At 42.7% G+C, this 127974-nt stretch overlaps 9 protein-coding genes and 1 long non-coding RNA gene across 31 annotated transcripts; 6 read left to right on the top strand and 4 right to left on the bottom strand.

The window, feature by feature from the left end:
- Positions 1-4969: 4969 nt before the first annotated feature.
- On the top strand, positions 4970-9458 carry dusp16 (dual specificity phosphatase 16). Its single transcript, XM_044022228.1, has 6 exons — positions 4970-5264; positions 5367-5505; positions 6794-6957; positions 7046-7205; positions 7288-7411; positions 7801-9458. The coding sequence occupies exons 1-6, from the start codon at positions 4998-5000 to the stop codon at positions 8867-8869; spliced, it is 1923 nt and encodes a 640-aa protein (XP_043878163.1). The 5' UTR covers positions 4970-4997; the 3' UTR covers positions 8870-9458.
- A 1484-nt stretch (positions 9459-10942) lies between these two features.
- On the top strand, positions 10943-31179 carry eps8a (epidermal growth factor receptor pathway substrate 8a). Of its 9 annotated transcripts, XM_044021312.1 has the most exons (24): positions 10943-11353; positions 19118-19204; positions 19898-19956; positions 20823-20890; positions 20983-21144; positions 21232-21381; positions 22089-22171; positions 22254-22390; positions 22639-22727; positions 22965-23091; positions 23365-23453; positions 23560-23634; positions 23739-23887; positions 23981-24164; positions 24256-24389; positions 25396-25498; positions 26076-26216; positions 26321-26356; positions 26522-26545; positions 26629-26881; positions 27445-27628; positions 27706-27838; positions 28111-28163; positions 30047-31179. In XM_044021312.1, exons 2-23 carry the CDS (start codon positions 19140-19142, stop codon positions 28120-28122), a joined length of 2457 nt encoding a protein of 818 aa, XP_043877247.1. In that variant the 5' UTR covers positions 10943-11353; positions 19118-19139; the 3' UTR covers positions 28123-28163; positions 30047-31179. The 9 variants fall into 9 exon arrangements, with proteins under 9 accessions (XP_043877247.1, XP_043877239.1, XP_043877246.1 ...); XM_044021304.1 differs by lacking the exon at positions 28111-28163; XM_044021311.1 differs by lacking the exon at positions 28111-28163 and having other exon boundaries at positions 24256-24290.
- A 3760-nt stretch (positions 31180-34939) lies between these two features.
- Positions 34940-56096, bottom strand: ptpro (protein tyrosine phosphatase receptor type O). Of its 3 annotated transcripts, XM_044021437.1 has the most exons (27): positions 55674-56095; positions 50075-50336; positions 49728-49883; positions 49435-49587; positions 48636-49142; positions 47842-48003; positions 47557-47753; positions 46705-46825; positions 46431-46624; positions 46008-46119; positions 45752-45915; positions 45540-45660; positions 45068-45201; positions 44609-44747; positions 43995-44115; positions 43086-43154; positions 40966-41049; positions 39371-39406; positions 38565-38646; positions 38316-38406; positions 37860-37936; positions 37621-37755; positions 37421-37543; positions 36629-36783; positions 36159-36294; positions 35077-35187; positions 34940-34993 (listed from the first exon to the last, which is right to left on the bottom strand). In XM_044021437.1, exons 1-26 carry the CDS (start codon positions 55827-55829, stop codon positions 35083-35085), a joined length of 3792 nt encoding a protein of 1263 aa, XP_043877372.1. In that variant the 5' UTR covers positions 55830-56095; the 3' UTR covers positions 34940-34993; positions 35077-35082. The 3 variants fall into 3 exon arrangements, with proteins under 3 accessions (XP_043877372.1, XP_043877374.1, XP_043877375.1); XM_044021439.1 differs by lacking the exon at positions 40966-41049 and having other exon boundaries at positions 55674-56096; XM_044021440.1 differs by lacking the exons at positions 39371-39406; positions 40966-41049 and having other exon boundaries at positions 55674-56096.
- Positions 35146-37113, top strand: LOC122766511. Its single transcript, XR_006360076.1, has 3 exons — positions 35146-35244; positions 36136-36949; positions 37015-37113. It is a non-coding gene; the product is annotated as an uncharacterized LOC122766511 (long non-coding RNA).
- A 1087-nt stretch (positions 56097-57183) lies between the features above and the next one.
- Positions 57184-59292, bottom strand: cradd (CASP2 and RIPK1 domain containing adaptor with death domain). The gene is made up of 2 exons (XM_044020209.1): positions 58821-59292; positions 57184-57829 (listed from the first exon to the last, which is right to left on the bottom strand). The coding sequence occupies exons 1-2, from the start codon at positions 59128-59130 to the stop codon at positions 57474-57476; spliced, it is 666 nt and encodes a 221-aa protein (XP_043876144.1). The 5' UTR covers positions 59131-59292; the 3' UTR covers positions 57184-57473.
- Positions 59293-60083: 791 nt separating this feature from the next.
- socs2 (suppressor of cytokine signaling 2) lies at positions 60084-64373 on the bottom strand. Of its 3 annotated transcripts, none has more exons than XM_044020210.1 (3): positions 63992-64373; positions 62624-62821; positions 60084-62366 (listed from the first exon to the last, which is right to left on the bottom strand). In XM_044020210.1, exons 2-3 carry the CDS (start codon positions 62748-62750, stop codon positions 61873-61875), a joined length of 621 nt encoding a protein of 206 aa, XP_043876145.1. In that variant the 5' UTR covers positions 62751-62821; positions 63992-64373; the 3' UTR covers positions 60084-61872. The 3 variants fall into 3 exon arrangements, with proteins under 3 accessions (XP_043876145.1, XP_043876147.1, XP_043876148.1); XM_044020212.1 differs by having other exon boundaries at positions 63940-63994; XM_044020213.1 differs by lacking the exon at positions 63992-64373 and adding an exon at positions 63801-63933.
- A 73-nt stretch (positions 64374-64446) lies between these two features.
- On the top strand, positions 64447-71972 carry ncaph2 (non-SMC condensin II complex, subunit H2). Of its 2 annotated transcripts, none has more exons than XM_044020201.1 (20): positions 64447-64817; positions 65823-65942; positions 66028-66129; positions 66222-66289; positions 66373-66448; positions 66535-66591; positions 66881-66960; positions 67069-67244; positions 67323-67462; positions 67648-67725; positions 68316-68379; positions 68678-68779; positions 68858-68902; positions 69487-69557; positions 70109-70211; positions 70321-70413; positions 70588-70637; positions 71297-71398; positions 71494-71643; positions 71726-71972. In XM_044020201.1, exons 2-20 carry the CDS (start codon positions 65835-65837, stop codon positions 71861-71863), a joined length of 1803 nt encoding a protein of 600 aa, XP_043876136.1. In that variant the 5' UTR covers positions 64447-64817; positions 65823-65834; the 3' UTR covers positions 71864-71972. The 2 variants fall into 2 exon arrangements, with proteins under 2 accessions (XP_043876136.1, XP_043876138.1); XM_044020203.1 differs by having other exon boundaries at positions 67344-67462.
- Positions 71973-72477: 505 nt separating this feature from the next.
- Positions 72478-74620, bottom strand: LOC122765786 (protein SCO2 homolog, mitochondrial). Its single transcript, XM_044020214.1, has 2 exons — positions 74484-74620; positions 72478-73994 (listed from the first exon to the last, which is right to left on the bottom strand). Exon 2 carries the CDS (start codon positions 73977-73979, stop codon positions 73167-73169), a length of 813 nt encoding a protein of 270 aa, XP_043876149.1. The 5' UTR covers positions 73980-73994; positions 74484-74620; the 3' UTR covers positions 72478-73166.
- Positions 74621-75285: 665 nt separating this feature from the next.
- Positions 75286-87155, top strand: LOC122765783 (coiled-coil domain-containing protein 136-like). Of its 5 annotated transcripts, none has more exons than XM_044020205.1 (10): positions 75286-75730; positions 76483-76732; positions 77754-77996; positions 78151-78225; positions 78649-78948; positions 79058-79175; positions 79270-79447; positions 79698-79829; positions 81259-81373; positions 82967-83028. In XM_044020205.1, the coding sequence occupies exons 2-9, from the start codon at positions 76681-76683 to the stop codon at positions 81361-81363; spliced, it is 1203 nt and encodes a 400-aa protein (XP_043876140.1). In that variant the 5' UTR covers positions 75286-75730; positions 76483-76680; the 3' UTR covers positions 81364-81373; positions 82967-83028. The 5 variants fall into 5 exon arrangements, with proteins under 5 accessions (XP_043876140.1, XP_043876141.1, XP_043876139.1 ...); XM_044020206.1 differs by having other exon boundaries at positions 82970-83027; XM_044020204.1 differs by lacking the exon at positions 81259-81373 and having other exon boundaries at positions 82952-87155.
- A 776-nt stretch (positions 87156-87931) lies between these two features.
- Positions 87932-116746, top strand: flncb (filamin C, gamma b (actin binding protein 280)). Of its 5 annotated transcripts, none has more exons than XM_044021546.1 (49): positions 87932-88778; positions 95743-95991; positions 96092-96189; positions 96332-96482; positions 96848-96966; positions 97051-97128; positions 97250-97412; positions 97500-97700; positions 98524-98646; positions 100207-100344; positions 100441-100567; positions 100725-100861; positions 101040-101233; positions 101310-101423; positions 101516-101659; positions 102208-102331; positions 102424-102584; positions 102669-102759; positions 102851-103023; positions 103097-103214; positions 103291-103553; positions 103683-104280; positions 104421-104594; positions 105201-105363; positions 105439-105599; positions 105713-105880; positions 105971-106094; positions 106175-106331; positions 107965-108154; positions 108234-108257; positions 108350-108597; positions 109548-109640; positions 110141-110240; positions 110723-110863; positions 110997-111125; positions 111425-111598; positions 111677-111838; positions 111943-112146; positions 112240-112392; positions 112486-112608; positions 112740-112850; positions 113418-113687; positions 113770-113907; positions 114055-114170; positions 114306-114438; positions 114682-114858; positions 114948-115166; positions 115285-115491; positions 115581-116746. In XM_044021546.1, exons 1-49 carry the CDS (start codon positions 88397-88399, stop codon positions 115766-115768), a joined length of 8193 nt encoding a protein of 2730 aa, XP_043877481.1. In that variant the 5' UTR covers positions 87932-88396; the 3' UTR covers positions 115769-116746. The 5 variants fall into 5 exon arrangements, with proteins under 5 accessions (XP_043877481.1, XP_043877478.1, XP_043877479.1 ...); XM_044021543.1 differs by having other exon boundaries at positions 87933-88778; positions 112740-112985; XM_044021544.1 differs by lacking the exon at positions 109548-109640 and having other exon boundaries at positions 87933-88778; positions 112740-112985.
- Positions 116747-127974: the final 11228 nt, after the last annotated feature.

A 127974-nucleotide genomic window follows, 5' to 3' on the forward strand; every position in this document is an offset into this window, starting at 1 on the left:
TTTTTTTGTGTCGGCTCAGTGTGGACGTCACTGCGCCTTTAAGCAGCCTGTTGAGTTCACGTTTGACTGGAGCTGCGATGACGACATCGCTGTATTTTTAACGCAGTGACCTCATCTCTTATGGCAGCGCGAGGACCGAAGCTTCGTCTCTTCACCTCAACTTTCTTCTTTCTATCCCGTGAAAAGCCTCGTCTTCACCGGGTCGTCACGGCGCGGACCACCGCCGAATCGCCCCGAACCAGGCCGGACGGTTCCGGTGGCGTTCGGACTCTGACGTCGAGTTTTAACGGTGAGTTTACCGTCATGTCTGCTGGTTAAAAAAAAAAGCGTAAATGAGCCGCGGCAGCTGCTGGAGTTCCGTTAACGGGGCCTAAAGTTTGAACCGAGTCCTCGAGTTTGAACCGAGTGTGACCGCGAACCGTCGGGTTTTAGAGACAGTCGGACAGTCGGTCTCCAACTGAGCGGCGAGTGAACGTACGAAGAAATGTTCACGTAATGTCCGAAAATGTCGAAAACCATTAAACCAGACTTGATCCACGGCTATTCATCAGCCGACCGTAAAAGTAAAAATAAGTCGCCAATACCAAACCTCATTGAAAAAACAGCGTATTTTAGAAGTGGAAATATTCATACATTTACTTGTCGTACCACCTTAAACACCCCACCAGTTTAACATTTTGGAACACTGCTCATAATAATATACACCATTGTGTTATATAACACTATTTACACAACCTTGTATCAGCTGACATTAACGTTTAAAACTTCTTTTAACGAAATTATCGCCTGTAACCAATACCAAAGCTCATTGGGAAAACAGCGCATTTTAGAAGTTGAAGCATTCAAACATTTACTTGTCGCACCACCTTAAACACGCGACCACTTTTAAAAATGTGAACACCGTTCATAATAATACACACCGTGTGTTATATAATAGTATTTACACAACCTTTTACCAGCTGCTATTAACGTTAAACACTGCATTTAATGAAACAATCTCCTCTAACCAATGCCAAACCTCATTGAAAAATATAGCACAATTTAGATAAGGAGCAGTAAACTCTTTCACTTTTCATACTTCCTTTATACTTACTTTCCTTTATCACACCTCTGTCTTTATATATAAACATTGTTCTCTGTATTAAAACATGTATTCATATTAAAATACTTTTTTAACTACTGTTTTACCTGCTGACATTAAAGTTTAAAGCAAACAATCCCCTGCATTAAACACCAAACCTCAGTGAACAAAACGGCACATTTTAGCTGCATTCTTTATTTACTTTTCATCACGCCTTTAACACACAACCCGCCTTTAACAATGAATACTGCTAAAAGTGATAGTAAAACTACATGTATTTAATTACTCAGAGATCATTACCAAACTTCATTTTTTTAAAAAACCTGCACATTTTAGGTTCCTTTAGTACCATAACACACCAGATGTGATTTATCTTTAAATGCAGTTATTAATAATATATTTATTCAATTAAATACTACTTTAAAAAAAAACATATTGCGGACGTTTTTTGTTTTTTTAAAATCCCCTGTTCCAAACCTCATTGGGGAGGGGGGGGAAGCACGTTTTAAAGGAGGAAGTGCATATAAACACTTCATCAACTTTTTGTGACACTGTGATTAACATAACTGCCCTTAAGCACCAAGTGTACTGCACTTTTATTTTCATCTTCCTGACGTGCTTGTTGTTATTTATTTATATATTTTATCATTATGTGACTGAAGTACTGATTTTTTTATCAAGGAGACGCTGTGCTCTTGCGATGTTTCTGTAACATCTGTCACGAAAAATCATTTTAATTATATGCACACTTTTGTATTGTAAAATAACTTTATCAGCTGACCTTAAAGTTAAAATAGTCTCACTTGTTCAAGACCAAACCTCATTGGAAAAAAACGTTTTTTCAATCATGCCACTTTAAAAACACCTTTTGTCATTTAATGTCATTTAAATCCCATAATATCACTTTAAACAAACTTTTTATTTAAAATGAATTAAAACTAATGTGTCACTAAATAGTCATAACAAAGAGAAATCTTGTTTTAAGAGTTAATTCTTTGATAACTTTAACTTGTAAAAGTGTTTTCAAAATCTTATTTCATTTCCTTGTTGATCTTATTTTTAATTAGTTGAGGGCAGGAAACATTTTTGAGGTCAGTTTGACTCCACCCCCTCAATCTGGTTTTACCTGTCGCGTGTGCGTGTGTGTTTGATGCCATGTGATGGTGAAGAATGTAGCAGGACATTTTCTGGGTCAGATGTGTTCATTAACAACAGCAGGGACAATTTTTAATGGAGAATGTCGCAAATTCAAGGAAAGACACAAACGGTTTTCTTCAGGAACAGACGACGGCGGACGTTGAATTGAACGTTGAACATTTTACAGCGGTAACATTTGAATTTAAAAATGACAGGTGTTAATTTACGTGACGACCTGCGTCCCTGCTCGTTCATGTTTTACTCGTAATTTTCACGTGGTTTCACTCTTATCTCTGCTAAAGATCGTACAAATTGAAGGTTTTTATCTCAGGAGAACGTGTGGAACATTCAGGTGAGGTGGGAGGGGGAGGCGGAGCTTGGTCTGAGCCGCAGGTGGCAGGAAACTGGCCAAAGTGGCTCACTGTGAATTATCTGGAGCTTTTCCCGCTGCGTTTTCTCACATGAGCTCACACTGCGACATTACCCAGAGGTCTGACCAGGGAGCTGATGAGGGAAGCTCTGGAAAATGTCTGCAGAGACCGTTGCGTCCGCACCGACAGCTCGTCCAGACAATTCTCAGTGACGTGTCCCGACTTCAGTGGAGGTCTGAGAGCAGTTATCATCATCATCATCATCATCATCATGGTGACTACATGAATAAATGGGTTTGAAAATTCAACAGGAATTCAATCTTTTTTATGAGGTGTGATGTGTCTGGGGATTTTCTTCATCTTCAGTCGTCTCTAACTGTAGGTTTGTACGACATCAGGGAAATTCCTGCTGTAGACCTGTGAGTCAGTGTGTGTGTGTGTGTGTACGTACATGTGTTAACAGGAAGTTAAAAAGCTCTGGAGACGCGTCAGGACCAGACTCATTTTATCATCATTGATGCCGTTCCATTTTCTCTGCTCCCGGTTTTTTTTTTGGTATGTGAAGCAACGGTTTGACTCTTGGCCGAGTGGAAAGGGAATTTGGCTTGTAACTGAAAGGGTTGCCGGCTCAAATCCTGTCTGGTCAAAAGGCTGGGGTACCTCTAAGCAAGGTGCCCAATCCCCATTGCTCCCCATTGACTGGGTCCATGAGTACTCTAGCCACTAGGTTCCCATACAAGCCTGGATAAATGGTGAGGGTCGTGTCAGGCTCCCGGTTTTTTTTTTGGTATGTGAAGCAACGGTTTGACTCTTGGCCGAGTGGAAAGGGAATTTGGCTTGTAACTGAAAGGGTTGCCGGCTCAAATCCTGTCTGGTCAAAAGGCTGGGGTACCTCTAAGCAAGGTGCCCAATCCCCATTGATCCCCATTGCTCCCCATTGACTGGGTCCATGAGTACTCTAGCCACTAGGTTCCCATACAAGCCTGGATAAATGGTGAGGGTCGTGTCAGGACTGGCATCCGGCTTAGAAACCCCTAGAGAGAGAGAGAGAGAGAGAGAGAGAGAGAAGCAGAAACAACTGAGATTTATTTATCAGCTGACGAGTCATAGGTGTGAGACAAAATATTCATACGGCAGCATAACGTTGTCCTGAATATAAAAAAAATATTATTATTCCTGTGCTGCTCACAAATGTTCGTCTCCAAAGCTGCCATCAGCGAAACACTTAATTTAAATCACTTTTATCTACTGAATTTGTTCAGTGACATGTGTCTCCTAGTTTTACGAGAAACAGATGTCCTCAAAGAGGTGGTTAGCATTGGCAGCAATGGATAGGAAGTGAGTCAAAAAGGTAATGAAATCATAGCTAAAGGCTAAGTAAAACATGGCTAAGCCTTAGCCTAAAGTTGGCCACAAGAAGGCTATTTGTTAATTAAAATTTATAAAATACGGATAAAACTTTGTCAGTTATAGTCAAATCATCCATAAAGTGGTTAAACGTTAGCGAAAGAAAGATTAGCTAGTAAAAAATAGCAAAAAATAAATCAATAAATCCCGAAATAGTAATCTAACTTTACAGTATCTTAAAGTTAACCATAAGAGATCTACAACTTTTTTAAGTTTTTCAAAAATAGACAAATCATCCTATAATGGATAAAAGTTAGCAGAAGAGTTGCTAAAAGTTAACCAAAAGACTGATAAGCTAGTTGAAAATGGCCAAAAAAATTCTCCCCAAAATAGTTATCTAACTTTACAGTATCTAAATGTTAGTTATAAAAAAGATAAAATAGCTAAAGGTCAGGGTAGAAGTTTAACCAAGAAAGATTAACCAAGTTAAGTTTGCCGAAAACTGTTAACACTTAGCCATAAGATAGCTCTTAAGTTCTTCTGTGCGTATCAGCAGCAGTTTAATTGCCTGTTAAAATGATTCATTACAAAACTGAACCAAACTTCCTTTCTTTTTCTTTTTTTTTTTTCAGTCTTTGAATCCACTTGAGCATGAAGACCAGGTTTGAGCCGCGCAGTGATGTCATCAGTCCTCAGTCCAGGAGAAAAGACGGCTTTTGTTTCCCGCCGGCTGTGGTGTGAATGAAGCCCCGCCCCCTCAAAACACGCACATAACAGGAACACACACTTCCATCAGCGTTCACACACACACACACACACACACACACAGATAGTTAGTGGGGCAGTGAGGCCTCTCTCTCTCTCTCTCTCTTTCTCTCTCTCTGCCAAGCGCCATCAGGATGACATCATACCGGCCCGACACAATGGAGCTCTTCATTCTCTGAGGTTCCTCGCCAGGCTGCGTCACTGCGCCGGACCGCTGGCTCGGGACACCCAGGAGGGGGAGGGGCACTACCAGCAGGGAGGGCGGGGGGTGGGGTGGGTGGGAGGGGTATTCTGACATGTCCGAGCTGCCGGGGTCCCGGTCCAGGTGCGCGATGGCGATGCCCGGTGCAGCCGTGCGAGCCATCGGCGCGGAGGCTCTGGTGGCGCTGCTGGAGGGCGGGCTGGACCGCGTGGTGCTGATCGACAGCCGGCCGTTCGTCGACTACAACGTGTCGCACATCCTGGAGGCCGTGAACGTCAACTGCTCCAAGCTGATGAAGAGGAGGCTGCAGCAGGACAAGGTGCAGATCGCCGAGCTGCTGCAGCACTCGGCCAAGAAGAAGGTAGGCCCCGCCCTCCACACCTCCCACCCTCAGGTTCAAATATACTTTTAAAACTGCCGCCATCTTGATCTCATCTCTCTGTCTCTCTGTCTCTCTCTGTAGCTGGAGCTGCAGGGCGATCAAGAGGTCGTAGTGTACGATCAGACTTCCTCTGACCCGGCGACGCTCGGATCTGAGTCGTTCCTCAGCGTCCTGTTGGGGAAACTGGAGAGAAGTTTTCCCTCCGTGCACCTGCTGTCAGGTGAGGCCTTTTATCACGCTGCGCTGGCGACACCCAGTGGCCGGAGGTTTTATCTCGTCTGTCAAATATTCTCAAGAACGCCTCAAATTAATCTCGGATTTTATGCAAAAATGTTGACCTGAACTCTGGTGGCCAGAGGTCAAAGGTTAAGACCATGCTGGGCCTCTTGAACATTAAAGGTACAGTTAGAGGAGTCTCAGTTCCTCTTCAGAGACGTCGCCGTCCTCTCTCTCTCCACAGAGGGTTACGCTGTGTAACCATGATGTCATGCTGCTCTGCTGACTCCACCCTCGCATCTAAACGAAATCCAAAAAACATCCACGACGAGCTTCCAAAAAAGAGACGATCAAACGGTTACACAAGGCCACTGCGTCATCGGCAGAGACGCCGGAGTCATTACAGACGGCAGAAAATGTTCTGTTGAACTCAGCAGGAGGCAGAGACTCTCAGAGGCACAGAGATTTAACTCTATTTATTGTTTTTCTTTCAAATGAAAAACATATTTAAATAAATCTAAAGACTGAGGCTGTATGGTTTTCTTTGGAACGTAAAAAGATTAATTTAAATAATGTTTATCTCAACAACAACATCGCATAAGTCCACACACATCTGGTGCGTTCAGTGTCACGCCAGTTTATTTTCACATTATTTATTTTTCCTCCGACTTTAACAAGAAAATAAAAACAAACCTTAAGTTTCTATGATTCAGCGATATGGGACAGAATATGCTTGCCTCCCAGTGCATGCTGGGAGTGCGCCGACAGACGTCGCAGATCATTAGCTTGCAGTACTGTTGCCTGGCAACGAGGAGAGGACAGAGCGTCTGTGGAATAACTGAACACACATACACACGCAAACGCACACTTTAACTCTAACCCTAAAACCAGGTCTTAACCTAGAATATAACCCTTTAGAGTTCAGACAGATTGTCCTCACTTCCCCAAAATGTCCACCCTTCCTGTGGTTAATGTTTTTTGGTCCTTCTCAGGTCCTTTCTGTGTTGAGTTTACATGTTTTTATCCGTGTTTGTGTGGCTTTTCCTCCCAACATTTAAACCTGTGTTCAATCTGGACAGATTAACTCAAAGGGATTAGTAAAATTTACCTTAACCATAATCTCGTCTTGCTCGTTGACCTTTTATCTGTCTGTCACCTTGTCCTCCAGGTAGATTCTTGTCTTTTGATCTTGTCTCACATTAACTGTCTGTCTCAGATCTGATGGCTCACATGTCTCTGACATCGTCTCGGATGTCTCTAACCGTCTAAACTCCCGTGTCCTTGTCCCTCAGGTGGCTTCTCCGAGTTCTCTCACCTGTTCCCGGGTCTCTGTGAGGGAAAGTCCACTCTGGTTCCCTCCTGCATGTCTCAGCCGTGTCTCCCCGTCGCCAACATGGGACCGACACGCATCCTGCCGCACCTGTACCTGGGCTGTCAGAGAGACGTGCTCAACAAGGTACGCACGCCCAGGACGCGGTGTGACAGACATGAGCGTTCGTGGACCTAAATGTTAAAAGTTGGATTCTTCCTGTGAACGTTTTCAGGAGCTGATGCAGCAGAACGACATCGTCTACGTCCTGAACGCCAGCAACACCTGCCCCAAACCCGACTTCATCCCCGAATCGCACTTCCTGCGTGTTCCCGTCAACGACTCGTTCTGTGAGAAGATCCTGCCCTGGCTCGACAGATCTGTGGAGTTCATAGGTCAGACACACAGACAAACAAACAAGCGCCATGTGATTCGCCGACATGGCTCTGGTGCTCAGTCTCCACCTCTCTGTTACAGAAAAGGCCAAAGCGTCCAACGCTCGCGTCCTAGTTCACTGTCTCGCCGGGATTTCCCGCTCAGCCACCATCGCCATCGCCTACATCATGAAGAGGATGGACATGACGCTGGACGAGGCCTACAGGTCAGTCAGACTCCACACCATCACGACACACGACTACTTCCTGTTTGTTTCGGATTTGAAATGCTAAGGAGGTGTCATGTGACCTCCTGCTCACCTCGTTAGAAAGGACGTCACAGGTCGGTCTCTAGATGCCGTGAAGTCTTCGAGGCTTGATAACATTGTAGCGGTTCACATGAAGGAGCGAGGGGGCGGAGCCATGTTCCATGTCGGTGATGACAGACTTTGGTGTTTGAAGTCAGACGGAGCACATTCCTCGGAACAATGCGGACGCTCCGTCCTAATGAGACCGAGCTTTGTTAAACCTCTAATTAATCTGTGTCGCTGCTTGTTACAGACGCTCGCAGTGATGAGCGCTAATGAACGGTCTCCTCTGTTCTTCTTCCTGTCAGGTTTGTGAAGGAGAAGCGTCCGACCATCTCGCCAAACTTCAACTTCCTGGGTCAGCTGCTTGACTTTGAGAAGAAGATCAAGAGTCCAGACAAGAAGCTTGTGTCGCCTGGCGTTGAGGGACCTTCTCTACCCGAGGACCTGGAGCCACCGCCCTGTCTGGAGGCCACCATGGGCTTTGGCGTTAGCATGCTAGAGCCGCTCACGCTGCCGTGCATTTTAGCCGACGCCCCCGATGAGCGCGTGCTGCCGCAGGCTCTGGGCAGCCTGCAGCTCACTGACGGACCCGAGGACAATGCACGGCTCAAACGCTCTTTCTCTCTGGACATTAAGTCGTTCGGGGAGGCGGGCGGGACGCCCTCTCACCGAGCGTTTGCGCCTAACGGCGGGTCAGGTGACTCTGCTGACTTTTACAAACCCTCGGCGTTTAAAGAGCCGACGAGTAAACCGTGCCAGTTCTCACCGGTGGAGGAGGTCTCGGAGCAGTCGACTCCGGAACAGAGCCCCGACAAGGAGGAAGCAAACGCGCCGTCGCCGCAGCCGCCGAGCAGCTTCACCAAACCTCAACCCGCAGCTCCGAACTGTTCCCAGCAGCTGCACCGCAGCGGCAGCACGGAGAACGCCACCAGCTTCCTGTTAGGCCTCTCACGCAGCCAGCAGCACCTCGCCGGACCCGGAGGCGGCGCCCTGAAAGGCTGGCATTCGGACATTCTGCTGGGCCCCGTCGCCGTCTCCACGTCCTCACTTGCCGGAGGCTGGTACCTCTCCTCCGACTCCACGCGCTTCTACTCCACCTCCATCTTGAGTGGGGGCGGCGGCTTCACGGCGTACAGCTGCAGCCACGGCCTGGAGGCAGTGCGTCGCCGCAGCACCCGGCAGAGGACGGGGGACCGCTGCGACTCGAGGAGGAGCTGGCACGAGGAGAGCAGCTTCGAGAAGCAGCTGAAGCGGCGGAGCTGTCAGATGGAGTTCGGAGACGGGATGACGGACAGTCGATCGAGGGAGGAGCTTGGGAAGGTCGGCAGTCAGTCGAGCTTCTCCGGCAGCATGGAGGTCATCGAGGTCTCCTGAGGCTGAGCCAACACACTTCAACAGCAGCAACACCCGCAGCATCACCTAGTGCCCAGTCCATGCCAGCGCAGGAGAGACGTCCGCTGTAACATGTCACATGAAGAAAAAAACAATTATGCCGCGATAAAAACAATTATATTTTGAATAAAACGTCATAAATCGTGTCAATTTCAGATTTTGCCGTTTTTATCGTGTTCACACGTCGGCCATTTTCCTACGACATCACACTCTGTGGACAAGACAAAGTTACGTTGCCGTTTTAAAATGGCGGCAGTGTTTGTATAAAGTTCGTCACCGAGCATCGGGATGCTGCCGGTGTGTATGTTGCCACGACAACAGACTCTGATGAACACGTGTGCTGTTTTCCCTCCTCGACCGCACAGATCCTCACTATGACTCTCAGGTGTGTGTGTGTGTGTGTGTATATGTGTGCATACGTGTGTGTGTGTGTGTGTGTGTGTGTGAGTTGCCGGTGACATATCGCTGCCTGACTGTTCACGTGTTAACAGGAAGAGGAAATGATGATGATGTCACACTTGATGATTCATGTTCACTTGTTTTAGTAAAATAAAGTTAATTTGACTCTGAAGTGGAGACGAGGAGGTGTCTACGAGTTGAAATCAGCGGAATGAGCCTTTACTGTCCCATGTGTCCACAGTGCACTCTGGTGGGCAACTTGTGTCATTACACTCGCGTGCAACAGCAGTCCACACTTGAGCTGGAAATTCATACATGACTTTAAGTATTGTATAAAACATGATTTATGTTATAGACAGTCTTTAACATAATATAACATTTACATGACATAACACTGTCTTTTATGACATACAATGTACATTATATAATATACATACATGTACTGTGCAACATGTGACATTTAGGAAGATATATAACCACTTAATGTAACAAATGACATGATAAAAGGAAACGTATGACATTATCATACGGTATATCAAGTTATATAACAGTAAAATTAATATATAGATATAAAACTGAACATAATATATAAAAACATGATACTGTATATAGCAGAAAACGTGACCTACAACATACGGTAAACATTCATCCCATACAGTACATCTATTATAAACTACATTATATACAAAATGTGTGTATGTAACAAGACGATTAACAACATAGACATGCACTGTAAACACAATTGTATATGACAAACAACGTATAAAACATGTGACATACTATATTTCATACATGTATACAGGCACAATTCCATTCCATATATTCAACGTATAACATTTAACACACTACCGTGCAGTATACATAAGTTACTACATACTGTATAACATGACACGTACAACGAGCACGATAATACACGTGGACTGTGTAACATATATAGACAAATAAAAAAAAAAGAAAACATGACATACAACACACAGTATATATTTAAAAAAACATTTATAATACAAGCACCAAATGTATGAAACAAAACAATTGGTATATTCAGTATAACATAAATATATGAGAAAATGTGTGACCTATAAAATGACATGTAAAGACACAATATATTACAACATGTATGACATTTAACACGCTAGCATGCAGTAAATAAGTATATATATATGTATATATATATTTGTGTAACGTATATAACACGTATATATACTGTATCTGTGATAGATTGTAGGACAGAGAGACTTTGTGATTGAACAGAAGATAAACCTGATAAAACTGATCAAAACTGATCAATCAGCAGATAAAAACAACAGCAGCAGCAGCCTGCAGCAGGGGGCGCTCTAACTCTGCACTGACTGTTGTCTGTTGTCCTGAACTGAGTGGAGAAAGGAGCCAGTCAGACGAGCTCCTTTTCATCAAACGAGTATTATTCATATATATATATATATATACATATATATATATATATATACATATATATATACATATATATATAAATATACTTTACATATATATTTATATCCGATAATTGCTGATAGTAGAGTTTTTATGGGTCCTTGATTGTTTAATAATAACAATGATCGTCATGATCGGTGAGGTGGGTAACCTGGATACCAAAAGGGGGCGTGTCATCTATGTCCGTCAAACACTGAGTGAAGCCCCGCCCCCAAGTGTGCACCAGGTTTTTCACCGCGATTCAAAGTCAAGAGTTTGATCCCGAGTCAGGTCCACGAGAGACGGACGCAGAGAGGCCGGAGGAGCCGCCGAAGTGACCCGGAGGAGAGGTGACAGTGCCGGATACAGAAAGGCCGGAGGAGCCGCCGAAGTGACCCGGAGGAGAGGTGACAGTGTCGCATACACTGAGGCCGGAGGAGCCGCCGAAGTGACCCGGCGCGGAGCTCAGAGGGGTCGGGTACACAGAGGCCGGAGGAGCCGCCAAAGTTGACCGAGGTGGAGCACAGAGGATCGGACGCACAGAGGCCGGAGGAGCCGCTGAAGTACGCCGGAGTGGAGCTGCGTGTCTGAGCCATGTTTTTCTAACGGACCGCGGTGTGAAGTGGATCCCACCTGCAGGTGAGCTTCAACAGGCCACTTCACATTCCTCACTGACCAGAGTCCGTTTCCCCAAAGGATTATTGTTTGTTTTTTCCTATCACGTTGAACTGGTTTTTTAATCGGCCTGTATTAAAATACAAACCGAGGGAACCTGATCTACCTGCGGCTGTATGGAGGGAAAGGAGCCTTGTAAGCGGAGAACACGCCAACACCAGACCGCATTGGAAAATTCACATTAATTTATGCTGCAGGTGTTTTCGGGCAAAAAACACGCGATATTACCGCATTAAACGCAGAACCACCGCCTCCTTTTAGATTCGGCTTTATTGTTTAGCACCGTTAAACACAATATATTTATGCTAATTCAACTTTTACAAACACTTTCGTGATCACCTTTAAACGACTTCTTTTTAACGGACATCGTGGCGGGAGACGTCGAGGAGCGTGACCCAGAAACTAAGATTTAGCACAAAATGTAAAGGTTCACAGTAAATCACACTAAAGCCGATCTCAAAGACAGCACCTGGCACATGTGGCACCACGTCCATTTAATGTCTAATGTGGCGCTGATGTGTTGTGATAGCGATGTGAAGATTAAATCAACAGAATGTTTGATGGGGGTTTGGTGCACGGCGCTGAAGTTGAGCTTGAATTGACAGAATTCTGAACGGACTGTGGTGTTAATGAGATGATGAAGGTCGCGTGTGTGTGTGTCTGTCTTTGTGTCTTTGTTTGGCCTGGATCAGCATGGTTGTCAGGAGGACACAGATAGCACGGCAGCGTATTGTTCCAGGCTCTGTCCCGGGTTATCTCTAAAAAACAATCTGCTCATGTGTGTGTGTTAATCAGCTGCAGCTCATTAGCTTCTCCCCCGGTGACCTCAGGAGCTTATTATGAGTCCAGGTCTCAGGTGAGGTTACCTGGTGGTGATGATGATGATGATGATGATGATAGTGGGGACATTTTGACACCACTTACTGTCACTGGTACTGTGTGACGTCATGCTGCTATCAGCTGTTCTGGGGTGTTTTCTCCTGTGTCTTATAGTCACTGGGTGAAGTCGAGGTCAAAGGTAGTCGTGTTCTTAGGGAAAAAAAGAACTTTGAGTCAAAGCTGTTGTGAAATACTGCTGATTATCGTCTTTTTAAAGGCACAGTTCAAGATGTCGCTGTATATTTACAGACTGGTGAGTGCTCTGCCTGAAGCAGCTGGAAGAAGGTGGGTGTTATAAAAGTGAAAAATCATTTACTGCTAACAAATCTGCGTCATCTTAAGAACGTATTTACACCTTTCCAACTGGAAACTGAAGTTTACAGTCCACTCACTCACCCAGCACCAAAGTCCATGGAGAAAATCATTGATTTTTAGCTATCGGGGCACACAGCAACTGCTGCTTTAGTGCTGCCTCGTGTGGTCACTTTGTGCCACTGAGGTTAATCTGAGTGAAGGATTTCAAACACAGAAGTCGCGGAATAACACGTGTGTATTTATTGATGGAGGCAGCAGTGGATCGGCAGCTCCTGTGTCGCTGTGGCGATATATTCTCAAGATGTTGTTTACTTGAGCTGTGTTGGTGTGAATGACCAGTGTGTGAGAATTAGTGACATCTAGTGGGGAACGTGGTGAGATTGCAACGAATGGCTCGACTCGAGTGACCTTCGCATTCCAGATTGTATTTAAACGCTCGCTCTCATATCTCTCCACTCTCCCACTCTGTCTGCTGTTTTAGAAACAACTCCTTTTTCTTAAAACCCTGAACTCAGGGTTGCTCCGAGTCAAAATGACTTGGGTCACGGGACATTCCTGAAGAGGGAATTCCGAGTTCCGACGACAAATGGAACGCAGCGTATGGCTACAAACTAATTTACTTAGAAAAACACAGTTGTATATTTATTTTTTTTGCCTAAATGTGACACATGTCCACTTGTCCTCATACGTGCCCTTCCCCACCTAGAGTCACCTGTGACGCAGCACTTCATACAGCCCCACTTGAAACACCAGGAACTGTCCCTTTAACCGTTTCCTGTGGAGACAGAGAGAGAGCGAGCGAGCGCCACAGCTGATCCTGTTTACTTCCTGTCGTTGGGAAAACGTCCTCAGAGTCTCGTCCTCTGGGACAGCCTCAGACTATTTGTGGACATTTCCCAGTGTCTCGGCCGGGACGCTTTGTACTGAAAGAAGTTTGCTGGAACTTTTTGATTCTTTTCAATTATTGATCGCTTGTATTAAATAGTGATGGTTTTGTCCATGAGTAATGAGACATTGTGTAAAAAAGGGGAAGCGTCCGTTACCAGGCGTCTCCTCTGAGTGTGTGTGTGAGACATTGGTTGTCGTGACGACGGGGTAATCGTACCTGTCAGGCGTTGGCCGTGGTCTGGTGGGAGGGGCCCCCGCGCTGAATTATGGGACAGTGACAGGAACAGGAAACTGGAGCTGATTTGACAGGAGTCGCGTTTCACTCTGGAACAACATGAAGGAGTTTACTCAGGAGGAATCAATCAATTAATCAATCAATCAATCAATCGACCGACCTGTGAGAGAGATTCTGTGTCAAACAAAAACAAACCAAACATTAAAGACATATATATGTTAACATATTTTAATGTTAAAGTTATTCTTAGTTTAGAAAATGTTTATATATTTATTTATAGTTATTAAAGTAACTTCAAATTCAATATTTCTTAAAATAAAAAAAAGTGAATAAAAACTGACCTGTGTCAGACTGTCATGATGTCCTGTTTCTCTTGACATTAAGCCCCGCCCCGGCCCCTCCCCCGTCCACCTGCCCCTTTGACGACTTATTAATTAGAGGCTTAAAGTGGAGCGAGCTGAGAACGACAAGCTGCTGCGGCAAATCCACGTCCTGCACAGGAATCTGTCCACTGTGACCCTGTTTACTGTCCACGTCCACCAGTGGACACGGTGACAGAGACGGGTAAGACGCTGGTCTGTCTGTGAAAGTAGCATGTAGCTAATCATTTAGAATGCTATGAATGCCAGTAGTATGTTGTTAGTCATCGGCAAAGAGTGTTTGTCTGCTAGTTTTCAGGAGTTTAACAGTTTTAGCATGTAGTTTACTGTTCTCTGAGAATCAAACATTAGCCTCCAGTTAGCTCTTAGCGAAGAGTTCAACATTAGCTTACTATTACCTGTTACCAAAGAGTCGATAGTTTGTAATTTGCCGTTAGTTTTCAGCAGAGTTCAATGTAGTTTGCTGAGAATTAAACGTTATAAGCTTTAAGTTAGCTTTTAGTGTTCAACATTAGCCTGCTATTATCTATTACCAGAGAGTTAAACCATAGCAGGTTATATTTTGCTTATAGTTTTCACTTAGCAACTAGCATGAGAGTTTCTAGACAGATGGCACTTACAAATGCATACATTTGTCATAGCAGCTGCTGTTAGCAGTTAGCAGAGATTTAAACATGATTAGCTGTTGGCAAAGAGAAAACAAATGGCATTAACAATGCCAACAGGCTAACCAACTAGCAATTGAAAGGGGTCAGTGTAAACAATAAATATAGACTCAGGCATCAGTTTTGTGGTTCTAAGATATATATTTAAAAAAATATGATGAAGTGACATGTATTCATTTATATAAAGTGTATGTGATGTGTTGGGACATGAGAATCCTCCGAGCGCTAACGCTGAGCTCAGACTTGTGTTCATCTGAAACTCCTGATTTTAATCTGCGTTTAATTTAGTTTGTGAACACGCTGAGACCGTGACCCGGTGAACGGGGATTCATGTTGTTTTTCACTTTCATTTCTTCATGACTTTCTTGAATTAATTTATTTATCTCTGTCCCAACTTGGTTTTAGATTAATCTGCTGAACATAACATTTGTCAAAATCATAATAATCCCTCAGTATGTCTCTAGGGTTAAACAAAAACAGTTTTACATGAGGTTAATTGTGTTTTTACACTAATGTTTTTGCTTCATTTGGTCACACAGGGATTAAAGCATCTGGTAATCAACCCTCAGCAGTGTGAGGATTATTATGGATTATTGTTATTAGTTGGCTTTAACGTGTCTGCCCTTTCGGAGCAATGGATGTTGGACATGTTGATTTAATCTGAATCAAAAGCTGTAACATATTCACACGTGTGCTAATCTATTTAAACAGCTGCTGTGGCTACATACAGGACCACACCTCTCTTAGCACACATGCTGTACACAAGGAGTGTCTCTTAGCGTAGCACAAATCAGAAACTCCGAGTTTGTCTAAGCACAAATGCTGCACATGGGGAGACACTGATAGCTTAGCATAGCATAATGAGTATAGCATAAATAGCATAAATACTGGAGGCAAGGGGCCACTGTTAGCTTAGCAGAGCATTAACACTGTAAACCTGTGGAAATGTTTAGCCTAGCATGACATAAAGACTGTAACATGGAGCATATGGTAGCGTAGCATAAAGAATGCAAACAAGGGAAACTGTTCACGATTGGCAGTAATGTTTATGGAGAAAATGTTATCTTAGGATAGCATACATTCTGGAAGCAAGGGGCCACTGTTAGCTTTGTAGAGCATTAAGACCGTAAACCTGTCAAAATGTTTAGCCTAGCATGACATAAAGACTGTAACAAGGAGAATATGATAGCATAACATAAAGACTGGAAACAGGAAAACTGTTATCTTAGCATAGCACAAAGACTGTAACAAGTATAATTATATGGTAGCATAGCATAAAAACTGGGAACTGGGTAAAATGGTTAACCTAACACAGCATAAAGACTGTTATCGTAGCATAAAGAATGCTAACAAGAGAAACTTAGGATTCATGTGTAAAGCTAGGGAACATCTTAGCTTAGCATAAAGATTGTAATAGGCTAACACTTTTCTTCATAAACCTCTTACTCTCTCTGCACCAAAGTCCATAGAGAAAATCAGTGTTTTTCTGTCACAGCACAGCGAGGCTGTTGACTCACTGCTGCCCCCTTCAGGAAGTTCTAACGTGTTTCTTTCTGACTTCTGTGTTCAAATCCGTTGTTCGGGTTAAACACGGTAAACACAGCAAACCACACGAGGCAGCAGTCGACCACCAGCTCCCGTTTCCCCCACGAGCTAAAATCACAGATGTTCTCTATGGACTTTGGTGTGCGAGAGAGCGAGTGAGAGAAATCAGTTTATAAACTTCAGTTTCCCGTCAGTAAAGTCTGTCTGACAGTGAGATTAAAGAGATTAAATATATCTTCTTCCTCCTCGCAGTGAACTTGGTCCAGTTATGTAGGTTACACTGCTCTCAGCGGAGCCGCATGGCCTCGATCTCAAACTGAGGACAATTAATCAATCGACACACGGCAGAGCTGCTCTCATTCTCTCTGTGTGCGACTGTCATGATCACAGGTCACACGTGTCATTAACACACACACACACACACACACACACACACACACACACACACAGCTTGACTCGGTGCAATCACATGAAAATATTCATAATTTAATTTAAAGGGGGAAGTACAGACATCATGAGATTCTGTGGGTGTCTGATGTTTGAACTTTGACCTGCAGCTTTTCTTTGTGTCTTCTGAGTTTTCTATAAAACACACACATGTATCCCAGCATCCTTTGTTCAGGAGATTATAGTGTGTGTGTGTGTAAATCTTAAATCTTAAATCTTCTTACCAATCCTCTTAACTTTCCTCTGTCCCACACTCAGACTGACGGCGTTTAAAACTGACTCTCATTTTGATTTATTTAAAGAAAAACAACACTTTAAAAAAACAACAAAAAAAAACATTAAAGTTCAGGTGTGTGGAAGAGACGGAGCAAGGAATTGTGGGAAACGGAGTCCTCCGTTGAGGCACGAATCACAGATTCATTCCAGTTTTTGTTTGTGCAGCTGCGTTATCGCCGTGTCGCGGCGCGTTCAAGGACCACGCTGATAAACGCGTGCATGTGAGGCGTTTGTGGAACGTCTGTAAATCTGAGCCATTTACTAGTAATCTGTAATTTATTGCGTTATTGTGAGGTGTTTAGGGTACGTCTGTAATGTATAGTTTAAATGTTCATGTGAGGCATGACGTCTGGAACTTTTAGTGTTTACTGATGATTGCGCATGAGGAGTTTGGGGTACGTCTGTATCTTACAGTATTTACTTACAAATGTCATGGTGAGGCGTTCACGGTATGTCCGATAAATGTACGTATGAGGCATTTAGGGTTCGTGTGTGTAAAAATTATATCTTTGACTCGTCATTTTCTTTACAGTAACGTGTAATATTAACTGATGGGAATGTGAGGCATTCAGGGCACGTCTGTATATTGTAGCGTCAACTGATATTTGAACGTGTGAGGCATTTAGGGGTGCGTCGGAATTTTATAGCGCCAAGTGGTGGTTGTGAATGTGAGGCATTTAGGGTATGTTTGTAATTTCTAGCGTCTACTGATGATCGCAATCTCTACTGAAATGTGAATATGAGGTGTTCAGGGTGCGTCCGAATTTCGTAGCGCCACCTGGTGAATGTGAGGCATTTAGTGTACGTCTGTATTTTATAGCGTCAACTACCGATTGGGAGGCATTTAGGGTACGTCTGTAAATCATAACACAATTTGGGTCTCACTCTTCTTTTACAAGTGTAAAATCAGTTTTTGGTGTGACGGGACAGACGTGAGTTTTTTCACGCTGACGTCACATGACCGTGGGGGGGGGGAGGGAGAGAGAGAGAGAGGACAGCGTCTGTCGTTTTACGCTCTCATTAATGTTTGAACGTCGGTTAGATTTTAACAGTTTGATCAAACAAATGTCACATTAAACAAACAGCTCAGCGATGCGTTCACTGCCCCTCAGGCTGATCAGGAAGCATGAATATTTCAGTTTTATGTGAAGAAATTCTGTGTTTACTCACTCTGTGCTAAAGTCCACCACACATAAAACAGAACACATTTAAAGGACAATGTCACTCTTTTTTATTTAAAGTTTAACTTTCTTCTTCCTGCAGGGTCTTTAATGAGTGGAGACGCCGTGTCCTCCACGGTGTTGACTTTGTCACTTGACTCCGCCCCTCTTATCTCTGTTTGATATGAAATCACACAAACCACACCCACATGCTTATCCGTGTGTGTGAAACTGTTGCTAAAAAAGTCGTTACCACAGACAGGCTCTGCGTTTCCATGGGAACTCATGGTGTAGAATGTGTTGCTGTCACACTATCATACAGTCAGCTGTTGAGTGTTGTCATGTGACCTGTGTGATGTGGTGTGTGTGTGTGTGTGTGTTGAGGACAGCTGTTGTGACTGATAACCAGTCACTGCAGGAGCTTTTATTGTGAAAGGTCAGATAGGAAACACAACAAACGTCCTGATGATTGATTTTTAAATGTCAGCGTCCTCCTGAGCCTGGAGACGGACGGACAAAGAGACGGGCACACACTGACGATGTCTCACCTCCCGAAACTCATCTCTCCCTCAGCTTTGTCTCACAGGCTGATGGAGGGCGTTGTTGTCATGGCGACGGGCGGTGGGAAAAGTAATCAGACGTGTCCGCACAGAGCAAACAGGAAGAAGCTCATCAGCCTCGCTGTGTGACTCCGAGATGCGTCGCCATGTCCACGTCCTTTAATCCAGGTTTTAATTATTTGTCCATGAAAAGGAGGAACAGGCGTGAGACGGAGACACAGAGACAAAGACACAGAACTGTCTCAGTTTCTGCTCAGCTCACTCATCAGTATTTAATTATCAGTGTTGAACCTTTACAGAAATGTCCTCATGTCCCTCTGCTGAATCTAAAGCACAGTGATGATGAAGATGATGACGATTGTCTTTTTTTTTTTCCAGCTGACGCCAACACCAACGCAAGATGAACGGTCACGAAGCTCCGCCCCTCGCCTCCAGCGTCTATGGCTCCTACGGCTCACACATCAAGTCAGTATCTGTGTGGCGTTCACTGACCACTGAAAAAAAGTCAATTACCTGTGTGGCATTCACTGACCACCTAAAAAAAGTCTGGTATTATCTGTGTGGTGTTCGCTGACCACATAAAAATGTCAATTATCTGTGTGGCGTTTAATGAAGACTTTAATAAAAGTCGTCTTTTATCTGTGTGGCGTTCAGTGACCACTTGAAAAGGTCAGGCATTATCTGTGTGGCACTCACTGACCCCTCTGAGACTGGGTTAATTAGTTTCATAATAAAATACAGACGTACCTTTGGTCTTTAGGTCAGGACCTGGACCTGATCCACTGACCTGGTTTTGGATGTTAAGGGCTCTTTTCAGGTCACAGTGAAGCTGTTATGTTGTTAATGAGCAGAAACGATCAATAATCGGTGACTAAATGTCAACGGAACATACTGATCGATAGTTTTTATTTTTGTTTTGTTTTTTTAATCTCAGTGATCACATGACAGAGTCAAAAAAAGTTAAAAGACAACTTGCCCTATCACTGAGCCACCGTGGCCCAATCCTAACTCCTCATCTTTTTATGACTTTTGATAAGTCATAAAATTATATTACTTAAGTAATATTATAGTTACAATACTTGTACTTTTACTCAAGTATCCCTTTGAGGTACTTTTATACAAGACAAGGTAGTAACAGTGTGTGTTTGTGTGTTACAGTGGAAACGACTCTGAGCCTCAGAAACAAAAAGTCAAATCTCGTGCCAAAGCTCTGTACGGTAAGATTCTCACACACACACACACTCACACACACATTAACGTAATGTTCACTGACGCTTTTCCGCGACACAGTTCCAGCACCGCTCGGCTCGGCATGTTTTAGTTCCTGCTCTGACGAGGTTCGAGTCGTGCTGGGACGGTATCGTAGTGCAAAAGTGTTCAAACGCCGACACAAGTTCACAGTCGGTGTCCTCTCCGTGTCTCGTTTGTCCACGTGAACAGGATCAGAGGACATTTATTTCCTTCGCTCATCTTCAAAACACAAAAAGAAAAGTCACAGTGAGCAGAGAGTGTGTTTGTGTGTCTGCATGTGTGTGTGTGTGTGTGTGTGCGCGTGTTTTTGCATGTGTGTGTGTTCGTGTAGAATCTTCCGGATTCCGTCAAAAATGCTTTTTAAATATTACACAATGGTTTTATTTACTCAGATATTTTAAACTCCCGCTCATGAGAGTTAGTCCAAGTAACACAGGAGCGGCAAATGTGATGCGTTCAAGAAACCTTGTAAATTTCATCTCTATAAACGTAACATTGACCAAACTGCTCTTTAAACGTCCTGATGTCAGTGAAGTCATCCTATGGACCATAAACTCAACACCTCACCCATTTGACTTGACTCCACCCCCTTACTTTGGTCCATGGCCACGCCTTTTTTACATGTTTTTCAGCTTCCACTTCATTGTGATACTTTGCTGTGTGTTTGTGGTTGACCTCTGAACCCACTCAGGTCCCCGCAGGAAACATTTGTTTCATCCGTGGTTCCTCTGATGTTTACAAGAAACAAACTTCTCGATGGGACTCTGACCTTTTGTTTATGTTTGTAAACAGGAAACTGACATTTGTTTATTTATTTTTTTTTAAAATCCAGAACAAAGGAAACATTTCACCAAAAACAGCATCAACGGTTTGACGGACACGTCGCAGTATCACGTGGAGGTGAGACATAGAGATTCAAAAAGATTTATCTCCACCAACGTCGAGATAAATAAACAAATAATAATAAAATCAATCCTTTTTTCTGTCCTCAGCACCTGACCACGTTCGTGTTGGACCGTAAAGACGGGATGATCACGGTGGACGACGGCATCAGACGTCTCCGCCTGCTGGACGCCAAAGGAAAAGTCTGGACTCAGGAGATGCTGCTGCAGGTGGAGGAGAAGAGCGTGAGCCTCATCGACCACGAAACCAAGGTGGGTGTCACCTGTGAGAGGGGGCGTGGCTTCACATGTCCACAGACTTTCTGACGCGTCTTCTCGTTTTTTTTTTTTTCTTGTCAGAACGAGCTGGAGAACTTCCCGATCGGGACGGTGCAGCACTGTCAGGCCGTGATGAACGCCTGCAGCTACGACTCCATCCTCGCTCTGGTTTGTAAAGAGTCGGGTCAGAACAAACCCGACCTGCACCTGTTCCAGTGCGACGACATCAAGGTACAGCGACCTCTGATTGGCTCCTGTGTATGATCACATGATCGGCTGATTGACTTTGCGGCTTGTTTTTTTTTTCTTCACATCGATTTATTTACGTTGATTGTTTGTGAGTCAACATAACTTAGCAACAAGTGCTAAGCTAACAACATTCGTCATAAAGTGTCTCTCTCTCTCGATGCTGATTTATAGTTTATACAACATCACGTCTAAAGCACATGATACAAATTGTGCGTGTCTTTGTGTTGCGTTTGTTTGTGGATGTCTTTGTGCATAAAATTGGCGTTTAGAAACATTTCAAAGAGTCAAAGTTTTCTTTTGTTTCTCGTGTTGTAAAAAATATTCTAGTTTGCGCATGATGAGATGCTACTAATCGATAAAATACAGATGATACGCATTTAATTATGTCTCTGTGGAAAAAAAGAGATACAAGAGGGAGACAAAGACACAGAGACGGAACTGTCTCAGTTTCTGCTCAAACTACATTTAATGTAAAGTTAAGGGGGCCCATGGTCGAGCCCTGTGGTACACCAAGGGCTCTATGAGTTAAGTTATGTATTTCAAACCTAAAGCACATGATAAAATCGTACGAAGTTGTGTTGCGTGAATAATTGTATTTTTCATCATTCATAAAGGTTGTTTGCATTTTCTGGTGAATTAAGTGTTAAATATTCAACCTTTGACCCCTGCGTTGACACCGTTTCCTTCAGGCTAATCTGATCCACGCCGACATTGAAAGTGCCATGATCGACGCCAAAGGAGGCAAAGTCAAGAAACGACCCGAGGCTCTGAAGTAAGTCATCGCGTTCCGTTAGCGTCGCCGCTTTGTCTCGCTGGCGGCCGATCGGCTGATCCGTCTGTGCGTGTGTTCGCAGGATGATCTTGAAGAGCGACGGCGTTATCCCGCCTCCCCCTCCCGCTCCCGCCCCCGAACCCCCGACGGCGTCCAATCAGGTGGACGTGAAGAGCCGAGCGGCCGCGTGGTCGGCCTGGACCAATGAGCAGCAAGACTGTGAGTGATGTCACTGCAGTGTTTGTGTGTGACATGTTGGCGTGCTAAAATGCTAAATGCTAAACTGGTGTTTAGTATGTATATATACACGTGTATATACATACGTGTATATATTAAAACATCAGGGTATTTTCTTTCTACATAAAAAAATCAGTTATTTTAAAGACTTAAAGATTTTAAAGACTTCTTAAATAATCTTAAGCAAAAATTGTGAGCCATAAAAATGTAAATATTTCATTTGTCTTCAGACGAGAAGCAGCAGCAGCAGCAGCGTCGTCGTCTCTCAGAGGACGATGGACCCGTAGAGATGACGGCGGCTAGAGTGGACAGAGACGTGGTGAGTCCATCTGATCTGAGGTCAGAGGTCAGCGTGAAGATTTAATCTGACTGCACGACCTCTCTTCTCTTGGTTTTTTTAAAATTTAATCACAGTTTTCAGAACCTGAATGTGACACAACCTTCATTCATACATTTATTTATTTATGTATTTGTTTGTTTGTTTGTTTGTTTGTTTATTTGTTTGTTTATTTGTTTGTTTGTTTATTTATTTATTTATTTATTTATTTATCTACAGCAAATTCTGAACCACATCCTGGACGACGTGGAGTTCTTCGTCACCAAACTTCAGAAAGCTGCCGAGGCTTTTAACGAACTCAACAAGAGGAAGAAGGTGAAGAAAGGCAAGAAGAAAAGTCCAGGAGGTGAGGACACGCCTTCATGTTCACTCAGTCATCACATCATGTAACAACAGACTGTTTATCATTAGATTGTCAGCTTGTCAGAAAGATTATTTACACCAGTATTTCAAACAAAAGTAAAATGATTTTACAAACTTATTTATTCAATTTAATATTTAATTTCTACGTCTTTCTGATAAAAAAACACCCAAAAAACACTTTTCCTTTTATTTCTTGCGTCTGAGGGGATTTTGTTTACAGTGTAATTGAAGCCGTGTCTCTGCATGTGTCCACCAGAGGGCGTCCTGACGCTGCGCTCCAAACCCCCCAGTGAGGACGAGTTTGTCGACTGCCTGCAGAAGTTCAAACACGCCTTCAACCAGCTGGTGCGAGTGAACTTTGACCTCAGGTCACACGCACACACACAAACGTGTACAGAGTGAGTGGTGGTGCGTTCACTGACCTCCTGTGATTCTGTGTTTTTCTGCTCAGGCCAAACTTAAGGATCACATCCAGAATCCCAGCTCCGAGGATCTGGTTCACTTCCTGTTCACGCCGCTCAGGATGGTCAGACTCCACCCTCTGATGTGTTGTGTTGTTTTTTTACAAAATGAAAGCACTTGATGTGTGCGTGTGGGCGGGGCCTCAGTCTGACCCTTCTCCCTCCTCAGGTGATCCAGGAGTCAGGCGGCGTGGATCTGGCCCGCGGCGTCGTGGTTCCTCTCCTGACCAGGGACGCCATCGACTTCCTGCACGCGTCCGGAACGCCAGAGGAGAGACACTTGTGGGTTGCCCTGGGAGACGGGTGGACGAAAAGCAGGTGAGACGAGGACGAACAGTCCTCCAGCGCGTCTGTGACCTTCATGTGACCGTCATGTGACCTTTCTCGGTTTTCGCCGCCTGTCGTCTCCAGGTTGGAGTGGCCTAAGGATCACTTCTTCCCTCCGTGTCCACTGAGGTTTCGCGACGGCTGGGAGCCGCCGGCGTTGCCGGGGGTGACACCGAGTCGCGAACGGGAGCTGACGCAGCTCGCCGAGAGTCTCGTCAACGCCGACGTCCAGAGGCAGGAGGAGCTGGCGACGAGACTGGCGCAGGAGGTGGGCGTCGTCCTCTTTTCAAACCCGCTCACGCCTGCGACGTTTTCTGTCCAACGTTAAATTTTACCTGTGGTGGTTGTCGTTTGTCCAGCAGGTGGCACTGCAGTCGTACCCTTCCTCCGACGGGTACGTCTTCTCCGACTCCACCCACAAACGCACGCAGACCCTGGATCACGACACGGCCGTGGCTGCTTTCAAACACGCCGTCAGCCGCCGCGTCGACCGGTAACGAGCGGTCACGTGACCTCCAGCGCCCTGGAGAACTGTTCCCGCCTTTTTTTATGACCTTTAAGCCTTTGGAGGATCAAATATGACGTTTACATTTATTTATTTACTGTAATTGTGACACATTTCGTCTTTTATTTATTTTAATTATTATTATTCAAACCAGTCCTTGTTATTACAGTGGACCATAGCGTCACCTGTCCATGGGGTTATTCAGTCAATTATTTCATAAATGTCCCAGTTGTGGACTAAAGATTTGTCTTAAATACAAAATAATAGAATTTCAATGCAACATTTTTGAGTTTATAGATTAAAAAAACAAAACAAAAATTTTAGGTGTAAAAAAAAATGTAAACCACCAGTACAGAGGGCCATTCCAGTCAGAAATGATATCAAAAAATTATAAATATGACTTAAAAATAGTAAAATCCATAATTATTAATTGGTCAAACATGAAATTCTACTATATTTGTGAATTTATGACCAAATCGTTCAAAAAATGATTTATATTTTATATTTTTTATATCAAAAAGTCAAGTTAAAAAAACTTAAAGTGCTTTTATTGGTGTGATTAATAATTTATTTTACTTTTGAGTGAGATGTGTCATTAATTATTTGATATTTATATTTTTATGCAATTATGTCATTGTTGGTCCTCCATAGAATCTCTCTTCAATCTGCAGCTTTCACTTTTTTTATTTAACTTAATTAAATACTTTTTAATTCTGTTTCTTTGTTTCCACTAACTCTGATTCCATTTTAACTGTTTCTCAAATCTTTTAAAAAAAATGTATCTCTTTAAATCACATTCTGTCGGAAACACTTCTCCACGGCTCCTGTTTATCAAATCTCGTTATTTAAGTCCACTTTTATTTGGAATTTTAGTGAAATTTGTAGAAATGACTGTAGAATTCTGTGTCGTTATATTGAATTTTAGCATGTGTTTTTGTTTTATAGTAGAATATCGATGAGACAGAATTATTGACTTGTGAATTGTTGATTCCAGAGGTTTCGAGTCCCTCCAACCGAAAGTTTTTGCCAAATCCAAGTACGACTTTGTGGCACGAAACAACACGGAACTGTCCGTCCTCAAAGACGAGGTCGTCGAGGTAACCAAACTTGCACATGTTTACGTCCGTGTAAAACAGCCACTAAGTTTGTGTCATTGACCCTTAAGAGTTTCTAATCCAATGATTGGCAGAAACATTGATTTTGCTGAATTGTTCTTCCTTTTTTTTTGCAGTGTCAGATTATTTTAAAAACTTACGAATTTGATCCTAGCGCGAGAAAATGTCCCATACCCAAAAACTGCTGTAAGAATGTTGTATATTGATGTTTTCAGTCAGTCTTTTAAAACTATTTTTGACATTTTAACCCTATAACTATTAGTGGACCCTGAGTTGGGTCAATGATTGGCAGAAATTATTATCTTGCATTGATATACAGTAATGCAGTGAACATAAACTTAAGCTAAGGTAGATTTTATTTGGCTAAAATCTGCTTTTACTGCTGCAGCTGCCTATCTCCACCACAGGGTGTCAGTACCTCATACAAACACACTTGGGGGTGCAAATTTTACATTTAATATAAGAGTTAGCTGCAATACAGTGTTTTAGTTGTCGATCATTTATACCTCGATAAAAAAACCTCAGACTGAATTTAAACCGCCTGTGACTCCGCCTCCAGGTCCTTGACGACAGGAAGCAGTGGTGGAAAGTTCGTAACGGTGAAGGAGCGTTGGGCTACGTGCCAAACAACATCCTCGACGTCACCAAAGCGGTGGACGTGACCGGCCGTGCCGAGCCCGTCTACAGCCACACGATCCAGGTGAGAGTTTTCTGCGACATAACTTGATTTATTTAATGTGATTTTTATCGCAGAGTCTTATGACGTCACTTTTTTCCTCCCTTGTTTTTTAAAAAAAAATGAAGCTTATGATGCCAAAGAAGGAGTTTGAGTTGTTTAAGGTAGGACGACGAGGTTGAGTGTGATGTCGAGTGTAGTTGATTAGGTCGTCGGCGTAGAGTCGAATCCTCCCTAGATTTTCCAGTTTGCAGTGAGTTTGCCGTGAATTGAAATCAAAAAACTCTCATCGATACCATTTTAATGTTTATGTTTTTCAACGTCGGCAGCAATTACTGGGCGAGTTGAACGAGGTAAACAAACAAACGAACAGTTGATGTCGGGTCAGATTTTAGCCGCCGCGTTTGACGTAAACCCAAACATCGTTTCCTTTCAGAAACAAACCAACAGAACCGACCACATAGGCAGTAAACACGCCGCAACGCCAACGCCTCCTGCCCCCACGCCGCCGCCACCAGGCCCCGCCCCCATCGCCAGGCTCCCCACGCCACCGCTGCCTCCTCCTCCGGCCACTGAACCCGCCAAAGAGGCCACGAGCAGCAGCGTCAGCCGCCAGAACAGCACCACGTCCAGTGAGCAAGGCAGCGTCGCCATGAGGGACCACAACCCTAGACCGACACAGTTCAGCCGTGAGTTTTTAGTCTGTATTTTATTAATTCAATTTATTATTATTATTTCCAAGTACAGTTGGTTGCATTTTGTTTAAGAAGCAGATAGAGGAGAAATGTTTTGTAAATTTAATATAAAAATTGCATTTTCGTTTATTTATTTAGTTTTAAAATTCTCAATATTTTCATATTTTAGTTTTTATTATTTCACCGTCGCATTTATCTCAGTATTTTTTACTTTCATCAAGTTAAAGTTTGTTGTGTTTAGTTTGAACAACTAAAGAAATGCAGAGAAAAAATATTTGTAAATGTGTTAAATAAGTTGCTTTTTTTTGAATAAAGTTTGTGTATTTAAAGCACATACAAAAAAACTTACAAAAATGTATAAAAGGTTTTTGGAACAAAATGTATCCTAAATTCTCTAAACATTTTCCCAGTCATTTAACTTTTTAGTCAAATCTTGAAATATTGAGTCGTGGGAATTTTGACTTTTGCAAGGTATTTCATAAAAATCTTGAGGTTTCGCTCAGTTCAGTTTGTCCGATCGCATGTTTTTTGATGGCTCCCCTCGTCGCCCCCTGCAGGCAGGAAATCCAACATGGAGGAGGTTCAGGACGAGCTGCTGCACAGACTGACTCTGGGTCGCAGCACGCAGAAGAAGTTACCAGGTCCGTGTCGCGGCGCCAACGCGCCGTCCGTCAACATCACGTACGATTCGACGCCCGCGGACGTTAAATCGTGGTTGGACGCCAAAGGCTTCAGCGCCGTGTGAGTCTACGTGATTTTTTAAAGTCCTGTTGTCATACGTCGCCGCTCACGCTGCCGTACGCTCTTCTCGTCCGCAGCACCATCGCCAGCCTCGGCGTCCTGACCGGCGCTCAGCTGTTTTCCCTCAACAAAGACGAGCTGAAGACGGTTTGTCCCGACGACGGCGCTCGGGTCTTCAGTCAGGTGACGGTGCAGAAGGCGGCGCTGGAGGTGAGTGTTTAAAAACATTTTTATTTGTAGTTAATTGAAGTTTGACCTGTAGGTGGCAGTGTCACGAGTCAGCGTTGTTTTTAGTCGCTGATCTTCAGGACGTTTGGATCTGAAGTTTTTAGAGAGACGAGCTGAGCTAACGTTAGCGGGACAACAACTCAACTTGTTCAGATAACTTCAGTCGTCACATGTCTGAGTTTTTCTGTGTCTCTGAGTTTTCTGTCCCCAAACCGCAGCGTCCTCTGGTCTTTGGTGTTTGTCTCCTCTTGCAGGTTTTCTTCTGACCCTCCTTTGATCTCCTGAGTGTGTTTCCGCGGTCGCTCAGGTATTTTGATCACATGACGGCGTTGGCGTCGCTCTGTTGGCCAGATTTAAATCAACAGACTCTGACAAATTTGTTGTGTTTTTTCCTTTTTGGGTTTTTGGACTCGGGTCACAAGACTGGACTTGACAAACAGGAACCGGTCTGGACTTGGATCACATGACCTCTCACTTTACTATAAATACCTGTCAATCAATTTGACAGAAGCCAATCACTGATCTTCAATTTGGTCAAATATCGCGACTCAGAATTTGCTGTTGTTGACTCTGGACTTGCTGGTCCTGACCTGGAACATACTGGTCTTAACTCTCATTGGACCAACAAGTTGGTCATGACTTGGAACTTGACTGGACTCACTGGTGACCTCCTGGACTTGACTCATACTTGATGGTCTTGACTCTAGACTCACCGGTGTTGATTCTGGACACCTCAGTCCTAACTCTGGACTAGTTGGTGCATTGGCCTTGACTTAGACTTCTTGGACTTAAGTCCTGCCTCTGGACTCACTGACTCGCTGATCCTGACTTGAGACTCGCTGACACCTTTAATTTTAGACTCTGGCCGTCAGAGCGAGGCTCTCGTGGTTTTTAAGGTAGCCCCAGTAGCTCCAGTGTTTGTTAAGCTGCTGTGGCTGTTTTAGTGAAGTCAGTCCTCCTTAAACTCCCCCCGAATGAACTCACTCCACAACATTGACCTCCACTTCCTGTTGACCTCTGACCTTCACCTGAGCGCCCTCTGACCCCTGCCTCCTGTAGATACCGGGACATAGATATTCTAACATGTATTAGCTTAGCATTGATTAGCATTGTTTTAATGGCTGCATCAATAATGATATGAATGATTTTTTGAAATTAAACAATGAGTTTAATATCAGCTTTTCAAGCTTTTTACTGCAGCTGCTTCCACAAAGGCAAAAATATTAACTATTTAAAAAAGTAAAACAATTTTTTCATAAAAATTGTAAAAAAATATATATATTTCTGTTTTTTCTCCTTTTTTTGTTTCTTATTTTTTGAGCCTTCAGATTTTTGTGGGACCAGTTTCAGAAAATATTTCCCAACAAGCTTTTCATCCTCACGCTCTCCACAGCTTGCAGCGCGATGGCGGCAGACGCTTCTTAAGGAGTTAAGGTTTGACTGAGGTCACATGACGCATGACAAACTGTGGAGTCATGTGACCTCAGTCAGAGGAAGATTCTCTCTCGTGTCACCGGACGCTGGAAGAAATCTTCTGCTTTGCCGCTGACATGCTTCAGAGACGGCGAACGGAGACTCTCGAGGGACTGAGACCAAGTAGAGAAGGACAGTGGTCAGCAACTGGTGGCCCGTGTGCCTAAAGTTGGCCGGATATATCTAACGGCCCGGTAGATGACACATTCAAGTTTTTTAAACCAAAACATCTCGGAAATGCCAGGAAAAAAAACACTTTGCAGTGGAAAAACCAAACATTAGCTAATATATGAACGTTATGATGGAGTCTTACCCAAGCTAAAGCTACGCTAACCCTCAGAAAACGCTGTGTAACAACGTAAATGGTCGTAATATACCTGGCACTCGGGCGGCGTTTTTGTTTGTACAGGTGAGTGGTTCTCAGGTGATTGTTTACGTTAAATTGTTAAATGTGCAAGTGAAGATCTTTTACTTTGGAAGGAACAGGAAGTGAAATCTAACCAAGCAACAAATTATACACTGAAAACCGTAAAACAACGTGAGGTTTTTGTCGCGAAATGAACAGGAAATGATCGAATTCAGTCTCTCGAGAGTATCTGACCTCACTTCCTTCACCCTTTTTTTTAATTTTGTTTTTGTTCTAACAATTTTGTTTGTGTTTTTTCTCTGCTTTGTCTTTGTCTTCTCTCGTCCTCTCTGTGTCTCTTGCGTCTCCAGAAAGCCGCGGGCTCTGAGCTCCAGGAGATCATGAGGAGGCGTCAGGAGAAACTTGCGGCGAGCACCTGTGACTCGGGGGTGGAGTCTTTTGATGAAGGCAGCACCCATTGATCTCCTTCCTTCCTTCACTTTTTTGCTGCTTTTACTGCTGTTTTTTTTTTTTCTACGTTCTTTTTCTTGCTCTTCACCTCCAGGCGGCAGCCGACCACGCCGAGTTTGTGGAGATCATGCGGCGACGACAGGAAGTCCTCGTCTCGTCTCCGTAGGAACAACATCGACAACAACAAGAACAACAAAAGGACGATGTTTGGACCAATAAGTGAACGTTTGCATCAGTAATGTGTCCCTGATGTCGACATCAGATTTTAGTTTTGTTTTCAGTCCACAGCAAAACTGTTAAATGAAGTAAATTAAGATTAATATAAATAAATAAATAAAATGGCATTGTAAAATATCTGAGTCAATGAATCCTGAAAAATAAGATTCTAAATTTGAAAAATTCAACATTCTGTGTCTCCGAATCCAAACAAATAATCTGAGATTAGTAACTGATGTTTCTTAAAAAAATGTGGGGGAAAAAACTGAATAGTACAAATATAAATTTACACGTAATCATTTAAAATTAGTGTTGAAACCAGAAAAATCTGCTGATTTAAACATTTTTGCTTCAGGCCCCGCCCACATTGGTCAGATTGGTCATTGTAGCCCCGCGTCCCTCAGCGTTCATGCTGGTTCATGAATGACCGCCGAGTATCGCGATAATTTAAAAAAAATTTGACTGAAATTTGGGGATTTAAATCACACAGTCGTCTGCAAAGAAGCGAATACGACCTGAACTCACTGTGGCATCGATTGTAAACGGAGAAAGTTTTAGTCGGAACTGTAGCACAAAACTGTAACAACGTTAATAACAATGTAATAATAATAACGAACCGTAGCTAAATCAATGCTGTAAATGAGAAATGACAAACGTGTTTGTAGTGAACTGTCCCTTTAAAGTTTAAATGGACACTCTTAGAAGTCGATCAGAGATAAAAAAAACAAAAACAAAGTGAAAGCATTTGTGTCTAGTTTTCATGGTGCCTTTTCCATTTCAATCTGATCATCCTGCAATAAAAGTTTTCCAAAAATCACCGCTTATGACGCGTTTTTTAATCCTCGTCTTTGATTCTAGATGAAATCCTATCTTTTTTTTCCTTTTTCCATGAAGCAGTTATTCAAAAATACTGTAAAAAGCAGTTTGCATCAAATGTTCAGGTGAGTCTTTTTATTTTGTTTATGAAATTGCTGTTTTCTCCACATTTAATTAGCTTATGTCACCATTCTATGTAGCTAATATGTCGGCTAGCTCGCTTATTGCTTTGCAGTGGAATGTAGAGAATATCTTGTATCTTGTCTTAATTTAGTCAAATGTGGTATTTAGATACTGTGACTTATCGTAAAACTATTTATTTATTAAAATATTGATGAAGATCGATTATCTTATCACATGAGAAAAGATGACACTTCTATCACCAATTTGATATTTTTGATCTTTTCTTGATCGTTGTCACAAATTTCCAGAGAAAGAAAATGAAAATGCGACACTTTTAACTGCAACAATTTATTTGTTCCAACATACACACACACACATTAAAACTCTGTGACGACAATCGAAACGCGATTGTCGTCAAATCCAAGTGACAACAAAGCACAAGAAATGGCACCAATGACGCACAAGTTTGACTGGACACTAAGCAAGAGAAAGAATTGTAGAAGAGTTTACAGTTGCTGCAGACGTTTGTTGTTGTTTTTTAACTTTTTCTCATTTTTTTGACCATTGTACCAAAGTGCGTTTTCCTACAGACGCATTCTCGGCGTCACGTGACACAGCGGAGTTTCACGGTGGCGCGAGAACTCGTCCTCTGGTTTAGTTAATGATGATTCACGTACACAACAGCTTCTTTTTTTAAAAAACAAAAACAAAAAGCACAAGAATTTACTTTGTAATGACGAGTAGAAACAGAAAAAAGCAGTAGTAGTAGTTAATATGTACAGTACGTTTGATATCCAAGAGTAAAATGTAACTTAGTCCAGATTGAGTGGCGACGACGAAGGAAAGAACCGAACAGGAAACAGACGTCAGCTGTTTTTAAAAAAATAAAAACACAAGGCCACAAAGATGAACGATGTCACGAGTCGACACTGAAGCGTTTTCATCAATCAGTCTGAAAATGAAGATACAAGGTGTCGTCAAAAATAAACAGCGTCTTCATTTTGGCGCCGCCCAAAATTTTTTAAAGCACAAAAAAAATCAAATACTGTGATTTTTTAAAAAAAAACTAAGATGAGGAAAGCGGCATCAGTTCAAACCACAAGGCTACCATAATGCTTCGCTTTGGAAAGTCGTAAAATTTTAGTTTTTTAGACACTTTTTTGTTCTTTTCTTCAAAAATGTTAGTGTGGAAACAATATTGTGGGAAATAATGGGCGGTGTTTTCCTTTAAATAAACATTCATCATCATTGGATGATATTTAGGATTTAGTGACCTTAAAAGTGTCAAAAAATGAAAAAAATGCAGTGTACACATTTTTTTTTTTACCAGAAAAGAAACCTTTTTTTAAGGAAAAAAATTAAATTAGTTTCAACAGTGAAACTTTTTTGGGGAAAAAAAATTCAATTTCAGTAAAAAAAAAAATCTGTTTGTATCTGTCTGTACATGTGATAAATCCACAGTAAAATACAAGCAAATTATTTTATCTAATACTTTATAAACGAAAAGTTTAAATGAATCCAGATTATTGGACAATGATCAAAAAATTTTTTTTAACAAAATGTTGTTTTTATAGTAGACTTTCATGGTCATGTGAAATTCAGATAAATTGGCAGTAGATTTTAAAGTGTAAAATATTTTATAAACGTGAGTAAACTAATATTTTGTGTGCTTATGTTTTGACGACACCTGTTTAAGGAGATAAAAGTTTGGTTTGATGGCGTCGACCACTCGTCTGCTCAGAAACATTCTCCTTAGTCAAAGTGAAAAACGTGATATTTTCTTTTTGCCCTCTAAGTCAAATCTTCAGTGGAAATATTGAATGAAATTATCATAAATAACTGGGATGTGATTTAAGTTGCGGACATGACGTGTCAGAAACGTTTTTTCTCTACAGTCGATTTGAGCCATGACGGAAAAATAAAAAGTCGGTTCGATCCAAATATTAACACTAACGTCATTTATGTTTATCGTGTTTAATGTTACAGTCAGTGGTTTAGTTAAAATGCCCGGAAATCTTTCAAAACTTTCAAAACAATTCTTTCTGTGGGAAAAAAAAAAGTGAGATAAATATTGTGGTTTGTGACGTTTGTGTCACTTTAACTCTGCTTTTACTGGAACACATTTTAATTTAACAGAAATTCAGACAATCAGAGCCAAATTTGGAGATTTCTGCAAAAATGAATTTTTATAGAAAATTTGGATTCAGTGATAACCGTTTCTGTTAGAATGTTAAACCTTGGACATACTGCATAACATTCTGTCTACAATTTCAAAGACACTTCACTTTTAGTTTCACTTTTGTTTTGGGGGGGCAAGAGATGATTTTATGGAACACATATTATTTATTATTTACTTACTTTTTAAGAACCCACATTTTTTAATTTTGGGGGAGAGAGAGGATTTTACGGAAGCACAGTGTATTGATTTTTATTTATTTGTTTTTAAAAGAACCCACATTTTTTTAATTTTGTGCCAAATTTTACTTAGTGTGAAATATGATATGTTGGGAAATTTGAGGTCATTATAAAATTTTTGGATTACAACTTCAAGATTTAAAAAAAAAAAAAAATTATTGGAGTTTTGCCAATAATTTGGGGCATTGAAACAAAAGCAGTGACTGTAAGATGCTACGTTTTTGTAAACATTCAGGTTATTATAATAATCATAATTATCATAATTGCAGATTTATTAAAGTGTTAAGAAAAATCCAAGGCTCATGTCGGCAGCAGAAATCTGCTGTGTAAATATGTTCATCGTAATTTCAGGTAAAGACAGTTGAACTGATTCAGTCACTTTACTGTCGGATATGATCTGTCGCTCTGCAGATTGTTGCGAGGTAAAAATCTTCCTCGGCGGTTTTAATGTTGATCTTCGTCGGAACTGTTCACGCAGGGCGCCGTGCTCGACATTGGGAAATTCTTCCCGTCTTCTGTCGTAGTTTCCAGCCGCCGCGAGTTTCGCCGCAGCCTTCGACTCTTTTTTGTGCCTTTAAGTTCTTGTGCAGATGTTTTATAATCCTTTAATCCGAACTTTCGTTGTGCTCAACCTGCAGCGAGAAAGTTCCGAAAAAGATGACACGATCACGGACGTCAACCAGGACGGAAATAAAATTCAATCTTCTTTTTTAAAAAATAGCTGAAAACGTAAAATTCTGATTCCTCGATGTTGCTGTCGACTTCATCCTCGTCGAACGTTTGCTGGGTTTTGTTCCGTGAATATTTCCCGGCGCCGTCGTCGCGGTGACTCAGCACGTTGTTATTATTTCTTTCGTACCTTTGGCAGTGGAGCGTCGTCGTTTCGCGACGTTACCGGAGTAAACGACACATGTGAACTGATCGTGATGAAGATTCCTGGCGTTTTTTTTTCTTCTTTCCTTTCAGTGACTCCTGAGATTAAAAAACACAAATGAAAAAGAAACGACTGCTGACTCATCGTGTGACTCATCGCTTAATGTCATCACAGCACAGACGTCCAATCAGCAGACGGAGCTCGGTAACGCTCCTCGGTCCGTGTCAGGCTTTTTAAACCAATTCAAACCAAAACAAAGATTTTTCTTCTTTTTTTAAAATTTGCTCGTGTTGTTGATGTTCGGTGGTTTGTTTCTTGATTCTGATGATGAAGAACTTCCTCTTCTTCCTCGGCAGAGAATGGATGCCTGAAGCTATCTATGGAGAGTGGACGTGTCCACGGCCTGTGAGACGAAGCACAGGGCGGTAAAGACACGATTGAAGTGGTTAGAATTGAAGGCGATGGATTTAAACAGGGGCGACTCACGTGTCATTATGTCTTGCTGGCGTTCTCGTAGATGACGTCCGAGGTGATGGAATGCTGCTTCTTCTTCTGCCACATCAACAGGACGCACTGATGGATGAACACGTATTGTTCCTGCGGGACGTGAACGCAACATCGGGTTAAATGTCCGGTGTCACACGAGCGACGCAGGTGAGGTCATGACCTGATGTCCTCACACACGAGAGTTTTTGTTTCTATTTCTGTTTAAATATTTGAAGACCATGTAAAATCAGCATCATTGTGTGATTCACAATTCTTTTCAATATATACAATAATATTCTGTGTTCCATTTACATCGGAAATCGGAGCTGGGAGGGATGTCAGGTGATGAAAATTTGGGGGGGGGGAGAAAACATGAATGCTAACGTATCTTGCGATACCAGTTGATAACGACCCCTACGTGATATTTACATGCAAACAGCAGAGCAACACGTCTATGAATAAAGATTAACTGATTTACGAATAAACAGTAAAAGTAGCAGAGTTTGTTTTGAGGCAGCCATCTTGGAACGTCCATCTTGGAATTCTCAGTTCCGACTACAAAAAGGAACGCAACATTAGCCTTAGATTTGGTATTTTGATGCCGCGAAAACCGAACAATGGTGGGACTGAGACGAAAAGAAAACAGTGCCCTCTTGCCCTCTTATTACGGAAGAGAAAGGGTGGAAAATTTCTGGGAAAGTATTTTTCCTGTATCCTGAAATTTTTGTTTACAGGTTTTTAGATTATCAAATCATACATATAAATATATACATATATATATATATATATATATATATATGTATATATGTATATATATATATATACATATTTAAAAACTAAATAAATAATCGAATGATGCAACACAAAAAGTGTTTTGATGAAAACAGACATTTCTTAATAAAATTATTTAAAAATCTTAGCTAATTATGGAGATTTTTCCTCCTTAATTTACCTTTATCAGCCTACGTCTACGTTCTGCAGACGTTTTCTCGTGATGTTCCTCGTGATGCTGTCGTTCATAATTTTTTTTTTATTTATTGATCGCTGATGCGGTTGCAGACCATGACTCAGCGAATCCTCACCTCAGTCTGGACCATGGACAGACGGTGTGACCTCATCTCGGAAACCATCCCCAGGATGTCTGCGAACTCGTGTTCTCTGATGTGCTGCATGAGACGATCCAGAGCGATGAAGGTCCCGGTCCTGCCCACTCCAGCACTGACACACACACACACACACACACACACACACAATCAGACTCAATTACCGTAACAACCACAACCAGACCAGAATATACGACATAATGGACATGACATCATCAGTCTAATTGAGCTTTTATTGTTGTGATTTCCTGCTCGGTGACTTTAGAGTCTTTTAGACGAGACACTTCAGATTCTGTCCGACAAAAACAAGGAGCCGCTTCATTTCCTGTTCACGAAACCACATTTGTGACACTTCCGATCATTTTCACCAAATGTCTCCGATTTTTCAGACTGAACCATGAAGATTTTTACAGTGCAGAATGAAATTGAATGAGTGGGCGTGGCCTGACCTGCAGTGGACAATGATCGGGTCTTTGGTCCTATTCGCTTGTTGACGGACGATATGGACAAACTGCAGGATGCTCTCGATGGCGTTCACCGTGGGCACACCGTGATCCGGCCACGAGGTGTAGTTCAGGTGGAGGACGTCCTGACTCTCATCAGCCTGTAGGAGGCGACAGAGACATTATGTAATGAATGAGAGGTTCTTTAGTCTTATATTTGACTTTGAACTCATTTTTTTTTGTCAGGGTATTAAGGTGTCAAAAACGTCGTAAACAAGTCAGTGTTGTAAGGTTTCAAAAACATCGTAAACAAGTCAGTGTAGTAAGGTGTCCAACAAATCGTAAACAAGTCAGTGTAGTAATGTGTCAAAAACATCGTAAACAAGTCAGAGGCGTCAAATATCGTAAAAATGTCAGTGTAGTAAGGCGTCAAATATCGTAAACATGTCAGTGTAGTAAGGCGTCAAATATCGTAAAAATGTCAGTGTAGTAGGGCCAAATATCGTAAACATGTCAGTGTAGTAAGGCGTAGTAAACATGTAAGTGTAACGTGTAAGTGCAGTAGTCAGTGTAGTAGGTGTAGTAAGGCATCAAATATCGTAAATGTCCGGTCAGTGTAGTAAAATATCGTAACATGTCAGTGTAGTAAGGCATCAAATATCGTAAACATGTCAGTGTAGTAGGGCGTCAAATATCGTAAACATGTCAGTGTAGTAAGGCGTCAAATGTCGTAAACATGTCAGGGTTGTAAAAAAAAATAATCCAGTCAGGCCCCGCCCCTCAGGTTGGTAAACTCACGTATCCCAGTCTGAACTTCCTGATGATCCACTCAGGAGACTCGGTTTCTGAGAGCATCTCCACGCTGATCTCTCCGTACATGAAGGGCTCGTCCGTAAATGGCCAGTAGTGGTCGCACTTCACCTGAAAACAAAGCAACTCGTTGGTTCAACGACAAGAAAAATTAGCTTCGTACAAATCGACGTGAGACTGAGACTGACCCTCCGACGCTCGTTACACTGCGTTAGCATAACGATGATTGGAGACTTCTGTTGCAGGACCATCTTCCAGAAGTCGTTGCGAGTTTCGGGAAGCGGACCCTGAGTGGCGATGTATTCTTTAGCGTGTTTGTATCCCTGAACATCGTAAAACAAAAACAAACAAAAAAAACACAATAATTACAAAAAGACAGAGGACATGTTTACAACAGAAAAACACGTTTTATGTCATGTGTACTCACGGGAATGTAGTTAGCATTGATGTAATCGGAACCTTCGTCGTTGTGCATCGAGATCAATTTGACACGACTGAAGTCGTCTGGAGAAAAGAATCGTAGTTTTAAGAAAAATACACTGCAGATATACATATATATCGCCGTACATTGACTGATCCGCTCGAAACTTGGTATGTGAGACCAGGGACCCGCCTTGAACGCGTCTGCAAGTCATGACCTCCAAACAGGAAGTTGTTCTTCCGAAACAGGAAGTGCCCGCTAACTTTGCTGTACATTGACGGATCTGTACAAAACTTTGCACTTTCCACAGGGGCGGTGGCTGCGCCCACACAATACCGCTTACAGCTTTAACTGAATTTACAACCATTAGTCTGTCATACAGATGTTTCTGAAAACATGTTTCAGGAATCAGTTATTAAGAATTAAGTTAATATTTAATGATTAAATAAAAGTGTGACTCACATGGGAGGATGTTGGTGTATCTGTTCTTGGGTCGGTTGACGGGCAGATCTGCTGCGTCGTGGGACAGATCCAGGCCGACGCTTTTCAGCTCCTGACAATAACAATCAACATCTTATATATCAATAAAATAATCACAATCAAATACATTTTAAGTTTAAAAATTGATTTTACAAGCAAAAAAAGTTTTTTATGATTCATATCTTGGTCAAAATGAGTACAAATGTAACAATCGTATTCAAGTGAACTCACCTCAAACTGCAGCGAGAACTTATACGCCGAGTCTTTGCCCATTTCTTTGAAGTAGGCATCAAAGTCATCGAGCTGCACCAGACTACAAACAAATAATAATAACAATAATGATAATAATAATAAAATAAAATGGACTGTCAAAAATTGGTCTGTAAAAATTCAAAAAAATGTATACACTTCACATTCACAGAATGAATAAAAAATCAGAGGAAGAATAAAAATATGAAATTCATATTTCATACGCTTTCAATTTATTGAAAGCGTGTTGAGCTAACAAGAGCAGCTTACGAGATGCATTCAATGACCCTGGTACAACAAATGTGGTCGCAATTGGAGTATAAAGGTTTGTTTTTATAAATGCAAACACTGATAAAACATTTGTTTTGTATCTTTAATATATAACGCAATAACTAGACAACTTTTTATAATCAAGCGAATAATCAAATATCGATGCCCCTCGATTTTATAACTTTACCAGGAGCCCAAACTGGAAACAGGATTGGCTAAAAAAAACCAACATTTTGCACATCAGTATTAACTTTAACCACGTTAACATATTTCTACATTTCTATATTTTACATTTTTCTATTTACACGTTTTTGTTTCATTTCCGTTTTACTCTCCGCTTCAGTTTCTTCTCATCTTAAATTGAAATACTTTTTCTGGCTGAATTAGCGTTATGGCAGCACACAAGCACACACAGACAAACAAACACATAAATAAATAAATCAATAAATAAATGAATGAATAAAAACACAGAATGATGACGGCCACAAACACACATTGTTGTTGTTTAGTTGTGTTACCTTGTTAGCTTCCGTTTCTTTAAAGCTGTCTTGCTCCTATAAAATACAGAAACAATCGTCCTTGTGATTATAAATTATAATAAAATGTAATCATAAATAACTATAATTTATGACTATATTTTACTCTCTTTAATAATGATATAAATTCCTAACAAAAATCTGTATTTTATATCAAATTTGCGGACTAAACAAGACTTGAATTATTAAACTTGAAAAATGATTTTGAGAATAATAATAATAATGATAATAAAAGTGAAGCAAACCTAATAGTAAGTTTATTAAATGTGGGGACAAGTCTGCCAACATTAAAATGAAATAATATAATTTCAGTATATCAATTTGTGTATTTTTGATGTTAATATACATATATGTTTGTATTAAATATCTTCTTCCCATCACACATTGAAATATTCCTTTAGAATATTCATTGTAATAGTGGCAGCATTGACTCCCCATGCATCCTTCTAACCTCAGAAAACTCACCTTGTCACTAAAAACTAAAAAATAATTAACATAATCTACATTTCTTTCTACAATAAGCAATGTCATCTAAAACATGGAACATGCTGCTATTTACATCTATTTACACTATAAACACGTCATGCTTCTGTATTTAAATGTAGTCTGATTTAAACTCGCATGCAACTGTTCTACGGGCGCTAACACAGTCTCACTGCTACGGCGACAAAGACACACGACGGCATGCACGACACCCCCCAAAGCCATGGTTAACATCGTCAGTTAGCGCCATGCTACATCGCGCACACGTTAAAAGGGACATGCCGATTGTAACTTTTACGAGCTTGACCCACAGACACAGCGTTGACGAGACAAGGTTCGACAAGACTTCCTGTTCCCTTCAGAATAAGACTGGAATTTAAGTGTAAGAGTTAGTTTTTAAGCATAATTCTGGTTTTCTCAAATCCCATGTTCAGACTCAGACCAACAAAAAAATCTGTAAATAACTATGTTTCTGTAACTGAAAATATAAAATCAAAACATTAATAAATGTTAAATGACTAAAAGTTAATTTTGTCTCAGTCACTAAACAATTAAGTGAATTGAAAATTATTCTTTAAATCTGGTGTTCCACACGGCTCAAATTTAGGGCCGTTGTTGTTTCATGTTATTGACAAAATGATCTGCATCTAATATAAAGAAATGAACCTTAAAGTTGGCAAAAAAAACCCATTATGACTATACTCATTAGTGTCAATACTCAATAAATATAATAGAATATAGAATAGTATCATCTGCAACAAAATACATGAGTAGTAAATACATGAGAGTACGATTGATATTATATACAAACATGGAGCGGAAAAAACCAATAAAACCCAGAAATGAACAGTGAGCTTGATAAAAAAAAATGGTTTTGGTCTTTTCAAGGGATTTGGTAAAAACCAGAAGAATCCGGACTAAACTCAGACCTGTTGAGTTCTGGTTCTAGATGTGACGTATTGGCCTAAAACTAACGTATGAGCTTTGGTTCAAATGGAGCCCGAAACTCTGTCTCTGATCAACACTGTTGGCTGTGGCTCTGCTGAGTCATGCCCCGGAGGTGCAGTGGTTCTGGCCAGCAGGTGCTTACTTACCAAGGATTAATATAAAAAGCCAAAAGATAGTCAGTCCAAAGGCAGGATGGCAGTAGGGTAAGGAAGGCAAAGAGGCTTCTTCGCCTGAAGGGGGGTCAAAACAGAAAATAAAAACACAAACAAGGAAAAAAAATAAATAAAGAAAACACACACCAGGGGGCGATAGGTTGGGGGACAGAACATGGTGTTCCATTAGTAAAGAGGAACATTAGTGCTGAACACAGAGTTAATGCATCATGCAGCCGCTCAGAAAGTGTCCCGTTGTCTCTCAGGGGGACAACAGGAGTCTGTTCGCCACTGGACGTCAATGGCTGCTCTGTCTCACATAAACAACCTCCATCCTGAGTCTGTGACATCATTGTGTCCACCCAGCCCAGCCCAGCCCGGCTTGGCCCGGCCCACAATGAAACACTCAGGCAGGACCCGTAATTCTATACGAACAGTCCACGGTTTGTTACGCGGTTGGCGATGTCAAACCCAAGCGTTGGCCACCGTAAAGAACCTAATGATCTCATGAACGTGTGTTGTTGTGACTCACTGATGCAGATAAATGTGTGCGTTATGAAAAGCTAATCGTTTTGTTTTAAAACAGACTGGGGTCTGATTTCAATCCAAATGTTGTTTTTTATTATCTTGATTGTCTGAAATAAAAATTAGAAGTACTAAAATATATTTGTTTACTTTTATATGAATAGTTGTGCATCATCTGTGTATAAATGAACCTACAAAATGTGTAAATTCAGAGTTTGAATTAAGAAAAGAAACCGATCCAGAATCCAACCTTGAGGTACACCGGGGTCTGTGATCTAATCAAGAACTGATGGTCACAAAAAAGCTTTGTTTGTTATCGCGGTGGCGACATCAAATAACTTATTGATCTCATGAACGTGTGTTGTTGTGACTCACTGATGCAGATAAAAGTTTGTTACAAAAATCCAGTCAAATCTAATCCTCAAATTTTTGTTTTAGTACAGACTGAAGTGAGTCTGAATTCAGTCCAATTGCAGTTTTTCTGTTTTCATTCAACAAAGTTCTTGATTTTCCATCTGAAATAGAAATTAAGCAATACATTTTTTTTACATTTTATACTATATATATGAACAGTTGTGCGTCATCTGCATGTAAAAAAACCTACAAGTTCAGAGTATAACTAAAGAAAAGCAAAGGATCCAGAATCCAGCCTTGAGGTACACCGGGTTCTATGATCTAATCCAGTACTGAATTGTAGGTTTTTTGTTTTCATTCAACCAAGTTCTTGATTGTCCTATATTTATTTACATTTTATACTTTTATATGAACAGTTGTGCGTCAACTGCGTATAAATAAACCTATAAAATGTGTATTTTTAGGGTATAAATAAAGACAAGGATCCAGAATCAGGATCTGACAGGACAACGGCATATTTTTGCACCTGAAACATTGAACCTTTCTGAGATTTTCCAGATTAAATCTTGACGCGTGTAGAACTTTGTTGTTAGTTTGTTCACAGTCCTCTGCATCAGTGAGACGCCAGCGTCTCCGGGTCCTGTCCTCATGCACAGTCAAAGCATAAACACAACCACCGTCACAGTAAAAGACAACACTCTGATGGACATGTGCAATTAGTGATGGAGGTCAAATACAAGAGCAGATGGAAGCCGAGGTTCTGCCTTAACTGACCGTCTTTCAGCCGTTATATTAATCTGAGAGCTCGTCGTGAACCCGAGTCTGATTCACACGTGTTTCACGGATTTACTCTGCTTCCAGTTAAAAACGTTTTTAAAAAAAGAAGCAATAAAACAAAAAAAATGACTCAAATACATTTTTTTTCTTCTTTTGAAGTAATTTAGCACAACTGAGCCTAAAAGCAATGATTGTTTTTTAATCTGAGATTTCAGCTGGTCCAATCAAATCAGGAGGCGGAGTCTGACGCTGCTTAAAGCGAACTAGCTGTCCGAATCATAATCTGCCTCCTTAATCTCCCCCTACATGCTAATCTGCCTCCGATTGATTCTTTTCAATTCTGAGGTTGTTGAGAAAAAACATTAGAGAGAAAAAAAAGAAAGAAAAAAAAAAACAACTCAATTTCTCAGGCAAATGTTTCACAGTGAAGACGAGAACAAAAAGGTCAAAGGTCGTACCAGTTGTACGGAAGTTTCCCGTCTCTCTCAAACGACGCAAAGTTGACAAAAGTTTCCGCTCCGCATTCTCTGAAAGAGACAAAAATATGTCACATGACTTGTTGTTGTGTGGTTAAATAAACAGTGTAGTAAACAGCTACTTCCTCTTTTCTGGGTAATTTTATAAAAATAGCCTCTCGTAATGTCACGTTATTTTATCTTAAATCTCTGAAACTGCCTTAAATAGTTTGGACAGGAAGTAGCTGCACTTCGCACATTGATTTACGTAGATTTATTATTATTAGAGTTATGAAGTCAAATCTGTAAACAGGAAGTCAAATCGGTAAAAACAGGAAGCCATGTCCCTACCCGGTTGGTACCGGAAACTTGATTTGTCCAGCCCATTTGTGCACAAGTGCTGCTACTTCCTGTTAGCGCTATTGTTTTTGCGACAGTTGTTGTCGCTGTGTTAATGAAATACGTTATTTTATCTAAAAATCCCTTAAACTGCCTTAAATTGTCTCGACAGGAAGTGGGGGGTGGAGTGGCTCAGTGGTTAAGACCCTACCTTGTGTACCAAAGACATCATGGTCGCAAGTTCGATTCCACCCCTGGCTAATTGTACTTGATTCCATTGTAAGTCGCTTTGGATAAAAGCGTCTGCTAAATGACATGTAATGTAATGTATCCGCACTTTGCACGTGTGTAGAAGAATTTGTGTTATGGATTTGGTAGCGACAAGGAAGTCAGGACAGGAAACAGGAAGTTGTTTGAGTCTGATCACTTATAAATATAAAGCAGCTGTTTTGACCAGAGATTATCAGATAAAAGTTGGGACACAGTGTTTCTGATGATATTTCCGATGTTTATGTTGATGTTTACGATGTTGACGATGATGATGATGATGAAGTCCACGTGTGTTTTCCGTACCTGGTCATCTGCATGTGCTTCTTGCGCAGGACGAGCAGGAAGAGGACGAGCAGACTGACGAGCAGGACGCTGAGGACAGCCAGAGCCGAGATGGCCGCCACGCTGGGGTTCATCTCTTTAGCTGCAGCGACAACGAGGGGCGAGGACCAATCAGAGACTCACGTGTACATCAGCTGACGTTCAGTATGTTTTCATGTTTTATAAAACCTCATAAACGGAACAAGAAACAACCTCTAAACTGAGTAAATGTTTACGTTAGCGTCGTCCATTTTAGCCGTCACGTGACGCCGCCGCTAACTGCTCTGTATGGAGGCTCTGTTAGCATGCGTGCTACTAGCATGTGTAGCCCTAAAATACTTTTTTCCAGGTGTAAACCAGGACATAGTTGGTGTTATTTGTTGATTCAGGTAAAGTGTTGAAATTATATATAAAAATCAGAGCATCTACTGCCCCCTGTGGTCAAACACCAGCTACTGCAGTCAAAAAATACAAATTTTTTGGTTAATCACTAAAGAAAAATGTTCTGTAATCGTAACAGTACAACTAACATATATATATTATGTTAACGCTGCCGTCGTCGTGACAACGTGAGTGTGCTGAACAGCGCCACCTACCCACAGTGCTGATGCTGATGTGAGCGGCGCGGCTCGGCGTGCTGTAGCTGAAGCTGGTGACGCTGCAGTTGTACTTGGACGACGGCGCCAAACCGCCGATGGTCACGACGTGCGAGGTCACCGTCTGAGGTTCACGCGTCTGGACGGGATAAGAGACGATGACGCGTCAAAACAAGTGAAAACAAAAACAACGACAGAAACAGAGGAGAGGAGAGAAGCTGCTGCTGCTGCTGCTGCTGCTGCTGCTGCTGCTGCCGTGACAACGCCCTGACAACACGACTGTACAGGAGAGAGAGAGAGAGAGATCACCCGAGGACGAGTCGTCTTCACAAGAACAGGAAGTGAAAGTTAAACCTTTAACACTGACTCAGCAGAGAGTAAAAACAGGAACATTTGAACAAACTTTAAATAAATAAAGGGTTGCGAGCAGAGGCCGCCGCGTCCCGTCACACGTTTCACCTTCAGCTCTTTCCCCGCTCTGCTTGCACGACACGTGACCTGGTAATAGTCGACCACGCCCTCCTCGCTCCACAGCAGCGTCACGGACGAGTGCGTGGCGTTGACGGCGAACAGCGACGTGGGCGGAGCCGGTTCTGAAAAAGGAAACGCAGCGAAACGAAATAATGAGTCGAGCTCAGAGTGTGTGTGTGTGTGTGTGTTCTTGTATTTGTATTGAGGCAGAACCTCATTTCTGAGGATGTCGTTAAGTTTAGAATTTTACATATATATATATATATATATATATATGTAGCCCACAATATATGTATGTATATATATATATATACATATAAATGTATATATATATATATACATATATATATATATATATATATATGTATATATATATATATATATATATATATATATATATATATATATATATATTTATATGTATATATATATATATATATATACAGTATACGTGTGTTACCCAGCTTGATGATCCTCGGTGACGACGTGTTCCTGCTTCGTTCAGTAAACGCCGTCACTGTCAGATTATAAATGTCTCCAGGAGGAAGAGGAAGACTCGCCCTCATCATGTTCCGGGTCACCTGACACACACACAGACACACACAGTGAGCTTAAACAGCTTTAATTATCACTGAGTGAACACATGAATGAATGAATGAGTGAGTGACTCACGTCCACAGAGTAGATCTTCTCTGGTCCTTTCTTGCCGACAGCGACCACCTGCCAGTGCATCATCCTGGAGTGAGACAGGTCGATGAACAGCTCGCCGTACGTCCAGCGCACGTACAGAACGCCGTGAGAGTAATCTACAGACGAGACGTGAGGAGCCTCTGGAGCTGCAGACAGACGGGCAGACAGACAGTTCAGATTAATGTCAGTGAAGACTTCTGAGCGTGAGTATTGTTATTGTTATTGTTTTGGTCGTCACCTGTAACGAAGCTCACAGTGGAGCTGTCGCAGCAGTTCAGCGGAGGATCGCCCCACGTTACCATGGAAACACGGAAGTTATAATACCAGGCTGGCAGCAGGTCAGTCACCCTCTGACAGACGAGAGACAAAGACACGCTCAGCGTTGCAGTTTGTGTTTTTTTTTACTTCTTTTGGTCATTTTATCTCTTTAATGTCATGTCCTCTCTATTCGTTGTCATGTCTGTGTCTTTTTGTGATCATTTTTGTTGGACATATCCTGACTCTTTATGGTCATTTTGTCTCTTTATAGATGTTCATGTGTCTCTCTGTGGTCTCTTTGAAGACCTGTCTGTGTGGTAATCTTCTGTCTCTTTGTTGTGTTTGTCTTTAAAGTTAAGGGTATTTTTTTCCCTGTCTTTAAAGTTAAGGGTAAAGCTGTTACCACGGAGGCGATGATGGAGGCGGTGGCGGCGATCTCGTAGTACGTCGTCCACTCGGACGCCAGCGTGACGGGGTTGAAGAAGAAGGTCTGCAGGACGTACTTCCTGAAGGCCACGTGGTACGGACGCTGCCAGCTCAGGATCACCGCCGTCGGACTCAGAGGGTAAACGGCGAGCTCCCGGACGCCTGTGGGCTCTGACACGGGGGACACGAGAGGACGCGTGAGTCCGCGGAGGACTCCGAGGTTACACACGATGAAGACGTGAGATAATCACCTATGTCGATGATGACGGGCTCGGACGGAGGACTGATCAGAGGACCGTTGGTGTGGTAGACGGTCACTCGGTACTGAGCGCCGGGCGTCAGGTTACTGATGATGTCACTGGTCGTGTTTTCCTGCAGAGACGTCAGAAAACATCACACGTTAGCGTCAGTTATAATAAATGCTTAGTTATAGTTCAGTAATTAACTTATTTCCATGCTCCCATACATTTATGAAGTCATAGCTAAGGGATTTTTTTTTTTTTTACACTTTACAATTTGCATTAATAAAGGTAAAAATGTGCGTAATTATAGTTAGGTAATTATTAAGTACATAATTGTGTCAGGGAAAACAAGTTTCAACTTAACAGACACAGAAACCTTTAATAAATGTTAAATGCACTAAATATTAAACAATGACTTACTCATAAGGGTTCACTTAAGGGAAAACACATTTTCAACTTTACATTGAAACAATAAAGGTTTCTGTGTTTCTTAAGTAGAACATTTATTTTACCTTACGTATAATGGCTACAATTAAGCATATTTGATCTTAATTATTTTATTTTATTATTATACAATCTCCATAAGGTTCCATGTAAGCAAAGTGTCACTTAAGGAAAACTAATTTTCAACTCAACAGACACAGAAAACCTTTAATTGACGTGAACTAAAGACATTTACACTTAGTTAAAGGTTTTATTAACAGTAACTTTATGTAATGTAGTCATGAATAATCTGAATGACATTAATTAAGGGTTAGTTAATGCTTATAACAGCTTTAAGTCATGTTTTTAGAATATTTTGTGCCTCGTGTTGATGTAAACAGAGAAAAGACGCAGAGCGACGGCGGAGGAGGAGCTGACCTCGCCACAGAAGGTCGTCTCCATCCTCTGACTCAGACTCGGCTTCAGACACGTCGTGGAAACCACCGACACCACGCTGCCGTTGTGGTCCTCGGAAGACGACGTCCAGGAGACGGCGGCCGTGCTGGAGTCCAGCAGACGGACGCTGACGCCCTGAGGGCGCTCCTGCAGCTCCTCCAGCAGCTCGCCACCGGGACCTGGAACCAGAGACACCGGAGACACGGGTTCAGTCAAACAGACCATAATGAGCAGACTGACGACGACGATCCATATTGAAGACCGTACTGAGGTAGAAGGTGAAGCTGGTGTCGGAGACGCTCTCCCTGGTCTCGCAGTCTCCGGCCAAGCTCAGTGTGGACACGTGGACGCGGTACGTCCCCGACTCTGTGAGCTCGGTGAAAAACTCGTGAGTGTTTTCGTCCACAGTGGCCGTCTCTGTGGAGTTACCTAGGCAACAGAGACACACATACACACACACTATTAGACATACGTGTAAATGTACTGTGGGTTAGAGTGAAGGTTAGGGTTGGGTATAATCTATATCAACAACAAATCAACAATTTTTACATTAACAAACATATTTTTTGTACCAAATTTTATATATATATACATACATATATAAAAACTTTATTAATTGTTATTATATAATCAGAATCATTTTACAAGTGGACAAATTTGATGTCATCAAAAATATTTAATTTATAAAGAAATGTGTCATATATATATATATCAGAATTGTATATATAATAAAAATCATTTCATATACACATATGCATATATATTCTATTAAAGACATTTTGTGTATATACCTGTACATATATATAAAGAATAATGTATCATGTAATAATGTAAAACAACATAACTTTTACTGGTATTGACTGATTTAGTTTGTATCAACAAAATACTTTTTTTATAAAGTAAATTATGTAGTATATCATCAAACATATCTAAAATCACCAAAATAATTTTATTTTAACTCTTTATTTCCTCTATTATTTCTATGTTTATTGTTGTTTTCTTTATAGATAGCTAAAAAGATAAAGATTGTCCATGTGTCCTCTCTGTCTCTGTGTCTTTACCGTCTTTGTAGATGTAGACGTTGAAGCCATCGTAGCTGGTGGGCGGTCTCGGTGGCAGCCAGCGCAGCTCCAGCAAAACGGGCGGCAGCTTGGTGGGCAGGACGGCGGTGTCAGAGGGCACGCCCATGGCCGACCCCGGCTCGTTGGAGTCTTCATACTCCGACACCACGGCGTTGACGAACTCCTCGTCCGCCGCGTCGGCGGGAGTCGTCTCAGTCGGATCCAGCCAGTAACGCCGAGACTCTGCCTCCATCGTGTGGTTGCCGTTCAGGAAGACGGGGGAGGTTCCTGACACATTAAAGGGAACCTGAGTGGACACGCCCACCGCCTCCTCTGATGTGGTCTCCTCCTCCTGCTCTTCCATCAGAGGGACGTCCCGGGCGTGACGAAAAGCACGCCCACTTTCCTGGTTCCCATCAGGAGGACTGATGTCGGACGCTTCATCTGGCTCCGCCCTCTGGCTCAGGTGGACGATTTTATGGGAAATGTTGAGAGGGGGGAGGGGCACTGCAGAGGATCAAGACAGTGTACATCGGAAACATTAAAAAAAACGTTTCTAGATCGTATGGAAGAGGATTAGGACCAGAATTCTGACTTCTGGGATTAATGTCTGAACTGACTTTTTTAATCTCAAAATTCTGACTTTTGTCTCAGAATTTTGACTTTTTAAATCTTAGAATTCTCACTTAAAATCTTCGAATTCAGAATTTTTAAATCTCAGAATTCTGACTTTTTTGAATCATATTTTGTAATGTAGTTTCACTGACTTTGTTTTCCTGTGGTTTTCAGATTATCTCACCTGTCCTGTGGTTCACAGGTGAATGTGTGATGTCACTGTGCGTCACCAGCGGCGTCTGGAACACGGTCGCCTCGGAGATCAGCTGGAACGTGATGTTCCGGTAACAGACGCCCGGTAACCAGTGTTTAAAAACTGTCTTCCCTTTGAAGAAATCTGCAACCACGCAAAACCGGAAGTCAACCACTTTAACAGTAAAACAAATTAAACGGCAAAATGAGGATTTCTTTCTTTCTTTCATGTGAAAGAAGTGAAACGTTTGCTGATAAAGTCGTTAATATAGTTTAGATTTGGACCTTTGTAGAGCATCCATCGTCGCTCTTGTCCTTCAGTGAAGCTGATGTTGACTCTGCTGAAGACGTTTCCTGTCGGAGACTCCATCTCAAACACGACACCCGTCTCTGGAGACTCTTTATAGTCTGAGATCTGGACACTGACGACAGGAAGTGGCTCTGTGGAGACGAGACAACAAACCCTCAAATTAAAAAGCAAACATCTGAACTCAAAATTAACATCTATATATATATATATATATATATATATATATATATATATATATATATATATATACAGTATATATATAAATACATATATATCTTCATCTATATATACTAAATGAGAAGCACTCTCTGTTGTCCCTCACTTGTTAGGACAGGTACAGTCTTTGTGGGCCTGGACCACGTCTGTCCTCGTCTCAGGACCAGTCCCACGCTGTAACACAGACCATGAAAGGACGTGTTGATGAGCAGCGGCTTGCTCGTGTTCGCGAACTCCACCCTGATGAGTCGAGGTTCTCCTGAGAGCTGAGCGCCGTACGCTGTGACGTTGTCCTGCAGGTCGGAGCGCTCCAGAGACGCGGTGATCAAACCGCCGTCGCTGAGAGACACGAGGAAGGACGATGACGTCTGAGAAGACACAGGCACAAACGTACAAGTCAAACAAACAGGTCAGTTTATCTTTAAATCAGACCTGGATATTTTTCTTTCTTCATGATGCTAGGCTAATGGTTCCCTCTTCGAGCCTTTGTGCTAAGCTAGGCTAACATTTCCCTCTGCTTTTAGTCCTTGTGCTATGCTAGGCTAATGTTTCCCTTTGCTTTCAGTCCTTGTGCTAAGCTAAGCTAATATTTCCCTCTGATTTCAGTCCTTGTGCTAAGCTAGGCTAATATTTACCTTTGCTTTCAGCCTTTGTGCTAAGATGCTAATGTTTCCCTTTGCTTTCAGTCATTATGCTATGCTAGGCTAATGTTTCCCCTCTGCTTTCAGTCCTTGTGCTATGCTAGACTAATGCTTCCCCTCTGCTTTCAGTCCTTGTGCTATGCTAGGCTAATGTTTCCCTCTGCGTTCAGTCTTTGTGCTAAGACAACCTAACAGCTCCCTTTGCTTTTGTTTGTTGTGCTAAGCTAGGCTAACAATTTCCTCCGCTTTAGGTTAGTATTCATGTAGATTTGAGTGTTTGTATGAACATGTGAATCATCTTCACATAAACTGCAAACACTTCAGCTGTGTGTGGAAGAGAGTTTTATGTCTTGTATACATTAAATCTCTCTCTCTCTCTCTCTCTCTCTCCCTCTCTCTCACCCTTGTTTGAAGAAAAGGATCCATGCTGCTTTGCTGTCACCAAGGCAACCAAGATGAAAGCAGAGACACATTTAGGAGGACACTCATTATGTCTGTCTGAGTCCACTGTTACCATGGAGATGCAGCGGAGCAGAGAAACTGAAGGTTAACGGACGCTGATTCACATCAGCTGGAAAATTGATCTCACACACAAACACACACACACACAGTGAGAGAGCGAGAGCTGGTGAATAACTGAATGAATGAAAGGAGAATGTGACCCTGTGAATGAATGCGGGGGGGCGGGGTCAGGAGGCGGCGTCCTCAGGCAGCTGCCAACACAATCATGCAAACCTCAGAGTTTTTGTTTGCTCTGTGGAGGAGGAAGGGGGGTGAGAGGATGAGGGGTGAGGACGTCCACAGTCCATCAGACTGTGAATGAGACTGATGAAAAACAACAACAACAATCCTCCCCCAGCTCCTCCCCCTCTGTTCTGCTGCTAAAATAGACACTTTTCTCTATGAGCTTTGGTCACAAACAAAACACTGTAGACAGTAACTCACTCACTCCTAACTATTAAAATACATAAGTAACAAACTACAACTACTAATGAACTAACTAGCTAACAACCTAACTGACTAGTTTGGTGCTATTAATACTAACTAGCTAACTTCTAGCTAAGTAGCTAACTACTAACTAGCTAAGTAAACTACTTATGAACTGAATGTACTAGCTAACAACCTGACTGACAAGCTTGCTGCAATTACTACCAACTAACTAACTAGCTAACATAATAACTGAAAAATACAATAGCTTTGCAAGGCTAACTGAACTTTATGTTCACTGCTTTATTTCACATGCTCTTTTTATTCGTTTGTAAAAGTTATGTTATTGCCTCACACTCATAAAGAAACTTGAGCCTCATACTCCTCATGAAGTATGGATTTAAGATGATTATTTATTTATTAACTTTTATTTAACCAGGTAAATACCATTGAGATTAAAAACCTGTTTTCCTAAGGGTGAGGCCTGACCAAGCTAGACAGCAAATAACACAGATACACAATTAAAAACAGAGAATAAAAACAATGATAAACTAAAAAGTATCTGCCTCAAATACTCTGTGATTCTGCAGAATGGACAAAAGCCAGTGTGAATAACTGTGTTGTGTAGAAGGAAAAGTAACTGGGGTTTAATGAGGAAGCAGACACTGCAGTTACAGCATTTTCTGAACAAACAGGAGCAAAACCACCCAACTTTAATTAGTAGAAACTGTGAAAATTAAAGATAAACACGCTGAGGTCAGCTATGTCCACCTCCTCCAACTCCACACTCCTCCTCCTCCTCAGGCATCCCATCAAACTATACAAAGACAGAGCACCTCCTCTCTTCACCTCCCACCGCCTCAGTGACAGCAGCAACAATGGCGTCTTATCCACACACACACACACACAGAGTGAAAGAGCCTGAGCGAACACACAGGAGACAAAACTTTTAACTTAAACAGGAAACAAACACTGTTCAAAAAAGTTCTCAACATTAATCTTAGCATGTGGAGCTAACCGAGCTACGACACTAACCGGGATAACACTGTTCACATCTTGTTTTACATAAAGTTTTCTGTACTTAAGCTAACGATCCAAACTAGCACAAGTTAACCTTCTTCATCCCGCTGGCACAGCGCCACACGCTGGCCATCTGCCATGTTGGACACATCAGTTCCTTTCACTGTTTGCCAGGAAGCGTAATGAGTCCACACAGGTCGTGAAGGACGAGCACACACCAGCGTGGACACGACGTTCTCTGAATGACAAGAGACATGAGGGAGACACGAAACGCCATCGGCAAGTTCAAGATGGCCGACCTCACGATGACCCGAGCTCCTGTGACGAATCTCACGGCCTCGGAGCTTCGTTAGCGCACGACAAAAAAACCCCGCCCACTGACAGGAGCCGAATCGCAACCCGTTTTTTTAATGAAGTGATTGTAATGATTCAGTACACCGAAATCAACTGCTTTGTCCGCGTCACGTATACAACGACGACACAGCAGTTTTTGCGCTGTCGTACTATGACTCCGCCCCTCGAGGAAGTACTATGAAGTAATGGAAAAACTGATACCAAACCTGAGTCGAGCCGAGTCGGGCTAGAACTGATTAACACAAAAGCGTCATCAGGCTTCTCCTCAGCTCAGGGTCCCAACAACAGCCCGCGTTTCCCACCCGTTGTTACGCCCCTGCTTTTAACACAGCTGCTGTTTTCTCTCGCTAAAACTGTTCATTTATATATATTTCTTTCTTTCCACATGTGAATGAGTTTCAGCCTCGGGTTAATGAGCTCACATGCTCGTAAAAAAAAAAAATCATCATCTCACTAATCACCATGACAACCAGCAGAGATCACAGTCGGCTCATTGTGTTAAGCCTGTTGCACGGCATCGTCACAAACACGGATTTAATATGAACCAACAGGAAATTAAAAAAACTGAAAAATATCAGATCCAGCCGTGATGTGAGTGAGTGAGTTGAGAGCATGTGTAACCATAGCAACAAGGATGTGTCAAACCCTATAATAATGGAGTGATGTCATATCTAGCATCAAACTTAGTCATTCAGTAAAAATGTGACTGGAAGGAAATGTATTTAGTAACGCACAAACACAGAATAAAATCCAGACTCAGCAGAATATAATCACTGCTTTATTTTGATGTTAAACTTTGTGTCACTTTGGAAACTTTCACTCTCCCACACCAAAGTCCACAGAGAAAATCAGTGATTTTAATGGCACAGCACACAGGAGTTGCTGATCCTCTGCTTCTTCCGTCAGTAAATTCAAACGTGTTATTGTTGTGATTTCAGGATTTTAGGAAACACAACAGCAGAGACTTTTCTGCCTCAATCCTGAAGTCTGTAGAGAAACGGCTGCTCGTTTTGTGTTATTTATTTTATGATATAGAACATTTTCATTTGTACAAAGACACTATTATAGCATTAGTTAGAAGTTAGCTCATTAGTTTAGTTTCTAGTTAGTTGGTAGTAATAGCAGCAAGCTAGTCGGTCAGTCAGTAGCTAACTGTTAGTTAGCTACTGACTGACTAACTAGCTAGTTAGTTAGAATTTAGCTAGTTAGTTGGTTAGCTAGTCAGTAGTAATGGCAGCAAGCTAGTCAGTCAGGATAAGCTAATCAGTCAGTTCATTATGAGTTAGTAGTAGTTGGAAGTAATAGCAGCAAGCTAGTCAAGCATGTTGTTAGCTAGTTGTCAGTTCATTAGTTTGTTTGCAGAATTTATGGAAGAATTTATGTATAAATAACGGTGTTGATAGCAAATCTCCGTTTTCCGTACCCAAGCGTTCAACTATCTTCTGTATACGATAGTTGTTATAACGACAGTCGGAAATACGTCAATACGAGTGAGAGCATTCAACTACAGTTGAATGCAGATTACACACTGTCACTCACGGACTGTGTAAAGTATAGCTTGTTTATTTAAATGTTTACGGTTTCGTGAAATTATTTGATGTAATTCCTATCTTCTACTTCATGTGAGAGAGGTGGGGCGGTGCCCTAGCACCCTCTATTGATGGGCTGCCACTGATAAATAACTGGGCCTGAAATGAGCTTCCCATTCCAAAGATAGACATGTTTGTGTCCATGTTTTACCCCCGATTTCTCAGCTAGAACATGATGACTGTCACTCCCAGTTCTGACTTTCATGAAACACAACAATTACTGATCCCTTCAAACCTTCTGTTCGCCTACAGGATTTGGCATTTGTTTTTCTCATTACCGTAACTCCAAGACCGTTCGGCATATCTAGAAAATTCAGAAACTATGGACTGGAGGATAAAGCGGTAGAAGATGAACGCATGGATGGATACCGGAAAGCAGAGAAACAGAGCTTTGCACCCATATACTTGTCATTACGGTAGAACATCATGACCGTTCAATCACAGACGAGATTCACCAGCACTTCACATGTTTGTGACGTCAGCTTCTCATTGCCGTAATTCCTAAACTGGTTGAATAACTTGGAAAAACGGGGCAGAAGAACTCACTCACTGAACAATTCTACAGCCATAAACTCAGAATAGATCCAGGCGGCCTGAATATCATGGTCATAAGAGGGTTAATGACCCTTAACTCTGATGTGAGTGGCCTTCACTGGGAGCCATGATCCTCATGTTGAACCACAGCTGACAGAAACACACACACTGCAAATCTACTATGCGAATGGACACAAGGGGTGAATTTCCAAATATTAACATATACATATGTCGCTGTGGGTATTATATATATGACGTCATCAAATATTTAGAATGCACTGACGTCATCGCACCTGCGCAGGTGAATCTCCGGCAGCTGTGGAGAGAGAGATTCCCGCTGCACACACACACACACACAGTGACCCACTTTCCTGAGGACACAAACCTGCAGTGCCACAACACAGTGTGTCAGAGCTGCAGCACCAACACACACATACACACACACACACACACACACACACACACACACACACTGAGGTTCACCATCCTCTTCATCTCCAATTCTGACTGAACAAAGACACACACACACACACACACACACACACGTATCCTCCTCCTCCTCCTGCAGCAGCATCTTCTTCACACACGCGCGCGCGCACGCACACACTAACACACACACACACACACACAGTGTCCTCACCTGGACGCAGCAGAGCAGGGCCGCGCTGAGCAGCAGTAGCGGGGCCGGGGATAGCATGCTGAGCGTCGGCCTCCCCCTCCTCCTCCTCCTCCCCCTCCTCCTCCTCCTCTCAGTCTGCTGCGCATCCAAACAATGGCGAGTCTTTTTCTGCTGCATCACATTCACTCACACTCTGCGCTTTGTTCACTACTACTCTTCTTCTTCATCTTAATCGTCATCTTCATCAGCTCCATCCTCATCAGCACGAGCATCCACACACAGCGCGGCTCCGCGGTGACCCAGAGGAAACAGGCCGGGCTCCGGGCTCCATGCCGCGGCCTGGAGACGAGCAGGAGGTCGGTGTCGGAGCAGAGATGGAGCTGCTGTTTCTGCTGCTGCTGCTGCTGCGCGGTGTCGCCCCGCCCTAAAGCTCCGGAGGCTGCATGGAGACGAGACTAAGACCCTCCCCCTCCTCCCACCCCTCGTCAGCATCTTCCCCCTCTCTCAGCATGCGCTCATTATCGGAACGTTTGTTGTTTACATATCAGTAAACGCAAGTTAATCACAGCAGTTTGTGTGGATAAAAAATACAAGATATATCAGAATTTTTTTGGAAGATATGTGATATTATAAAAAGGGAATTTTAATTATCGGGATATAATCGTGAATTTAAAAACAAATGTGAAAGTATGGTTCCAGAATTATATTTTGTAAAAAAAAATTTTGTTCACAGAATTTTTTTTTTTAACTAAATTTTAGTTTTTCCCCAATATTTTTGCATACCTTTTTTGGTAACATAAATTTAATATTGTTTTTGTGACATGAGTCATTTCTTTTAAATTGTATTTCTTGTTAAACATTTTTATTTCATCATTTTCTTTATGTAGTGCTTTTTTAACGTAACAATTTTTTGTGACAAATTTTTGGAAACATCAGTACTTTTGTTATTTTTAATTATATTTTTTTATAGCTTGACATTTCATAAAGGTTTTTCCCAATATTTTGTAAAACTATTGGTACTTTTGTCGTCAGTACTTTTGTATTATTTTTAGAACGTCATATTTTGTAGCATATTTTGGTAACAATTTCTGCAACATCGTAGTGTTTGTATAACATTACATTTTGTAGCTTTTTAGGAGCAACAGTAATTTTCTTAATTTTTTTGCCACATTTTGTATCTTTTAACTTTTTGAAACACACACACAACACTGGTAATGTATGTAATTTTTTTCAATTTACATGAATTAACAAAAATAATATCACGTTTAATCTTCATGTTCATACGTTGATGTTTCCAAGTCTTTGTAAATGTGTCCACCCTCAGAGAGCATGCTTGCTGACCTCTGCTGGCCAAAGCTGCAAACTACAGCTGGGTCAGTGACTGCACAGGAGCAGGACGCCCCCTACAGGACGAAACGCGTCAATACACATAAACCTAGAATTACTGCAGAGCTTTTACTGATGCAGCCTGGGAAACAGAGGCTCTAATATAATATGATATGATATGATATAATAACACACAGAGTAAAAATATTCTGATATGATTTATTTGGACAAACCGTTAAGAACAGCATGATGTCATGTCAACATGTCTCCTGATGCTTTGAGGCTTTTATTGTGACAGTCTGTGTCTCTTAGCCGAAACATAGCTGAGCTTATGTTAGCTAAAAACAGCTAAAAGTAAGACAAAAGCAGGACACTTGGTCTTCTGTGACAGAACGTCCTGTAGGACACTTGATCTTCTGTCATGTCAAAGCATCCTGCTGTGACCTGTAGGACACTTGGTCTTCTGTCATTTCCTGTAGGACACTTGGTCTTTTGTCACGTCCTGTAGGACACTTGGTCTTCTGCAACAGTGCGTCCTGTAGTATCCTGTTGGATACTTGTCAGAGCGTCTTGAAGGACAGACGGGTGGACATCAGCGGCGTGCAGGGACTCTAGCAGTCTCTTTACCGTGGCTTCCTTCCCTTCACGTCGTCTCCACTGAACCAGGCCCGCTAGCGCTGCGCCGTGAGCATTGTGGGCGTGGTCAGACCGACAGCGAAACAACGCCTCCGCGGTCAAACCCAAGGCCATCAACACCAACTCCCACGCGGCGCCAAGCCGAGCCGCCAGCCGGGACAACTCCCGATCAGAAGGAACCTTCTGGAGGAAGGAGTCGGGAAGAGGGAGAACGTCTGAGGAGATACGAGTGAGAAAAACAAATCTTAGATTTCTGACTTTAATATGTTTCTGTGAAATTTATAAATCTGATGTAACCCTCGTTACAGAGGACACTTATGTGGACGGATGTTAAGAGCAGAAAAAAACAAATGTTTTTCTGACCTTCACTGACGTCATTAGTCTACAGTGACTTCAATTCTCAGTATCTGAGGGGCCGTCCCTGTCCCTGGTGTCTCTCTGGGGGACTGTCCTGGTTTGTATCGACTGATTGGACGTCAGCGTCAACAAACAAAAACAAGTACGATAAAAATACTATCACTGACCTCTGAACAGTCACCGTGACACAAGAAACTCCTTTAACCCCAGAGAGACTTGTTTGTTAAAAAGTGTCCAATAGGACAAGGACGAGAGACGGAGTGAGGGACACTACAGGCCTGAGGTCAATTACTGTATAGTCTCTTATAATCTTAGGAAACTCGCTTATTTTTAATCACAATAAATTAAAGCTGCCGTCAGTAAGCTCGTCTTTAATTGATGTAGCAGTTTTCTTGTCTCGAAAGCTTTGTTTTAGCTAGCTTGCAAATTTGGGGCTAAATGTTAGCTATTTTAGATAACATTGACTAACATTGACAAACATTTAGCTTTGTACTTTGAAAGGACATGCTAACATGGACAACACTGGGTGTAATAATCTTGGTCTTCTGAGCTCATAAAACATTAGCATTTGATGCTCGTAAAAACCATACCGGAAACACAAATCCCATAAAAATAGACCTGGAAAAAAAATCTTGTAAAAACAGAACCCGGGAAAAAAAATCTCTAATTTTACCACGTTGACATTAGGTTCACCTCATGAACGCCCCCTACAGGGGAAGTTCAGCCTGTTTGACAATTAAGTTTTCTTTGACACTGGTTTTCAGACAGGTGATACTAATCTGGTCTGATGTGACCAGATATGGTCCAGGGTTTTAAGCCGATCTCCTCCCGAGAGTATTCTGGCCTCACCTGTGGATCCGGATCTCGATGGTCCAGCTGGTTTGGTCTGGAGCTCCAGCAGCAGTTTATCTCTGACCCAGCTGAAGTCGTCCAGTGCCCGCAGAAAGCAGTCAAAGGCCCGGGGCCCGCGGCTCGGGAGCATTTCCAGCAGCCTCAGGGTCTTGAGTCTGTTGTTGGACTGAGACTCGATGTCCTCCACCTCAGACCCCGTCAGGATCTCCTCCTGGTACAGAAACGGAACTATGGAGTCACTGACCAGCAGCTCAGCGGACAGGTCCAGTCTGTGTCTCCGCAGCAGAGCTCTGTGTTCCGGCAACATGACGAATATTTGACCGCTTTTCTCATCTCTTTATTTACATCATAATTAGAACGTGAATGTAACACGCTGAAAAAACTTCCCAGCCAACTACATCTGGCTCACTGTTTATGTGTCCGACTGGAAACACGCCAGCGGAACCAATGTTCACGTTCCCCTCTCATGGGTTATTTTCAGAAACGTGTAATTTATGTCAACTTATTGTCACTCTTCAGTTTAGCACACATTTAAAATAACACACAGCACGTGTGTAAACACATACTTCAAGTTTCTTTACTTTCTCCCGGACATCCCCGTTTTAACCGTGTTTTGGCTAGCATTTTAGCTAGTAAGCGGTTGACACAAATCTGTTTTTATTAAAACACGTCGCGTTTTTGTTCAAACTAACCATAGCCTAAATTATTATAATACAGAATTGTTAAAATGAGTCACATTTTATGTCGCAAAAAATGCTTATAGTTAACCAATAAAGCATACATGTAAAAATGTATATTTTCTAATGCGGTTCGATACAGAAAACACACGGTGACTAGGTTGTGTGCAGAGGCTACAGCTTGAAGAACAATTTTAAAACAAAATTATTTGTACTTGGTTGATAAATCAACCGGAAGAACCTTATTCTGGCTACACGTTAATTGTTATTGTTCTAAAACCTTACCGTAATAAACAGGTCCACAAAGAACCTTAAGTTGACATATTTTCAAATCGAGTTATGATGATTTGTCTCCCTGCGGTATCCTGTTTGGTTTTGTTAATTACTTGGAAAAAGCTTGCTATAGCTCACACTTCAGCCGAATTTTACTGTATTAAGTAGTTTTTATTGTTTTAATTTATAATTATTAAAGCTACATTTTATGAAAAAAAATTATCATTTAAAAGATGAGAATAAAGTGTCACTTAATCACTAAAAGATGAATACAATAAGTTAAATATGAATAAATAATGAGATGATGAGGCACCATAGAAAACTTTATTAATCTCATGAGCTGATCCACATCACAGAGGCCAAGCTGCCAGTTCACTGACCGCACACTGCTGTCGGGGTCTGTGCAGCGTTGTTACAAAAACAGTGTGACACAAATCAATAAATATTCAAATAAAAAAAAAAAAAACAGAGCGGTGCCACTCCCACAGCTGATGTGTACAAACATTTATTCATCCAGCGTTACCGTGACATCACAGTGGAGGAGGGAGGAAATAAATTACCTGTATCTGCCACGATTAGGCCTCCGTAAAAAAAAAAAAAAACAAAAGAAGAAAAACACGACAAGCAAAGTCCCATTTACCTGAGCGATGGAAGAGCGACGTCAACATTGAGGACGACCTCATTACTGTACGTGTCTCAACACTAAAGGGAGGTCAAATTCATTTTAAAGGGGTAGTTCAATTTCTTTGTAGCGTGGTTTTGTAGGGCTCTGATGCTGCGTTCCATTTACATCGGAACTCAAGAGTTGCGTCACTTCCCGAGTTCAAGTCGGAAATGCCAACGTATTTCAGGCTACATTTTCTAGTATTTTGCATAAACGAACGGCGAAGCAACATAGCAATACTACGCGCACGACTAAATTACTGTGAAACAAATACAACAGAAGTGTCATTAACGGTAAACGTGAGGTTTCTGCTTGGAGTTGTAGAGTTGGAAATCCGAGTTCTGACTACAAAACGGAACGCACCATTTGTGCCAACTATGCTGTGAGCGGCCCCCTGTGCCTAGAATTGGCTTAAGACACTCAAGGTAAGTGAGTTGCTGTGACCTTGGAAATTTCCGAGTTCCGACTAACAAATGGAACGTGGCATGACTTTGTGACAGTGCCTCATACAACAATACCACTTCAAAAAAAACAAAAAACCCAAACTATCCATTTTTTCTTTCAAGGGTTCATGTTTGTCTCAAGTGAAAACAAAAGATTCACATGTGACATGTGACGAGAGTTCATACAGGAGTCAAAGATCAGCATTCACTCGTAAAACGCTGACTCCTGATGAATCTCTGCTGATAATCAATTCACTTTCATGTGGTGCAAACACGTTGTCATGTTTTCACTGTGACAAAAAAATAATATATAACATTATTCATCTTTTCATCCATCAACAGTCTTTGGAAACAAATGACAAATGGTTGGTTTAATATCGATCTGACTGGTTAGGAAACGACAGTTGACGAGATGTAAATCAGTCAACTCCATTTCTGCCAATTATTGATTTCACTCCGCTCAACAGATCAAGGACACATGAATAGTTTAATGACGTCATCCGTGAATGGAAATCAGATAAACAGAGAATATCTCCAATAATCGATCAATAACTGTTTTGTTTTTGTTGTTTTGTTTTAAACTCAACACTTTTCAGTAAACTTAATAAATTAAACGTATTTCTCTGACAGAGTTAAGACTCGTCAATAATCAAAAATTCATCTGTCGCTGTTGTCCGACGATTGATTATTGATTCCAGTGAATTTCTTCTGTCGCAGGAAACGAAACTACTGTTTGTTTGTTTTTCTCTGTTGTTGACGTTGAATTGCCTCAGACTTTTATTTTGACAAGATGATCAGGAAGTATGTGTGCAGCTCGTGTGTGTGTGTGTTTCCCGTGGTGTTAGGCGGCCTCCGCATGAGGCGCCGACCCGCCAACCTCCGCCAACGCTGCCGGGGACCTGCTGCTTGTTATTGCTCCGACCCGCCGGGTGATGCCGCCTGGTGTGAGGTCAGATGCTGTTGTGGTAAATCCACACTGTCCCGCGCTGCTGCTACACGTTGTAGGCGTAGTCACTCAAATAGTCCTTTAGCCTGTTGGGCAGCGGCAGATCCTGCACCTGCCGAGTCGTCCTGTTGATGGCGATCCGACACAGGTGCTGCAGAGACGGCGTGGTGGTGTACGCGGGTTTGATGAGCAGAAGCTGTAAAGTGCCATTAGGTGGCGTCGCTGATCGCCGAGAGTCCGCCGCCGCTGCTGCCGCCGGCGCCGCCTTGCTGCTGACGCGGGACAGCGTGACGTAGTGCTCCACCAGGTGGACCACGCTGTCAAACTGCTTCAGCTTGGGTCGCACCAGAACCACAGAGTCCAGCTTGAACTTCCCGTGTTTGTACTCGATCCGCAGGTTGGTGGGACCTGCCGAGGTCATGGCAGAGATGGTGAACAGGTAGTCCCGCTGAGAGCTGTCCCGCACCAGGAAGGTTCCCTCCGCGGCGTCCTGGAGGATCTCTTTAGCCTCAGACGCAGTCAGACTGCCCCAGTACCAGCCTGACGCCAGAAACAGAGAACATGTGAGTGGCCCAGTAACATACATACATTTGTACAACATACATATCTGTGTGTGTGTATATATATATATATATATACACACACACTGTATATTTTTATATATATATATATGTATATATATACGTATGCTGTCGATAAAGCAGCTAGCATATCTTTAGTATACTATAGACTTCGGCTTGCATATATTTGAATAGATAAGCCTTTTGTGTGTTTGTGTGTGTGTGTTGACGTCTCACCTGTGTTCTTCAGGTCTTTCATGGCTAAAGCGATGCGGCTCTCGTCCGATTCCACAGCTCTGGAGTTGTCGTCGGCTCGTCTGTTGGTCTCGATGGCGTCTGTGGACTCGGAGGACTGGCAGGTCATTGGACAGATCCGACCTTTACGCCAACAGCTGAGACATGGACTAGTTCCTCTGAGCGCTGCAGCGCCTCCTTCTGTCCCGGAGACAAACAACGGACATAGAGACTTAAACAGAACTCTTCCCCCGGATAAGATCTTTTTCTTCTTAGTTCCTGAAAAGTTCTCCGCAAACTTGACATCATAGTTTACCCAAAGTTGGTTGTATACACCAAAACGCAAGAGGTGCAATGCTACCCCCTAGAGGTCAAAGTTCCCAAAGTCAACATAAAGACGAGAGAAGATGCTAATTTCATCAAATCGGTCACACACAACACTTGAAGTTGTGAAACTTCAGAAAGTGGGAGAAGGAAGACGACTCAGTAACTTCTAAAAGCACTCGAGTCAAGCCATTGTTCGCACACACGTAGTTAGCTTAGCATTAGCACCAGTGGTGTGGTCCCCAGTTGTGTTTACTCACGTCAGTAGGAATATCAAAGTTTCATCAGTATGACGCATGAGAAGAATACAGATACATTGAATACAGATGCTTAGTATCTCGAATTAGAACTTGGTAATTGGAGCACTTTCAGGTCATAATGAATTCCATTTAATATGTAGTCAATTTAGGGCAACACACTGCATCATGACAGAGAGGACGACTGAGGACATTTGAGAGGACAAAATGTTCTGATTACAGAGTCACTTACAGCTCGAGATTAATTATTGATCAAAAGGTTCTATTACATTTTTAAACAAATTGTAAAACAAAAACAAAAACAAAAAACATGTTGTTTTAACTTATTACATAACTCAACCCCGCCTGTGAAGAAGTGCTCTTCTCTGTGCTAGTTCCTGTCTGACATGAGGTGACTGGTGAATGTGCCGAAATGAAGACAGGACGAGGCTGAGCAGCACAGAAGTAACATTAACTTACTCGAATGTTTAAAACACCAGCTGACCCGTGAGAGGATGTTACATTTGCAGAATTTATAATGGAATATGGTGTATTGTGATACGCGGTTTGACTGATGTGCGGAACTAAAGAGTGAGCTGTAGACAGGCATTGGAACGTACCGTTTTATTTCTAGGCAGGTTTGCGCATCATTGGGGGGATTAAATTGGAGGAGATTTGGGGTTTGGTTTGAGGCGACACTTCATAACACATCACACTCACACATGTAACTGTGCGTTACATGAGTGAGTGAATCCTCACCTGCTGTCACGTCACGCCAACACGATGACTGACGAAACACAAATGCACATACCCGTCTGTGTGTCACTGTGGGAGATAGTCGCCGGCCAAACCGCAGCCGCGGCGGCGTCACTTTATCCTCCACGCACGGCAGTAGCCCGACATGACGGCAGGGACGTGACGGTGTGAATCCGCCGACCCGCTCCTATGGTTCGGCTCGCTCCGGCTCCGCGTGCCCTTTCCGCTAATCGCGTGTCGGAGCCACGCGGGGGTCGAAGCGTGAACCTGTCAGTCCGAGCTGCACCGAACAACAACAATAATAATAATAACAACACACTGCTGCTGCTTCGAGCGTCGTTTCCCGCGGAGCCTCGCGCGCACCGTGTCCGTCCGTCAGTCACCGAGCTGGGGACAGCAGTGTCTACACCGAGCCGCCTCAAAACCGAGATCACCATAAACACAAAGGAGGCATTTCCAGGAACTTTCCAGGAATATGGTCACGTGGTGCAGCGAGCCGCGATTTAAGTGGTTCACACACATTCGCACGCACACATACACGCGCGGACTTACATGGGGGGTATTTCTTTAACCATAATAACACTATATAATACAACGATATACATATATAAAACTAATGACAAAATAAAGTAGCACTTGTTATAAAGTGCACTCGTTAATATGTCTGTTTACACATTGTATGTTAATGTTCAACCATCTCAAGTCTTGTTTTGCCTTTGACACTGTAACATAACGTCTGTTACCGCGTGGCACCGACAGGTGGCAGCAGCAGTTCAACATGAACACGGAAGAAGAAAGAGAGGAAGAGCTGTGGCGGGTTGTTTGGTTGTTTGCTAACTGCTAACTGCTTCCCCCCGTCCCTGACCGACGCTTTCTCACAGGTGAGTCACTTTTCTTCACTTTTAAACGTGATAACCTCGTGCAAACTTTAAGATTAAACATGATATCACTTCCTTGATGACGCAACCGTTAAATTAAGTCGTAAAATTAAGCGCGTGCACACAAAACTGTCAGTTTGAGTGACGGCGGCGTTCAACAGGTGGACGTTTAACAAATCTGTCATTTTTTATTCTCTTTTAGTTTGACGTTTCTTTTCGCGACAGCAAAAGCCAATATAAAATGTAAACGCATTAACAAGTTGCTGTGGCATATTCGGCGTATAAATCGCTACGATTAACCGTATTTTTTTGTTTTTCCACCACTTGTGAAGTTAAATCCGTTCACAGAGCGTAAGAAACTATGACAAATAACGCGTTTAAAATGTCAATCTTTGTTACATAATCCACATTTAGGTTTAAATTCACATTGTTGATAAGATTTTGTATAAAGTGAACTCAGTGGCGTCATGAGCAGTGTGCAATATGTCTTACCGATGTTTACCCGCGATTGCCAACATTTTAAACGGAGTTTGGTTCTGGGTTTGAACGTCTTCACGTTATACAGCTTTATAATCGGTCCACATATTCACAGCAATATTTTTGTACACACATTTAAAGGTATTTCATGGAATCTCAATAAATTGCCTATACGTTTGTAGTCATACTTTTGTTGTTATGAATAAATCATTTTGTAAAACCAAACGTGCATGTTCTTGCAGCCACTGTTATTGTCCATATCTTATAAACTCAGTAACATAATACAATAATAAATATATATATATGTATTTGTTATTGATGCTCATGTTTTTAAGAAATCCATCATATAAAAACACTGTGTCCAATTTATTAGGTACACCTGTGAAATAACCCATTACTGTGTTTTTATTGCCTGTCAAATTCTGTTTTTGTGTCCAAAACAATAGTTTTATCCATATTCAAAAACAAATAAAAAAAATTATAATGATACACTGTTGTGTTTTTTTAAATAATTGTGTGCTTTTTCAACAGTGGAAAAAGGCGATGGAGTCAACGGAGAGCAGGTTCGCTCACCTGCTGCAGCCGATCAGAGAACTCGCCAAGAACTGGGACGTCGATGTGGCGTCCGAGTTAAACGACTACTTGGAAGAAGTAACTTATTTATTTATTATTAAGTTTTTCTTTCAAGATCTGAGATTAAACCGTATTTCCTCCGTCGTCTTCTTCCTGTTTGCAGTTGGATGAAATGTGCATCATGTTCGACGGCGGAAGAATCCAGCTGAACTTTGCTGAGGCAGCTCTTCTGGTCCAAGGCTCCACTTGCATCTATAGCAAGAAGGTCAGACAGAAAACACACAAGGGTGAAGACAGGGAAGAGTCACTGTTTCCATGATTTTATCAGCATCTGCCTCGTGTGTGTTTGTGAGACAGGTGGAGCTGCTGCACACCCTCGTCTACCAAACTCTGGAGTACATCAACAACAAGAACAAGAATCAAGAGTACAAAAGGGGGGGAAAACAAGTATTAATGTTGTGGTTTGTGTTTACGAAGCGTCTCTGACACGTTTGTTTTTCCTCCTCAGACGTAACAAGCAGTCGTCAGAGTCTCAGAATGTCGACTCAGCCATCAGTCAGAGCGATGCCGATGATATAGATGTGGTACGGAAACGTACACATGAAGTTTATTTAACCTGATTTACTCGTTAAATGATGATGATGATGATGATGATGTTTTCCTGGTGCAGTTTACTGTCATGGATGCCGAGGCCTCGGCGTACTCACTGAAACCTGAAGGCAAAACGGTAAATGAAAAGTGTTACAAAATCATTATTATGTTACTAGATGTTCACCTGTAGTTTAACTGTAGTTTATCTGTCTCCTGTTGCTCCTCTCAGACAATGGACATGTTTCCTCTTCCTCAGTTTACCTGTAGTTCACCCGTAGTTTACATGTTGTTCATCCGTAATTAACCTGTAATTCACCTGTGGTTTCCTCTGTAGTTTACCTGTTGTTTCCTCTGTAGTTTACCTGTTGTTTCCTCTGTAGTTTACCTGTTGTTTCCTCTGTAGTTTACCTGTTGTTTCCTCTCAGGCAGTGGAGGTGGTTCGTCTTCCTCCTGACGCTCTAGTTACTCCGGGATCTTTTGAGAAGAACAAATTTCCTATGATCAGGTCAGACTCCACATAAACCCTGTCCTTTCAAAGTAAAAGCTCACAGACGGAGACATTTCCGTCCTCTTGTCCTCCCATTCACTGTGTGTGTGTGTGTGTGTGTCTCAGTCTGAAAGGTGAGGTCTTCTGCAGTCTGAAGGATTTTAAGATGAACCTCTTCTTCCCTGGAGAAAAAGGTCAGATCTTCCTCACATACGGATCCAGGAACCAGGACTCGCATCTGGATCGGGTTCCAAATCTGGATCAGGATCAGGATCTGGATCATCGTCAACAGGAAGAACAAGGTAAAACCTCAACATCACGTATGTATCCGAGGACGCTCTTTCACGTGTCATCTCCTTGCATTGACCACGTCTGTCCAGGTGTTTTGGCTCCGCCCACAGGAGACGCCACAGTGGGCGTGGCCATCGTGGAAGACTGTGGACACGACGGCGACTTTGTCCCTTTAAACGATGTCATGGATGTGGACCAGGAAGCTGAGGAACACGTGGAGCGGCAACAGGTCCCACCTCATAATCCAGTTTATCAATAATCTGATCAATTTAGTTTATTGACAAAATGCTGCGTTCAGGTGATGTTATATTTCGTGGGAAAATGGAGTTTGACCGTTTTTATACCTTTACCTAAATACATTGATAGATTGTCAGATACTAATTGATTTACAGGTGAATTTTATTTTTGTCTCAGGCTCAAAGTGACGGACGAATGATCCGAGAAAGACGTCAAGTACAGACGGACAAACAGAGAGAAGAGACGCCGCCCGCTGTACGTCACATCACACTGATCAATAACACTTTATCAATACTGATCAAAACTGATTTCTGTTTTTTTTTCTATAAGTCTCTTTATATTTATTTTATATACTGATATTTCATGTTTTTCTTTAATATTTTTATCTGTCAAAATGTTCTTCAATACTGTTGAGTATGTGTTTTTTTTTGGTTCTGTCATGATTTTATTTAGAAAATATTAAAAATAAATATATATATATAAATATATTATAATATAATAAATAAATATTAAATACAAATTTAATTCCTGCTGTCACTATTTTTAATATATTTTTATAATTCAAAAGTTTGACTTTTTTAAATTTTAAAATATTAAAAAACTTATTTTACACTTATTTTTGAGTATTTTTTTCCCGACATGATTTAATATTTTAAACATTCTCTGTACCTTTTTATTTTTTCCTGAAAATACCTTTTTTTTTTCTCCCTGAAAACAAAATGTTATAAAAAAATTTTCTTTATATTGTTATTAAAGTCTTTTATTATAACTTTTAATTTTATTTTTCAACGCACCACACATTGATCATGCTTATTAAAAATGAAGATATTTTTTTTGTGTTTCAGGTGAATGTGTGGATGCTTCATGACCCGTACGTTTATTTCGGGGAGGAGAAACCGCTAAAAACAGGTTGACCTGAAAATTACCGATTCTTTTATCGATTCATTTGAACTTTTTGACTTGTTTGGTCCATAAAATGTCTAGAAAAATGGTGAAAGTGTTTGTATTTCCAAAGAAAACCTTGTAAATATGTTTTCAAATGTCCACAAACGTTTGTAAATTTTTTAGTTGCAAAGAAACTAGAAAACATTCACATTTACGAAGCAGAAATATCTGAAATGTTTGTTTTAGTTATGGAAAAAACATAGCATTAATTTAATAATCATTTAGTCGCTGCTGACGCTGAGGTCTTGTTTTTCTTCTTCAGGAAAATCTTACAAAGTTCCCAACGGCCTGGACGACAGAGGGAAGAGGAAACGGAAACAAGCGCCTGCGCTGCAGGACTTCAGGAGCTGGTTCACAGGAACCTGTAAGAACAGAACTGGATCTGGATCTGGTGTGTCTGAACATTTCAATTTTACTGAATGACTGCTTTTGTGTTTTCCAGTCGATCCTCCAGAACACAAACTGAGACATGGACCCACGTTCACAGGTTTGTCTTTTTAAGTCTCCATTGATTCAAGAACGTTTGTCTGTCCAGCTTTGAAGACCACGTTTATACTCGTATATACGAGACAGAGACGAGACGGACCGCTTCGACAGTCGTTGCGTCCACCATTGAGCGTGTCACAAGAGCAATTCCACCTTAAATCGTTTGGGGGCAGTATAGAGTCAATAAAGTTAAATCACAGGAAAATGGTAAGGTTTGGGACGTATACGTCAAAATATACGCATATTTTGACATATACGACCAATATGCGACTTTGGGGGAGCAATGATGTCATAGCCCCGCCTCTTGCTAATGTACTCGCTGTCGCCATCTTTCTGTTTGGAGTTTTTAACATGCTCATGCGCATGCTCCACATCTTCTACAGCACCACACTCAGGCCTGGAATATGTACTGCAGCATTTAGAGGGTTTCGTGACATCTCTTGAAGCAATGTTCACTGTTGTTTTTGTTAATATTTATTACAAAAGTGTAATAAATTAATTTCCTTGATTCTGAATATTTGTTTAATTTGTTTATATATAAATCTTTTGATAGTATTTATATGTAAATGAAGCTTCCTGTTTCAGACCTGAACTACATATTCCTGAACACAATGAAAGAGAAACTGAGGAGTCAGAGGAGGATCTTCAGGAGAACAGTAAGATTTCTTTATTTCCCATTTTTAAAATGTTCATTCACATAATAATTATTCATCACAAAAAAAGAAGTCTGACTGTCAGATGGAGGGACTTTACTTGCTTTACTGTGAACCTTTGTGAACCTTAATGAATTGGTTTCTGCAGTAAAACACAAACACACACAGGCTGTTGAATGTCCTGATTCCTGGAAGTCTACTGATGTCAGCTGACGCATAACAACCTAATGTGCGTCAGCAGGAAGTGACGGAGGTCACATGATGCTCTTTGACTCCAATTATTTTCACATGCTCAGAGTTAACAACGAGCAACACTTTTTTATTTTAAAATTTCTTTTAAAAAAAATGTAAACCCAAGGATTCCTACATTTAATTTTGTTTAATCCAATGAAATCCAATGCTTTAAACTGTGACATTAGCAAGTTTTTTTTTCCACTGGTTGATGATGTGTGATGTCACTGGGGGTGTGGTCAATGGTGTGTGATGTCACGGGGTGTGGTCAATTGCGTGCGATGTCACTGGGGGTGTAGTTGATGGTGTGTGATGTCACTCAGGGCGTCATGGTCTCCGACGAGGAGCTGAAGAAGACTTTGCTGCAGCCCGAGGAGGAGGGGGCGGAGCCTGTGGATGAATTCAGACACGCTGACCTGTTGTTGGGTAAAAAAAGAAATAAAAGACTACAGACTGAAGTGACACTGAACTGCTCGCAGCTGCGACATCTGAACAGGTGAATTAAGTTTGAATGTTTTCAAACTTTATTTAAAAGGCGGAGGCGACAACGACAACTCGGACAGCGAACAGGGGGCGTTTCCTGACGACTTCCCAGCTGAGTTTGGAGGAGGAGACGACATCTCGCCAGGTAAAGTCACGTTCACTGACACCACAGGTGTAAAATAACATCAGCATGAACACTGACTGAGCCAAGCTTTAATGTAGCGTTCACCGACACGCTGTTAAATCAAGGCGCTTAAATTATAAAATGTTCAGTTTTGTTTTAGTTAGTGTGTGTGTGTGTGTGTGTGTGTGTGTATAGATGCTCACAATGAAGACCTGAGTTATGAAGACCTGGTGAGGCTACGGATTGTAAGTTCATGAATCTTTTAAATATTGTTTCCGTCCATTGAACGTGAAATAAACTCGCATTAAGCAACACCTTCATTTTCTGTTTTTCCACAGTAAATCGATTTTTAATAAAATCTGTTTTTACTGACATCACAGACTCAGAAAAAATATTTTTATTTCACTTAAACTTGCTCTCGGAAATGTCTTGTTTTTGTTTATTTGTCATCTAACTAGCCTTTTTAAGTGATTTTTCAGCTAAGTTTAAGCTAACCTTTAGCTGTGTTTTATTTGAATCCCAGCTAAGGTTTAGCTAATTTTAAGTCAGCTTTTTTTTTTTATTTATTAAAATTAAAAAAAAATAATTTTGAACTAATGTTTATCTAAGTTTAAGTTAATCTTTAGCTGCCATCTGTTTACCTGTGTAACCTTTAGACGTCTTAGCTACTTGCTAACGTGAATCTGTGTTTTTTAGCGATCTTTATGCTAAGCTAAGTTTTTGTAATCCATTTCTGTTCTGCAGTGAACTAGAAAAACCTTAATTGAACATTAGATGTTATTTATATCAAAATCTGGGGACAAAGAACATTTGTTTAAATGTATTCCTTATGTCAAAAATTAGTTTATTAATGATCTCGTGTGAAGGATTATTAATAAGTTTGTATGAAACTGTTGTCGTGCAGGAGCAGCTGGTGGTGAACTGTCAAGGTTACACTCAGGAGACGGAGCTGTCCCGCAGAGTCAAAGAATGGGAGGACATGATCCGTCCTGAGCTGGCTATGCAGGTCCAACACTGTCCACATACTATCCTTACACAATGTCCCCTCCTGTCCTGGTGTCAGACCCTGACAGACGTCCTCTCTCTCTCTCTGTCTTTTAGGAGGAACGTCCAATTTTTGACATCCATGATTACGGAGACAGAATCGTTGCAGCGCTGGGCAGCGTGGGAAGTCGCCAAGAGTTCTCGTCCATCGTTCACGGGCTGGACAACTTCGAGGCCTGTAAATACATGCTGGCTTCACTGCAGCTGGTAAGTTACACACACACACGCGAGATGTCTTTGTCCTCAGAGACGCGTGTCCTCTCTCACAAACGTCTTTCCTGCATCTCAGGCGAACGACAACACGGTGGACGTGGACAGCGCCGAGGGTCTGGAGGACAGCTTGGACTCCATGGGACTGACACTGCTCAGTCTCCACAGAGCGGCGGACAGATTCAACCAGGACGAGTTTGGCGTGACGACAGCGTGAGTGATGAGACACGGGTCAGAGACGCGTCCCTCTTCATCACTGTGTCTTTGATCATGTCTGTCCCTGTGTAATATGTTGGTGTGACTATATAAAAAAAATGTAAATGGCTGATGATGGTTTGTTTTAAGTCTCTTTAAAACAAAATCAGATTCACTTCATTTTCTTCACAAACAACAATTACAATCAGAGGGACAAATGTTCGTTAATAGACACAAAACTGTTTGACTGCTGTTTTGGTCCTTAAAATGTCTGAAAACCAACTATACTATAAGTTTTAATTTTTATTTTTTTTGTTTTATGGAGCAAAGATGGAGCAGGAAATATTCACACTTAGGCTGAAAAACTTGTTTTAGTTGTTTAAAACAAAACACTGATGAGTCTTTATCAGTCGGTTTGAGTGTGTCTTTTTTCCAAAATGTTTTAGCTTCTCAAAAATGTCCTCTGGTTTCTTTGCTCCATAATACAAAATAAATCATTACGTTTATTTTTTTTGGTTTGTGGACAAAACAAGACATCAATAAATCAGAATTTAGAAACCGCCAATCAACATTTTTGGACATTTTAGGGACCAAACGAATACCAAAAACATTTAATAATGAACCATGACGTGGTACGCAGTACTTTTTTTTTTATTAAATTTTTTTCACATACAATGTTACACTCTGCTTATATCCTTTTATTTTCCACACAGCTGAAGTAGCTTTGCGAAGCATTTACGTGATATCTGGAGGTTTTTCAGGAAACGCAATGTCCAACACAGAGTTAGTTCTTGTAAATCCTGCCCCACATTTTTTTCAATCACAAACTTTCAATTTCAACCCTGTGAAAGCACAGAAACCCTGGATGAGATGATCCAGTCAAGATGCCCGACCACATACTTAGCGTTTAATCAGAAGATTTCATGGACAAGATTCCCGGGATTTGGGATCTCAAAGAACTTGAAGGCGGAACGTCGGCGGCGTCAGTACACAAGATTCTGCTCACGCCCCCATTTGCTGTTCAGTGGTAAATGTCTAACTTGTTAAACTTGTGAAATTGGGAAGACTGATGCCTCCGATGACACATCTGATAATCCCTCACAGTACAGGTTAACTTGGCCAGATAATCTGTTCAACCCGGCCTAAAATCAGAAGACACCCACGATTGTCGGAGGGACATTGACATTTTGCAACCATCTTGTAACTCCTCAGGAAAAAGTTTACTGTCATCAGTTCTTTTTCCAACCATCTGAGTCGCCCCCTAGTGGTTATTCAATATAGGCTCATTTCCTGGAACAGTTTTTCATTCTGAGGTCTTGACGTGTTTAGTGGATCTGCCCCAGCGGGACATATGTCCTCATGTGGTTGCGGACGCTCTCAGCGATCTGGTCCTCGTCTTTGGTTCGGTTGTAGTAGTCCAGGAAAAGTCCATCAGGACTGATGAGGTAGATCAGAATTGTATGATCTACGATGTAGTCCCCGTCCTCGTCTTTGGGTCCGGCGCTGGCGTACACTCTGTAGTCCCGCCCCGCCTCTTTCACCTCCTCTGGTGTCCCCGTCAGTCCCATGAGGCGCGGGTGGAATTCCTGCACGTACCGGGCCACTGCCGCCACGTCGTCCCTCTCCGGGTCCACGGTGATGAAGAGCGGCTGCAGCCGCGGCAGGGACACGTCCCGGTCCAGCTCAGTCACCACGGCGCTCAGCTTCTCCAGCTCCTCGGGACAAATGTCAGGGCAGTGAGTGAAGCCAAAGTACAGCAGCACCCAGCAGCCCTGGAAGTCCTGCTTGGTCCTGCGCTGCCCCCTGTGGTCCAGGAGGCTGAAGTTCCCCTTACCTACTGCCACCTGCTGCAGCTGCTCCATGCGCTGCCGCCGCAGCTTCTGCTGCTTCTCCTCGTACACGTACCAGCACGTGGCCAGAGCGCCGCCGCCAAACAGCAGTGTCACCACCAGACGAGTTCTGAGCGTCAGCTTCTTTGCAGAGGAGTCGGATGAGTCCCGGCCGCGAGACAGGAAACGCCGCTGAAGGTGTCCACGCGGTCTGAGGTGAGTCACTGACGTCATAGGGGGTGAGGACAAGGGCGTGTTCAGGACGAGAGGAAGACGCAGGCGTCCCACAATGCCCCGCAGCAGTGACATGGCTGACAGAATGTCCTGTAACAGAAGCGTCACAGGAAATCAGACTTAAAAGTAAAGGGGACAAAGTTTTTTAAAACTTTCACAGTACAAGTATCAAAGGATGTTTTTTCAAAATAAGATAAAAAAAGTAAAATTATCAAGTGGTCAGACTTTCAAAGCAAAAGCCCTCTGTTATTTTGTACTGTTTACCTGTTTTACTGACTAGACTGATTTTTCATTCTTGATTATTGATGCTTTATCTGATTAATTATCTTGTCTGTTACAAAACCAAACTTGTTTTAAAATTTAAAAAGCGGAGAAAATCTGATCAATAAATTCTACATTTAAATCCATAACGATCGAAACTGTCCCTTCACTCTTACCTATCCTCAGCCGCGTTCACGGTCCGTCATTCAGCAGAGATGATTCTCACGCGTGTCCCGGAACTAACGAACCACGAACACGGCGTGGTTTTGGTAAAACACCAGAAACACGCCCAGGGGCACTCGCTTATCTAGTACTTACCGTTTTTTTTCGTGGTCTTTTTCGTTCGTTATTTATAACGTTGTTTAAAACGTGCAATGACCGCAGCGTTCGCACCGCACCGCCTCTGTGACCGTGGGACTGCCGGTTCTGAAGAAGCACGTGACGGAATTCGAGCGTTTAACTGGTCGAGAGTCATGTCAGCTGAATTTGACAGACCGGAACTGACCGTGCACTGTTTCCGGAACGTCCCCCGCCGGGTCTGTTATGTACACGTCTGAAATTGATATAATCGATATAAAAATAATGCAGTTTTATTTAAACGCCACCAAATTAGTTCACATTTCATACAGCCGCTAGAGGGCGTCATATCATTGTTTCAATAATTCAGTTTTATATTCAAATAACTTTATTGACACTAACAAATACGTTGTTTCAGATTCTAGAATGTTATTTTTCATATTATTTTTGGATGCCGAGTCCAAGTAACATAGTGAAACGTAATTTTCTTAAAGTGACTGTGAGTCTGTCTGTTTTTAAAGTTCACTTAAATGGATAGTTTAGTGGTTTTTTTTAGGGGTCTGCGGGGACACAAGGAACAACCACCACGGTATTTTAAGAATATTTTCCACTGCTTTACATCACTGTTTGACACTGTTTTGTGCTCACTCTCCCACACCAAAGTCCTTATAGAACATCACTGATTTTAGTGTCTCGTGTGGTCACTTTGTGTCACTGAGGTAAATCTGGACAAAGGATTTCAAATGCCGAAGTCACAAAAATACCACATTTGAATTTACTGATGGAGGTAGCAGTGGATCAACAACTCCTGTGTGATGTGATGTTAAAATGGATGATTTTCTATATGGATTTTGGTGTGGGAGGTTCTTTAATAATCCTCAATGGACTAGTTAATTAATAATATATAGTTATACACTTTATTAATTTTATTGCTCCATTATTACATTGCTGTGCAACCTTTGGTGTTTTCAAAGGCACCTGTTCATAGTATGAGATATTATTATTATTATTATTATTATTATCATTGTTATCAGTAGTATCATGATTAATGAATGAGATCACACACAGGTTCATTTTGCATTCATGCCATGGTGTCTGTTTCCGTGGTGACGTCTCTTTGCGTCACAGAGCAAACCTGACACTGAGGAGGAAATATAGGACAACAGGAGGAAGAGGAGGAAGTCTGCGGTGAACACAGAGAGAGAGAGAGAGAGAGAGAGAGAGAGCGAGAGAGGACAACAGAGGAATCTGCTTCATCTCAGCATCAGGTAATTACTCACTCATCTGTTCATCCATCCACCTATTCCCTCACTGTATGTGTGTGTGTTTGTATATGTGTGTTTATGATGAAGGTGCACAGGAGTCATGAAGGTCGTTCATAGACGCAGCAGCTTAAAGGGACAGTCCCACAGCTGTTAGCATCACACTGAAGGAAACTTAAAAACAGCTGCTTTCACTATAAGATTCTAAATAAACATCTGCAGCCTCCACATGCATGTGGATGACATCAGAGATGATGATGATGATGATGATGATGATGATGATCACAGCAGCTGAATTCACCCTAATGCCTTCCTGATTTCAGATAATTAGTATTACACAGATTATACTGTTACTGCATCGCTGTGACTCTGAAGGAAGATTCTGAATTCATGTCTGCAGATTATTGTTTTATGTGGATGACACCGGATAATTATGTGTTACAGTGTGACATCACAGCAGCCGAATTCACTATCATCACTTCCTGTTTCAAATAATTAGGCTTTCACAGATTACTGTCACTGCATCACTGTGACACTGAAGGAAACTTAAAGATGGCAATTTTCTTAATGAGGTTCTGAATGAACATGTGCCGCCTCTGGTTTGGACACAGTACTGTTTTTATTATTTATCAGTGAACATCAACAAGCGTGGTCTTATTGTGTATTATATAAGACTTTGTGTCCTGTACACATCATCATCATGGACCTGTGATTTGATGTCACTCTCTCTGACACCCCCCCATCCTCCTCTTCCCCAGTGTCTTTCAGCTCCAGCAGGATGAAGGAGCTGCAGCATCTCTCTCTGCCCGGAGCGTGAGGAGACTTCCTGGTTTCCATCTGCCTGCTCGTCCTCAGCCTCCTTTACCTCCGCCTCACCCTCTGTGTGTGTGTGTCTCTCTGATCTTCCTCCTCCCCTCCTCCCCCTCGCTTGTGTCTCTGCAGCAGCAGCTGACATCATGGATGGATTCCGGCTGCCGCCGCTCATAGAAGAGGTGCTCGACCCGTCCGGTCAGTGTTTACGTTTTATAACATTTATACTGAAGACGTCATTAGGCCAAACAGCTGATTGACGGACAGGTGACTAATTATTGATTACTGATTAAAGACAGCTGATCAGCTGTGATCGGTGTAAACAAACCGTAACCTAGGGAGGAGGATTTAAACTGCTTCATCATAATTTCCCTTTAGAAAATGATTTGTTTATTTTTCCTTTTGTGCTCCTGTTAGGTATAACCTGCACGTCCTGTTTCTTTCACAATAAAAGCCTGTGAGATTTTTCTCGACACATAAATGTGTGTGCGCTCACAGAGAACGTGTTTCTTCCTGACTGAACTGGAGCTCTGGAAACCTAAAACCTGAACCAGAGTCAGGACTCTGTATATAGACCTGGTCTACAGATGTGCTCTCTTAATGGTGGCTTTGTGATGACTTTTATTGTGAAAGGAACAGGAGGTGCGGAGTCTGGTTGGTCCCATGGGATCAGATTATTTATTCATGAAGGTTCCTGCAGATAAATCAGTGATTTACTGTCTGTAATGTGTAGTCACACTGGTTTCTCGTAGAATATGTAGTACTGTGTGTACTGAGGTGTGTTGTACTGTGTGTACTGAGCTGTGTAGTGCTGTGTATACTGAGCTGTGTAGTACTGTGTGTACTGAGCTGTGTGGTACTGTGTGTACTGAGCAGTGTGGTACTGTGTGTACTCAGGAATGTAGTACTGTTAATTATGTAGTTCTGTGTGTATTCAGGTTAGTAGTAATGTGTGTTTTCAGCTGTATTACTGAGTATATAACTGTGTATTCAGGTGTGTAGTACTGTTTGTGTAACTGTGTGTACTCAGTTGTGTAATACTGTTAATTATGTACTACTGTATGTATTTCCTGACCTCAGATGTGTGTTCTTTCCTCCACTTCATGTTATTTTCTCCATGACCAGCAGGTGGTGCCACAGCACAGTTGAACACAAACGTCATGTGACCTGTGTGTCATTGTTTGTTTGTTTGTTTGTTTGTTTGTTTGTTTTTTTCCAGATGAGCTGTGTGAGCTGAAGGACAAAGAGGAAGACGATGAGACGCTGAGAGATGGAGAGAAAGGACAGCAGGAGGAAGAGAAGGAGGTGAAGGACGAGAAGGAGGAGGAACGAGGAGGAGGAGCTGAGGATGAAGAGCTGGAGGTGGAGGAGCTGAGAGCTCAGGTGCTGCAGCTGCTGATGGAGCTGGAGGAGACGAGGGAAGTCTCTCAGAGACACGAGGACAGTTTCACTGAGTTGCAGGGTCAGTGTCTCCTCTGTGTCTCACCTGTCATCTGCTACTGTGGACATTTAATATTTCTAAATGATTATTTAGTTTGTAGTAATGTAAATAAATATATAACAATGATGAATATTTAAATATCTGATTGATGGATGTAAATGTTTGTTTGTCGTAGGTTTTTTGGAAGAAGAGCGTCTGGCGAGCGCCCACCAGGCCGAGAGTTTCACCAGACAAATCCAGAGACTGCAGGGTATAATCTGTAGCTTCACTCTTATTATACTGAGGAAATGTTCTTAGTCCCCAGCAGTGTCCTTAAGTCCCCTAAATTTACTTTGTTCCCATGAGTCCTTAGTTCCAAAAAGGATCTTTAATTTCCTCCTTAGTCCTTAGTTTCCTTAAATGTCCTTTGTTCTGAAGACCCCTTAGTTCCCAAAAAGGTATTTAGTTCCCAAAAGTGTCTTTCATTCCCAAAAAGGTATTTAGTTCCCAAATGTTTTCTTAGTTCCCAAAAGTGTCTTTAGTTCCCAAAAAGGTCCTAGTCCCCAGTTCACAAATACTGTATGTACTTTGTTCCCAAAAATGTCCTCAATAATTCAAATCTCCTGCAATAAAGACAGAGACACCGCCCACTTATTCTCTGACTTGTAACCCCGCCCACTCCTCTGTCCTATAGCACAGTTGCGGTCAATCCAGGAGGAGATGGACAGTCTGGAGGAGGAGAAGGACAGAGAGCTGGACGAGGTTCAGGAGGAGCTGCGCTCTACTCAGGAGGAGGTGCTGCTGCTGCAGCAGGCGGCTGAGGAGACGGGAGCCGAGAGGGAGAACGACATCGCCTCCCTGCAGGAGGAGCTGTGCCGGCTCAGGGCGGAGCTACAGCGTCTCCACGCCACGGCGCAAGAGTACGAGCTGGAGATCACAACGCTGCGAGCTGAAATCACCATGAAGAGACAGAACACCGAGCCGCGTCCACATGGTGAGTCAGCCACAGCAGCTCTGTCATTAGCTTAGCTTAGCTTAACGACTAGAAATGAAGGGAAACTGCTAGCCTGCCTTTAGCTTTGTGCTGAATATGTTGTGTGCAGGTGAGATGACGCAGCTTAAGGACCAGATGGACGTCCTGAAGGACGAGCGTCAGACTCTGAGTGATGGCAACAAGCAGCTGAGCACCAAAGTGGACCAACTGCAGCAGCAACGAGACATGTGAGTGGACATTCAGGCGGCAGTCAATCAAACGCCCTCTGATCAGCCTTGAACTCACAAAGACGTTCATGTGTTGTGTCGTTCTGATGAACAGGTGTGAGGACGTGTACCTGGCTGTCAGAGCGCAGGACGACCAGGTGAGGGCGCACTCTTACATCACCGTGTCTCAGGCTCCTGTGGCAGGCGATCAAGAGGACGGCGTCTCTGAGCTCCAAGTCCTGACAGTCCAGCTGAGAGACGCAGAGGAGATGGTTCAGAGGGCTCAGATTCAGGTAGGAACATGGATACATGTTCCTGAGTGGCTCAGTGGTTAAGACCCTACCTTGTGTACCAAAGACATCATGGTCGCAATTTCGATTCCACCCCTGGCTAATTGTACTTGATTCCATTGTAAGTCGCTTTGGATAAAAGCGTCTGCTAAATGACATGTAATGTAATGTAATGTACTCCCCCTGGTGGCTGAACTGTGTAACTGCAGTATTTCTCTCTCTCTCTCTCTCTCTCTCTCACTCTCTCTCTCAGTGTGACGGTCTGAAGAGCGAGCTGGCCGAGCTGCAGCAGCGGTACGACCACAGCCAGTGGGAGCGAGCGGCGCTGGAGCAGGAGCTGCAGCGCTACAGGGCGGAGCTACAGAAGCTGGGCGGGAAGACGCAGGTGAGACATCAAAGTTCAGGGTAACGCTGCAACCTACAGGACGGTTCCTGGACACGTCCTCCCGGCGTTTCTGTGCATGTGGGTTCGAACAGTCTGGACGCTTCTTCAGGCCATTTTGCTGCTCATGTCGCCAGTGTCGGCCATTCTGTTGTGAGCTTCCGCTGAGCAGTTTGTTCATCGTCTGCTTGTTTGTTCGTAAACAAAACGGCATCGGAATTAATCGCAGGTTCACTGAGGATCTGAGCCGGTCTGGCTTATAAAGGATGATGTGAGGTCTGACCTCAGTGGTCTCCACAGAAGAGGGATATTAGAACTCTTGGTTCTTCAGACTCCCTCCCACACGGCTCAGTCTGGTGCCACACTGTCCTAGATCTCAGTTCTCAGACTTCATTGTAGACCTTTTCACGAGACTTGAGTTTGAGGACAAATTCTGACTCGTTTGATACTGAATCCTGAACCTAACTGATGAAACTTGTTAGCGGACTGAAACTCCTCTGTCGTGACCTGGGACTTGACGTGGTATTTGAACATTCTAGAAATGTGACACCAGATTTGAGACTTGAGACTTCACTCCTTTGTCTTGAAATTGATTTTGGACTTGAGTGTCAAGATGAGACTGTAATTGAGACACGTTCTGAGACTTTCAGACTTGGACTTTTTATTTTAACATTTGTCAAATTTGCGCCTTTTAATTTGCTTGTGAGACTTTACTTGATTCTTGATAGGAAGTTTGACCTGAGGTCAGACATTCATTGGTACTTAAACAGGTTCATTTGTGACTCAGGACATAACTTGGCACTGGATCAGTCATGAACAGTCTTGAGAAGTGGACCCTGCCAGTCTAATCTTGACATAAGACCTGGAGATTATGGCACTCTTGTGTTGAAAATCTAAACATAGAGACTTTTACTTACTTGTTTTGACTTTTTGGGGAAATTTTAAGAGATTTTTTCTTCCCAGGATTCTCCAGACTTGACGCTAAAGACCTATGACCTGAGACGTGACTTGGTTTGAGCTTTGGTGTCTTCATTGCTCCCCTTCATCACATTCCTGACTCATCGATCATCCTCAGGTGTCATGGACCTGGTACATGTTTGCTAAGTTGTCGTGTAGTTGGTGGTTTGCGCTGTTGTCTCAGATCTACAAGATGTTTTTTGGACAGTTGAGATAAGACTCCTCCGTCTTGGCTCAAACCATCTGTGATGTCACCTGTCTTGTTCCTCTTCATTGTTATGTTTTAATCTTTGTTGCTGAACTTGATCAAATTCTCTGTAAATTTGATGCTTTTTATTGATCATTTCTTTTTTCTGTTTGCTGCACGCTCGCCGTTGCCCCGCCCACCCTCTGACCTCATAATTCTTATGATTATTTTATGGGTTTATCCTCCCCCTTCCCCTTCCCCTCCCCCCTCCGTATGTCTTCTTCCCAGACCCGCCCTCGTCCATCTGAGCACCCCGTTCTCTCCGCCCCCTTCATAGGATTGGTTGTTATATTGGCCTTGATTTGGTGCTGGTTGGAGGAGCTGGCATCCTAGAGGGGACCAGGTATGGCCACGCCCCTTCTCTCTCTACCTGACACTGTGGCTGCTTTAGCGTCGGAGTGTGGCGTCTCCTGACAAAAGTGCATCAAACGTCCTGTCAAGGTCCCAATATTTTGACAGCAACGATTTGTGAATTGTTTAAATGCAACCGTAGTAATATATATTTAAAATGCCATAAATCAGGTTCACTCATTGGTAGCTGGCTGAAGTACTAGTTTATAAACTCTGCCCCCTGGTGGCTGACTGCGGTATAGTTGTAATGCTGCATTCCATTTACATCTGAAGTGGGAACTGGGATTGTCTGAGTTGACCAAGTTCCACAGAGAAGTCGGGCGGGAAAAAAACATGGATGCCAACATGTACCTAGCTGGCCATAGTTAGCAATATTATTTGATTGTGGTGCACAGGGGGCGCTCCAGTTGAAGGAAGGCCTCCGATTTCTTACTCGGAAACACGTACCAACCTCACGTACCTGGAGTTAGGATTCCAAGATCCGAGTTCAGGGCGCATTCCCTTTGAAGGAAAGACCTGTGACCTTGGAAAATCCCAATTTCTGACTACAAATGGAATGCAGCATTAAAAACTCTGCCCCCTTGTGGCTGGAGGCACAAGGGCATGATATGGAACAGTCAATGCTTCTGATCAGTTGTTTTTTTAAGTTTTTTTGATTGACAGCTCACACCATTCATTTTTTCCTTTGGGACAGTTTATAAACAGACTTCCCCCTGAGACGTGTGTGTGTGTGTGTGTGTGTGTGTGTGTGTGTGTGTGTGTGTGTGTGTGTGTGTGTGTGTACAGATCTGTTTACAGGGTGTACTTCTACAACGTCATCACCACATTTAGAGTGTTTACGTGCGTATGGAGGCTTGTTAGTGACAAAAATACTGTGGATAAATGTGAGAGGTCTGTCATGGTGCAGGTTTCTGCAGACCATTACAATTATAAATCCTCTTCTAAATGTGGCTTTTCGTCAGGTCCCACTTTTAGAGATGTGGCTTCTTCTTTTTTTTTTTATAACTTTTATTTATCAAATGCAAGTCACAGACATAAAGTGCATAAATGGATACAATGTATTTTCTTCTTTTTTGAACTTGAACAACGACCCCTCCCACCCATGGCCTTCTTATACGATTAAAGTATATCATAAATAAAATTACATACATATGAAATAATGTAAAAAAAAATGTATACACACATAGACCGGAACAGAGGAGAGAGTACATATACACCCACACAGTGGGAGCGATGTGGCTTTTAAGTTAAATTCAAATTAAATTAAAACGTGCCAACGTTATCTTATTGTCAAATTGCAAAGATTTAGCTCCTTTTATTGTCACAGTTTTGATTTGTTTTTGTTTTTTTAATAACTGAATAGTCACATGTTTTTTGAAGGGTAGATGGGAGGGGCTTTTTCTTTCCACCATGTCTGTCCGTTGATTGGCTTTTGCAACATCATGTCACTCGAGTATATTCACGCAAACACAGGATTGAGAGCTGTGACATTCAAGTCTTTTTGCAGTGACCTTTTATATTCACTTACTTGTTGTTGTTTTATTTAATAATTATTGATCTTGATTATTAGTTTGGGGTTTCTCAGCAGAACGACTCTGAAGGCTGGAACGTGGCGGTGGTGGCGGTTGCTGTGGCGGCCATCTTGGCTCTGGTCATCCCCAGCTTCACAAGGGCCTGAGGAACTCTGGGATACGCGTCACCTGACTCACGCTGCCTTCATACAGTTGCTCTCCTGATGTCCACACCTTGCCTCACTCTGTCTCGTGGGTGGGGCTACCACAGCGGGTCATCCTGAACGCCACAAATTACAGTGAGAGCCAGAGGGAAAAGCAGTAAGCTCATTTAATTCACACTTGTCCAGTAGGAATACTTAGGTCGTTAAATAGTGACCGAGTTAATACTTTATTAACACGTTTTTTTTGTCATTTTTTTAACTGATATACATAGTCAATTGAAAGAGGGCCGAGTTCGTAGCCCTGTGGAATGCCTTCAGGGATGGAGTTTGTTTGTAACAATGAAAGAAAACTGCGTCGGTTGTTAATCACTAAATAATTTACTTTCTGGAACTTATAGGTTTTATTTTGTCACAAATAAATGGTGTTAGCTCAGAGTGATAGTGATAGTGAGACCAAAGCTTTAAAGGTCGGAAACCACTGGTTTATTTTTTTAAAAGGCTTGAAATGTTATTCATTTAATTCATCAAATGTTTAACGGAAACTTTTTTATCAGAACAAAGAAATAGTAATGAAATGTAGTAAAAATTAATAAATTTTTTATCTATTCTTTTCTATTGTTTATATTCACTTAATATAAACAAACAAAAAAGCACATTTAAGGAGGATGGCAGGAAAAAAATAAACACATAAATGGGAAAATATTCAGGCACAGGCATGTAGTTTTTAAACAGTTTCAGCTCTAAAAATAATCTTATTTTTTCAAACAGAATTAACAAACTGGTTGACTCACTTTTACTAACAACAAATGAAAACGTAGAACTCTGTAACTTGTGTTTGCCAAAGTGATCGTTGCCATTTTTCTGGTTTCACTGTGACAGTTTTCCACAAAATAGTTAGAACAGTTTGTCTTTTTGAATATTGGTTATGTTACTAAATATTTCATTTTTAAATTTTATTTGAAAGAATATGGTGGAAAAGTGGACAGTTTTATTAAAAATATATTATTATTTATCTAAAACAATTTATCACCTTACAAAAAATGGTTTTCCTTCATACAATTCTTATTTAACAGTAATATTTGATTACATATGATTTGTTTTACAAATCGGTCTACAAATCACTCAGTCGTCCCTGATTTTGTGTTTATAATAATTCAATTACAAAAAATTTTTTTTGAACATACACCTGTTTAAAGCTGATGTAAATAGTAAATGGAAAGCGGACCCAGTACGTAGCCCTGTGGGATGCCTTCACCAAAGATGTCTTTGTAAAGTTGAACGAAACAGACTTATAGATTAAATTTAACTGTAGCTGCAAAACTGATTCAAACCCAGACAGAAAGTGAGAACTTTTTGTTTTGTAGCATTAAATCTTTTTATTGGAGATTATCTTTCTTCTTTTACACATGCGCAAGTTTCATTGTTTACATGTAAGTGGTGACCAAATAATAATAATAATAATATTAAATACAATAGTATAAACTTGACCAGAAGTTTTAATGACCGATCGTATTTAGAGTTGAGTTAAACTGTCTCAATGATAGTGATGACCTTTTACAAAATAATATACAACAGTATCAGACATTCCATAATACTTTATTTTTAAAATCATTACACATTTAAATATGTAAAAGACTGTTGTGAATAAAATGACTGAGCTGTGTTTGAAGTGGCATTAATGTGACGAAGCAATCAAACTTTAGTAAAATTTAATTTTTGTTATCACGTATTTGATCATTTATATGTTCACAACCTATCGATTTACATCATAACTGATAATAACTAATAACCAGCATGTGTTATGGAGACTTTTGTACAATTTTCAGCATGAGAGATATCATTCATTTTAACGAGAGAGAGGAATATATGAAAATGTAGATAAACAGGTTTTGTTTCTTATGTCAAAACTCTGAAACAAAAAAGACAGAATATGTAATATTTTCTCCAATTTTGTTTGTCAAATTCATGACTATTTCAACAAAGTAGAAATGAATGAGATGTCAAAATACTATCTCATAATTTTAAGTCAAATATTTGAGGTGTCTTATAATAAAGAGTTTTAATTTTTTTTTAAATGAACTTATATTTTTGTCGTACATCTGAACACAACGGTTGGTTACAGCCCGTGTTTTCTGTCTTTACGTCAATATAAAACCATAAATAATATAAAATATAATGTTCCCAAACAAATTTACGTTTCATTTGTAACTGCAGGACCCAATGTGACAAACAAAAACGTTTCACCCCCCCCACGTGAAAAGGTTGTGAAATAACTGTGAATGTTCATACCAAATGTGAGAAATTTAGTTTTACACAGATATTTTATTGTGCACGTAAAAACAAACAGATCTCTTCCACGATTCCAACAGCATGCAAATATTATTCAATAGAAATGCTGCATTTATGTATTTTATTTTTAAATTAATGATGTATAATAGTGTTGAAGTTATTTTTAGTTTTTAGGTAAAAAAAAATTAAAATAAAATGTCACCAAGTGTTTGCAAACATATGTAGCAGTGAAACATTCTCTAATAAATAACAACATCCTTTTATGGATCATATTATTACTTAATTTTGTGTGTTAATGTTGTTAGTTATTGATCATATTGATTATTGTAATCAGAGTATGTTCCTTAGTATTACCTCACACATGTTAGCATCTGTAGCCATGTTGCATGTTAGCAATGTTGTGATTCTGCATGAAAATATAAACATATAGATTTATGTTTATGAATGTGTAATTTGTTTGTATTATTAATCAGGTTTCTCATCACTTTACCTGTGTGTTCAGGAGGTGTTAGCTTAGCTTAGCTGAAAAATATTTCTGTAACATCGTAGTTAACGTAGTAAATGCTATGTTGTATGTTTATAGCCTGGTATTATTATGGTATAGAAGCTACAGGTCGAGTTTCAAACTTGTTTTCTAGATAGCTAACAAGCTAGCTTACAAAGTTACAGTTGTCATTTCAAAGTATTGTTTTAAATGTTATTTGAACAAAAAAGAAGAAGAAGCTAAAACCATGTGGAAAATACAAACATTAGCTGTTTTAGGTATGTAGCTGATTTAATTAATCTATTTGTAATAATGTTTGTGTGACACTTTTTGTATAGTAGTTACTTGTTACAGCTAGCAGGTTGCAGGTCATCTTATGTGCGTAGCCACAAAAAACAGACTAACTTAGCATAAAAACTGGAAGATAGGGAACCTGTTAGCCTAAGTAAATAAAAGTGTCTGATGTCATATCTTGTTTATTTGAAATGCATTAAAATAAAGATTACTAAACTAAACACTATAGAAGCTATTTTAAAGTGCATGCTCAGCTAGCAGGTCCTTGATTTCAGTCTTTGGGCTAAACTAAGCTAATTTATCCTTGACCACTGTTTGTTCTAAGGTAGGCTAACTCGTCCTAGGTCAATGTTTGTGCTAAGGTAGACTAACCCGTACTAGGTCAATGTTTGTGCTAAGGTAGGCTAACTCATCCAAGGTCAGTGTTTGTGCTAAGGTAGGCTAACTTGTCATCGATTATTGTTTGTTATAAGCTAGGCTAACTCATCTTGGGGCAATGTTTGTGCTAAGATAGGCTAACTCATCCCGGACAAATGTTTGTGCTAACTCGCTCTAGGTCAATGTTTGTGCTAAGGTAGGCTAACCCGTCCTAGGTCAATGTTCTTGCTAAGGTAGGCTAACTCATCCAAGGTCAGTGTTTTTTGCTAAGGTAGGCTAGCTCATCCTGGACAAATGTGTGTGCTAAGATAGGCTAACTTGTCCCAGACCACCAATGTTTGTGCTAAGCTAGGCTAACTAATTCTGGACCAATGTTTGTGCTAAGCTAGGCTAACTCATCCTGGTCACAGGTTAAACTGATGTCTCTGAAGAAGACGTTTGACACATTCTGTGTCTCTGTGCATCGTCCGTTAGCTTTAGTTGTGTCAGATGTGAGATCTGAGTCACCTGTCTGATGTTTAAAATTATGATGATGATTATTTTATTTCTTCATGTTTCTGCACTTTATGTCTGTTTGAATGTGACGACTTTTGTTAAATTAAGTCTGTACATTTTGTAAATGAACAAAATAAAAGTAGTTTATCCTGAAGCAAATATGTTTTGTCAGAACTTATATGTATTAGAATGTATATTATAACAAATGATTATATTTTTACCTTTTATTTTAAATTATTTAAGTTGTTTTGATTTGAAATGTAGCCCGACCTTGTTACGTGTTATGATTTATAATATTTGTGTTGTAATTTAATGAAGTTATTTCACTTAATTTCCTCCATGTTGAGTTTAATTTCACTTATTATTTAAATATGTAAAGTTTTTTTTGTTTGTTTTAACATATTTTTGAGTTTCTTTTTAAATATTTTTTAATCCTTAAGGACCACAAAAAATTGTTTGGAAACCAAATTTAAATTTTTTTTCAAAAAGACATATGGCCCTAATCCCCTTCCCTAGTTTTGTCATACTTAATACTTTTTATGTGACGTCATTCAGTGTAAACAGTATATTAATATATATTTTATTATTTTATTTTTAATACTTAGAAGTACTAAGAAGTTTTTCTTTCTGTCATGTAATTGGCTGTCTGCTGATGACGACATGAGCTCGGACCGGGTTTACGAGCAGCTTCTTCACGGGGCCCCCTGTCTCTCTCTCCCTCTCCCTCTAAAAATACCCGGAGGTGTCACCGATGCTCCGGAGCTGCGGCGCCCGGGGCTCCGGTGGAGGGTCGAGGAGGAGTGGAGTGTGTGTGTGGGGGGGGTTCTGCGTGTCCCCGCCCCCCCTCTCTCCCCCACCAACCCCGCCACCGCCCAATGAGCAGCGGCCTGTGTGTGTGTGTGTATATGGTCATGGCAGGGACATTCCAGAGAGAGCAGCTCAGTGACGCCGAGCTTTTTAAACCTCACTCTTGTCTCCGCTGCGGCACCGACACCAGCACCGAGTCTCCACACAGCTGCCAACTCCTCCGCTGCGTCCTCCCTCTCCACCTCTCCTCTTCTCCACATCCTCCTTCTTTTTGCTTCTTCTTGAAACTTCCCTGGAGTTCATGGCTCAGCCCGGACTGGACGAACTGGATCAGTGACCGGATCGCACGTTTTACGCGTCTTTACGCACACGCCCCTGCGACTCCTCTCCTCTTCTCCTTCTTCTCCTCCTCCGCTTCTCCCTTTTTTCTTCTCCTAAAGTTCCCCTTGAGCCTCTCCTGAAGCTCATGAACTGGATTAACTGACTCTGGATCAGTCACTGGAACGCACGCTTTACGCGTCTTTACGCACGCTCCACTGCTCCTCCTCCTCCCTTCTCTCCCTTTCTCTTCCTTCTCGTCTCCTCCTGCCGTGATGATGAGCAGCGGCAGTTTCCTGGAGCCGCAGCTGCCGCCGCAGTTCTACCAGGGCTGCACTGACCTCGGCGAGGAGGAGGAGGAGGAGATGCCCGCCACGGAGAAGGACCTGGCGGAGGACGCGCCGTGGAAGAAGATCCAGCAGAACACGTTCACCAGGTGGTGCAACGAGCACCTGAAGGTGCTGAACAAGCGCATCAACGACCTGCAGAAGGACCTGAGTGACGGCCTGAAGCTGATCGGGCTGCTGGAGGTGCTGAGCCAGAAGAAGATGTACCGGAAGTACCACAACAGACCCAACTTTCGTCAGATGAAGCTGGAGAACGTCTCTGTGGCGCTGGAGTTTCTGGAGAGGGAGCACATTAGACTGGTGTCTATAGGTATGAACACACACACACACACACACACAGAACATGATCAATATCAGTTATTGATAGGTGGACACTGTCAATCAATCACCTGCCGAAGTATCTCACGTCCAGCATCACCAGTTCTGATTGGTTTATAATGCACCGGAACTCAGGGGGGCGGGGCCAACATCAGTATACATTTAAATGCTGATGTCAATTCATCATTAATGTAGTTTAACATCATTCTAGACCAATATTTTACCCTTAAATACAAAATAAAACCCCTTAATATGAACTGGAATCAGCAAATGTAAAAACAATAAAGATACAAATCAATAAATCTATAAACTGTTGTTTTAAATGTTGTAGTTGGGAAATACTTGTCAATCATGAGTTCTTTTCAACTGTATTTTATCACAAATATAAAGCGTATTATATGAATAATATATAAATATATATCAATAATGAGTGGGGCCCCGCCCCCTGACACTCTTAGACCTGGTCCTGGTGTGAGATCATAGTGCGTGGAGCTGGACGTGTTTAAGGAAACAGGAAGTGAAAGTTTGACGCTTGATGCCAAAGGGAAACAATCCAGTTTCCTCCGATCTGGTTTCACCTCCATCATCTGGACCGACATGAGCGTCTTCAGCACCCTGTGGGGACATTGAACACCAGCCAGACACAGACGCGGTCTGGTTTATCCTAGGTTTGGACTGGGTTTATAATCTGCTGGGAAGCCTGCGTGTGTCTCTGAGCTGCTGGACTCTGACTGGAGCAGGGTTGTCGGGGTCTGTGAGGCCTTGAGGGGGGACAGGTTCCCGGGGGCAGGTGGGGGAGGGGTGTAGTATTTGGTGATTGATGACAGGACAGCTGAGCTCTGCTCTCCGTCCACCGACAGCTGAAAATAGACCTGAGACAAGAAACAGCCGAGGTCCAACAGAGGGACGTCAGTCGAAACAAACAGTCACACTGGAGACGAGATCGGACCTGATGAGTTCTGATCACATGGCGACATGACTGGATAGACCTTAATTCACCTGGATAAATCACCTGCTCCACCTTAAATTGATGTTCTAATCACCTGTTTCACCTTAAGTCACCTGGTTCAATCACTTATTCCACTTTAATATGACACTATCACCTCCTAATCCTAATTTCAATGTTCTCATCACCTGTTCCACCTTAAACCAGTGCTCGAGTCACCCATAGTCACCCCCTTTAGCATAGAGAAGGGCAAAACCTTTCCAAATGTTAAGGATGAATGAAAGTTTTCTGAAAGAAACGTTAAAATTAGTGCAAAAGTCAATAAAAGTGTGCTTTAAGTTATTTAAAAGGTGGGCAAATCTTTGCTAAAATAAGTCAGAAGAAATTAATTTAGTCAGGAAATGTACACAAGTTTGCAAGAAAAAGATACTTAAAAGTTATCTAAAAGAAACAGCCCAAAGACAGCAACACATTAGCCAAAAACTAGCTAAAATAATAGTAATTAGTCAAAACTAAGCTACAATTAGCTAAGAAGATGAGTAAAGGTTAGCGAGAGTTAGTGAAGAAATATGCAAGAGTTAAAGTTATCTCAAAGAAACAGTTTAAAGACAGCCATATGTTAGCTTAAAACTAGCTCAAACATTGCTAAAAATTACCTAGAAGATAAGTAAACATTAGCTAAAAGTTAGTAAAGAATGATACAAAGTTAGCAAAAGATATTTTGAAAAGAGACACCCGAAGGAGAGCTAAACATTAGCTAAAAAGTAGCATAAAATTTGCTTTAAATGAGTCAAAACCTGGCTAAATGATAAGTAAAAGTTGGTAAAGAAATATGTAAAATATGTTAAAGTAAACATAAGTTAGTTAAGTTAGAAAGTTAGTTTTCTGAACTCGGATATTTTAAACACCAGGTCATGAACTTTGTGAAGCTGTCATTTTTAAATCTGTTAATGAACCTGAAAAGTGATGAGTCACTGACAGATCACATGATCTCAACCAACTCATTCACTGCTTTAATCAAGTTTAGTCTGGGTTTATACTAAACCTGGTTCGGTACTTGTTTGTCCCAGTAATGGCTGGTTTTGTGGTGGTTCCGGTTCTGTTCTGTACTGGTCTGGGCTGGTTTATGGTGGTTCTGGTTGTGTCAGTTCTTGTGTGTGTGTGTGTGTGTGTGTGTGTGTGTAAACGTGTGTGTGTCAGTGTGAACTTTCTCTCTAATGTTTCCCATGTGTGTGAGTTTGTCATCACACAGGAATGTTTCACTGAGGCCAGGACAGCCCTGACACACACACACACGTTGCCTCACTTTAGGCTCCGCCTCCTCCACAGTCAGATTCTTGGATGTTTTGAAAAGAGATAAAAACTCACTTTGAAACTGGAATTCCAGTAAAGTGCACGTTTCCTAAACAGGTTTCATGTAACTTTAGCGCCTTGTACCACGTCCAGCTGAGGCTCTGTTGCCAGGCAACAACAGTGACGTAGCAGGGAAATCCTCTGGAGACCATCGTCTAACGCTGTCTGGCTTCGGTTGAGGGCGGAGCCTAAACTAGATCTGTGTATAGAAAAAAAACCTGGTGATGAAAATAACTTTTTCATTTTAATGATATAAACACATTTTCTTTGTCAAGTGAGAGAATTTGAAAGAAGACAGTCAGTGGCTGAAAAACATGCTGCCAACTAGTGTTCGGAGGCTGAACTACAACTACTATAACACTGTTAAATTCAGACTTTTCCCCTTTAGAAATCTGGCTTTTTCCCCTTTAGAATTCAGACTTTTTCCCTTTAGAATTCAAAGTCAGAATTCTTTTTGATACTTGTGATACCGATACAGAATGATACAGTCCTCTTAAACTATGAATCTGTCAACAACACATTTGTGCTGAGTCATTCCAGGCTCTTTCAAAGACGTAATTCTCCAACTGTGTAACACGTGTCCCAATACATGACTCAGCTAAAATGCTCTTGCTGATTTTTGAATCGTATCTCGCTTTACTCCAGTGATCTGATGACCTGTATCGTCCGTCCTCCGTCGTCATGACGACCGTGTTGAGCTGATAGCGACTGTGACTGTGAGGCCACACTTCCTGCACATCCTCATGGTTTTATCAGAGTTCAGAGGTCGCGTCATGCGGCCGTCTTCATGCTCAGTGTGTCTGTGTGTGTGTGTGTGTGTGATCTGCTGACTGTCACCGTTTCCTCATCAGCAAAGTTCAGTTTGATTCTGGACAACAAACGTTCTCTTGTCCCCCCTGGAACAGATCACATGACGCGGGGGGTGATGAATGCTGCCTGTGTGTGGGAGTCAGAGGGAGGGTGTGTGTGTGTGTGCGTGCGTGCGTGGACGCACGTGTGTGTGTCAGCTGTCGTCACAGTTGGTCTGAGGCATCTGAAGCAACAACTGGAGCTTCGATCTCTCTCACACACACAGGTTTGTGCAGCTGTCCTTGTGAGGACGCTGCATTGATTTCCATTCATTTGGACGAATCAAACCCCGGGCTCTCAAACTCAAATGACCCGGGGGCCACTGAGAGTCTAGACTGGTCAGCAGGGACCGATGAAGTGTATAAAAAACAAACAGCTGTCCAGTCAGGGTGTATCAGGATATATCGCAATATTGTATGGATTTTCAAAGTAAAAGAGTTTGTTTTGATGTGGAAAAATAAATAGTCCACAATAATAAAGATGTATTTACGAGAAGACAAAAATGAAATGACATTATAACATTACATTAAGTGGAGGGACCATCTGATATTGATTGGGGGGCCACAAATGGGCCACAGGCCACAGGTTTTTTAAGTGTTAACCCTAACCTTAGCCACTTCTTGTATTTGTCGCCTCTTTTGTTTTGTCATAAACACTGACCTTGTCAGGACCAGTAGTCCTCATGGAGACCGAAACCTGGTCTTAATGATGATTTAGGACCAAGATTTGAATAGTGGTTAAGGTTAGGGTTAGTTATTAACAAGTTATGGTTAGTGATAAGGCTTTGTGTGGTTTGTTCTTATGAATGGACGTTAATGGATAGTCCTGAGAAGTATAGCTGTGAAGCGCGCGTGTTCCTGTATTTGTGGCTTTGTGAGGACCAAAAATCAAATAAACCATACAGAGTGAGGACATTTTGGCTGGTGCTCACATCTGTAAAGGTGTTTTTTGGGGTTAAGTCCGGGTTTTTGTGTGTGTGTGTGTGTGTGTGTGTGTGTACATCAGCAGAACAGGGGACTTCGGTGTCGTTACACACTCACAAAGAGGGGACTCCAAGTTGAACAGGGGACATTTTTCAAGTCCCCTGTTTGTCATGCTTTAAGTCGCGCTAAAATCATGTCTAAGACGCTCTGGTGAATTTCTTTTAAATATTTATAATATATCAGTGGGGACTTGCAAGTGTGTGAGTGTTAAAGCCCATACTCAGTGTGTGTGTGTGTGTGTGTGTGTGTGCCACTGTCTGTCACTTCTCAAAGTTTTCAGGCCTCCAGCTGTTGGCTTGAAATCTGCAAATGCACACTTAAGTCTTTTATAGGTCACAGGTGTGTGTGTGTGTGTGTGTGTGTGTGTGTGTGTGTGTGTGTGTGTCTCTTTAAATAGCTCTGCTTTCAGGGTTTTTCAAGACAAACAAAAACACACATTTATACAGCTGCTGTCCACCTGCTCACTGTGTGTGTGTGTGTGTGTGTGAGACTCATGTCTCCCCAGTGTCTTCTTCAGGATTTTGCCGCTGGCAGTTTCTTTGTCTCCCACGACAGTGGAGACACTTTGTTTTCATACTTAATTGTTTTATTTTCCGATCCTGCAGAGATGAAACATGTTCTCGTTGGAGTTTGTTTGTCTCTGAGCAGATTCATCCGGGGACGTAGAGGACCAATTATGGTGCGAGGAGGAATGGATTAGACTCTGTTGCTCGTCCAGTGGTGGATCGGGATTCAATAAACCCTGCCCCATTGTTTCCTGTCAGCTGTCCGTCAAACGGGCAGAGACGTCCTACAATCGGTGTCTTCACTATGTTACAGAGACACTGACATTTAAACCCCTTTATTTCATTTTAGGCCACGTCAAATCAACCAAAACAACGACTAAAAGTCGAGTGCCTCTTGTCGCCGCCCGCCCCTGCTCTGCTTCTGTATACACACAAACGCTCCCTCAGTCAGGTCTGATTGTTTTGCCTGACGGAGCCTGATTTCAGACAACTTAATAATCATAACAACAAAGATGGACAAAAGTTACAGCTTTAATCTTGGCGTCAGTGGATTTTTATTTGTCTGTTTGTGTTTTCACATTTAAATCCCCTCAGCTTTTGTTTCTCTTCACCAGACTCTCTGTCTTTCTCATAAAGTCTTAAATGTCACATTACACAGTTGCTCCATCGCCCCCTACCTCGCTCGCTCTGTGTGTACATGTGTGTGTGTGTGTGCGTGTGTGTCTGTTTTCCTTTTATCAGAACTCCATTGTTTCTCCTCGGCTGTTTGTTTGGTAACCGCTGGCAACAAGAGACGGTGACCACCGAGAGAGAGAGAACGAGCGAGCGATCAAAGAGCCTGTGGTGTATAAACATGTATTGTATTTATAAATGATTGTGTACATACTCAGTGTGTGTATATATGTAAAACATGTGCACTGACCCCCCCCAGTGTTGTGAAATAAGCCCCGTTCACTCTCTCCCAGACCAAACTCCATAGAGAAAATCGTTGATTTTAACGTCACGGTGACGCAGGAGTTGTCGATCACCGCTGCTTCCATCACTAAGTTCGGATGTGTTGTGCCATGAATTCGGCTTTCGAAATCCTTTGTTCAGATTCACCTCAGTGACACAAAGTGACCACACGAGGCAGCAGTGGACCAACAGCGTTTGTTTTAGTTTCCTGTTGGAAAAGACGTGAAACATGTTCTTTAAGTTACTCTGGTTGATGTGAGGTGACACAGCTGTGGTCTGTTAGACTGAGGTGCAACAAGAATCAAGTTTTTTAAGAAAGCTATGTAATAAAATACACTGTGTATTAATAAAAAAAACTGTGTCATGTATAATAATTGTAAGGATTTGTGTGAGTTAAGGTGAAACAGTAGGACACAGCTTACGTCAGGTCTTTAGGACATTTTTTCTTGTCAGGACCAGGAGTCCTTGTGGTGACCAAAACCTGGTCTGGTCCTAATGAGGCAGAATCTAATTTCTGGTTTAAGTTTAGGAGTAAGATTTGATTATGGTTAAGGTTCTGGGATAAGGCTTTTGTTTAAGGGTTTGTGTAGACACACTGCAGCAGCTCCTGTTTCCTGGGGAAAGATTACTGTGAAGCTCCATCACAACATTTCCTTCACTTCCTCTGTGTGTGTGTACTTGTATGTATGTGTTTGTGAGGACCAAAAACCATATAAAAACCATTGAGGACATTTTGTTATGTCCTCATGATCTTAAAGGTCCTTTTATAGGGTTACAACATGGTTTAAGGGTAAGGTAAGGATAAGGGCTAAAGAAATGGATTATGTCTATAAGTGTCCTCACTCAGACTGCTGTATAAGAATGTGTGTGTGTGTGGGGGGGGAGGAGGTCAGAATAACAGTCATCTGAGAATGGAGAAGGAAAATATGATTTCATGATTGTGAACACATTTTCACACACACACTAGCAGGCGGAAACTTCACATTAGTTTCTGTCAGTGTGTGTGTGTGTCCATGTCCATGTTTTTCCCATTTAAACTGACCTCATTCTTCAGTCCAGGCCTGAATGAAATCATCTGACCTCCCCACACACACATGCACACACACACAACACACACACACACGCACACACACATGCCTCTCCACTCCTGAAAAATAAACGGCACTTTTATTTTGGCGAGCACACGTCAGACGCTGCTCTCCGATTGGCTGCTGTGGCTTTGAAAAATGCTAAACCACTGGTATCCATGATAACAGATCCAGGTTCATGTCCTTGCGTCTCAGAGGATGTGTCACCATGGTAACGAAGACATTCCAACTTGTCCCAGCTCATGTGTCCTCCCCTCTGTCTGTCTCTGTCCCTCAGACTCCAAAGCCATCGTGGACGGGAACCTGAAGCTGATCCTGGGTCTGATCTGGACACTGATCCTCCACTACTCCATCTCCATGCCCATGTGGGAGGATGAGGACGACGAAGATGCCAAGAAGCTCACGCCGAAGCAGCGTCTGCTCGGCTGGATCCAGAACAAGGTGCCGCAGCTGCCCATCACCAACTTCCACCGCGACTGGAGAGACGGGAAGGCACTGGGGGCGCTAGTGGACAACTGTGCCCCAGGTAAACAAATAATTCATAATCAAAGTCGGTTTGAAGCCTATAAAAGATGTCAAACTTATATTCGGTTACGACAACGACTAACTTTCTGCGCTGCCTTCAGGTTTGTGTCCGGACTGGGAAATGTGGGATCCCAGTCAGCCGGTGGAGAACGCCAGGGAAGCCATGCAGCAGGCCGATGACTGGCTCGGAGTCCCACAGGTGAAGCTGAAATGTCTATAAAATAATCAGACAGAGAGACTGTTTTTACTTGTGTCACTATGTATCATTACATGGAACCATGACACTTGAAAACATCTGACTTTCAACTCACTTTGACGTCCTTCTAACGTTTGCTTTTCAGGTTATCGCTCCGGAGGAGATCGTTGACCCCAACGTGGATGAGCACTCAGTGATGACCTACCTGTCCCAGTTCCCCAAGTCCAAACTGAAGCCCGGCGCCCCCCTGAGGGCAAAGACCTTGCACCCAAAGATGGCCAAAGCCTATGGACCAGGTGAGACGACAAACCCAACACCAAACAATTAACAAAAACAGGTACAGATGTGACTCACCCGTCTCACCCGTCCAGTTGTTCTGTCTCTGTTGCATTTCCACCTGTTTCCAGGTGAATCAGCAACAGGATCGTACCACCTGACACAAGCTGTTATCTGTTGTTTCTCCACAGCAACAGACTGACGATATGTTACATTTTGTTCAACTTTTGGGAAGTTTTTATATTTGTTAAGACGTTGTCTTTCCCAGCAAACCTGAAACACTGAAACCTTATATTTTGACACAAGTTTGTAAAGTTGAGGTTTGACCCAATTGCTAATGACATTATTGTCTCTCAGTGACGCGTGAGCTTTATCTGTCCCTCAGGTATCGAACGTCTTGGCAACATTGTTCTGAAACCAGCTGAGTTCCTGGTCGAGACTGTGGAAGCCGGACTGGGTGAGGTTCTGGTTTATGTGGAAGATCCAGAGGGACACACTGAAGAGGTGGGGGTCACATAAGATTTTTCAGGTCAAATGTTAAAAATTAGTTAAATAACACCTCAATGTGTATGGGTTTGTCTCCGTCAGGCCCGAGTGATTCCAAACAATGACAAGAACAGAACCTACTCTGTGGTCTACCTACCTAAAGTGGAAGGCCTTCATAAAGTAAGTAAAAAACCTCAAGATAAAAAACATTGTCGCTGCATCAAAACATCTTATTCTTCAGACTCAAACGAAACATTGATATGTGTGATGAAAAGTTCTGGATCTCCTCTTCTTTGTCCAGGTGAAGGTGTTGTTTGCTGGACAGGACATTGACAGGAGTCCATTTATCGTCAGCGTCTCCAAGGCGTTGGGTGATCCAACTAAAGTCCAGGCCCGTGGACCGGGTCTGCAGCAGATGGGAAACGTGGCCAACAAGCCAACATACTTTGACATTTACACGGCAGGTACTGAGTCTTTCTGTTCCTGAACCAGTAAAATCCTGAAGAGTAGCATTCGTCTCCGTTTTTACAGTCTGTCTGTGTGTCCTCCAGGGGCAGGAGCTGGAGACGTGGGTGTCATCATTGTGGATTCAAATGGGCGCAGGGACACAGTGGAGATTGTCTTGGAAAACAAAGGGGATAGTATCTTCCGCTGCACCTATGTCCCTGTCCTGGAGGGACCTCACACCGTCTATGTGACCTTTGCTGGGCAGCAGATTCCCCCAAGCCCTTTCACAGTCCACATCTCCGAGGGTGGGTTTTATTTATGTTGGCCACAAAGAGCACGTTCAGTTGCCTTTTTCAAGTTTAGTTTCTGTTTTTGTTTAAATTTGTTTAAATATTTTGAAGTTGGAATTGAAGGGTTGTTTGGAAACAAGCATATTACAACAGGTCTGATGGGACCAGCAGGCCTTACTCCTTGTTGCCTGGGTTGACCTCATCATCTTGGTGCTCGACTGGTTTGTGAACAGTAAATTGGATGGATGCAGAACCTGAATGGATTGGAATTAATGAAAGGGTCTTTGGACTTGGCTGATTTTCTTGACTTGCCTTGGTATTTGTCTCTCTGTGCCATGGGGACATCCAGTTGTAATGAGACAGGGCTTGATTTCAGTCCCCTGTGTCCTAATTATAAGCTCTTGTCTCTGAGGATTTGAAAAAGACTTTGGACTTGTCTCTATCCTGACCCAGGACAACCAGTCTTGGCTTTAAACCTGAAAATTGGACTTTCCGTTTTGACTGATCTCAGACTTGGTTCTTGGATTTCCTGACTTGATATGGGATTCGACTCAGGCTTTGCCTTGGGAATGATTTTCCTTTTTCAGCATATGCATTCCTAGACTCGACCATTGGCAGACGTGTAATTTTAACATTGTGGATTTGATAAACTTGAGACTTGGAATTGAACCTTCAGAGGTTGGGATTTGAACCACACTTGTTGGACTTCCTGAACCCAAAATGGATTCACCACTGCCTTGAGTAGTCTGCTGGTCTACTTGTCTGGTGGTCCTCTGGCCAAGTGGTCTGCTGGTCAGGCGGTGTCTGTCTCTCTCATCACTGTTGTTCCCTCCTGCAGTTTCACAGAACCTCCCACCTCCGGGGTCTCCGGTGCAGATGGTACCTCAGGCCATCAGCACCCCACCCTCAGACAAGACACGACGAGCCCCGCCTCCGACTCCGCCCAAACCCAGGCGACCAAGTTAGTACAGGCCAGTGGGCGGGGTTTGACTGGGGCCTGCCTGCGCTCGCCTGGTTTCCTTCCACCTCAACTCAAACCATCGCTGCCTCCACCTCTGTGTTGGGGGTTGGGTCCTCGCATGTGCAGCTCCTGCTTCGTTCTAAACAGCTTCCCCCTCCTCTTCTCCGCCCCAATCCCAGAGTGACTGTTTTGGTGGTGATCCCTCTCTGGATAACATCAGGATTAATGCAGTGATTTAAAGGGATATTTCAGGTTTTTGAAGTGGGTGTTCGTATATGATACTTAATCATAGTCATGGTGTTACGCACAAGTGAAGGTGTTCAGCATTTGGAGAGTGTAAACAGTCGAACTGCTGCAGTTTGATGCAGATTTTGTGCTGTTTTCCTCATGTCTGTAGGTACAGTATATGTTGAGAAAACTCTGTGCTGAAGGAAAGGACTGTCTGGCATTGTGCTAAACCTCTCAGAATATTCAGAAAACCCACGTCTGTTTTGTTTTGTTTTCAAATATGAAGCATGCTGCACACTGTCCACTTCTTGTGACGATGTATTAGCACCTTGTGCACCCAAAATACATCCATAAATATGAAAAAATATTTGCTTGTTGACCCTAAAATTAGGTGCCTACCTCTCATTAGAGTAGTCTATGTTAATTACGGACCAAAAGAACGTTTTACTTCATTCTATAAGATCAGTTGTAGTCAGAACTTTTTAGAAACATGAAAACTCCAAAGAAAGAGCAATAATTTAAACAAGTAGCTTCAAAAGACTGTCAGTAGTAATAGTAGCTAGCTAAGTTGCTATGTAAATACATGGATGTTTTATCTTTATCTCCAAAAATTTTTACAAAAATATTGATTCATTTTAAACTCAAAACGAAAACATAACTGTGATTAATCTCAATAATTTTAAACCATGTGACTAAAGAACACGTGATTACAATTGGCGTGACTTTCATATCAATCAATCCGATGACTAAATTGGTGGATCATTTATACTGTTGTCCAGAGAGGGTGGGTGTGTGTGTGTGTGTGTGTGTGTGGCCACAGCATCCTCCAACATCCCAGAAACAAAATACTTTAACTTATTATTCAAGATATTTAATGAGAACAGTTTTTAAAAAATAATATATGTTCATTTAAAGGATTATTACACACATTCAAGTTCAGTGTCTTCATCGTTGTTCTTCTCCTTCAGGCTAAACTCTGACACTGCACATTAAACTGTATCATTATTATAATATTAATTATTATTATTACAATATTGGGTGTTTAACTGTGGTTTTAACCGATGTAAAATGTGTCTAACGCCATTTCTGAACCTGCAGCTCTTCCTCCTCTGGACTCGTCTCCATCTTGGCTGCTTTTCTCTTTCAGCCTCAGCAAACTGCTTCTGTCAGTGTCGACTCTCCGCTCACTAACAACGTGTGTTGTTTTATCACATCACATGATCCTCAGAGTTCAGGGCTGAGATTTAATTTTCAGTCTTATGTCGGTCCCAGTTTATCGTCTGCTCCCTAGTCTAACCAGCTTCCTGCGTTTCCTTCTGATTGGTCCATTAGCCTCTAACCCAAACGCATGCCGGGCGTCGGGCCGAGGTCTGCAGCCCAAAGGTCTGAGGGTGAAAGAAGTGGCCGATTTTAAAGTGTACACCAAAGGAGGCGGCAGCGGAGAACTGAAGGTCAACGTGAAGGGACCAAGTAAGACGTACAGTCAATTTATAGATTTAATTCAATTTCTGTCTTTCGGGTCTGTGTTTTTCACTGATTCTGTGTGATGTTTTATTTTGCCACTAGAGGGCCTTGACGAGCCAGTTAAGATCCTCGAGATGGAAAACGGAGTGTTCGAGTGTAACTACTATCCGATTGCGACAGGAAATTACATTGTAATAATCACGTGGGGGGGACACAGCATTCCACGCAGGTAAGAAGCTCACAACACCTGACTCACAACAAGCACAACCAGTTCAGTTCAGATGGAAGTCAAAAAGAGGCTTCCCTTATAGTTTTTAATATTAAAACATTCATTATTTATAAGTTTAAGTCTGTAATGACTTTTGTGAATGTGTGGTTGTTTTCAGTCCGTTTGAAGTGCACGTGAGTGAGGAGGCGGGGCCTCAGAAAGTCCGGGCCTGGGGTCCGGGTCTAGAGACCGGCATGGTGGGAAAAAGTGCAGACTTTGTGGTCGAGGCCATCGGGACGGAGGTGGGAACGCTCGGTACGTGACTAAAACCCATATGATGCTAAACACAACATAAGTCATGATTTTGCTAAAATCTATAATGTTAAGGACCTCATTTAACAGCATTGAGTCATCAGCGTATAGTGATAAAAAAATATAGAGAATGACCTTTCTCTGAAGAGATTTAACCTATGATGTGTTTTTTTCACGGCAGGTTTCTCCATCGAGGGGCCGTCCCAGGCGAGGATCGAGTGCGATGACAAAGGTGATGGGTCATGTGACGTCCGATACTGGCCGACCGAGCCTGGCAACTACGCTGTCCATGTCATATGTGACGACGAGGACATCAAGGACAGTCCTTTCATGGCACACATCCTCCCTGCAGCCAGCGGTGTCTTCCCAGAAAAGGTTAGATCAAATTCTTGACGGCTTTAGAATGATCTTGAATCTGGTTGTCGTGATTTTAATGTTGTCACTGCCTCAGGTGAAGTGTTATGGCCCTGGTCTGGAGCCCGTGGGCTGCATTGTCAACAAACCCGCCGACTTCACCATCGACACCCATGGAGCTGGCAGTGGCGAGCTGAAGCTGTACGCTCAGGTGACAAATCAACGCCTGACATGCATTTAAACGACTAATCTGATGGAACTGATGGCAGATTATGAGACGCTAACGTCTGATCGTGTTCCTAGGATGCAGAAGGCTTTCCCATCGACATCCAGCTCACCGATAATGGAGACAGCACCTACTTCTGTGTTTACATTCCCACTAAACCCATCAAACACACCATCATCATCACCTGGGGTGAAGTCAACGTCCCCAACAGTCCCTTCAGGGTAAAAACTGACCCACCTGCTGCATCTGTTCAAACACTGAAATGGAAGATTTGTCCCAAAACTTTCAGGACATCAAGGACAAATATGTTTGCAATTCAGAAAAATAGCTTTATATTGTTTACAGGAACAGAAAAACAGCTGTGTTTATAGTGGCACATAAAGAATTATAGAGGACTCAGGATAAAACCCTGAGGTTCAACACAGCCTCACATTTGATTATAACAATTATGTTAAGTACTGTTTTTGTATATTTGTTGAAAAAGTGTTTATGTAATAGTATTGCAATAAAGTAAAATATGTAGTAAATGATAATAATACTAAATGACATGTACATTTAAGATTAAGTCGAAACATAAATATTCATTAATTAACAGTTGTACAATAAACTTAACTGAATAAAAACAAAAAAGGTTTAATGTATAAGGTGTAAGGTTTAAAATATATGTGTTGTAGATACAAAAGACATTTTATTTATTATTATAATAATGTTGATTTATGTTTAAAAATGTGTTTTCCTGTTGTTTCCTGATGTTTACTTTGCACATCAGGTGATAATAGGTGAAGGCAGCCACCCAGAGAACGTGAAGGTTTATGGTCCAGGTGTAGAGAAGATGGGGCTTAAGGCCAATGAGCCAACGTACTTCACTGTGGACTGCAGCGATGCCGGACAGGGTCAGTCATGTTTGAGTTTTATTTATTTAATTTTTTTAGTTATTATTATTATTATTTTATACAGTTTATTGACAGTTTATTTTTACCTGCAGGTGATGTCAGCATCGGGATCAAATGTGCACCAGGTGTCGTCGGACCTGCAGAGGCCGACATCGACTTTGACATCATCAAGAACGACAATGACACGTTCACAGTGAAGTACATGCCGCCGGGGCCGGGCCAGTACACCATCATGGTGCTGTTCGCCGATCAGGTGAGAATGGAGACGTGTGTCGGTGACCTCTGAAGACACATACACAGACATTCAACTAAACACTGACCTTTCACATTAAATCAGGAAATCCCCATCAGCCCCTTCAGAATAAAAGTGGATCCATCACATGATGCAGCGAAAGTCCGCGCAGAAGGCCCTGGACTCAACAAGTCAGGTGAGCAGGTGTTTACACAGTATACAACGTTCAACATACAAGAACCATCACGTCCTGGGCACTCATCACCTGAATCCTCTCACCTGCTCAGGTGTGGAAGTGGGCAAACCCACTCACTTCACCATCTACACGAAGGGAGCAGGGAAGGCCACACCAAAGGTTAACTTCACTGCTGCATCAGGCAAAGGCGAAACCGTGAGAGACTTTGAGATCATCGACAATCACGACTACTCCTACACCGTCCGTTACACCGCTGTGCAGCAGGTAAGACTCCACACCCGGTTCTGGTGTCCTCGCCATGTGACACTGAGTTAACTGTCCACTGTGTCTCTCTCAGGGGAACCTGTCCATCACCATCTGTCACGGAGGAGATGCCATTCCCAGGAGTCCTTTTACCATCAGTGTTGCTCCACCTCTCGACCTCAACAAGGTCAAAGTTCAGGGGATGAACAACAGTAAGTGTTTTCATTATACTGATCATCATGATTGATTATGATAAAATCAATTTCTGACCCATCCATCAAACCACAGAGGTGGATGTGGGGAAGGATCAGGAGTTCACTATCTGCACGCAAGGAGCTGGAGGTCAGGCCAAATTGGAGGTCAGAATCACCTCCCCATCACGTCGACCAATCCCCTGCAAGGTGGAGTCGGGAACAGCCAATGAACTTCACACGGTGAAGTACATTCCCCCCGAGGAGGGGCCATACCGGGTGGACATCAGCTACGATGGAAACCCCATCCCAGGAAGTCCGTTTACCGTGGAGGGCGTCATGCCTCCTGACCCTTCCAAGGTGAGTCACTAAATGCTTGTGGCAGTCAGAGATGAGTAACACGCTCCCTGGAGGTTGCTCTTCTCTTTGTGAATCCTTTACAGCCTGACAGATATTCTAACCGTTGACTAAACGTCTTGAACCATTCAGGTGCGGGCTTATGGTCCAGGTCTTCAGGGAGGTGTTGTGGGTAAACCAGCACCATTTGCCATTGACACAAAGGGGGCCGGCACTGGTGGTCTGGGCTTGACGGTAGAGGGGCCCTGCGAGGCCAAGATTGAATGTCAAGACAACGGAGATGGCTCCTGTTCTGTCTCCTACCTGCCCACCGAGCCTGGCGAGTACACCATCAACATCCTGTTCGCAGAACAGCATATCCCTGGCTCCCCCTTCAAGGCTGTGGTTCAGTCCATGTTTGACCCCTCTAAGGTGACGGTAAGCGGCCCAGGCCTGGAGCGAGGGAAAGTCAACGAGGCTGGATCCTTCACAGTGGACTCCTCCAAAGCTGGAGAGGCGGAGCTCACCATTGAGATAATCTCAGACTCCGGAGCCAAAGCTGAGGTTCATGTCCAGAACAATGGTGATGGGACATACTCCATCACTTACATACCAAAGTTTCATGGCATGTACACCATCACCATCAAGTATGGAGGACAAGCGGTGCCAAAGTTTCCCACCCGCCTACAGGTGGACCCAGCTGTGGACACAAGCGGCGTGAAGGTCTATGGACCAGGAATTGAACCCAGAGGTAAGTGGCCAAAGATAATGAGAGGAGACACTGTGTCAATGGACAATTTATTACTTTATCAAATCTGTCCACACATCTGTTGAGTCACGTGGCAGCTGCTGAGTCACTAACTGGATCTCTGATATGTCTCTTGTCGACAGGTGTCCTGAGGGAAGTGACCACACATTTTACAGTGGAAGCCCGGTCGCTCTACAAGAGCGGCAAGAGCCAAATCAAAACCCACATCTCCAACCCTTCAGGTGCCAACACTGACGCTTACATCACTGACAAGGGTGATGGCACCTACAGAGTGGAGTACACGCCATACGAGGACGGTAAGAAGCTGGACGTACTGCTCTGTGTTTGTCTGTTTTGTCTGAGAAGGTGGGGGTGGAGCTTTATGGAAGCTGTTGCAGGTTTATTACTGCAAACTGTAAAGATATGGAAACAAGCTTAAATCCTAAACCAGAAAATTCCTCTGTGTTTACGACTGCTACTGTGGAGACACTTGTGACATTAAATGAATGGGTCGACTGTTTCTCTGAGCAGAGCTGGGAGTTATGAACTTGGGTAAAAATAGCTGCAGTCTGATGGTTTTCCACTGATAGTAATGTGTGACATGTTAGAGTCTAGTGCCTTGAGGGACAGGAGTTCTCAGCCTGGTGTTTACAGGAAGGTCTCTGATTCTAACACTGAAAGGCCTTTGGGATGCCAATAAATGGAATGAAAGTTTAAATAACTCTGAGGTAAATTTCAAAGCACAATAAGTGTGACGAGTTAATTCAAGCCGTTGATTTACTGTGAATGTAATTAGCTTAGCATTAGCTCCAGGAGAATAGTCACTAGTTGTGGAGCAAATGATCCGCCGACCACTGGGTTCACTGTGACTGAGTTACTGTGGCTGGATGTCAAATTGTTGGTGTCTCTTTTTGTGGCTGCAGGTTTACATCTGATTGAAGTTCTGTTTGACGAAGTCTCTGTACCGAAGAGTCCCTTCAGGGTGTCAGTGAATGAGGGTTGTGATCCGAGTCGAGTCCGGGCCTACGGTCCTGGTTTGGAGGAAGGACTCGTCAACAAACCAAACCGCTTCACTGTTGAGACCAGGTGAGTTCTTGGTTTAACACATATTCATTCCTACAGTTTCTCGCTCTTACTTACTTTCTTCTTGCTCTCCCTCAGGGGTGCTGGCACCGGTGGTCTTGGCCTCGCTATTGAGGGTCCGTCTGAGGCAAAGATGTCATGTAAGGACAACAAAGATGGCAGTTGCAGTGTGGAGTATATCCCTTTCACACCCGGAGAGTATGACGTCAATATCACCTTTGGAGGCCTTCCTATCCCAGGTGAGGAAGCACCTCATGATACCCCAGAACATCAACTAGTTTGGTTGAAATGTTTTAGGTCTTCACAAGTCTAGGAACTGCATGGCGATGTTACATAAGTGTTTGTGTTGCAGGAAGTCCATTCAGGGTCCCAGTGCGAGAGCTTGTGGACCCAAGTAAGGTGAAGTGCTCAGGTCCAGGACTGGGAAGTGGTGTACGAGCTCATGTTCCTCAGACTTTCACCGTGGACAGCAGCAAGGCTGGAGTTGCACCACTGGAGGTCCAGCTCTACGGGCCAACTGGTAAGACCATGACGACTTGTCCCTCACCAGTGTGTTTACTGACCTCCATGTAGGAAGAAGCAAATTGAAAACTACTACGAATTTCTGCAGGTGTTGCCGAACCAATAAGCATCACTGACAATGGTGATGGGACCCACACTGTGAACTATACTCCTGCCAATGATGGCCCATACACTGTGTGTGTGAAGTACGCTGACCAGGAGGTTCCTCGCAGGTGAGAATTGATAGGTTTAGCATTCAGGAAGTCCTGATCCTCCAAGTAAAGGTCTAACATTTCAAACCATGTCCCCTCAGTCCTTTTAAGATCAAGACGCTACCAGCTCATGATGCCAGCAAAGTCCGAGCCAGCGGTCCCGGTTTGAATGCATCAGGAGTCCCTGCAAGTCTGCCCGTCGAGTTCACCATCGACGCCCGAGATGCTGGAGAGGGACTGCTCACAGTCCAGATTCTGGTGAGTCACAGCATCCTGAAGAACCTGACGAATTATCAGTTTTTTTAAGCTGTGTTACTTGTGCGGCTGTGGTTTCGACTCTTTGTAAATTTTCTTTTGGGACTATGTTGATCGTAAAAGTTGGGTCAAGTGACACACACGCAAATTTTCCAGTATTAGAAGGTAATTAAACTTCCTTTCTCACTTTGTCTGGTTGCACTTACAGTGACTGTGCTCCATTTCCAATGTAATATTAGGATATTGGAGATATCTCAGGGAATTTACCGTTTTTTTGCCTCATTGGATTTGCGTCACCACATTTGCACACTATTACACATGTAATATGCCTCAGAACCTGCCCCAAATTTAGAATTAAAAATTCTGTCACCTCTGTAGTCTACACTTTTAATTTAGCAACTGATTCTTTTGCTCCCCTGCCAAGATTCACTGCAATGAACAAGATGGTTTGTTCCACTGAACCACGTTGAAGGAAAAGAGGGAGGGAATGGGGGTGGGAGCATATGACTTTCAGTCACTTATTTGTCACCTTGCACTAAAAAAAACTTTTATGAATGTAGGAACCAACACATTCTGTGTCATCGTGGTAACTAGGACCAAACTATTTCGAACACTTCCTGCTGATTCACAGCAAAGAATGAGGTTGTTTGTGAGGAAAGTGTTGCATAAATGATGAGGGCTGAGTCTGTGTCATTGACGCTTTAACCCTCATTCACACTCTCTATGTGACGTGCTGCTCTGCTGCCGGGCGCCATCGTGTCTGCTCGCTGCTCGCCGCCGCTGCTGCGTCAGGGTCCAGATGGAAGCAGGCGCGAGGCCGCTGTGTTTGTGGAGGACTGGGGCATGAGGGTGTGGGAGAGTCACATAGTAAAGAAAACCATCCCCTTCAGTATTCTGACGAGAGGCAGTGTAAGGCCACACCCCTTCCCCCCCCCATTGCCTCACCCCCCCTCCCAGTTTGTCTAACGCTCTAACGGACACCTGTGACTAGTTAGTTCTCCACTAACTGGAGTGCAACGTAAAAACTGCCACCATCCATCCTCCTCCCTCTGCTGCTTCCTGTAGTTAGACCCTGTGTGACATGTGAGTGCTGTGAACAACACTGGTCTCAAACCAGCAGCCATCCAGTCCACAATCCAGTTACTCTAGTTTCTCCAGTCCAAACTCCAGTCCAGTGCTCAGTCTAGTCTCAGTCCAAAGTCTCTAGTTCAGTGCCAGTATATAGTTCAATGTCCAATTCAGTCACTAATCCAGGCTCCAGTCCACTCTCTATTCCTGTCTAGTCTAGTCCCAATTCTAGTCTAATCTCAAAGCCATTCTCCAAAATATTCTTGAGTCCACTATTAGTCCACTCTCCAGTCTGGTTCAGATATATAAAGTTCATGTGTTTGTTTAATGAGTTTTTAACTCCTCCTCTCGAGCTGCCCAGAGTTTGATACAGGTCATAAAAAAACATTGTCATCATCCTGGTGTGGGTAGATTTCTGACATAGCTGAATCATGTCTTGAGGTTCTGATCAGTTCATTTCTTCAGTTTTTGTGGCACATGGTAGAGACCACTGATGGGCGGTACATCACTCCACCGCATTTACGACTAAACATTTATGCCACTAAACAACATATTCTCACGTCTCCAGGATCCAGAGGGAAAACCCAAGAAGGCGAACATCCGGGACAACCGGGACGGGACGTACACAGTGTCCTATGTGCCGGACATGGCGGGACGCTACACCATCACTATTAAATATGGAGGAGACGAGATCCCGTACTCCCCATACCGGATCCACGCCCTGCCCACCGGGGATGCCAGCAAGTGTTTGGTGACAGGTCAGACTCCTCCCACCACCATGCCCCAAACAATCAGATTTAATCACCTGAAACTGACTCTGTTGTTGCTTTTCTACAGTGTCGATTGGTGGACATGGGTTGGGTAAGTCTGTTAGTGACGTGTTTACACCTTGTTTGTCAGTCATTATGAATATTTTAATCACCCATGTCGTGGTTTGTCCTTCATCTTGTCAGGGTCAGGGATTGGCCCGACCATCCAGATCGGCGAGGAGACTGTAATCACTGTGGACGCAAAAGCTGCTGGGAAAGGTAAAGTCACCTGCAAGGTGTCGACTCCGGATGGGGCGGAGCTCGACGTGGACGTGGTGGAGAACGCAGATGGGACGTTTGATATTTACTACACAGCCCCCGAGCCTGGGAAATACGTCATCACCATCCGGTTTGGAGGCGAACATATTCCCAACAGCCCCTTCCATGTGGTGGTGAGTCACCAACCTGCAGGGACATGGGGGACAGGGGGGGACCACAAGATATTCAGAAGACATTGAGGACACTTTAGGGAAAAGTTTGATACCATTCACATTTGAATCTGATAAACTACCATAACGCTTTCTTGGTACCTAACTGTCTTAATGTTTAACTTTTATGTTGTGTTGTTTTTATTGTTGTTAGTGTGCTAACATGCTTATGTTAGCCTGCACCTGCCGTGTTACTTTGAGTTATTAATTAATGTATTTTTGGAGGTACAAACACTGAGTCCAAATTCATAACACCAAACTCTCAATTATTGTACCATAAACATTCAGATCAAATAATAATAATTTTTACATTTGTCCCTTTAAATTTAATTAAAAAGCCTTCGTCAAAGTTAAATAACGTGCCATGAGACACTCAATGTTCATAGTCACTGTTAGCATCAGTGTTAGCATTAGATTTTGTGTTATAAGTGTTTCCATGGAATTGTTTCATTTTAGTGTTGGTGTTAGCATTAGTGTTGCTATTATAGTGTTTATGTTAGCAATAGTGTTCTAGTATGATTGCTACCACTCTAGTGTTTTTGTGGTGTTTAAATGTTTGGTGTTTGTGTTCTAGTGTTGTTAGCATTGTCGTCCGTCAGACAGGTCAGGGAGAATCATTGAGTAACTACTCTGTGCCAAGTAGCACATTGGTTGTATAGACGAAAACACAAGGGTTTTGGTTTTAGATTTGTCTGGGCCTGTTTTTCAAAAACAGATTTTTTTTAGCTTCCAAAAATGCATGTTCCTTGTGAATAAAAATCAATTTTGTGTTCTCCTAAACTCGTGCTCGTGTGTACGGGCCCTGTGTGTGTAACAATTTTAATGTGTGTGTAACAGTGTGTCATTATACATATACATATATATATATTTAACAGTGTGCATAACTGTGTGTGTGTGTACTTGTTCCCTGTCAGGCGAGTGACAGTGTCCCTTTAATAGAGGAACCATGTGACCAGCTTCAGTTACAGCAGCACTTCACTCCCTATGTGGGCTTCACACCCCAATGGGTACAGAGCATTACACTTGATTATTACTATTACTACTACTACTGGATATACAAATATTATATATATGTATATATATATATACATATATATATGTATATTATATTAAAAAAAAATATATATATACATATGTGTGTGTGTGTGTATATATGTACACATACATGTATATGTATATATATATACATGTGTATATATACTGTCCTTGGATCGTGTCTGTCTCTGAAGTCAATAATAACCCCCATCACTCATAGATTATATGCTCAGCATGATGCTGCATGTTCTCTGTATTTATTCTGGTCACCTGATTAATAACACTAGACTAACACACTTAACTTATAATTTTTGACTTGTCTTTGTCTCTGTGTCCGCACATCGGACGCCCTGGACCTCTCTACCATCCTCCCGTACTTCCTCTTAATTTCCTGCCACCTCCTCTCTGGCTGATTTCCCAGAGTTCAGTATGGTCACACTAACACCCTCCACCCTTCTATGTTTTGGTTCAGGCCACTGATGACCCCATCAGTTCGGTGGATGGGTTGGACCCCATACTCCGCCCCTTCAGTCTGGTCATACCCTTCACTGTGCAGACAGGAGAAATAACAGGTGATGATTCCACTTCTTTACCTTTACCTTGTTAACCAGTTTCAGCGTCTATGTTCCACCTTCCTCAGAGCTGTCACCTGATGTTAGGTGGGGATCTGTCTTATCAGCTTGTCAGTAACAACAGCTGATAAGGCAGGTCACCACCTAACATCAGGTGACAGTTCTGAAGGAAGACGGAAGATGGATGCCGCAACTGGTTAACAAGGTAATGGAAAACTTACTGTTGTTTAAAAAAAAACAAACCAAAAAACTAAGTTCAATCAGTCGACTTTCACAACATGTGATTCTGCATCGTTTACTACCAGACTGAACATGTTTACTTAGTTTAATTATACTATTCATCTCGTATAAGATGTGTAATCAAAGATGTGAATTATGGTGAAAAAGAAAATTTTAACATCAAAATGTAAATAGTGATATTAACGAAGCTACGGTGGCCACCATAATGACAGGGACATGTGCCCTTTGCGACTTCCCTCCAGGTGAAGTGCGAATGCCATCGGGTCGGACCTCGTGGCCTCACATCACCGACAACAAGGACGGCACCGTCACGGTTAAGTACTCCCCGACGGAACGGGGTCTGCACGAGATGGACATCAAATACGAAGGAAACCACATCCCAGGTAATGCCTGAAGAGGACCTGATGGGGACACGAGCCGGTCACATTCTGAAGCACAGAGTGGCGTATCATCAGGGAACAGGTTGACTTTTATCCTGAAACATCATGTTCTTCTTTTGTTTTTTCTCTCCTACAGGAAGTCCTCTTCAGTTCTACGTCGATGCCATCAACAGTGGTCATGTGACCGCGTACGGACCTGGTCTGACCCACGGCACTGTGAACCGACCAGCAACGTTCACGATCGTCACCAAAGACGCCGGAGAAGGTAACAGAACTATTTCAGCGTCTGTCATTTCAAATGCCGTGTTTCTGTCCTGGTTTGGTTCCGTTTGCAATGATAAAGCCCTGGAATCAGGCTTATGTTTCCACTGAGAACCTTTACTTGGTAGGTTTAGAAAGTTGGTCACCCAATGAGCTGAATCTCATGACCTTACCGCACCATTTTACTTTGGTACCCCAAGGGAAGGGTGTTGAAAAAAAATATGTACCATATTACCAAAATGAACCATTCCACTCTTAAGAAACTTAGAAACTGGGTCACGTCTTTTGCTTTTCTGGGTGCAGGTGGTCTCTCTCTGGCCGTGGAAGGGCCGTCCAAAGCTGAGATCAGCTGTAAGGACAACAAAGATGGGACCTGCACCGTGTCCTACCTGCCCACCGCACCTGGAGACTACAACATTATTGTCAAATTTGATGACAAGCACATCCCCGGCAGTCCCTTCACAGCCAAGATCACTGGTAACACAATTTCCTGTCCAGCAGCGTTTTTGTCCTCCCAGGACATTTTAACAAACCGCCTGCTGTTCTTGTCAACAGGTGATGACTCCATGAGGACGTCTCAGCTCAACGTTGGCACGGCAACAGACGTTTCCCTGAAGATCATGGAGACGGACCTGAGCAGTCTGACCGCTACCATCAGAGCGCCATCTGGAAATGAGGAGCCATGTCTGCTGAAGCGGCTTCCCAACCGACACATCGGTGAGTCGCTTGCTTACAGGCCGTGAGGTTAATGTAAAGCTAATGTTATGTACGTGCTAAAGTTATGTCGAAAGCGACGCATTCATGGTATGGTTTTCCCGCAGGAATCTCGTTCACACCGAAGGAAGTGGGTGAACACGTGGTCAGTGTGAAAAAGAGCGGGAAACATGTGACCAACAGCCCCTTTAAGATCATGGTGGGTCAGTCGGAGATCGGAGACGCCAGTAAGGTGAAGGTTTACGGTCAGGGGCTGGTGGAAGGACACACATTTGAGGTGGCAGAGTTCATCGTGGACACAAGGAGCGCAGGTTAACATTGATGTGGATTAACTGGTTATTAAATTCAGCTATGAACCTTAAATCTTGTATTAAATTCAGGTTTTTTTAATTGTTTGTTGTCAGGTTATGGCGGCCTGGGTCTATCCATCGAGGGTCCCAGTAAAGTGGACATTAACTGCGAGGACGTGGAGGATGGGACCTGCAAAGTTACTTACTGTCCCACTGAACCTGGAAACTACATCATCAACATCAAGTTCGCTGACCAACACGTACCAGGTACGAACCAGAGACGCAGCCACGGCAACAGTCCTGAGGAATAATTGTTTGACTTGGCACATCTGAAGTTTCTGGATTATCGTGTCCCCACAGGAAGTCCTTTCACAGTGAAGGTTTTTGGCGAGGGCAGGATGAAGGAGAGCATCACCAGGAAGCGTCAGGCGTCTTCCATCGCTACTGTCGGCAGCACCTGTGACCTCAACCTCAAAATACCAGGTGAGCTGGGACTTCACTGTGTCCTTTGTCCATCTGCACCTGTCCACCTTTCTTCCTTCTCTTCACCTCCCTCTCTTTCTCCCACATTTCCTCTTCTTCCCCACCACGCGGCTTCTTTGTCCTCGCCGCAGGAAACTGGTTTCAGATGGTGTCCAATCAGGAGCGTCTTACTCAGACGTTCACCCGCAGCAGCCACACCTACACCCGCACTGAGAGGACGGAGATCAGCAAAACCCGTGGAGGTGAGACGAAGAGGGAGGTGCGCGTGGAGGAGAGCACACGGGTCGGAGGCGACCCCTTCAGGGACGTGTTCGGAGACTTTCTGGGGCGTGAGAGCATGAGTGGGTTCAGTGGAAGCCGGCCGCCTCTGCAGGACGGTGTGTGGACACGGTGTCTCTGCATGTGTGTGAATGTCTCATCAGTGTTGCATTGAAAGACATTGAAACGAATGCTAGTTCAGATTTACCTCAGTGACACAAACTCACTAAACAAGGCAACAGTAGACCAGCAACTCCTGAGTCCCTGCGAGCTAAAAACTAAACAATTTGTTTTGGCTTTGTGTCGACATCTGTCTCTACTTTAACTTGTTTCTTTTTCCTGGAGCTTCTGGTGCAGGTGCGCGTCCAACAACCACCAGTCTGTTTCTAGTCGGGACAATAAACATTAACAGATGCTCTGAGCTTGTGTTTGTCCTCACTTCTGAGACTCTGTGGTCCTTCGTATTAACAAGATATTAACCAATGTGTGATTTTTGTGTCTTGGGACATTCAGAGACTAAAAAAACATCTGATTCCACTTTTCCCTCTCAGGCGAGGCAGGTAACCAGGAGATGACCGCTCAGGTGACAAGTCCAGGAGGAAAGACGGAGGATGCGGAGATCATTAAAGGAGAGGACAGCACCTACAGTGTCCGCTTCATCCCTCAGGAAATGGGAGCTCACACCGTTAACGTTAAATTCCGGGGCCAACACGTTCCTGGGAGTCCCTTTCAGTTCACTGTGGGACCACTGGGAGAGGGAGGGGCCCACAAAGTGAGAGCAGGGGGAACTGGACTGGATCGTGGAGTCGCAGGGATCCCAGGTGCGCTGGAAACATCTTCTTTTCATATCCTTTCTTTCCCATTTTGTTGCCAGTCTTAAGATAATTGTTTCCTGTGTTTCAGCTGAGTTCAGTATCTGGACCCGTGAGGCCGGAGCTGGAGGACTCTCCATTGCCGTAGAAGGACCCAGCAAGGCCGAGATCACCTTTGAGGACAGGAAGGATGGATCCTGTGGAGTTGCCTATGTGGTTCAGGAGCCCGGTGAGTTGCGTCATGCGCCATACAAATATCAATCGCTATGCAGACAACACTCAACTGTGTACAACAGTTCGTATTGAGGGTTTAAACTCAATCAACTTGTTAATTTTGGTAAATAAGAGAAAATATTCTCTCCTGTCTTCTCTCTAGGTGATTATGAGGTTTCTATTAAATTCAATGACGAGCACATCCCAGACTCTCCGTTCATCGTCCCCGTCGCCACTCTGTCCGATGACGCTCGCCGCCTCACCATCACCAGCCTGCAGGTGAAATCATCCCAGATTCACACTAAAGTGTATGGAGGCTGATGAGGTCGCTCACATCGAGAGACTGTAGACTTTATTAATTAACCTGCACTTCGTCCTTTTCCCACCATTCCTCCCCCTGCTGCCGTTTCGCAGGAGATGGGTCTGAAAGTAGGACAGGAGGCGTCCTTTACCGTCCAGCTGAACGGAGCTCGAGGTCTGATCGATGCCAAGATCCACACGCCGTCTGGAGCCACCGAGGAGTGTTTCATCACTGAGGTGGAGAGCGGTAAGATCCCAGCAACTGTTACCTGGAGTTCCACAGGGCTCAACCCTGGGTCAACTGGGTCTTTCTCTGTCTGTCTTTCAGTGATACTAAATATGGAGCTCTACGCAGATGTATTACTGAATTACTGCTCCACAAATCACAATAAAAGTGTTTCTCACGATACAGATGACACACCGCTCTCTGTTACAGGAGGCAGAACATGAGTAGAAGCAAACCTTTTTCTTTGTCTCACTGTTTGTACAGATCAGCACGCTGTCAGGTTCATCCCGAGAGAAAATGGAATTCACTCCATCGACGTTCGCTTCAACAGCAGCCACGTCCCGGGAAGCCCCTTCAAGATCCGAGTGGGAGAACCGGGACAGGTTGGAGATCCTGGGATGGTTTCTGCCTTTGGACCAGGACTGGAGGGAGGAACCACAGGTAAAACAAGTACATAAAATGCCTTTATTTTAAATCCAGGACTGATTATATTAGGGAATAGTCTGATGGGTGTTCATCTCCCTCCTCAGGAGTCGCGTCAGAGTTTGTAGTAAACACCTGTAATGCCGGAGCAGGAGCCCTGTCTGTCACCATCGATGGACCGTCGAAAGTAAAAATGGACTGTCAGGAATGTCCAGACGGGTACAAGGTCTCCTACACACCTATGGCTCCTGGAAACTACCTGATCTCCATCAAGTATGGCGGACCACAGCACATCGTCGGAAGCCCCTTTAAAGCGAAAGTCTCAGGTGGATTTCAAGACCAACACCACAAACCCTAACCTAAACCCGACCTTAGTCTCTGTGTGTCCCAGATCAATCCTGTAGAACCATAGTCAACATCTCGTCTATCTGAATGTCTCCGCAGGTCCTCGTCTTTCCGGCGGTCACAGTCTACACGAGACATCTTCCGTTCTTGTGGAAACTGTCACCAAGACATCGGCAATGGGCGGGGCCTTTACCTCGTTACCCAAATTCTCCTCAGACGGCAGTAAGGTCAACTCCAGAGGCGCTGGACTGTCGAAGGCTTTCATCGGTCAGAAGAACACGTTCACAGTTGACTGCAGCAAAGCAGGTGAGGACAGGAAGTGAGAAGCACGGGGACGTGGACGTGATGCGAGTGATACTCACTCTTTCTGTGTCTCTGTCCTTGCGTCTCCACAGGCACCAACATGTTGATGGTGGGCGTCCATGGGCCGAAGACGCCCTGCGAGGAGGTGTATGTGAAGCACATGGGCAACAGGATGTACAACGTCACGTACACGGTGAAGGAGCAGGGCAGCTACATCCTCATCGTGAAGTGGGGGGACGAGAACGTCCCCGGCAGTCCCTTCCATGTTACCGTCCCCTGAGACCCCGGACTCTTCCAGTCCACCGCGTCCGTCTAAAGACGCTCTCTGTTTTCTGTTGTGTCCGCAGCAACACTTTTTCACTGTTCATCGCATGTGACAGTAAACACACCGTGGACTCGTGCTGCCTTCAGGTGTTGTCGTGTTTACCTTCGTTCACCAGCAGAGTCTGTATGAACACCCCTCCCCCTCCTGTGGTGTCCACAACCTCTGACCTCTGAATTCGCTGAAAACTCTTGAGTTCATTTCCTGCTTTTCATTTGCTGGCTGTTGGCTAGCAAGCTAGCTAGCTACACTCTTATGCTTTGTTCCATTTCCATCGGAACTTTGGATTGAAGTTACCCAGTGTTCCGGAGTTCACAGTGTTCCAGTGTTCCAACAACGCAATTGTTAGCCACCGCTAGCAATATCAGTCAATGACAATGCTCTACGTGGTGGATTCGTGCGAACAGACAGTGTAGCAACGGGTGAAATACGATTAAAAAAATGAAACAGTACAACGCGTACGACTTATTTACTGTGAAATAAATATAAGAAAAGTGCGATTAGCGGTAAACGTACGGGTTGGCGAGGTTGCGCCGAGTTCCGATGGTGGCAAATGTCAGATTTGTTGTTGAGTTCTTTCTTTGTTTCTTTTTTTCACAATTTTTCTCTTTTCAGAGTGTTTTTTTTTCGTCCGAACACAGGAAGTGAAATAGGAAGTGAAGCAGGAAGTGAAGCGGTTTATGTAATGACATTGGAGCTTTTGCGACTTTATTTATTGTCTTGATTTTCTTTGACAGAAAACGTCTTATTGTTGACGAGCAGGTGGAGAGTTTTGATTTTTTTTTTCACCACAGGAGGAGGAGCATGATGATGATGATGAAGATCAGTATTGCCTTGACATTTTTTAGTGATTTTTGTATGAATGAAAAATAAAATAAATATGTTGAATGTAATTAAAGTGCTGCCGAGGCTCAAACTGATACAATCAAACAATGACGGTTATGATTCTGTACGTCTTTATTTTCTGGAAAAACACAACATTTAATATTAAATAACCTAATTAGACTTATAGAAATTTACATTTTAAGCTTATTTACCTTAAGTTAATGTTTGACAATTAATTTAGCAATCGATTAATAATGGAATAATTGTTGCAGTTCTTTATTCTTGATTTGATTTATATGTATATTTACACATTAATTCATACTCAATGTGGTCACATTTATTATATTATATTATATTATATTATATTATATTATATTATATTATATTATATATTATATTTGTAGATTATTATTTCTGTATAATGAGACATTTACTGTTAAATATAACTCTGGACGTGAATCCCTCTCCTGCAGACTCGCTACAATGATGCTCAATCACCAGCAGGGGGCGGCAGACTCTCATTAAAGTGACGACGCTCAGTCATTAGACTTAGAGGAACAGGACCACACTGAAGAAGAAGAATGATGGTGATGACGATGATGATGGTGACAAAGGTAACAAATTTAATGATGACGATGATGATGATGTGAGGACGTCCCTCGTCTTCATCCTCCTTCGTCCTGCAGCAGTTACTCTTATTCTGACTCTGTAATTAATGAGAGGAAGAGGAGAAGGAGGAGGAAGAAGATGGCGAGCTAAATTTACTCCCTCCTAATTTAACCAGGCGGATCTCTAATCTGGGAAATGACGGCCTCCTCTTCCTCCTCCTCCTCCTCCTCTTCGTCACAGTGAGTTCCTGAACGCGGCGTCCAATCAGAGCTTGGCAAAAACTAATTAACAGTCTCCCCTCAACTTTAAACTCCAATTAGTTCATCAACAAAGACAAATGTAGAAATAATAATAATCCTTCCAGTTTCAATAGGGTTCTTGCAAACTTGTTGCTCGAACCCTAATAATACAGATTAAACACTCAAAGCTGCAGTATGTAACTTATTTTACTGACATTATTTCTTTCATCTGACACATCAGACCTGAGCGAGGGAGCGTTTGTGTGTATACAGCAGCACAGTGGAGGCAGTTCTGTTAAACTGGGGTTTTTAGCAGTAGAATTCACTTCTGAAACTTGGAACCCTTTACCATTACCCTTACCCTAAAACCAGATCTCAACCTCCCAAAAAAAGCCCTTTAAAGTTGTGAGGACCAGCCAAAATGTCCTCACTTCATGTGGTTCATATGATTTACACGATACTCACAAAGATCACACACATACACCAGTGTTACTCCATGGTGTTCCTGGTGACCTTTGACCCCGCTGACCTTCAGGTAATGTCTTGAGGTCACCAGGAGCAGCATGGAGAAACGCCACTCTAACCCAATTCTAACCCTAAAACCAGGTCTTAAAGGCGACATAGAATGCTTGTATCACACATATATGTTAGTTATGGAGGTCTACTTACATATATTAACTTGTTTTCATGGTTAAAAACCTTCTAATCGCTGCAAACGAGCTGATCAAAATATCTCCTCACTGACGTTTTCATCAGCCGTGCTGTTTCAGACCAAAACCACACCCCCAGAACGTGGACTGTGTTGTGATTGGCCAGCCAACGAGAGCTTTCCCACTGTCCTGTGATTGGCCAGGTACCTGGAAGTGACGTAATAGATAGGCCAGCTCTCAGATACACAGCTCCCCCTCTGGCACGGTGGATGCTCTGCATCTCAGCAGCTACAACGAGAGTAGTTCTTCTTCTTCTGCGGTTGAATGTACGCAACTGGATGTGCCCGGACTAGTGCCCCCACCGGGAGGCGCTAGGGTGGTGAGAGGAGTGGTGAGGATTTCTGATGACGACATCAAATTAAGGAAGTGCCGATCCGCTTCGCAGAGCCCAGGAAAACAATACAACACTATTTTCTCAGCAGTGGCTGAACTGTTTGTTCTGAAACTTTAGGGTTTCATAAACGAGGTAATGACGCAGATACACACACAAACGCAGCATTAATTGGAGCTTCCGGTCTATGTGGGCTTTAATCCTCAAAAAGGCCTCAAATAAATACTGCACATAACACAGAGACTAAGTCTCTAATGTAAGAACTCCATCTTCATCTTCATCTTCATCAGCATCAAGACGTCTGACAGTCTGTGACAGTGAAAGTGTTTGTGCTGAAGACTTGGTTTTGTCTGAGTGAACAAATCAAAACAACAACAACAGCTGGAACATGAACACAGCTGCTGTCCCACACACACACACGCACGCACACACGTGAACACACCCTGCCTTGCACGCACACACACACACACACACACACACACACACGCAGACACACACACACAGGTAATTGGTTTCCATTAGACCTGAGCTGTTCTTTCCTTCCCATCATGCCGTGCAGTAGGGGGCGTGCCCTCAATTCCCCGCTGCTCGCCACACTGAGCCCCTCACTGAGGTCAGAGTGGTAATGAAGAGTGTCCATCGTAACGAGGACATCATGCCCCGCCCTTAGAGACCGCCTCCACCTCTGTGTGTGTGTGTGTGTGTATACACTTCCTCATCCTTCACACGTTTATTAAATGTTTGATTATAATCTGATCATTGTTATTGATTTGTCCTTCGGCCTCAGATGCGTTTGACCCTGCGACCTCTGTGATCTTTGCCGTCTTTGTCCTCAGTTTACCTGAACTCACACTGAGTCACTGAACGTGGACACAAACATCGGGACGGACGAGGAGGACAGAGACACGGGTGCAGACTGCTCACACGCATCGCGTGGAAACGTCCCTCTACTCTGACCCGTCCACCCTCCCGGCAGAGGACGTCAACACGCAGTGAGTCACATGACAGTCACATGACCACAGTAGCTTCATCCAAATTGAATTTAGCGTTAATAAACAAAGCGACGTCATCAGCGTAACAAGAGAACACAAATATGAGACGTTAAAAGTGTCTTTACAGTCTTCACGTTATTGACCACATGGACATAAAGACAGCTGTGGTTTGTCAACACACACAGACACACACGCACGCACACACACACTTACACACATCCATCGAATGCAGAACAAGAGCTGGTGTTTAAGATCTCTGTCAGCGTTTGTCTGTGATGGATTTAGTGCCGATGGGAGAGGAAAGGCTCCGCGCACACGCACACGCACACACACACACACGCACACACACACACACACAGTTCACGCTTCTTGTGTCAAAGTCTTGTTCTTGTTCGTTTACATGAAACCCATCATGAATTTTAATCACCTTCTTCTTCTTCTCTTGTTGTCATTGTTGTTGTCGTCGTTTTGTCACATGATGCGATAACGAAGACCATCATGTGATGTCTTTCACGCCTGATTATGCGACAGAAGTTGAAGTCATTAATCTGCTGATGTCACTTCCTGCTGATTTTAGTTGTATCTCTGTCCTCCTGACACACACACACACACACACACACACACTCAGCTGAAGATTTATTCATTTTCTCACCACTCGCTCACAAAATCACCATTTCTCTGCGCCTGTCGTTGCCGTGCCAACCTGAAGTAATAAATGACTCTGCTCCCGGTCTCATTCCGAGGAGGGGAGGAGGATGATGAGGGGGGAGGAGGATGATGGGGGGGTGAGGGAGGGAAGTTGATGCGTGAAATGACTGTTGGGATCATGACTGATGCCAACCTGCAGTCTGGACACATTAAAGACACATCTGTCACCCGCAGGATGACAGCCAATCAGAGAGCTCCGCCTCTCATCTGTCTCCATCAGCCAATCACCGCCGAGTTCACCTTCACCTTTAAAAAGTCTCAAAAGTCTTGGTCACATGATGGTGACGCATCAAAGTTAAGGAAATCATGATTTTAACTTCAGGATTAAACCCAGCAACATGTGTTTTTAATTTCAGGATTAAACCCAGGAACATGTGTTTTTAACTTCAGGATTAAACCCAGGAACATGTGTTTTTAACTTCAGGATAAAACCCAGGAACATGTGTTTTTAACCTCTGGATTAAACGCAGGAACATTAGTTTTTAACCTCAGGATTAAACCCAGGAACATTAGTTTTAACCTCAGGATTAAAACCCAGGAACATGTGTTTTTAACTTCAGGATTAAACCCAGGAACATTAGTTTTAAACCTCAGGATTAAACCCAGAACATATGTTTTCTAACTTCAGGATTAAAACCAGGAACATACGTTTTTAACCTCTGGATTAAACCCAGGAACATTAGTTTTAAACCTCAGGATTAAACCCAGGAACATATGTTTTGTAACTTCAGGATTAAACCAGGAACATACGTTTTTAACCTCTGGATTAAACTCAGGAACATTAGTTTTTAACCTCAGTATTAAACACAGGAACATTAGTTTTTAACCTCAGTATTAAACACAGGAACATTAGATTTAAACCTCAGGATTAAACCCAGGAACATGTGTTTTGTAATTTCAGGATTAAACCAGGAACATATATTTTTAACCTCTGGATTAAACACAGGAACATTATCAGGATTAAACCCAGGAACATGGGTTTTGTAACTTCAGGATTAAACCAGGAAGAGTGATTTTTGACGTTAGGATTAAAGAACATTGACACTGAGGTGAGAAGCTTTTCACAGAGTCACTGATGTTTCTCAGACTGAGACGATGAGACGTGATGTTTTCCCTTCACTCTGAAGCCGAGGAGGAAAAACATGGAGGAGAAACGAGCAGAAGACAAAGAAGACGACAACAATAATCCTGGCGTGGTGGTCACATGATCGTTCGCGCTTCACAGAGCTTCTTTATTTACACCGCACAATAAGAATAGAGGCTGTTTCTATACATAGACGCATGTATGTGCAGCCTGAGGCGTCTCTCTGTGGACTGTCGCCACGGATACGCCAGGACACAGATCTGAGCTCATCACAGGAAATGGTGAAAATTGAAAGACACTCTCAAACTTAATGAAGCAAGAAGATGAAGAAATGAGTGAAAGTCCTGTTTAACAATTGTTTTGTTATAATAGAAACAATGAAATCTACATAAAACAAAGTCACCGCGGATGTTTTCATGTCCAAGTTTGGCACTTGCAGGTGTCCAGATTTGGGACTTGTCAGTGTCCTCATTTGCATCTTGTTGTCTTGATGTCTTGGTTTGGGGCTCATTGGGAGATCAGTACTGAACTGACTTTGTCTCTGACCATCAAGTCTTTGTCCCACTCAGTTCTCCTCAGTTCTCGTTGTGATGAATGTTATGTCCTCTTCTGTCCAGGTCCTCAGTAGGTCTCCGCATTGTTCAGTCCTCAGTGAGATTGACACTGGGGACTCGTTATGTCCTTTTCTGTCCTGACCTGATAAAACTTGTATGAGCTGCAGGACCAGTTCCACCGTCCATGGTCCTCATGGACCCCTGAGCACCCTGCCTTCTCTTTAATGACTTGGTCTTCCACTGTCCCCTGCTGTCTATGATGTGGACGGATGTGTCTCACAACCACAAATGAAAAACACACAGAAAATGTGAAAATGAAGAATCTTTATTTCCAGTGGAGTGAAGTGTCCTATCGATGTCTGTCCCTGGACCAGACCTGACAGGAACCATTATTTCACTCCTATTAGGACAGAGGACAGAGACACAGAGGAAACTGAGGACAGAGTCACTGAGTCAGGAGCTGCAGAGACAGTTGGACAGACAGCGCTGACTCGCAGTGTCCCGTCACAGCAGCAGATTAATGTTTTGACCTTTGATGCGACGCCTTCTTCCACCATATTTATGATCATTATTGCCTGTCTCTTGCAGCCAGGTCCTCCATCTCCCGGCGATGACAGGACAGAGGACGAAATTCGAGCGGAGACACAGGAGAGCGCACACACATCTTTCATCTTGAGGAGGACGAGAAGTGTCCAAAAACAGCTAACACTGGTAACCATAACAACATACTGCCGTTGGTGACAAGTTTAATTTTCTGTGGACGTTAAGTTAATGACCTGCATCGTAATTTTAGTCAAATATTGCTCAGAATTGTTTAATCTGATGTAGCAAAAGTTTCCCAATTCCGCATTCATTCATTCATTCATTCTTTGTTTTACATGAATGCTACTCACGTATGCTAGCTGCTGCTGTTGCCATTGCCTACCATTTGAACGCCAATGTTGCTTTTCCACTACACAGTTCCAGCACGACTCGGCTCGACTCAGATTCTTTTTGCTTTTCGTCCGACACAAGAATCAAAGCAAATGCCGAACTGTGGATCCGTTAAAAAGACTTCAAAATCCCGAAAACATGCGTTAATCTCCAACATTTAGGAAATGTCTAAAATCTAAAATGTCAATATTTAAAAGCGCCACAAGCCTGTCGTGTTTATACGACGGCACCAATACGTCACAGCTAGCATAGCTTTAGCTCACGCGCTGTCAACAACTTGACACAAATTCTGAGGCATTTTCTTTATAAATTGTTTCATTTTGATTGATGTTATTTTGGTATTTTAATCATAATAAATGAGGCGCAAACAAACCCAGAGAAGACGTCATGAATATTTATGACCTAACTTTGCCTTTAATCAACACAAACACGAAGAAAAACAGTGAGAAGTCATTAAAAACAGATTCTGATCCGCTCCCTCGTTCAGGACCTTGAAGGCTCCGCGCCGCGGTGCGTTCACTGACACAGCTGCCGTCAGTAACCGTGATTATCAGTGATGTATGTGAGTGTAATTCAGAGTCGGAGCTACCTAACTTAATTAGGTCACTCTCGTTTTTTAATCACCTCTCAGTCCACAGAGCAAATTAAACCTCCGTCCTCCGTCTCCTCCTCCTTGTCCTCCCACAGTCCACTCCTGACGCCCCACAAATCATGTGGCCAGTGAGGACCGGAGCATCGGTGGGGGTTTTTCCCCTCAATGTCGCCATCACCGCCCCATTAAAGTGTCAAGGTCAAAGGTGATGTGAGCAAACTCTCCACTTCCTCTGGAGCTGTTAAACTCAGAGAAACTGATTCTAACTTATAAGTTTATGTAAAAAATATATATAAAAACAGTAAAAAGACAGTAAAATAAATCTACATTTACATTAAACAAATGAAACATTTTACTACAACAAACGTGACTTTATTGTCTTCAAAGTTCTCTCAATAACACACTTGCCAAGTTATTGAAATGTCATGAATTAATTTACGAACATAAACTACGTCAAATAAAATAAACAGAAGCTCTGCAGCTACGGTCAACACAGCTAGGCTAACCACGCTAACTAGCTAAAAGCTGCCCACAGATTAAATGATTAATGACATTTACAGATTAAAGAGTGTTTCACAAACAGACTCAGACACAAGTGTCAGAGCCATGCTATCTGCAGAGAAGCTAACCGAATGCTAATGAGTTAGCAGCGCTGAGGCTGACAATCACATTTTAACTGTGTGTTTTCCAGTTGCTATGTTTAAGTTGCTGTTGTTTTAAATAGCCTGGACTATTTAAGAGATAATAATCACTTACAACTTCCACTTAAATACAGGCCAGTTCTTTAACTTCTGGTTAGTTGTTGCTAAGGGGAAATTTGGGGCAACATTTGCGATAAAAACCTCAGATAAAGTCCGGAAACGTTTATATTGTCTATTAGCAGTTGTTTTAGTTGTTAGCCCTGAAGGATTTATCATGACCTACAGTGAAAAAGGTCTTTAAATTCCGGGGCTAAATTCTATAATTCGTTGCTAAATACTTTTGGTAACTTCTGCAAACACTGACTGTAGAACATCTCTACATCGTACACTGACAGTTTACTGTACTGCAATATTAAGATACATTTTTGGTTTTAAAACAGTAATTTAAAAAATAACAGCTAAAGCAATGTGTCTTAAATCAATGAATTTTGCTGTGTTAGCTTAGCGTTAACCGTTATGTCTACTTTTCTATTTAGACTCACTTAAGCCCCGCCCAACACTAGAGGACAATTGGCCAGATTTCGGTCCCGATCTGGCCCTTCCGAACAATCGTGTTTGTCTTCCGATTTTAGGCTGATTTGAACAGATTATCAGGCCAGATTATCCTGTAGTGTGAGGGACAGACGGATGCGTCAGACGAGCTTTCCCCGATTTGAAATCGTGAGACATGTTTGATATTTGCGACTGAACAGCGTTTGTGGGCGTGTTCAGAACCCCGCGACAATGAGAGCGCGTTGACCGGGAAACAGACGTTTACATACTTTTGTTTCGAACCGTAACTTGTACAAGACAAGTCGATTCCGTCCTCTCCTAAACATGTCTGTTTATATTCTGACGTCAAATTCTGTCACGTCAAATCACGCGAGATTCTGCGAGATCCCAAATCCCTGGAATTGTCTGTGTGGTCCTGTGTCTGGACCGGATCGTCTAATCTGTGTTTTCTCCGGATTAAGACGTTGAAAATGGGTTAGAAAGTCGGTCGTGTCTGTGGTCTCCCACACAGACAGGGTTGTGGACGGAGGCTGTCCGTGTTTCCTGTGTGAGGACAGAAGCAGAGGACGGCTGTGAGTGTAATGAACGTGTGAGTAAAGGATGATGAAGAGGAGCAGCTCACAGCAGATTAGACTGTGTGAAGCTTCACTGAACCTAAATGAAGGACATTAAAAAAAAAAACAAAAAAAACTTAAGTCTGAGAATTAAAGTGACTTTTAATCTGTTTGTCTCTTTGGACTTTCTGCTGACTCAGCACGTTGTTATCGCAATTCATCATCTATTAAAAGTGTGAAAGTCACTTCAGACTAATTAAAAGTTGACTTCCAGAAGAGTCACATGGGGCCGTACCAGGAAGTCAGCTCAACAAATGAAGGTGTCACATCATCAGAACTATGAATAAACCACACCATATAGATCTGTGATCTCCAAACACTGGGCCGCGGCCCTCAGATGGGTCGCAGGACAAAACTACATTTTAGTTCAGATTTATGTTTATATGTTATATAAACATATAACATGCATTAAATTGAGTTTCTGTTCATTTACCAAACTCCCGTTGGAAATTATTTGTTTACCATTTACCAGTGTTATAGATATTAAGGGTGGGTATTGATACAGTGATATATTGCGATATTTTGTGTGGCAATTTTGACACCAAGTATCAAAATGTTTATATACATATGTAAATATGTATATATATATGTATATATATATGTATATAGTGTGACTTAATTATTGGGATATTGTTTTGTGACTTAAATATCATGATGATATCATATTGTTTATTAAATATTGTGATAATATCGTATTGTAATGATAACGTTATGTGATATCATCATGGTGTCATAAACTTGTTTTATGTTTATCGCACATTTCCGTCTCTAACATCTCCTTAAAAGGTTCAAAACTTCAACCTAACAACCACTTGAACAGAAATGAAAGGTCTAGGTCGTATTTTGGTGGAAGTTGTGACATTTTCCTTGTTGTGAGTTGCGAGGACGAGACAAGCAGCTACACAACTGACTCATTCAGAGCCAAAATGGCTTCTTAAAGAGGACACACAAACTGATTCAGTAAAACATGGCTGTCAAAGTAAAAGCTCTTTCTTTCGCAAACGACGTCAACGTGAAACTCAAAGGTCAGTTTGTTGTCAGGTGAAAGTGACATTTAAAATGTCAGAAATGAGTGTGAGCAAATCTTTTCTGTCTGTCCTTACTCCTGTTTCTGTTTCTGGACATCAGAGGACAGAGGAGGAAGCGAGGACAGGTCCGAGTCCGGCCGCAGTGAAGACAAACGGGCTGGGGCTCAGCGTCCGGCTGATCCGTCAGCCCGGCCGCGTCTCAGGGACACTTTGTGTCTCACTCGTCCATCTCATCAGTAGCGAGACGAGGACAATAAACCTGTCCCCACTCCCACCTCGTCCATCCGTCCGTCCTTCAGTCTGTCTCTGAGTGGCTGTTTACAATCTGCCGTGTTCACTGACCTGGAAACTGAATCAGACGTTTCACTGCTGCCGCTGAAACTTTCCCCCTGATACTTTCCCACAATCCTTTGCTGCTGCGGAGGAGGAGGAGGAGGAGGAAACAATTTTCAAAAAGTGAAAAGATGGAAACTCTTATTTTCTTCTTATGTTTTGTTTTTTTTCTCCCTCGTCTGATCTGAAACCTTTTCTTCAGTTTCGACCGCCTCGTTTCTTCGTCCTCTTTTCCTTTTTATTCTCTCGCTCTTTATCACCGGGTTCACACTTTACTGCAGCTGCACTGTGGAGCCGGCCGGTCAGCTGACGCCGCTCCTCGTTCACCTCCTCATTCATCCTCTCCTCGCTCCAATCTCTCTGTCTCTGCTCGTTATCCTGGTGCTGATGATGACGGGGGGAGGAAACGCGAGGAAACGCGAGGAAACGCGAGGAAACACATCATAATCATGTTATAATGGGATGGAGTTCTGGTGGTAAACAGATTACACACAGGATCAGGTTGTATTCAGATTACAGAGGCACTCAGGTGTCACATTTGTTCAGGTGATGAAGTCAGACTGGACTCAACTGTATAATCTACTGCTGCAGCTGGAGACAGCCAATCAGAGGAGAGCTGGATCAATGCTATTCTCCTGCAGTGTGTGTGTGTGTGTGTGTGTGAGAGAGAGAGAGAGTGAGGGAGAGAGAGAGTGAGGGAGAGAGAGAGAAAACATGTAAATGTGTGTTTTCCTCCGATTCACACTCTCTATCATCCATCAGCCTCACACTGAATCCTGAAGCTGCAGAGTTTTTTAATTAACCCTCCTCCCCACTCTGCTCCACCCCTCCCTCCCTCCCTCCCTCCCCCTCTATCATCCAGGCAGGGGGAGCGGGAGGCCGGAGAGAGAGAGGCCGGAGGGAGAGAAGGAGAAGAAGAAGAATAAAAAAGTGAGGAGTGAGGAGATAATGAGGAGATAGAGCTGGAAGCAGCAGGAGAGAGAGAGGGAGGAAGTCACCTGAGCTGATGGATGGAGAAGTGTGTGTGTGTGTGTGTGTGTGGGGGGGGGTTGTCTGCTCATTACCTGGAGTTTCATCACCGTCTGCTTCCACCTGATGTCACATTGGTCACATGACCAATGGATTAAATCTGGATCACACTTCACTAACGGGGAAACTTTAACGAGGCCAGACAAGTTTGCATCTCATGAGGCGTTCAGGGACCCGCATCTCATGAGGCGTTCGGGAACCAGCATTTCATGAGGCATTCAGGGACCCGCATCTCATGAGGCATTCAGGGACCCGCATCTCATGAGAAGTTCAGGGACACTTCTGATCAACATCTCATGAGGCGTTCAGGGACACTTCTGATTAACATTCTTCTTCGTGTTTAGGGACACATCAGTACCTGGTGTCAAACCAGGACCAGAACAAGGACCA

The sequence above is a fragment of the Solea senegalensis genome, linkage group LG3 (genome assembly GCF_019176455.1).
Source record: "Solea senegalensis isolate Sse05_10M linkage group LG3, IFAPA_SoseM_1, whole genome shotgun sequence".
In the NCBI taxonomy this organism is placed as follows: domain Eukaryota; kingdom Metazoa; phylum Chordata; class Actinopteri; order Pleuronectiformes; family Soleidae; genus Solea; species Solea senegalensis.

Bases quoted from the DNA above. Each gene is read 5' to 3' on its own strand.
- ptpro (XM_044021437.1), bottom strand. From the start codon at position 55,829: ATGCAGCAGAAAAAGACTCGCCATTGTTTGGATGCGCAGCAGACTGAG. The intron at 46,625-46,704 runs GTGATTATCTCA...CCCCCGTGTCAG, and splicing joins GCCCGTCATCATCGACATAG to AGCCCACAGGCGTCCGGGAG. The intron at 45,916-46,007 runs GTGACGACCAAA...GTCTGTCTGCAG, and splicing joins CACTGTGAGCTTCGTTACAG to CTCCAGAGGCTCCTCACGTC.
- dusp16 (XM_044022228.1), top strand. From the start codon at position 4,998: ATGTCCGAGCTGCCGGGGTCCCGGTCCAGGTGCGCGATGGCGATGCCC. The intron at 5,265-5,366 runs GTAGGCCCCGCC...CTCTCTCTGTAG, and splicing joins AGCACTCGGCCAAGAAGAAG to CTGGAGCTGCAGGGCGATCA. The intron at 6,958-7,045 runs GTACGCACGCCC...GAACGTTTTCAG, and splicing joins AGAGAGACGTGCTCAACAAG to GAGCTGATGCAGCAGAACGA.
- cradd (XM_044020209.1), bottom strand. From the start codon at position 59,130: ATGTTGCCGGAACACAGAGCTCTGCTGCGGAGACACAGACTGGACCTG. The intron at 57,830-58,820 runs GTGAGGCCAGAA...GTATCTCCTCAG, and splicing joins ATCGAGATCCGGATCCACAG to ACGTTCTCCCTCTTCCCGAC.
- LOC122765786 (XM_044020214.1), bottom strand. From the start codon at position 73,979: ATGTCACTGCTGCGGGGCATTGTGGGACGCCTGCGTCTTCCTCTCGTC.
- ncaph2 (XM_044020201.1), top strand. From the start codon at position 65,835: ATGGAGTCAACGGAGAGCAGGTTCGCTCACCTGCTGCAGCCGATCAGA. The intron at 66,130-66,221 runs GTCAGACAGAAA...TTTGTGAGACAG, and splicing joins CTTGCATCTATAGCAAGAAG to GTGGAGCTGCTGCACACCCT. The intron at 67,463-67,647 runs GTCCCACCTCAT...TTTTTGTCTCAG, and splicing joins AACACGTGGAGCGGCAACAG to GCTCAAAGTGACGGACGAAT.
- LOC122765783 (XM_044020204.1), top strand. From the start codon at position 76,681: ATGGATGGATTCCGGCTGCCGCCGCTCATAGAAGAGGTGCTCGACCCG. The intron at 77,997-78,150 runs GTCAGTGTCTCC...TGTTTGTCGTAG, and splicing joins CAGTTTCACTGAGTTGCAGG to GTTTTTTGGAAGAAGAGCGT. The intron at 78,949-79,057 runs GTGAGTCAGCCA...TGTTGTGTGCAG, and splicing joins CACCGAGCCGCGTCCACATG to GTGAGATGACGCAGCTTAAG.
- flncb (XM_044021543.1), top strand. From the start codon at position 88,397: ATGATGAGCAGCGGCAGTTTCCTGGAGCCGCAGCTGCCGCCGCAGTTC. The intron at 102,332-102,423 runs GTCAGTCATGTT...TTTTACCTGCAG, and splicing joins CTGCAGCGATGCCGGACAGG to GTGATGTCAGCATCGGGATC. The intron at 113,908-114,054 runs GTGAGTTGCGTC...TCTTCTCTCTAG, and splicing joins CTATGTGGTTCAGGAGCCCG to GTGATTATGAGGTTTCTATT.
- socs2 (XM_044020210.1), bottom strand. From the start codon at position 62,750: ATGACCTGCCAGTCCTCCGAGTCCACAGACGCCATCGAGACCAACAGA. The intron at 62,367-62,623 runs GTGAGACGTCAA...TTCTGGCGTCAG, and splicing joins GAAAGACCTGAAGAACACAG to GCTGGTACTGGGGCAGTCTG.
- eps8a (XM_044021304.1), top strand. From the start codon at position 19,140: ATGAACGGTCACGAAGCTCCGCCCCTCGCCTCCAGCGTCTATGGCTCC. The intron at 20,891-20,982 runs GTGAGACATAGA...TTCTGTCCTCAG, and splicing joins CGTCGCAGTATCACGTGGAG to CACCTGACCACGTTCGTGTT. The intron at 26,217-26,320 runs GTGAGAGTTTTC...AAAAAAATGAAG, and splicing joins TCTACAGCCACACGATCCAG to CTTATGATGCCAAAGAAGGA.